Source organism: Panthera leo, chromosome B1, assembly GCF_018350215.1.
Source record: "Panthera leo isolate Ple1 chromosome B1, P.leo_Ple1_pat1.1, whole genome shotgun sequence".
In the NCBI taxonomy this organism is placed as follows: Eukaryota; Metazoa; Chordata; class Mammalia; order Carnivora; family Felidae; genus Panthera; species Panthera leo.
In genome coordinates this window covers 109,137,595-109,281,773 of record NC_056682.1, presented here as the reverse complement: position 1 = coordinate 109,281,773, position 144,179 = coordinate 109,137,595, and the positions used below count along the sequence as shown (strand labels likewise).

Sequence of the window (144,179 nt, the reverse complement as noted above, 5' to 3'; positions counted from 1 at the left end):
GACCATAGCAGCATCTACTGAGTGATAAAGAAAGATGGAAACCAGAAGCTCTGAGAATGCATAAGAAAAAGATGAAACTGAAATGTGCTCAGAAATACTTTTCATACTGACCTTGTAAACCACAATATGGCTTATATTTCTTCTCAGAACCGTAGCGTTTCCAAAAGGCAGTTCTATCGCCATTGGAATCACCTACTATGCAGGTGACCTCGTAAGGCAGCATCAGCTGATGGAATATCTGGCTTTGTTCACTTAGAGATGTTTTAAAATTTCATCAGTTTGGGTGAACTTTGCCATCTTTTAGCAACTACTTCTCTCCTGTTCACATTTTCCTAGATTAAATGAGGCTAAAGACTTTAAAAATAGGTGCTTTTTTTCTCATCTGGTTTGGATTCACTGTGTAAAGTGAAAAACAATTTAAACATGCATTATACATGCATTTGGCTACTAATGTGTGAAGCAAAGGCTTCATCTTTTATTTATAATTTGTTGTGATGAAAGGCCTGATTCAAAATACAAATATAGCCACTGAGCCACTGTTCAAAAATGATATCTGATTTTTTATGACATTTTGTTTCTATAAAAGAGGGCTGGTGTCATTTAAGAAATCTTCTTTTTCCTTTTTTTACATACTGAAGCCTAGGGAAAAATCTATTTCGTTTAATGGTCAACCTTAGTTATTATTTATATTCTTTTTGACTGTCTATGCTCCCTCTGGTGGATAATATTACATAAGAAAATTTTCCATTTATTTACCCTTTTATCTCCTCTAGGCCCTATATATCCAACACAGTAATATTATACCTGACTAATCTAAAACTCTGCACCTAAGTGATACATTCTATCATGTTCCTTTTATTACACAGCACTGTAACAGTGTAGAATTTCCCCACCATAATTTTTGAAAGCTAAATGAATGATAGCACAATTAACTATGTGTTAAATATCTATAATTAATGGCAATAACAAAAAGTTTTTTATGCTCATGAGACAATTTACGTGTCGTGGGCATGCCAGAATCTTTCATTATGAATACGTAGGATATATTTGTTCCATTGTAAATAATAAAATAGTACAATTAATTTTATTATATCACCTCATTATTTTTGAGTATGCTGAAAGCACTTTGAAAATTATACAACATTTAGCCACTAGTACTAGACAAAAAAAGGAAGGACCTGGCTTTTCTGTTTAATGCACTTCTTAATTTTAAATAAAGCATATTAAAAAAAAAAAAAAAAAAAAAAAAACTATTGGATTTGAGCCCTAAAGTTACCAGAGTATACTTGCTCAGAATTCCACAATTTCATAAGTAAATGTTACTATTTTTAGAAAACAATGTTTTATTCCTAGTCCCCCTCTACCAACCTTGCAAAAGATTCTTCAAAAAAAGACCTCCAATATAACCTTGTTTTCGCTTGAATAGAATGAGCAAGATAACAAGCACAAATCTAAGAATTATTAGTCATAGAATAAAAGTCATTAATTATAAAATTAATCTAGAGCAGTAATTTTCATGGGATTTTCAGAGCCCAGTTCTGAAAATCCCACTCTCCCCACCTGAACACATGGACACCTGATTCGAGCACCAGGAGTCTAGAGCAGGGAGTCCATTTTTTCCTCCCTCCAGATTATTATATATACAAATTGTCAACTGGAGTTGTTAAAGACTTTGCATACATATTGAAAACTAGACATGTAAACAACAGTAAATTGCTGTCTATATTCTTCAATCTCTAAATTACATTTTGGAATTAAGATTTTATGTTATTTTTTTAAGTTTTTATTTTTATTTATTTTGAGAAAGACAGAGACAGCACCAGTAGGGGAGGGACAGAGAGAGGGAGACAGAGACTTTCAAGCAGGCTCGTGCTGCCAGCACAGAGTTCAGTGCAGAGCTCAAACTCACTAAACCGTGATATCATGACCTGAGCCAAAACCAAGAGTTGGGTTTAACCGACTGAGCCACCCAGGTGCCCCTGGGATTAAGATTTCAAATGATGAATGCATTTACACAACTCTAGATGTTACTTGACAATGAAGGCAAAATATTTGATATATTCTGCCCATTATTCTCCATATTGATCAACCCAAACATTGATCAGCTTAAACTGCATCCAGCCCTGAAAGCCTTAGTTTCATTTAGGTCACTATTCCACTATTTTTCTTCCCATTCCCATAATTAACCCATTGCTGAACATAACAAAGAGAAGTTGTTCTGAATTTGTTTTTAAGAATTTCCTCAGTGATTAGAGAGGTGTGATGATCCTGCATGTAAGCAGTAGAAAAAAAAAGAGTTCTTGATAAAGCCTCCAGGCTTCCTGCTACTTTTTCACTGCCCAATTGTTCCCTATAATGAGTCCCTTCAGTTCAGCTGTACTCCTAATATTTTTGTTGTACAAAATCATAACACTTTGGTTGGAGGTTGATAAAGTTCAGTGGATGGAAATATCGTGCATCTAAATGAACATATTCTTCTTAGCTCATTCTCCATAGGTACGTCTCGGGCTACACATTTCAACATTCATTTCTCCATTCATCAGACATTTCATGATTATCTAATCTTTGAGACTCTGTGCTGGGATTACAAAGACCAAAAAAAAAAAAAAAAAAAAAAAAAAAAAAGGCAGGGGGAGTGGACAGGGAGATTTTCCTCATGAAAAGTCTGAATAGTGATATGGGAGGCATAATTACAATGGGATTAGAACTTCAAACAAGCATGGGCTTCTGAAGTTGGAAAATGACCTAACTGTAGCACAGATTAGCATCCAGAAAAGGGCAACTCACTAAATATTAGTTGAATGAATAAATATATCATGATACTTTTCTGGAACTCTAGCCAATGTATATAAGACATTAAGTTGAAAAAGTAATACTTTTTTTTTTTTTTTTTTTGCAGTGACTGATACAATAATGTTTACTTGTTGGTGATATAGTATATACCAAGAATACTCAAGAAAATAATTTGAAGATGCTCAGTATGCATAAAATAACTCATTAAGAAGATCAGGTATGTGAAAGATTTGAAAACCAATAGCTTTCCAGTATGATAATGATCACTTACAAGATATAATGAAAGAAAAATACATCATCCCAAATAGTAACAAAATACTATCAAGGGACATACCTTAAGAAGAAACATCATAATTCACATCAATTAAATTATAAAGCTTTACTGGAAAAATGTTCTGATGTGTAGAGACATAAAATTTTTCTTATAAGAATATTTTAAAGATGTCAATTCTTCCCAGATTAATTTATATACTTTTGTTCTAGGTGCAAATAACAGCAGGATAATTTTAGGACCTTGAAATAAAGATTTAAATATTTATTTGTAATGATAAAAAACTGAGAGAAGCTAATTTTTTTTCTTTTTTCTTTTTAAGAGAGGAAAAATTGAAAACTAAAAAAAAAAATTGTCTAGATTTTTAAAATGTATTACAAAACTAGAAATAATGTCATTCATTACTTTAAGAATCAATAGATAAAAAACTAAGAATTGATAAATAATTTAATCAGACCATAGTACATATGTGTGTTGTGAGTATATGTACATACAACAATATGTGATATTTTAGGATTTACATATACATATGGATATGGATGGATAAATTCTTCAGTATATGGTGTTGAGAAATGGCCTTTCTTTGGGGGGAAGTATTAACTTAAACTTTCTCATTGCATCATATACAAAGTAAAACCCAAGTGAATCAAAAGTTAAGCATAAAAAATTCTAAATAGTATAATTTTTTTTAAATTTTTTCTTTTAACGTTTATTTATTTTTGAGACAGAGAGAGACAGAGCATGAATGGGGGAGGGTCAGAGAGAGGGAGACACAGAATCTGAAACAGGCTCCAGGCTCTGAGCCATCAACCCAGAGCCCGACGCGGGGCTCGAACTCACGGACCTCGAGATCGTGACCTGAGCTGAAGTCGGACGCTCAACCGACTGAGCCACCCAGGCGCCCCTAAATAGTATAATTTAAAAGAAAATTTAAATATTTAACATATCCAGATGAGGAAGGAATATCTAAGGATATTATGCAAAAGAAAATACAAATAAAATAATTGATAAATTTCAAAGTAAAAAGTTGTAAAGCTGTTGTATGAGAAAAACATCCAAAAGGCAAATGAGAAACTAGGAAAATATAATAAATGATATCAAGAAATTAATATGCTTTGTTATACAAAGACTTTTAATGATAAATGAAAAACATTTTAGTTCCAATAGAAAAACTGGAAAGGATGTGGACAATTCCTACCTGAAACTATACAAATGGCCAATAAATATACTTTATAAAATATCAAACTCATTAATAAAAAATTCAAGTAAAAATAAGTTGTCATAAATTTTTAAATTTAAATTGTTTTTTGTGTTTTTGTTTTGAGAGAGAGTGAGTGCATGCAGGAAGGGCAGAGAGAGAGGGAGAGAGAGAGAGAATCCCAAACAGGTTCCACACAGTCATTACAGAGCACAATGTGGGGCTTGAACTCACGAACTATAAGATCATGACCTGAGCTGAGACGAACAGCCAGTTACTTATCTGACTGAGCCATCCAGGCGCCCCTGTCATAAGTTTTTAAAATGCTGAAATACATAATGGTGCTGAATATATGCTTAGACTGTTTTATATGCTGCTGGTCACAGTCTAAATGGAAATAACAGTTCTTGCAAACAGTTTCTATATTTATTCAAATACCTTTATTTTACATGATTTAATGGGGGAAAATATAAACAGCCTAGATATCCAATTATAAGGGAATGAATATATCATTTTTTTGCATCTATATAATGGAACATTATACCATTAGTAAGAAATTAGCTTTTAGAAAAGAGCATTTATTATTATTTTCTGAATCAGAAGTAACAATAATATTATGGAAAATCAGAAAATACTGAAAAAAATAACAACAAAAAAAGACTACCTGTAGCCAAACTACACACAGAAAACTTTGTGTGTAATTTTTTTCTAGCTTTACTTAAACTGTATATACCATATATTTAACTTTGAATCAATCTTTTTAAAAAATTATTTTACCTGAGGTGATTGTGTGTGTGAGTGTGGGTGTGTTTGTGTGTGTGTGTGTTGCAGAGAAAGCAAGAGTAACAGCTAGAGAGAATGAGAAAGCTAGAGGGGAGGGGAGAGAGAGAGAGAGAATGAGAATTCCTTGAAAAAAAAAAAGATTTTTAAAAGATTTTAGGAGACACATTGTTGACTTACTGCCCTTTGACCTACTACAGTTTTATTTTAAGTTTATTTATGTCTTTATTTATTTAATCTCTATACCCAACATGGGGCTTGAACTCATAACCCTGAGAACAAGAGTCACATGCTCTTTTGACTAAGCCAGCCAGGCAACCCTACTACAGCTTTTTTAAAAATAGTAACTGGGGGCGCCTGGGTGGCTCAGTCGGTTAAGCGTCCGACTTCAGCTCAGGTCACGATCTCGCAGTCCGTGAGTTCGAGCCCCGCGTTGGGCTCTGGGCTGATGGCTCAGAGCCTGGAGCCTGCTTCCGATTCTGTGTCTTCCTCTCTCTCTGACCTTCCCCCATTCATGCTCTGTCTCTCTCTGTCTCAAAAATGAATAAACGTTAAAAAAAAAAAATTAAGAATTCCAAATGTCTAACTAGAAAAAGTTTACGGGGAGAGACAGAAGGATCCTGGAGGAATTATAAAGAGAAGAGAGGCCAAGTCAATCCCCCGTCATTCTAGCCACCCCAGCTGAGTGAAATTTCTAGATGAGGCCATCTTGGATCTTCTAGCCCCAGTGGAGTTGTCCCAGATAAGATCAGGGACTAGCTCTCCCTATGGAAACTCATCATATGGCAGTTGTCTGCCATTGTGTTGGTGTTGTAGCCTTTATATATTGGGATGATTTGTTATGCAGTAGTAAGTTAATTGAAATGCTGTATGAAACATCTAGCTAATGGTGAGAGAGGCTTCTGAGACACAAAGCCTGTGGGCATGTCCCTCTTTCTTTTCCCTTTTCTTGTTCTTTCCTGAAACGTGGCAGCTTCAGATGTGGCAGCCACCATATGACGGCAAGGTGACAAACATGAGGATGAAGTTCTGTGTACCAGGAACAGCAAGAGCAACTACGCCTGTCTCACATCTGCCTATCCCTGGAATTCTTGTACGTGGATAAGCACTTACATGTTTTGAATGCTAAGCTTATCTGTTAGGTTTGCTGTCCCTTCCAGCTGAATGTAATTCATCCTGACTCTGCAGAGTTTTAAATTTTTGGTAAAATTTCAAGACATAAAAAAATTACTTATTATATAATTGTATGTGGCAGAATCAGGTTTCAAACATGATTGTCTTAACAATAAGAAAATTCTATCACCTATCTATCTATCTATCTATCCATCTATCTATCATCTACCTATTATCTATTTATCTACCTATCTATCCATCTATCCATGCCTCTATGTCTATCCATCCATCAGTTATTTATCACGAATGAATAAATGAATAAAAATTGAAATGTAATGCATCAAATGCCAGTTACAACTTTTGTAATTAGTGGTTCATTCACTTAATCACTTAATTCAACTCACTGAGCGTTGTTTTCTCCAGCCATAAAACAGAACCAAGCAGTGTATCTATTTTGCAGTGTTGTTGGGAGGTAGAGGGAATGCATGTAAGACGCTTAGATTTGTGCTCATACTAAATAAGTGCTGAAAAAATGTCAGCTAGAATTGTTTCTAATAAGTTTTTGTTTTTATTTATATATGTTTTGCTTCTTTAATTTTCTACAATGAGAATAGTTGGTTTTATAATCAGAGAACAAAACAAAGCAAAAAGAGTCATGTAGACAAATCTCTGGATGGTACTTATACAGTATTAAGCTCCAAAACAAATAGAAAGTTCTATGGAGCAGAGGTTGAGTTTCAAAGTTTTGTGGCTTAGAAATAGGGTCTGCTAGAATCATTTCATGACCTGAAATATTTATTGGTATTATTTAAATATTTTGTTTAATATTGAATGCAAAAATGAATCTTTATGGCTACATGGATCTTTAGGTTATGCTCTTCTACCTATCCTTGACTAAACTGGTGTACTTGAAAATTGCCACAAAACCCCACCCAGTAAAGCTTGTAATGTTTCTAGATGGGTGGTTCACAAAACATCAAGTTGAACTTGTCTGAGATTTTTCTGAACATATGGCAAAGAGGTGGGAGCTAACACTTTTAGTTACTTATACTCACTGGATTTGCCTAGACTGATATTTCTGGAACTTTAATATTACTCAAAATAAAGTAGAGAAAACAGCACAAGGAATCTGATTATTTCTGACTGGTGGTTGATCCCCAGTGTTGATGGAAATCTGGCAATTATACCAGGAGAGACTGATGGCTTTGGATGCTTGGATTTTAAGTGATTTCATCACTCGAAGGTGGATGTTCCAATTTCAGGTCTGCTACTGTCTGGCTTCCTATTATTATCACATTGTCCTGGTTTTTTTTAATGTGTAAAATGGGGTTATAATGCCAAACTTTTCCTTGTTTCTCTCTCTTTCAGGGTATTTCAGGTTTTGAAATTCTTTAAGGTGAAGTAACAGTGCATATATCCAGATAAAATAATAATATGTAACTAAGAAAATCACTGCAGAGGAAATACTGAAATGAGAAATAAAATGAAACTAGAAGGGAGTAGTAAAATGTTTGCCAAGAGATACTGTGCAATGGTTGGATATGAGCCATGATTTTGACTCTGTGTTCTCTAGCATCCAACAAAAAAGAAAAAACAATAGGGGTTACACAATTCAGAGGGTCAATAAGGTAGAGCTGACCATATCAATAGCCATATGAAACCAAAAACAAAAGAGTTGCTCTAGGGACACTATGCTCCTGGGAACTTCTTAACACTTTCATAAGGTAATTTCTTTTTTTTTCTTTTCTTTCTCTTTCTTTCTTTCCTTCCTTCCATTCTTTCTTTCCTTCCATTCTTTCTTTTTCTTCCTTCTTTCCTTCCTTCCTTCCTTCCTTCCTTCCTTTCTTTCTTTCTTTCTTTCATGTGTGAGAGAGAGAGAGTCAGAGAAAGAGAGGGAGAGAGAATCCTAAACAGACTCCACCCTCAGCCGGGAGCCAGACTCAGGGCTTGATCTCACGACCGTGAGATCATGACCTGAGCCAAAATCAAGAGGCGGATGCTTAACCAACTAAGCCACTCAGGGGTCCCCTTGGGGCAATTTCTTATAAAAATTCCTCAAAATAGACCAATGAGAGAACATCAAAGTATAGTTTTTGTATGATCAATCTAGATAGTACAAGAACACTACAAATTAAGCTACAGGTTTTCTGATGATCTGATTTCATCCAGGGATTCACACTGAAGCACTTCAAGAGACCTGGAAGGATTGCACAACTTTTAAGCAGTCTTCAGTCAGTCATGTTTCTTTCAAATGAGCCTTTGTTAGGAACTGAATTGCAGTTGCATGTGTTGCCAGTTACATTTCAAATTAATTGCCAGTTAAGTTTCAGTGGAGCTGGCAAGCAGAATGACATTCTCCTGTGACAGAGGAGCCTAACAAGGTAGATGTCAGAGCAGAATCCCCCTACCTCTTCATGCAGGTGGGCTGGGCCAGGATTCTCCTCTTGAACAGGAGCCATGAAATGAGGTTGTTCAACAAAACAGAAAAAAAAAAAAATTAAAATAAAATAATAAGTGGAAAAACAGACATTTAAAGTAGACAAAGTCTAAAAACGAAAGAAGCAGAAATAGAATATAATTTTAGGGTTAGAGAATTTATTCCAAGGACAAAATATTAACTTCAAAATCTAGAAAAATCAATTGAGAAAACTAAATAAACTTGAAAATAAACAGATTCAAGATAAGGAGCTAGGTCTAAAAAGTAAAAAGTTAAGAGAGATTATTAAGACTAAAAGAAGTTTTTAAGTATATAAAATAAAGTTAATTTTTTTTTAAAAATGTAAAGATAAAAGTTTAAGTTAAAGGAAAATAAGAGCCAGAAAATCTAAAATATAAAAACAAAATAGAAAAAAAATTGGCACTACACATCATATAAGTTATTAGCAAAATAAGTTTTAGGTCAGTGTTGAGGTGATGAACCACAAAAATCAATTTGTAGTAAAGGCAGAAAACTAAACCATGCAATAGGTGGAGTAGGAAGAGTGCCTCATAAGGAAAAGTTTTAATTGCAGGTGACTTAAGAGTCAACTCATGGGAAGGGCTCCTGGGTGGCTCAGCAGGTTGATTTCCTGGTTCCTAAGTGTGAGCCCCACCCACATTCAGCTAGGAGCCCTCTTCAGACCCTCTGTCTCCCTCTTTGCCCCTCCCCCACTTGCACTCTCTCTCAAAAAAAAAAAATAAATAATTTAAAAAAAAGAGCTCATGAGGAAGTATGTCTTTCCTCAAAGAGCAGAGCTATGCAAATTCCTTAGCCTGTTTTTAGTAAAGGACCTCACTTCTGTTAGAAACTTTCACAATTATAAACAAAATTGGGACAAACATTTGTGTATCTATATCTTTACACTTGTTTTCTTTTTTATCATTTTTTAAGGAAAAAATTCTGAAAGTTTAGGTGACTAAAGAATATACACATTAAATTTTTCTTTTTCATGATATATAATGTCAACTTGTCAACTTGCTACCTCCTGCGGCTGGTAGCAATTTATAGTTAAACAGTGCAAAAACTATCTTTTTTACTTCCACTTTGTCTAACCCTGGTATTATCACACTGTTTACTTTGCTAATCTGAAAGTTGAAAAGTATCTTGTTTTAAATTGTGCATCTTTGATTGTCATTGAGATTGAACCAAATTCTTCTGAAAGGAAAATTTGTTTATTGAGAACTCTTTCTTCTGTCAGCTCATCTTGATATAAATAGACTAGAATACTATAATTCTCACAAGGCAGATAACTTAATTGGCAAATGACTTTAGAATAGAGACTAACTACAAAACGTGTTTGTTCATATCCCTTTTGTTAAACAGGCCTTTCCCGAGCTTCCTGCTTACCAGTTAGCTCTCAAATCTGGCTTGATTCCTAAGAAAATGGAAATAATGATTAATTAATGACAATAGTTGTTTGAATTCCCAACATTATTTGGTAAAAAAAAAAAAAAAAAAAAGTGCTGAAATGACTCTTAGGAGCTTTCAGGTAGTTTAATTAAAATAAGAAATCAAACAATAAATTAAACCAAAACTGCCCTGTTGAACACTCAAGAATAGTTGTCTCATAACAGAGCTGTCTTATCAACTTTTTGTATTTTTTAGTATTATCTGAACTTGAAATTAAAATAAAGTAACATAAAATTAATATGATATTTAAATTGCAGAAATATCCTATGTAATTCAAATTTCATTTATTTCCTGAATACAGTTTATGGACTATACATTTATATCATTATTTAATGTGTATGGAATCTTCGTTGGTTGGCTTTTAAAAATGTTTTCTTACTGCCCATTTAGAAGATATTGAATATTCAGAAGATAGAGTCAATGGCTCCTATGCTCTAAGGTGAGTGAACAGGAAAATTCCAGCTGCTTATTAAGAAATATTGACATCTTTTACAAAAATAGTTTCAATATTGAAAAGGAAGACAGATGTTCTCATATTTTAAAATGAGATTTCAGATGGCAACGTATGAAACTACAGGAAAGGATTTAAATTTCTCAGGGAAAATAAAAATTACAAAACATTTAGTCAAAAACTTCAAGTAGATTACACTTTCATGGCAATTGCTCAAAATGTAAATCAAGGGTAAATCAAAGACTTTACTTTCAGCAAAATGTTTCACTGTTGGAGCAGAGAAACCCATCCCAGGATCAAATGCCCGAAATAATGAATTAATGTGAAAATGTTTTAAAAATCATTGCTGATGTGGGAGTAAATTAAGAAAAACCATCAGAGGGCAAAATCAACAACAGCAAAAAATACCCCACATATCCAGAACGGTGAGCAAGCACTGAACTCAGTGTTTGCCTGGAGAGCACCTGCTGGTTGCTAGTAACCTTGAGCCTGGATTTTTTTTTTTTTAATTTTATGTTTGTTTATTTATTTATTTTGAGAGAGAGAGAGAGCGAGTGCATGAGTACTCACAAGTAGGGAAGCAGCAGAGAGAAGAGACAGAATCCCAAGCGGGCCCTGTGCGATCAGCGCAGAGCCTGACGTGGGGCTCAAACTCGGGAACTGCGAGATCATGACCTGACCTGAGATCAAGAATCAGACGCTTAACTGACTGAGCCACCCAGGCGCCCCAAATCCGGTGTACCCACACAGGCTGGAGGCAAACCATGGGCCTGAATTTCATAGAAGGCTGAGTCAGCGATAACCTCAAAAACCTGAGAGCCTAGTTCCCAGAGGACAATACCCTCAGTGATTGAACTTGAGAGGAAATCCTCTTACAGAGGAAGATGTCAAGAATACTTGCCCATCTAGCCTTGGGTGTTATATTTGTTTGTTTGCTTGTTTTAATATTTTATAATACTTCATCATCTTGGAGTCTTGCTGATCCCACAGACTTCCCATCCCAGAGCTACCTAATTCCTAGAGCAAATGACTTGCCCATGAGCATGCCTTTCATATGCAAGTCAATCAATCCTGAGTCCATAACCTCAACCACCTCTTTTATGTAACTGTCACACACCAAACCGAGATTCCCCCTGCCTTAAACGACCCCAAGACCAGGTATTCAACAATGAGGGACCACCCTTGTAGTTCAGTGCCCACCAAAATGATTCAAACTATGTAATCTTAAGCTTGCTCAACCTGCCTACCCAGTCTTACTCCTTCCTTCTTGTAAAAATCAGGATAAAGCCTCTGCTCATGCTTTTCCCTTGCTCTTTCTGCTTCCTCACCAACCCTGGTGACTCCCCACACGGCTCTGTGTGGCACAGCATGCCCCATTCTCTCGGGAATTATCAGTAATAAAGTCCTTCTTCAAGGCAATGATCTCCATGTCTGTCATCTTACCATACCTGATTAAAATAAACCCTAAGTACACATTAAAACACATTAGCTTTGCATGGAACAGAATTAAAAACAAATATAAAAACGACAAAATCTTTTAAGAGTTTCTAACCAGAACATCTTAACATACATGGATCTGGAGCATGAATTCACACTACTGTGTGGCTTTAAAACCCAAGCCAATAATTAACTTAAAATGGTTCTGGATTTTTAGTGGCCCCGAGAGCCTGACAAAAGAAAACACAGATGTGCTATATGGAAAGGAACTTTAAAAACAGCTTTCAAACATTTCTCAGAGTTCCAATCAATATCATCTCCCAATGAAATGTCATTAAAAACATGAAGAAATAAGACATAAGCAAAGTTACCCCCCCCAAAAAAAACCCAAAAACCTTATGAACCTTAAACAACCTGATTGATGGATAACACATTACACAGTTGAAGAAAAAATTACTCAATGGAAGGTTGATGCAAAGAAATTATCCAGGATCAGCAAGGAGAGCAAAGGACATGAAAATATGAAAGAGAGGACAGAGGGAAGAATTCTCAGATACTCCTAATGATAGTTTCAGGAAAATAAAGTACAAAGGATGGTGAAAATGATATATTTAAAGAGGTAATTGCCATTTCAGACTTTATGAAAGCACCAATACACCAGTATCAAATTCAGAAAAAATGAATCCAGGGGCTGCTGTGTGGCTCAGTGTGTTAAGCTTCCAAATTCGCTTCAGGTCATGATCTTGCAGTTCAAATCATGAGTTTGAGCCCCACATAGGGCTCTGTGCTGACAGCTCAGAGCCTGGAGCCTGCTTTGGATTCTGTGTCCTCTCTCTCTGTCCCTTCCCTATTTGCATTCTTTCTCTCTCTCTCTCAAAAATAAACATTTAAAAAAATAAAAAGAAAATTCAATGAATCCCAAGGAGGTAAATAAAAACAAATACACCCCTACACACAGGGAAATGAAAACATTAATGAAAAAAGGAGTTATTGAAAGCATCAGAAAGTAGAACAGAGTAATCACAAAGGAAGAACAATTAGATTAAAATTAGATTTCTCAACAGCTGAAAATGAAACCAGAAAACAATGTAATAATATATTCTAAGTACTAAAAGAAAATAATTGTTGCCGTAGAATTATATATTAAACAGAACTTTCTTTCACAAAGGAGATGTACATAGGTATTTCACATAAGAAAAAGAATACAAGAAACTGGTTATTGATAGTCTTATCTATTTTAGAATGTAAATCTTGCAATCAGTTTAAGCTCTCCTTTCCCCAGAGTCCAGTCTAATGGCTTGGGACTTGTGCTTAATGGTGGGAATGGAGCAAACTCTCTCACGACCTTGTCCTCTTTCAAGCTCTTAGTCCTCTCGTGTGGAGGCAGAGAGGGAAAAGACTCAAAATGTCTTTCCATGTGCAACTACCTATGGATAATTGGCCAATGTTTATTAGTTGAAAATGCTCTTCCATGCTCTTTGCCATGGTGATTTGTTCTTCCCTTTCTGTCAGTTGTAGCTACTTCTCTGTGGTAGGCATCCAAATGTTTGTTTTCTAATGGGCAGGTGTTCATTGGCTCTATGAAGAGCCCTAATGGATTCTTACCCTTTATGGCGCCATGGCTTGGAAGAGTCAGCTGAGGCTGAACCACTAACTATGCCCATTTTGGCTGTGGGGATTTCACTTTATTACCTCTTGCAATTGGGGATTACTGTTCTAGTTGGTAGCTCTCTTGAAGAGTACTAGCAAAATCACTCAGTTTCTAACTTACACCCATTGTGCTTGTGGGAAACAGATATCCTTGCCAAACCATATTGTGGGAATACAGGCAGTGCACCCCCTGTAAGTTGTCTCTCCTCATCTCTCTTGCCTCTCTCTTCTCTTGTCAGTAGCTTTCAGTTTAGGGCAGCAAGTACCCTGCTGGGTCTGTAGCTTAGAAAATTTTACCAAGGATGATCAGTAGTCGCAATGTAGTGGAAGAGGTGGTGGTTCTGACATCCTCAACCATGGAGGATCAGAAAGAATATTTTGAATGTTCTTCCTCACCTACAGGAGGAGTATGGGAAGCTGCTCCACAAACTCTCATTCTCTTCACAGATGACTTCTAGCCTTCCTTCTTCGTGTATAGTTTAGGGGAAGTGGAGACATGATGGTTCCAGCTGTGTTGAAATAGTGCCTTTCAGAAATCCTCTCTTCAGAGTGGTTGGTCCCACAGCTGGTAGTTTTTGATTTTAGAATTTGAAATTACTTGATATCAGAATGTGCTTCTGGGCACCAATTCTGGGAAAACAAGAAAATACACTTGCGTTACTTGGTGTCAGACTATAGACCCTTAGGCATTAATTCTCGGACAGTAAGAAAGTTTTCCATTGGTACGCTACCGCATCAGGTTATAATAACATAATTTATCATCAAAGATAAAAATTGACCTCTGCATAAATGTTACCCAAACACCATTGAAGACCATTGAATTCTCTACACTATATGTAAAAAGTAATGTTTGTAATAAAACAATCAAGTTTTAAAATATGGACAACTGTGGTTGTTGGAGACAACATCAAACTGTAAATAGCATTAGAAATAATGAAGGTAAAGTATGTAAAATATAGGTATGAAAGCACTTTGGTTAGCCTAATTGTCCAAAATGAATAGTACATAGAGCCACTCAACATGAGAACTTTAGGGGGCTAATTTCCTATATAAATTCAATTTCATAATTTTGAAACTTATTCTGAGTCCTAAACTACATTGGACTTGGAAGGAAAATTCATTTTCTATTCTCATTTCCATTCCATTTCTCAATCAGCTTAGTAAAATGACAATATAATTTTTGAGTGACTATGCAAAATATTTTAATCTAGTCTTCTAAAAATTAGTACAAGAAAAAGGCAAGTTCTTTTCACACAGAATATTCAGTCAAAAGTATAAGTTAGTGAAAAACTACTTCAAGTCCTTGCCTTCTCATATGATGGCCAAATATTAGTGGGATTTGTTTTCTATTTGATGTTTATTTCTTTAAGAACTCTTACTGATTTCATACTAACAGTTAATTTCAGGTTTTGTCCTTCAAGAATGACATATCGTTGAACTATTCAAATCCCTGTCACATCCAACATCTTTAAAAACCATTACAGTTTTTTTTTTAGAAAAAAATCAAACAAAAAATGTAAAGAATCCTACCTTAGAAGTATACAATAATCTGGGGCATTTGTGTGGCTCAGTGGATTGAGTATCTACTTTGGCTCAGGTCAAGATCTTATGATTCCTGGGCCTACACCAGGCTCTGTGCTGACAGCTCAGAGCCTGGAGCCTGCTTCAGATTCTGTGTCTCCCTCTCTCTCTGCCCCTCCCCTGCTCGTGCCCTGTCTCTGTCTCTCAAAAATAAATAAACATTAAAAAAAAATCCTTTAAAAAAGTATGACAATAATCTTATCCATTGATAAACTAATCAATAAGCAAAAAAGTAGTTATAATAAAATGAAGATAGATTTTGATGTAATGCTCAGCATATACCTATGAATGAATTTAACAATACTGTAGTTGATGTAAATAAGAGAAATGTCAGCTCTTGGAAACACAGCTAAAGTTTATGAATCAACTCTTGTCTGATGCAATACCTTAAGCTCTTGAGGGAGATTTGATCACAAACATCTGTATCATACAAATGGCTGCCATCTGAATGAAATTTGGTAATAATTAGTCTGTCCCTAAAGTTTCCATATGACATTAAAACAAAGGGCAATACTTTTCATAAATCCACAAAGCCACATCCTGAAAAAAGATGTAATTTTTAGAGGTTTTACTTTATGGAGTATACATTCAGGATGTATTTCTGGAACTTCATTTTGGAAATATCCATTACATTATATATTATTCAAATGAAAACATACATGAAAATTCTTTCAAGTTAGTTTAAGCTTTCCCATTTCCACTGGATATTTGGCCAGATAATTGATGTGATGGAAGTCTAGATTTTAACCAGTAGGAGGTGGTTAAAACACAAGGGCTTAATTGTTCTTATTGTGAGATGTGAATTATAGTCACAAAAGTTTGGATTGTCTTCTGAGATCTTGGTTCCTTCATTTACCAGTTCTGTTTTTTGTTTTTGTTTTTGTTTTTAAGTAATGAATTGATTAGTATAAGAAAGTATAGGTCCCCTGACCTCTTTCCCAGGTCACCTATTTCAAAGTCCTATCATTCATAGAAAGGAACTAACTCCAGTTAAAGTTTCTGAAGTTGCATTGTTCAGTTTTTAATATACAAGAGGAAAAAGCAGAATTCTTTATTGGCAAACATTATTGTTACCGATTGTCCATTCTTTTCTAGCAAACTCCAGTAGTTGCATATGATTTGTTTCATTATGCTAAGAAAAATCAGTTTAAAATTTCACTTTTGTAAGCTATTTTACCCTTTCCAATTTCCCTACTTTTGAAAAAGCTAAAATAGCAAACCTTTATGTTATTTGTGAACATACTTCTCTAATCCAATATTCAATGTGCATTAATAATGTAAGCAGATGCTTCTTGGGTCTTCTGGTGTCACCCTTTCTGCTTCTAGTAATCACATGGGATAGTCTAATGTATGATCTAATGTCGACATATGGCTTCTAATATTCTTCCCTAAAAGTAATGAGGGCTCCTTGAAGTATAGCTGACTCCACTTCAAATCAGGAAAATAAGAATGGACTTAGAAAATATCTTGATGTTATCAAAAATAAAAATGCTTTCAGAAATATCTGAGGTAGTATGAAAAAAGATAAAGAGGCTAGTTTGTGAGAGGGCTTACAGGGGCCCAGTATATCAATTTTAACATTAAAAAGGAGAAAAATGATGACAGTCAATTTGAACATGTTAGTATCTTAAAGGAGACATGATTTCATGACGACACTAAAAGTACACAAGTTAAAAAGTGATTGTAATGCTCATGTAGGTTTCCAGTATAGGTTTTTAAAATATAGATTTTAAAGTTTCCGTCTCTTCATTTTTTCTAATGGAGATGAAATATTTGAGAGAAACATATGTAAAAGATGGAAAAAATCTTGTTTTTAATGTGGTGAAATGTATTTGAATTAATTAATAAAAATTAAATGTCAGTGAATCAAAGGAAAGATCAACACCTTGTGAAAAACAGGCAAAATTAGAAGGGGGAAACTGCAGAATGCTTACATTTTAATCACACAAAAGTGAGGCCAGACAAGGATGCAGAGGGAATTTGACAAGGTAGTGTAGGTTTTAAGGAAACAATTGTGCATTTAGGTTGCCCTTGGCAACAGGAGTGTCTTATTATGCTAAGACATATTGACTATGAAGTAAATCATAATTAGAGTGGCCCTATCTCCCTTGGAGATAGGTTTGGAAAAGAATTTGGGACAGGTTTATGCCATTGACAAAAGATGAAGGCATAAGAGAGAAAATTTGAGTGATGTTCTAAAGAGAGAAGTTGAGCCCAGTTAGTATACCCACTGGGAAGGAACATGGGACTGGAGAACAGCGGGAGCTCATTTTTCTGGGTGCCTAAGGAAGGTGGCTTTGGACCCAAAGTGTTGTAGCAGTTTGGGCTGTGGGCAAATCTCCTGGCTGTCATTAACCCACAGAGTCTGGATATGTCCCTCCCATTTAGTGATTCCCCTTCTGTTATATTTCTTTCAATAACAGGAAACACAGGTAGACTTCTGTGTCTGCCATATTCCACTGAAGGCAGCATTAATTGCTAGAAAGTTCTTGCTTATATTGACCTGACATTTACCTCTCTAATTTCATCTGTTGACCTAGGTTTGCTTTAAAGTCACCTAAGGCAGTTTAAAAAACATTTTAATCTATTCCCGAGCTTTAATTAAACTTAAGCTAATTCCTCTTACGTGTTTAACAATGATATATGTTTAAAGATATTTCTTAGTAATTATACCTCTATTATTAACCATAATAAATCATAGTATATGTCTATTATCAGTAGTAATAGTAATATTGCATTATTATTTGTAATTATGCACACATCACTTTATATTTTTATAAACAAATAGCAATAGCAGCATCCCCTGGCTGTGAATCTTTCCAGAAGAGGAGGTGTGAGGTATTGAGAGAAGATTGGTTGAATTCATCATTTGATTGATTTCAGGCTTTTTATCGTTTGTTGCTGTTAACCACCTACAGCCAAAGGATGATGTGAGACTCAGATGAGACTCAAAAGTAATGTGTCAAGCTCAAGGGAATCAGTGGCATCTAGTTTCAAACATTATGATTTGTGAAAAATCAATTTCGCCTTTTGCTGTCTTGCTTTGATTTAGTCCAACTTTCTTTTTGTAGAAAAATAAGTACAACGTGGCTGGTTGAAGAGAACAATTTTCCTACAAAGTTCTCATGTTTCTTATCTTGGAAGAAAGGAATAAATAAAAGATCTGGATTTAAGTGGTACATTTTTTTTTTTTTCTCTGTAGAGGATATACACCTAGGAATGTGAAGCCTCTAGCTACCTATTTTTCTTCCACTTATATATCAAGTTTGGTTGTCTGGCTCAGAGAAATATCAATATTGGTTGTCTTGCCCAGAGAAAGCGGGTAAAAGGAAATGAAATGAAGTTATTGATATTTTTATAAAACAGTCACTCTCTCTTTTTTCACACACAATTATAGGAAGTTCATTCAGGAATACTGTTCATTTTTTGACTCCTGGAGAATTTTAAAAATGACACATGCTGTGAATGTGAGGTGAGAATGGAGTGAATGGATATAGTTTGGCAAATTTGACCCTATTGCTCATTATTTATAAGGTACACTTGTATCTTAAAGTATACTTCAAGGTTCTCAAAAGAGAGAGTAAATAATAGCAATAATAGCACATTTCCTAAGATAAAGAGATGTTAGTACATTTGAACAATAGTTGAAATCCATGTGTTTAAATTCCTTCATTCCTTAAAGTTGAGATAATAAATAGACTTTGGAAGTCAGATTTCAGAAATGTATATTTTGCATGTAAATAGTGTACATGATGCTTTTTAGTATAAGAGAAAAGGCAAGCAATGACAGGAAAATGTCCAAGGATCTACTTGGCAGTATTTCATGAGCAATGTACAGCATCTAAATCAGCTAATGAAATGCTTCAGCTCAGTAACTGGCTGCTTACAAAGACATTTTAAGATAAATGTCAAGAGAAAGATGCTGTAAAGGGCAAATAAATTATGGAGTAAATTAGCATTAACAAGTTATGAGAAAATTAGAACATTTTCATTTTGACAAAAAAAAAAACAACCCAAGATATATGTAAGAACTGTAAAGGAAACAGAATAATTCATGGTAGAAAAAATTGGTCAAATGATGTTTAGAGGGAAAAGGAGGAATATAATGTGTTAATAACCTGAAGTTTATTGCAACTATAACTTTGTTTTTAATAGAAATGGGTCAAATTTAGAGATTGAATTAGGTAGCTCATAAAATAGCTATTATTTTGTTAATTTATCAGTGAACCTAAGACAATTTAGAATAATTCAAAGTATATTTTGCTAAAATTATCCTACAACCCAGCATAAGTTCAGTAATTGACAAGTTCATCAATGCTGAAGGTTAGTAGAATATAATTTAATAAACTTTCTTGCTTGAACAGATTAATGCAGTTTAATAGAAAATGGTGATTCATTTTATTGTTCAGAAGTATTTAAAATTAAATCATACATCAATTTTATTTACAAAATTATCATATACATAAAAATATTAATTCAGGCAAACAGAAAATGATACAAATACTATTAATTCACAATCGAATCCACTTAAAATTAATTAACATCCTGTCAGTACACATGCCTTTCTCCACCAGGAAATATAACAAGACAAATTTTTGAGTTGCAAATACATTTTCTTATTTAACAGCCAATAATAGTTGTAATTAGTTCTGGGAACCATAATCAAGCAAACATGTGATTATAATTAAACATACAAATAGATAAACAAAGATACTTAAGAATCCGGTAACAGTAAATAAAGTTCTCTATTGTTGAAATATGATCATTTTCTTTGACTGTAGGTAAAATACAAATTTGAGGCCAATAGTCTTTTTCACTTTTAGATTAGGATGGAACATAGGTGGCTATTTGGAACAATTGATCCTCATATGAAAACTTGCTCAAAGACTTTGAAAGATAGGTGCACAGAACTAACAGGAGTTGATGTTGAACCCCAACAAGTAAGTTTCTTTAGTTTTTTTGTTGTTATTGTTTATTCATTTTTTGAGAGAGAGAGAGAGAGAGAGAGAGAGAGAGAGAGTGTGTGTGTGTGTGTGTGTGTGTGCAAGTGCTAGAGGAACAGAGAGAGAAGGGGACAGAGGATCTGAAGGGAGCTCTGTGCTGACAGAGGACCCTGATGTGGGCTAGAAGTCACGACACTGGGATCAGGACCTGAGCTGAAGGAGGACGTTCAAACGATTGAGCCACCCAGGTGCCCCAAGTTTCTTCAGTTTTAAACAGGTTATATTTCCTGAAAGGTGGAGAAGGAAAGGTAAATGTGAGAAAGAGAAAAGAGCCAAAGAGGAGTGGGGGATAGACAAACAGGCAGAGGAAGTGGGGGTGGGGTGGAGTGGAGCAGGGCTGGGAAATGCAACAGTCACTGAAAACATGAGAACAATAGAAGGGGATTCAAGGGGAATTAATATCTTCTCAGTAGAGTATCATTTAATCAGAGAGCCATATGCATGGCTCTTTATTTCAAATTTCTATTTATTAGTAATTTTGATTAGAATTGAATTTGATCTGTGATTATTAAACATGAATCAGTTGAGAATGAAGTACATATATGGATATAATTGCACTTGTCACTCAATATGATTCTTCACATTGCCCTAGTTTTATGACTTAATTTTAAAGGATTTGGATTTGAATAATTAAAAATAATAAAATTAGTTACCGCTTCAATCAGTTGAAAGAAACCTGTTAGCACGACACCTGGTGGCAGTCATCTATAATGTAACAGGTGTGATCTTTATTTAGGTCCCACTTAATCTCTGCATGCTGGTTAACACGGTAAAAAAAAAAAGTGATCAAAATATTCAGTGAGTATATTAGGCCTTTTTTTGTTGTTGTTCTGCATTCAGTGTTACATGTATACCACAGTGTGCAAGACAAGTTTCATCCCTGGATTTGAGTAAACATCTGGGAGTAGAATTGCTGTGTCATAGGTAGGGTGAGTACAGTAGACAAGCCTATTATATATACCTATTAGAGAGAAAGAAAGAGAGAGAGCAGATATATGTAGTAGACTCTACATAATATAGTGGACTTTGGTAGTGGTGGGATTGGTGAGAAGTATAACAAATACATAAAAGTACACAAACCATAAAAGAGTAGCTTAATAAATCTGTAGAAAGTGAACATACTCCCATAAGCAGCATCAAGTTAAAAAATATTAATGGAACCCCAGAAACTCTACTTATGCCCCTTCCAGTAATCAACAAACACGCCCCCCTCGATGAAATAGCATTTCATAATATGGATGCAACATTGATTTAATCAGAAAAATATATCTTGGTCTTCCTTCAAGCTTATGAACGGAGCTCCTCAAACCCTTATTTTTTCCAAAGTGATAAAAGCCATAAGAACATCTTGTGTTGTAATATCTAGTTCTTGTCCCTGGCTTCTGAAATAGCTCCAGAGCCAAAAGGTGAAAGGAGCATTGCTTGTGGTTCATAATAGGTCCCTCTCAACCACACCTGAATTTATGTTAATGGGGTGATTTTTGGAAAGTGCCTAAGGATTAGGGCTGGTTGGGGGTTGGGGGACCCAACCATATTATTAGTGGAACTTTCAGCCCCACCTCCCTACCTCTAGGGAGAGGTGATGGGTTGGAAGTTTACTTAATCACTAATGGCCAATGATTTAATCCATCATGTTTATGTAATAAAGCCTACATTAAAAAATAAAAAAAATAAATAAAAAACACCTAACCTATGGGACTCAGAGAGCTTCTGGGATGCTGAACACGTGAAGGTGCTGGAGGTATGGTTTACCCAGAGAAAGCATGCAAGCTTCATGCCCTTCCCCACACTTTGCCCTACGAGTATCTTTTCTGTGTGGCTGTTTTTGAATTGCTTTCTTTTATAGTAAGCCAGTAATCTAGTAAGAAAATTGTTTTCCCGAGTTCTGTAAGCTATTCCAGTAAAGTATCAAAACTCTAAGAGGGAGTCATGGGGATCCCCCATTGTTTGCCACCAGTCAGTAGTACAGGAGGCCTGGATCTGATTAGAGTCAGAAGTGGGGGAAGGGCAGTCCTGTGGGAGAGAGCCCTCAGCCTGTGGAATCTGTGCTAACTCCAGGCAGTTTGTGTCAGACCTGAGTTAAATTGGAGGATACCCAGTAGGTGTTCGCCAATTGCTTGGTGTGGAAAATCCCACATATCTGGTGTCAGAAGCATTGGTAAGAGTAGAAGAAGGGAAGTGTTCTCTTTTTGTGGGTATACCATAATTTATTCATTCTATTGTTGATGGATATTTAGGGTGTTTAGTGTTGACCTACTATGAATAAACGTTATATCCCTTTGTATGACTTTTGATGACCATATATAAACATTTCTCTTGGGTATATACCCAGGAGTGAGATTTCTGGATCATAAGGATATATATGTGTTCAACTTTCATTGATATGATCAAAGCTTTTTCTAACACAGTTGCATAAATGTATACTCCCATGAACACTCTCACCTCATTGTTCTAGATATTCACCAACATTTGGTTTTGTCCTTTTCATTTTAGCCTTTTTTGTGGGTGTGTAATGGTATAGAATTATGATTTTGTATTTCCCTAATGCCTAACGATTTTGAGCACACTTTTAAATCTTTATTGGCTATTTGAGTGTGTCATCTTTTGTGAGGGACCTTTTCTCTTTTCTTATTGAGCTCATTATCCATTCTGGATACTGATCTTTTGTTAAGTTATATTTGTTATAAATAATCCTCCTGATATATGTCTTGCATTTAATAGCTTTATTGAGGAATAATTCACATACCCACAATTTGTCCACGGTAAGTGTGATGTAGGCAGGCCAGCTCCGAGGACCCAGAGGGGGTCCCACAGGACCAGCCAAGGGGGTCCTTGGCTTCTCACAGGATAGAAATCAAAAGTGGAGCTGAGAGGAAGTGAAAGCAGAGTTTATTGAAGATATAGGGAGAGCAGACAGAGCATCCGGGACACTTGGAAAGGACAGACTGTCTTTGCTTGTTGTCTGGGGTTTTTAACGAGGATGGCAGTCTGGTGTACGTGTCCTCCCAGGAACTGGTCAAAACAAGGTGTTCTCCATGTCACTTATGCCCTGGAGCCAGTGTTGCAGGATTTTTATCTCAATACCCGGGATTCCTGGTCTTGCCACTTTGAAGATTGAAGACATGGCCATAAAATAAAAAGAGCAGCAGGCAAAAGTTTATTAGAATATAAATTAGAAAGGAAGAATAGTAGGAAAGGTCTCTTTACAGAGAGAGGACATTCAAAAGTAAACGCCCACCAACAATAGCCAAGGTCCTTGTTTTATAAAGTTCTGGCAGCCACATACACCCCCTCTTCCTTCCCCCTTGTTCCTTCCCAGGTTCTATCTTTATTGACTGGATAACTCTAGGTGCTGGGTTGTCCATTCCTGATTGGCTCATTTCCATCATATGAGGGGTGGTCTATGGCCATACTTAGGTCTTTTGTCAAATTCCTGAGGGAAAACTGAGGGGGTGGGGAAAGGTGGGGTAGGTTACATTCTTAAGAGGAACCTTACCCTGAGGGGGTTTGCTGCGGTCAGACACTCCCAGCATTGTTCCAAAATATGTCTTTTTCCCCACCCAGGGACTTCCAGACCTATCCTCTCCCACTCTGCCTATTTTATCCTATCTTTTCCTATCACACCAGGGGTCTTCGTGTCAAGGTGTCTGTAGTGAGTGGTCTTGGAAAAATGGCCTGGTCCAGTCACTCCTGAGATGCTATCTATTGTGCTGGAAGACTCCAAAGAAATCATGAATTCCTTGGCCTTTATAAGGAGACACATTAAAGCATGTGTAAGGCGGGGATGCAGGTCCTAGGAGGAAGAGATGCGGCAAAAAAAGTCTTTCATGGGGTCCCTTTAGTTTCACCATCTCAAGTATACAGTTCAGTGATTTAAAAAAAATTTTTTTTTAATGTTTATTTATTTGAGAGAGAGAGAGGGAGGGAGAGTGAGCAGGAGAGGCCCAGAGAGAGAGAGAGAAAGGGAGACACAGAATCCGAAGCAGGCTCCAGGCTCTGTGCTGTCAGCACAGAGCCCTATGCGGGGTTTGAACCCACAAACTGTGAGATCATGACCTGAACTGAAGTCGGACACTTAACCGACTGAGGCACCCAGGGGCCCCACTGAGTTTTAGTACATAATGAGTTGTGAAATCATCCCCACAATTCAACATCTTTATTAAAATTTTTCAGTTTAATTTTTAAAAATTACAAGAGACATTTATTTAAAGTAGTACATTTGCAGCTCAAATATTTCTAAATTGTACATTTCAGGTCTACCCAACTTCTTAAAAATATTTGAGGAGAGCTGCAACCACAGATTTCAGCTCCATGATTATTCCTTTGCCCATTCTTCTCTCTCTTTTCTTTGCCAAGTGACTTCTTTCAGATAGGGTTCAAGATAGAATTTACCCTGTTCATATTTTGTCCACTGTTCTTTCCTTTATTATTATTACTTTAAAAAAATTTTAATGTTCTTTTATTTTTGAGAGAGAGAGAGAGTGCGAGTGGGGGACAGGCAGGGAGAGAGGGAGACACAGAATCCAAAGCAGGCTCCAGGCTCTGAGCTGTCAGCACAGAGCCTGAACCCATGAACCGCCAGATCATGACCTGAGCTGAAGTCAGACACTTAAATGACTGAGCCACCCAGGCTCCCCTTGTTATTATTACTTTTAACGTTTATTCATTTTAGAGAGACAGAGACAGAGCACGAGTGGGGGAGGGGCAGAGAGAGAAACAGAATCCGAAGCAGGTTCCAGGCTCTGAGCTGTCAGCACAGAGCCTGTCATGGGGCCTGAATCCAGGAACCATGAGATCAGGACCTGAGCCAAAGTCAGACGCTCAACTGACTGAGCCACCCAGGTGCCCCTGTCCACTGCTCTTTAGGTAAAATCTGCTTGCTGCCTTGCATTCGGGTCCACTGTTCTCTTAATGTGAAACACCCGTTGTTATACAGGTTCTCAGGAAGCCTTATGGCCTCTTTCACATCATCATGCTCACATATGGTAACACAACCCCAGTTTATTGAACCCTGCAGCACTGTAACACCATTTTCATATACCCTCCAGCCACCAGCTTGATGCTGCAACAGCAGCCCTGCTCCCCATTTTGACCCAAGACCCCACAATTCAGTTTAAAATCCTTCCCTCACCCCAGAAGATTCCCTTCTACCTAGTTGTGGTCAATCCTGCTCCAACATTCAGACACAGGAAACCACTGACCCTTGTCAAGAAGTGGATATTTTCATGGTTCTGCACGGTTAGAGCTTTCTGAGAAAACGTTACTGGCACCTGGGTTAAAGGACAAGCCTTGGAAGTTAAAGAGAATTAGATAGACCTTGAACCATCTGTTCTCATTCAAAGGGTATTAAACTTACCTCTTCCAGAGCCAAATGCTTCACCTTCTGTGGTGCTGACTACCCTCTCCCTTTTGGAGAGAATTCATTTACATTCCAAAGGACTGTAAAGACTGTGCAGCAAGGGTTTCTCTCTTTTCTCCAGAGGGGAGGAGTGAAGGGGAGATAATCCTATTTCTACATAAAACCCTGATTCTTAATCTCAGGTTTCCTGAGATACAACTCCTGGACATGGGGTCCCAACCATGTGGCTATTACTAGGTCACCTCTGAGAAATTGGTGGTGCCATTGTGGTAAATAATAACAATGACTCTGATCTCTGCTCCGGCAAATTCATGGTTTCTTTCAGGACAGTGATGAACAAATATAGACAGTAACAATGTATCAATTTTGCTGACAAGGATGAGATCCCGTTTGAAACATAGTTTTCTGGAAGAGACACAGGAGACCCTCATAGGCTGACTCATGGGATTTGAGAGATATCAAAAGAAACTGTAGCTGACAGGTTGAAAGGATTGGAAGACCTTGTTGGCTGAGGACTGGGAGGTAAGATTGGAACTAGCAGCCCAAATAGTGCCATGGGCTTTTTTTCTCTCTTACAGGCAAGGGAAGAAAGGGCCCAGGAATCCTTAAAATTGGGCTGTGGGTGGGTTGACAATGTTAGACGTTTCTGCTGCTTTCTCCTCCAGGTTAGATGAGAAAGAAGAGGAATATTCCCAAAGTTGGTCCCTGGGTAGGCCAAAAACAGTAGAAATTATTTGGTTTATTGCTCTCTCCCTCAGTGGGAGGAGAAAGCATTAATTAGTTACCAAAACTGAAGCAAGGTTTGAGGCACAGCGGCTGCTAAGGTGCTCAGATCTGAAGGGAGATGCATCTCACTTATTCCTATGCAAACACTTTGCTTCCTCCACATCCCTCACTCCCCTTCTGCTATGATCTCTGCTGCCTAAAGGTTTAAGGGTAGGCTCAGGACTTCCTGTCTCCAGGGGATGGGGGTAGCTACACACTCATCTCTTTAAGCTGGGGACTTTTAGGAGGGGAAGAATTAAGATGTTAATCATCTGTTGGACACAGGTGTCTATGTGCCTAGTTCTGTGGCAGGAAGTGGGAGTCAGGGATGGATAATAAAGGTGCTAAAAATGTAAAATGGGGAGCCATGGTTGTACGTAAGAGGACAGAAAGAAACAGCCCAACCACAGCCCAGATGCTCAGAAGTATGCAGGCATTGAGTCAAAGAAAGAAATAAGGGCAAAACCTCTCCACTTATCCACTTACCTAGTCTAACTGTCACTGCAGCCACTTCTTCCAGCTGGGAAATAATAGCTTATCTTGGCAGCTGTCACTGTAGTTTTTGAAATGCTAAGTTAACTCTTAGGGCTTTGAGCAAAACCTGAAGAAAAGAAAAACAAATTTAATAAAAGACTGTATATTTTATTTGTACATGTACTTGGACACCTTCACGGGAAAATGAAGACCCAAAGCAGTAGCTGGAGCTGAATGCTATGTGCTAGGTTGGACAAAGGGTAAGAAATCGTGAGAACGTGACAAAACACAGGGGTTTGGGCTAGGGCAGTTAATTGCGGAAAAGTGACTAGAAAGATGAGGATCAGTTTAACAAGTTTGTACAGAATTCTCCCAGCCTCCACTCCCCTTCTCTGGTGACGAAAATGTTTTCCTTCCTTCTGGTACAGGGAGGGCACTTTTCACATGTGAGTTTTATCTCCTGCTTTCTAGAAGAAAATGGAAGGCCGGAGGGCCCTTCTTGCATCTGCTGCTTTTAATGTGACTTTAACTCACTCAAAATAATCAGTATGCCAATGCAGCATATTTTGGGGTAACATACTCTGAAACCCGAAATTTTGTTGCTGAATTAAGTCTGACTGCAGAGTAGAAATTAACGTGGATGTTATATGCTTGTAATTTCCTACCTCCCAGGGGCTAGAGTGGATTGATACTCAAATCATGAAAAGCTACAAATAAAGAAATGTTAGTGGGACATGTATTAGAATGAGTCTCCATGACTGATGAATTATGTTACCATTCTTGCTGAAAAGGATCCTCTGGAAGGTCTGGTGGTGAAGACATGAGAAATTACAGTTTCACATGCTATATAAAATTAAGGTTTTGTTTTTGTTAACCCTAATTATATAAAAAAAAATTCTCATAGTTGTTTAGGATTCGGAAGTTCAGTCGAAAGTATCTGCCAGTCATTCACAACTCTCAAGGCTGAAGAACATTAATTCTTTAAAGTATTGTTTCTCGAGAGATTAATATGTCATATTGAAAACTGGTTGTGGATTTTTATTCTGAAAGACGCATTTTACTTTTATTTGATTAAGAAGATGCTCCCCACTTAAAATTATCAGCTAAAGAATTCCTGCAAAGAGTGAATATGTAGACATTTCTATTAAGCCTATGTTATTTTCTCGTTCTTTTTCAGTTGGGGGGATTAACTTTACACAACATTGCATAAGCCAATTGACCAAGAACATTATAGGATTGCAGCAAATTTGAGAGAAAGGAAATCTCAAGTCAGAGACATGAAATGGAAGGTTAGGTAATATTTGTCTGCCTAACTCCCAAGGACATTTTGGCATCCTGTGTTTAATAATGCCATATCTAGCCAATAAATCAATAGACTTCATAGGGATGCTACAATCTAGCTTAAGAAAAATATATCTTTAAAGAAGAATTCCTGGGAGCCTGGTGGTGCAGTCAGTTAAGCAGCTGAATTCAGCTTAGGTCACGATCACAGGGTTCATGAGTTCGAGTCCCACATCCGGTAAACTTGAGCCCCTCATCCAGTTAGCACTAGTCCTCCATGTGGTGAACATGAGCCCTGCTTTAGGTGAACATGAGCCCCGCTTCAGGTGAGTCCCATTTTTCTCTCTCTCTGCCCCTCGCTCACTTGCACCCTTTCTCAAAAAAAAAAAAAAAAAAAAAAAATCCTGCTCTGCCAAATTGGAGAGCTTTGTAATGGAATACCCAAGGATATGAGCTATAGTCCATGTGGCTTCATAATGCTATGAAGACACAGGCTTGTTTGCTATTTATGTTTTTTCTTTCATGATTTGCTACAAAAAATTATTCACGATTTAAGCTCCCACCTCTCCTTTCTGAAAACTCTCATTTCAACTAATGTATTCTATAATATTCAAAGTGTGTTAGAATAATAGTGTTCTGCCCTGTTAGGTAATAAAGATTATGTAGATAAAATTTGCTCTCAATTTTGTGTGACTTTTGCTTGTTTTTTGCTGTAATGCTCTGTTTTTATAACTGTATGTTATTAGAGTTACTTTTTTTATAGTGCTGGAACTGTCTGTATTTCACATCACTACTATTATTATGAGAAAAGGTATTAGGGAGGATTAGTTCTATTTTCAGCAGTGAAAGCTCTCTATAAAGAAATGCAAAACGGAAACCTAAGCAAATGTAGCTGAACATATGGATATATGTGATTATTTTATTTATTCATTCAAAAGATATATATTGAATGCTGACTATGAGGTGGACATTGTTTTATATACTGGTGGTACAGATGTAAATAGAGCAGACATAAACCACTTTTCTTAAGAAGCTTATACTCTAGTGGGAAGAAACAGAGAATAAAGAAAATATGTAAGTAAAATATGAAATATGTTAAAGAGTGATAAGTGCTACAGAAAGAGATTAGGAAGAAGGGTGGGGGAGATGAGGATGTTTGGTTAGTTGATTTATGGCTGTGTCTCCGAGGAGATGTACATGACCTGAAGGCAGGGACTCTGTCTGATGATGCTTGTCATCATACCCTCGCAGGTATCATTACATGTGGCACTTGGCAAATCTTGAAAGAATGGGTGGATAAACTCAGCATTGAATGAACCCTCCCCTTATCTTGATCTCCTTTTTTTTCTTCACATTACTTTATATAATAACAGCAATCCCAAGACCCCAGGTCGATGCCTGAAACCACAGATAATGTCTAACCCTATATTCTATGTTTTTTGCTATACATACATACCTATGATAAAACATAATTTATAAATGAAACACAGAGATTAACAGCAATCTGTAAAAACAAAATAGAACAATTATAACAGTATACTGTAATAAAAGTTGTGTGAATAAGGGTCTCTCTCTCAAATATCTTACTGTATTTTACTCAGCCTTCTTGTGATGACGTGAGATGAAAAAATCCCAAAGTGATGAAATGAAGTGAGGTGAATGACCTGAGCATTGGGATGGCAAACCATTGACCTGATGATACGGAAGAAGAAGTATCATCTGCTTCCGGGCTGCAGTGGACCGTGAGTAGATGAAACCATGGAAAGCAAAACTGAGGCTAAGGAGGGGTGGGGGGTGGAGGGAGAGGGGATTTTGTATATAATTTGTGTATAAGTTTTGTTCATTATTTATTGTCTGCCTAACTTGGCAAGAGTATAACCTGCACAAAGGTAAGAATTTTTACCTGACAGATAGTAGAATTTTACCTGACAGGTAGTAGGATATGATAAATATTTGTTGCATGAATGTATACATTTGGATAAGTGATTTTCCCTAAGAGGGAATAATGAAGTTATTAGCTTATGACATAAGAATTTTGTTTGCTTCTTTTGCAAAGCCAACTTACTTCTGCCAACAACACATATTCTGATAGCTACTGACAAATTCACAATTTGCTCAAGCACCTTATGAATTAAATGCTTAAGAAGCTAATCCTGATGCCAAACTCACGTACCTTGGAATATCAAATGCCAAAATACATTAACTGTATACTTATTCAGTGGTCAATGGCATGCCGTTTTCTCTATTTCTGAAGATCTTCAAAAAGATTTTCAAGAAACTGTAAGGGTCACTCAATTTTTTGAAAAGTGAGGTAAGAGTATGTAAATATACATGAAACATCTCCTTTAGTAGACTGGACAGATGTGGGGTGGAAGTTTTCACTGGAAAGGTACCACAAGGTTTTGTTGCTTTGTTATTTGTTGCTTTGTTGCTTTTTTATTCCAATAAAATGTTTATATCCTTTCTCATCCAAGGCACATAGCCATAGCCACAAAGTATTTTCTGACAAAGCTAGTGGGAAACAGGACTTTCTTTTGTTCTCCTAATGAAAGGATCAGAGGTTTTTTAATTTGTTTTTAATGTTTATTTATTTTGAGAGAGAGACAGAGCATGAATGGGGAAAGGGCAGAGAGATGGGGAGACACAGAATCTGAAGCGGGCTCCAGGCTCTGAGCTGTCAGCACAGAGCCTGAGGAGGGGCTCAAACTCACAAACCATGAGATCATGACCGGAGCCTAAGTTGGATGCTTAACAGACTGAGCCACCCAGGGGCCCCAGGATCAGAGGCTTTAAAGAGTTGCAGTTTACGCTTGGAAGAGCCACAGATGGCCCTAGAAATTCAACCTGAGAATCGCAGTTTAGGAGATTGAGACCTGAGACTAAATACCCAGTATTAACAGAGTTTGAATGATTAGGACATGAAAGTCAAGTGTACAGTATTCTCTTTGTTGGACATCTTGAAATACCTAGTGATTTGCTGACAACATTTTGGAAAGATTTTTGTTCATTATTTATAGATGACTATTAGACTTTAGCTCCTTAAGGACAAGACAGACTTCTCTTAAATCAGTCTACCTAAGCACCAGGTGCAGCGAACAATAGCAATATTTGTGAAGCCATTTCTAGATAGAAGACTATGGGCTAATTTATTTTCATTGAGAAAGTTATGGTCATTAATAGAGAACTTAAAATCACATCATATTATGTAATCCTTAGTGGCTTCATGTGAGTTAATTTTCATAATCTTAATTGCCTCCTTTTTCTAGAAGATTCTATGTTTACACTCTTAATTTTCAAAGTCTGTTCCACACTTTGCCTAGTGCTGTGCAATGTGCTATTGACAAGAGTTTTATGGTGAAATAAATTAGAAAATCATGTATAAAAACTTCCATCTGTTAGAGATTTATGAGGCAAATCAGGATTTTAAGAACTCTTAAGAAAGGCAGCATTAAAGAGACCTTTTTAACTTTGTTTAACTCAGCATTTCCTGAACTTACCCTCAAAACTATTTTCTAATGATAACTCTATTTTTTGAGTTATAAGACATCAACTGTTGTAAATCACATCATTATTTGATGTACCACTAAGAAAGGAAAACACTGACAATATGCCTTTGATTTCTAAGACTCATTTAAATATATAGTCTATAAAACACAAGCTCAGGAAATAGTTCTTTATCCTACATAAAACATATACTCTAGAAGTAAAATACTAAAATTATTTTTTATCATTTTGGTTAGTAATTTAAGTAACAGTCTAAATGTTCTTTTATTGATTTCCATAAATTGTGAAAGGCAGTCCCTTGAATTCTGATACAAATGTATTTAATGGTATGCTGCCATACCACCGCATACATTTTGTTATCACAGTTGTAACTTCTTTCTGTGATTTTTTTTTAAATTTTTTTTTTAACGTTTATTTATTTTTGAGACAGAGATAGAGCATGAACGGGGGAGGGGCAGAGAGAGGGAGACACAGAATCGGAAGCAGGCTCCAGCCTCTGAGCCATCAGCCCAGAGCCCGACGCGGGGCTCGAACTCATGGACCATGAGATCGTGACCTGAGCTGAAGTCGGACACTTAACCGACTGAGCCACCCAGGTGCCCCTTCTTTCTGTGATTTTTGAAGTGTTGGCTATGAGGCTTAGAGGCCCTTGTATTAGGGGAAGTCACTTTAAAGAAAACTCTAGGGCAGACAGAGGAGCCACATTAATCTATGCCCATTGATGACCCATGATAAATTTTACAAACCATGCTCTCCTTTTTTTTTTCTTTAAGTTTATTTACTTATTTTTGAGAGAGAGAGAGAGGGAGAGCAGGAGCAGGGGAGGGGCAGAGAGAGAGGGAGAGACAGTGAATCTCAGCAGGCTCCATGCTCAGCACAGAGCCCAGTATGGGGCTCAGTACAGGGCTCGGTACAGGCTAGAACTCACAAGCTGTGAGATCACGACCTGAGGCGAGTCGAAGGCTTAACCACCAACTGAGCCACCCAGGTGTCCCAAGATCATGCTCCTTTAATCCTCCTCATGGTATTCACACATGTGAGTTCCAAACCAGATTTTTAATTATTCCAGGTAGGATCCATATCTTCATTTCTCTCTGTCTCCCCAGTGTGTCCACTTTATATAAGAGTAGGATCATTATAAATGTTATTTATTAACAAAAGGACATTTTTGTCTATGAAATAGCCAAGTGGAAACATCTCCTATTTGAAAAAACCCATATTATTTACTATGGTAGTTAGCAAATCATACCTGCAATTGCCTATTTTAAAGATGTTTGTTGTTAAGATGAAGAATATAATTTCATCTAGAAATTAGATCAGAAAAGCCACAATAAAGTTTCTAGTGCCATAAAATAAGTCATTTTAATAATAAAGACACATAAATAAGGTGTTTATTATGATAGAGACAATAAAGTTGTCTTTCAACCCTGTACAACACTGAATTCCAAGTAATTTGTAAGGAATATATTCATCTTTTTACATTCAAATAATGGCTGAACAATGATGATTATCATTTTTGCTGAATAGTTTTCTTTTTATCTTTTACGAATTCACCCAGTATTACAGTAATTTATACTACTACAGTGCTTGGTAATATTGAAGATATGAAATAAAATTCTTCTAACAGTATTTAGAAAATAAAAATAAAATAATTAAAAGTTATTTGTATAACTTTTTTGTGAAAACAAAATAATTAATATTTTTTTCTGTAAAAATAAATTACATACTTTACGTTGAAACATCATTCTATTAAAGTGTTTAGAAAATAGTTACATTCACGTTTTGGCAGTGTGCTCAAACATTCTTATATGCCATTCCCTCATGCATGACAGAATGAGGTGCAAGCTGTTTACACGGGAGCAACAGCTTATTTTCACAGGAAAGGAAATGATACGTGAAATGGAATTAACTTCAAAAACCAAGTATCATAAGACAGAGATACAATAATTCACGAAGAAAACGTATCTTTCAAGGCCTTTCAGGTGATGCAACCTTTGACTGTACTTTATCAAAGGTAGGTTTTAATCATGCTACCCTGTAACTTCCATCAAATTAGCATGTCCGTTGATCGCAGTTTTAAAGCATAGTGTCTGGTCAGTTGACGAAAGCACAACAGTTGCACTGATTAAGGACCATTTTTGTAAAGGAGCAAAAGAAATCAGCATCTCCATTCTCCTCTAAGTGTGGCTTGCAAGGGTAGCACCTTTGGCACAAAACAGAACCGTCTTCCACATGACGACCAGGTGGCAGCAGTCTCTGGAGTGGCACAACATGAAAACAGGGCTGCTACTTCTGGCAGTAAAATTATTGAGCCAAATTTGCTGGTCTCTCTAGAAAACAGCTGAAAGACTAAGACCGACTTCAGTTTAACCAGACAGGAAAAAAATTTGTACTTATCTAAGATAATGGCAAACGCCTGAATGGCAATTTGGAAATGAACCTGCTTTCGGCTGTTTCTTCTTTTTCTTACTTTTCTTCTGCTTTTTCTCAGCCTTATTTTTGCTCGGCTTCTTTTTCTTGTTTTCCTCTTTATACCATGGTCCCCAGACTCCTCCGTTGAGCCGAGGATTACTCCTAGGGTCTTTGGGAGGGTACCTGACAGGCACTGCGGTTTTATTGAACTGTGAGAGCCTCCGTAGGAGCTGTTTCACGATTCCAGGATACCTAGTAGATAGGTCCACCCTCTCGTATGGGTCAGCCGTGATGTTGAAAAGCCATATGCTTTTGCCGGTTGACAATGTAATTCGTTCATTGTGCCACCGGTTTGGCCCCAGGTTGCTGAAAGACTGAGGGGGAACCCAGTCACTGTAGCCAGGGTTTCCTGTAAGCAGTTTCCAGTGCTGCACCCTGATGGCTGACTGGATTGCAGTGTTCCAGATCCCATAGCCTGCTGCCCAGGAGCCATTTTTTGCCTTGGTATAAATGGGGTCGATGTTGTGCAAAATATCCACCCGGGGTGAACGAAGGCCTTCGCTTATGGTTTCCCAGACATCATAGCCATCCAGTTGAGTGTCCTCATCAATCTGTCCTTCAGCCAGTGAAATAAGAGTGGGGTACCAGTCAGTGATGTGCACAAGCTCCTTACACACTGTTCCCTTGTTTTTCAGAAGTGGACTATGCACAAAGCCAACAGCTCGAATGCCCCCTTCCCAGTATGTTCCTTTGCTACCTCTGAGAGGCCAGTTACTTCCTCCTGCTGTGGGTTGGCCGCCATTATCTGAAGAGTAGATGATAATGCTGTTGTTATAGAAACCGTATGTCTTCAGAGCCAGGGTCACATTGTTGATTGCTTCATCTAAGCAGGAAAGCATGGCAGCGTACCTCCGCCTATTTATGTTGATAATGGATCTGTAATGTTCAAAATACCTGCCAGGAGCTTGCAGTGGTGAGTGAACAGCTTGGTAGGCAATATATAAAAATATAGGCTTTCTGGGATCATGGGAAGCTAAGATTTGCTGAACTCTTTGAGTGTACATCTGTGTGGAGTATAGGCCATTGTCATAGTCCCAGGCAGCATTGTCATTTTCATATAAGTCATAGCCACACATCCCAGGACTGTCACATTTGTAGTGTGTATAGTAATCACCGCTTCCCAAGAGGGAACCAAAAAAGGTATCAAATCCTCTCTTGGTGGGCATACATTCTTTTCTGTAAAAACCCAAGTGCCATTTTCCAACCATATGTGTCGAATATCCAACCTCCTTCAGCTTCTGAGGTAGGGTTGCATTGTCCAGAGGTAAGCAGTTGGGTTGGGTAGGTCTTATGATAGAATGTTGAAGTCCGGTGTGTATCTGATACCTTGATAAGAGTAAAAAATTTTGTCAGTGCAGGATAAAAGAGATATTATAAAGATTCTTAAACTAAACAATGCTCTTATGAAGAGAAACTTCACTCCAAATAAAATATGACCAATTCAGTATTTCTACTGCTGATTCAAAAGTCTTATCCTAGTTAGTTTCATATATAACATTTGAAATACATTTGACTCTAAATCAGTACTTTTGAAACTGAGATTTCACCACTTACCTCAAAGTGTTTTTAAAATTCTTCTAACAGGATTAATCTGAATAAACTTTAATCTCTTAACTAATGATGTAATGTTGAAAACTAATGTGATAAGGGAAAGGATATGAGTGTACATAGAGTATTATTATTATTATTATTAGTCTAGAGAACTCACATTAGCTCCCAAATCATTTCCTGAGATCTCTAATTCAAGCTAATTCTGAAGTACTAAAAATACATGCAAAAGTTATACAAAAGTCTCCTGTTTGATTGTCACAAAAATATTTTATAATTAGTCCCCAGCCTGCTAGATCTCTGTAAAGAGAAAGAATTTTTTCTGGCTCACAATACATTATTGCTGAAAAACCATCTTAGGGTAAGTATTTTAGCTAATGCTAAGGAAGGATTACATTTTCCCCCAAACAGCAGGAAATGAGTTCTTTCATGTATTTTCCACAGTGTCTCCCTTTTTAAAAAAGTTACATTCACTTACAATGTAGTCTAGGAAAACAAGGTAACCCTTTCTATACATTAAAATTAAATGAACATTAGTTTCTGGCATTGTTCTTTTTCCCAAAGATATTTTGCCAAGGATTTTTTTTTTTTTTTTTTTTCAGAGAATGGTTATTATCACATAGTGTATGAATTTTCACTCGGGTCAAGATGTGCCTATCAGTTAATGACATTTAAAAGTGATTGATTCCATAGTTATTATATAAGTTCAAAAGGACTTTTAAAATAGAAAATATAGAAATTCTGAGAAAATGAAGGTTGTAGAAGGTTTTAAAGTAAATGTGAAAATATTCTTGGAATCAAGTTACAAAGAGTAATATTGAGATCAAAAGTAAAAGTTTTTTACAATGGATTTAACCAGAAAGGCCAACATGTCATACATACCTTGGGTGAGTACTTCAATTTATTTAAATCTACAAATGAAAGGTTAATGTAACTGTGAGTTCTTTTGAAGTATCAATTGTAGTCACATGCTTTTGGTTTTGTAGGGTCTATAGGGATATTTGGTCACTAAGGCAAGGCAACATTCACATGGGCCCTGTCTGCTCTGCTGATCATTTAGCTGTCAAAGTTTCACAATTATCACAATTGTAAGAATTTAAAATGTAATCAATTCTCAAAGAAATAAGCATTTCAAAAGCATTATTTAGCACCAAAGTCAGACGGTATTGTTACTATCCTTGGTAACTTTTTAAAATACTATTTTATGTATATTTTTCTGGTGATTTTAAGTTTGTATATTTTGAGAGAGAGAGTGCGTGTGTGAGTGCGTGCAAGCAGGGGAGGGCCTTTTAGAGAGGGAGAGAATGAGAATCCCAAGCAAGCTCTGTACTGTCAGCTCAGAACCCAGTTCTGGGTTGGGCTTGAATTCATGAAACAAACCGTGAGATGGATCATGAGCCAAAACCAAGAGTCAGACGCTTAACAGACTAAGCAACCCAGGTGCCCCTCCTTGATAATTTTTGATGATCTAGTTCAAGATCCAAAACATTTGCTTGTGAAACTATTGATTTTGTGACAAGGACATGACAAATTGGTAACACCTATCATCATAAGCATTGAGTAAATTTAAAAACTGAAAAATCTGTATGGGCAAGCATTTTGATGAATTATTAACTAAATAATTCTATGCAGAAAATGTACTTGGCCAGAGCATCTATTCAATTCATTGAATGGCTAACCAATTCAATCTTTCTAATCAAACTGGGCATTTTCTCAGCTAGTACTAAAAGCAAAAGTAATTGAGCCTTTTGAAAAGCAGGAAGTACAGAAAATGTTTACACAAAAAATAGTAGGAAAGAAGAGGTGTGCTTCTTTCAGGAGAGGGTATAGTGTTAGCAGATAAGTGAGAGAGGTCAGAATTATTAACTGTGTGGTTTCTGTCTTCCCCACAGCCTAGAACAGTTTTCATATGGGAAAATCCAGAACCAACAACAAAAAGATTAGGCAGCGGCTCATAACAGAAGAGATATTTTCAGGACAGACTCTTATTAAATGAACTTGAGACTGAGGCCAAATTGGTGGAGTTTCAGGTAGAATCTGGGGCATGGGTTAGGGGTACAGTTTGGGGGTCAGACAGTGTTGGGTTTGAGTTTGCTCCACTGCTTATTTGCTGTGTAGCTTTGGGCAGTACTTAACCACTCTGATCCTCAGTTACCTCCTCTGTAAAATAGAGATAATAATACATATTGTGTTGCTGTGGCATTGAAGACAGCATAGAGTCTGGTAAGGAGAATATGTCAGCAAATTATTGGTTTTGCTATTATTACATCAGAGTTCTGAGTTACTATGTTACACATTTGTGTAAAGTTTTATAATGTATAGGCTTTCTTTCACATGTATTATTGCATTTAGTCCTCATTGCAACAGTAAGAAGTAGGATGCTTTTATGTTAACTTTAAACATTTTTTAAAAGTTTATTTATTTTGAGTGAGAGAGAGAGAGAGAATAGGAGGGGTAGAGAGACAGGGAGAAAGAGAGAGAGAAAGAGAGAGAGACAGAGAGAGAGAGAGAGAGAGAGAGAGAATCCCAAGTAGGCTTTGCACTGTGAGCACAGAGCTCAACATGGGGCTTGATCCCAGGAACTATGAGACCACAACCGGAGCTGAAATGAAGAGCCAGATGCTTGACAGACTGGGCCACCCAGGTGCCCCTTATGTTAATTTTAGAGACAAGAGAATAGAGATGTAGAGATGAGCCCAATTCCTCCAACCTGCTCCTCCAAGCTGTGAAATGAATTCCTGAATGACAGAGCTTAAGCTGATGATCTTTCTATTCTCTTACAGAGTTAATATCAGTACTTCTTGAAAAATCAAGGAGCAGAGGAAAGATGGCATCAGTCTTGAGAAGCAAATCGGTTCTAACTTTCTAATGAAAGATGGGGAGGATTTTTGTAAACCGAATAGTGAGGCTTATCATGATCCCAGAAAAAAATTGAGAATAATTTTTTAAGGGGATGCCTCGTGAGCATGTAAAAGAAAAACAAAAACAAAACAAAACAAAAACAAATTAGGTGGAGCCAAAAAGAAAAGTCTTGCTAAGTTAGCTTCATTGTCTTTTTTAAAAAAAGATCAGTATTAGATAAAGAGCTTAGGAAAATGATGGGCATTTCAAAAATCTGCTCATGATTCTTTTCTTATAAAATAATGAAAAAAAAAATAACTGTATGGTAACATTGTATATTCACCAGAATAATAATAATAATGTTACACATTCACACCAATCAAGGCATACAGAAAATTTTCATTTATATTATTTCTCTGGCTTCTACAACTCTGTGGACTAGGCAGGGGTAATCCATTTATTACTTTCATCTAATAACAACGAAGACAAAAACACTGAAACTCAGAGTAATTTAGTATAATTGAGTGGTTTGCCAGGCTTTACAGCTATAAATCTTGAGGTTCTACTCTGGAATCCAGATTTTTTGGCTTTAGAGACTTTTCCATGGTACACAAACAGATTATTGAACAGCTAGACCTATTTAAAGTTTGGGTTAATTCATTTGCATTAATCTTCAGTATTTATTAGTTCAGTTAAGCAATATGTTGAGTGTAAAATGTGTGCCAGGGACTAAGCTTTTGTTTTGTTTTGTCCACTACCTTCCCATCCCCAAAGCTTTGACATCCCTAAGTGAGCTCTAGGTAAAGATCGTACCAGTGACGGGGGTGAGTTCAAGGCATGAGCTCCTTGAACCTTGGGGTCAGGTGGGGCTTGAGACAATGCTTTCAGTCATGGAGAACACCACTGAATGGTAATAAATTATTTTCTTTCAGGAAGGAGATGGTTGGAATCTAGGGAAGAATCTTTGGCAAAATAGTGACTTTAAGTTGGCAGCAGCAACTAGCTTGATTATCAATCAGATAATTCTTCAAAATACACTACAAAATAGTATATTAATTAATGTAACTGATTAATTGGTTGAAGACTGCTGATCTGGAAAGTAGTCTCGAGCAGTACAACAAGGCTCTTTCCTTGGCTTCAATGCATTGGTCATTATTATCCATTGATTATTATAATCCATGATATATCCATATCCATTATCATCCATTATTGCTATGACTTGAATAAGAAACAGAAGAATTGCTTATTATCTAGGTGGAATAGTCAATATTATAAGTGGCATAATCAAGATTCAAAGTAATCTAAATGACCTGAAATGTTGAAACAAAGACGATGATATACAGATCAAAAGTTAAGGAAGGGCTCAAAGAGTGAGGGGAATATATCAAAAAGATGCAGAATCCTGAATGAAGGGGCTCTTGTTGGCCAAATCTGGGATAATGTGAGCATCAAAATAAATAGTGATAGTAAAGAATTATACCAATGAATCAAATAGGAAACCCTGAGTCCATACTAATAAAAATAAATAAGTAAATAATAAAAGGTTGCTATGGAATGGGATGACATAGTCTACATAATAATTACAAACCACGTAATCAAAGAGTAACTGTACAGTGAAAGCACCTGATAAACACCATATAAATCAAGCGATTAAAGTTAACATCTCAGTAACTGGGACAAATCAACATCTTGTGCCTGCAGACAGGATGCAATGAGAGGAGAACAGCATTGTTTCTGTGGTGTGCCAGCCTAAGATGCATAAGGTGAATCTAGTCCCGAGTAAACAACAGGCAAACCCAAACTGAGGGATATTCTACAAAAGAATGGCTGAAAATATTAGAAAAGTGCCAATATAATGTAAGTCAAAGAAATGGTTCAGGAGAAAATGTTATTTTTTGTTGTACATGTGCAGTACTTGACTTTTTCTATGAGAGTGTTTCAAAATTTAAAAAAAAAAACTGTAAGGAAATCTAATTGGGATAAGTGGAAAGCACTACATGTTAAAAAACAATCATTTACATGATCATTATAGATCTGGGAAGTTGTATATATCAGACTATGAATTTGATAAAAAAGCAAATATGTAAAGAGCTAAAATGCTAATAAGATCTTACATTATATAAGGGCAGTGTGCAAATTCTAAGAAGTAATATTCCTACTCTGTTAATCAGAACACATCTGGAATAGAGTATTCAATATTTAAGCATGTTGTCCCCAAATATATGTACATTTTTTAATTTATAAATCACAGACATCCACTGCTATACCAACTTATGAACATTATAAAGCACACACAATAGAAATTTTAAAAAAAGAAGTAGATAAAAATAAATAGACTTTCTGGTATTTGTTCTTGTATCCTAATGAATCACCCTGTGTTGCCCTAGAAGTACGTATTCCAATTTGGAGACCACTGGTACAGAAGGTAGATTGGTAAAAGATGAGAACTGAAACAGGGATTAATTAGGACGCTGTTACAATAGTCTAGGTCAAAGATGATGGTGACTTGGACTACCACCTAGTGGCAATAAAAATGGAAGTAAGTGGATAAATCCAATGTATAATTTGAATTTAGAACTGATAAGACTAAATCAGTGAAGGGAGGGAAAGGAAAAGGAAAAAAAAAAAACAAGGACTTTCAGATATGTGGCTGCTACTTTGGTAGATGGCGGATGGACCAGTTGATCTCTGTTTTGTTCCAAAGTATACAATTAGGACTAATGAATAACATTACAAAAAGGCAGATGGCAAAAATAACAACAACAAACAAACAAAAAACCCAACTAGGAAAAAAAAAGAAATGAAAAACAAAATAGACTAGATGATCGTCTGTCAGGGATTGTGTAAAAGATCTATCTGAATTGGAAAAGGAGTACTAGTTACCTTTAAGGTTCCTTCTAACTTTTTAAGAATTTATGGATCAAGGATGATAGGTCAATGTTTCCTCAAAGAACCCCATGCAATCTCAGAGCAGATTCACAAAAACAAGTTTATAATGTTACATACAAGTATTTGATAAAGAAGTTTCCACAATGCATCATATATATATAACATCTTTCTTTGATTAATATAAAGTTAGCTTAAAAAATAGGTTTTTCACATAGCATTTTCTGAATGCAATGATCATAACTAAGAAAAACTAATTTTGAAATTCAGTCTATTTTTTTATTACCATCTGGCTACCATGTGAAGAAAATTCCATATGAACAATAGTAAACCTAGAGTTGATGTCAAATCTGTTGAAATCAATAGCCATCATTCTCACTTTCCTGCCAGCTTAAAAGACAAAAGCTAAGTGGGCTTTTCAGCTTGGCATTAGAACGTGTAAAGACTTCTGTAATCTTTTTAAATATTCATTTATATCACTGGGTTCTGGTAGTGGCAGTGGTTTTGAATTCTCTTTTGTCTAGGGAAGTCTAATGTAATATTATTGTTTTAATCCAATTACGTAGTTAATGTACCCTTATAAATGTAAAACACTCATAAGGGTAAAATATGAATCATCACAGTTCCACACAGACTCTAAAGTGTAGGATTGTTACAGAATATGAAGTTAGCTGATAGTGTAGGAAAAATTGATGTTTTGAAGGGAAGGAACCAAGTATAAGAGACTATAGTTTATGAATCAAATGTCACTTAGATATTTATAAGTTAGAAAAATATAACTAATTTTCCATATTCTGCAAGGTATTCCTTTACCACTTCCTTCCAAAAGACTCTTTTACCTCCAAGACTGTTGTTCTATTTATAGGACTTAATTTCATCTTTTAGTTAATTATGTCTTCTGACAAAGGTTGTACGTGGGAGAGAGGTATCATAATAAGTTTTTCATCTCATGAATGAATGAATTTCATTGGATATTCATTCATGAGATGAGCAACTAGACATAGTTTAGAATGAATTACTTATTCAACATTCAATGATTGAGAGCAATGATTCCTGCCCTCAAAGAACTCAGTGAGCCTTCTTGCTCAACTATAGACCCCAACAGTTAAAAGCAGAAATAGACAAGACTGCTAACTCATGCTCTAACTAAAACCCATTGTGCTTATTTCTTATCACACTTTCTTGAGGCATTGATGTAGGTGTTTTGCAATGAATGGAAAATTCCAAATGCCAGGCCAGAAAAGCTCTGATAGCAATGGAATGCCTAGAAGACCACACATCCCCTTCCCCACCCAGGTTCATGGACGAAACACATATCCAGTTCCATCCATGATCACTCTCTGCCTGCTCTTTTGCACATGCCCCCACCCCCATCCTCTCCTCATAAAACTTCAGGTGTCCATATTGCCAGTAGAGAGGCTGGTTGTTCAGTGGAGAGGTTGGTTGTTTTTGTAAAAAAAATTTTTAATGGTTTTTTTATTCATTTTTGAGAGACAGAGCAGGGGAGGGGCAGAGAGAGAGAGAGGGAGACACAGAATCCGAAGCAGGCTCCAGGCTGTCAGCTGTCAGCACAGAGCCCAATGTGGGGCTCGAACCCATGAACCACAAGATCGTGACCTGAGCTGATGTCGGACACTTAACTGACTGAGCCACCCAGGTGCCCCATGTTGGTTGTTAAGGCTTGAACCTGCCACCTCCCCTAGCTGCCTTCACCCAAAATAAATTTACCTCCTTCTCTTTTCTAAAACTCCTTCCTTGAATTTACTGGCTTCTCTTGTAACGAGTTTATCTGAGTTTGTTGGGCAACAGTGTTGGCAAACATAGCCAGGAGCTCTGCTTTTGATTTGTTGGGATTCCTCAGGATGGAGCAGTTGGCTGTGGCAGCTTGCCAGGGCTTCCCCTTTGTTTCCTGAGTTAGAGGCTATGATAGATCTTTAGGTAACAAGTCTAGTGTCTGAGACAGACAACAATTAGAGGACTATTGTGACAGGGATAAATACTACAACAAAGACAACCAGAGCATTCTCTGAGTACTCATATTAGGCTCAGGAAATGCTCTCAGAGGTGGTCATGTTTGATCTGAGGGCATTGATGGTGTATCTAGGTGAATGTGAGGGAAAGGCAGATATTTGAAACACTTGGAACAATATGGACAAAACACAGAGTCACAAGGGAACATGAATCGAATCTGAGGTGATTCCTGAGGGAAGAACAGCCATCTAGGTGAAGAGCTGACATGGAGGCAAAGAGTTTTTCAGTAAGAGGAGCAGAATGTTCAAATGCACAAAGGGAGAAAATTTGGCCCTCTGTGGATCAACAGTTTAGAATATGAGAACAGAGATTCAGACACACCTTGGTGGAAGATGAGACTACAGAGGTAAGTAGGTGCAAGTTACAGAGAGCTGTATTACAGCACATAGCTGTACAAAGATTTTTGTACTTAATGTGAGGCTCACAGAAAACCAAAGAAATACTTTTGAAAAGAGTAATATATAATAAAAGTCTGCATTAGAAAACTCACTCTGGTTGTAGTGTGAAGGGTAGATTGGAGTGAAACATGACAAAGTTAGGTAGGTTTGCCCTAGTGTAAGAGATAAATGCTGACAACTGAAATGGAGATGGGTGACAGTAGGGATGCAAAGAAGATTCTAAGGAGGCACATCTGAGAAGGCTACAGGCTATGGAGAATGTGGGAAAGGGGATGGTAAGAGTGAGTCCCAAGTGTCTGGGCTGGGCAGTGGGGTGAAAGTTTTCCTGCATGAAGTTAAGAAATCTAAGAACAGGAATGAATGGGAAGATGGTGAGTTCTGTTCTGTGTTTAGTTGGAAGCACCTATAAGATATCCAGTCGGAGGTGTATAGGACGAAATTATTCCAAGATTTGAGACTCATTAACATATAGGTGGTGGTAATTCATGGGAGCACATGACACCATTTAAAGACAAGATGAGATTGGGGCACCTGGGTGGTTCAGTCGGTTAAGCATCTGACTTTGGATCAGGTCATGATCTCACGGTTCATGAGTTTGAGCCCTGCATCAGGCTCTGTGCTGACAGCTCAGAGTCTGCAGTCTGCTTCAGATTCTATGTCTCACTCTCTCTCTGCCCCTTCCATGCTCAGGTGCGTGCGCTCTCTCTCTCTCTCTCCTCTCTCAAAAATAAACAAATATTAATTTTTTTTTTGAATACAAGATGGGACAGGACACCAAGGTGACCCAGTCAGTTAAGCATTCTACTCTTGGTTTTGTATCAGGTCATGATTTCACGGTTTATGGATTCAAGACCAATGTCAGGTTCTGAGTTGACAGCATGCCATGGAGTCTGCTTGGGACTCTCTCTCTCTCTCTCTCTGTCCCTCCCCCACTCACAACCATGTGTGCTCTCTCTCTCAAAATAAATAAATAAACCTAAAAGAAATAAATAAAGACAAAATGGGGACTGAGGGCCAAAGATAGAGCCCAGGAAATGCCACTATTCCGAAGAAAAACAAGCAGCACAGGGAGAAAGAGTTTGAGATGAAACAGCTGCTGTGTGCACTAGAGTAGTCAAGGGCAGTTTTAGAGTTGACTGCATCACATACTGCAGAGAAGCCAAGAAAAGTGAGAATTGAAAAGCACCAACGAAACTTGGGAATAAGCCTGTATGATCTTGTAGGGGCCAAGGGCAGACTGCCACCTCCCCCACAACTCCCTGGATATACCAGGAAGAGAGCTATTAACACAGGTTCCTTTTTACCTAAGAAACTTAATGGCATAATAGGACAACCTTTGTTTTCCAAACATCTCCCTTCTCCTTCCTACTAATAAACATCCTTCCCTTTGTATCCCCAAAGGCTTACCCCTCTTCTTAGCTCAAATAAACCTCACATTGCCTGGCTCTCTTTGGAAGTTCTTGTCCGTGTGGATCCCGGTAAGCATGAAACTAAATTTGATTTTCTCCTGTTAATCTGTCTTCTGTCGATTTGATTCTTAAGTCTAGAATAGAAGGATCTTGAAGGGCAGAGGAAATTCTTTCCCTTTAACAACCTATTAAACTATATTTTAGTAGAAATCCAGATTTTAGTTGGTTGAGTCCTGAATGAAAAGTGAACGCTGTGAAAATATTAATTTTCCACTAAGGTAGAGCTGGAAGGCTAGAAGCGGGAGCTATACCATTCAACATCAATTACAGGAAGAATTGTCAATTATAGACCCCATCAAAAGAATCTTAACAGGTAAGAATGATCAGTTTACAGGTCCCAACAGGAAAAGATGTATACTGCATCTGCTTTAAGAAATTGAGGACCCCTGCAACTCAGCCAATGAAAAACCATCATCACTTTGAACGCTTGTTTTTTCTCCAATGGACCTTAGTTAAAAACAACCCCCTCCCAACTTCCTCCTTCTCCATAAAATAGTCTTCTTCTCCTTAGTCTGTTGGACTTGCCTATGGCTTTGCTGTAGCTTGCAGGTCCTGAATTATAATTCTCTACCATTCCTGAAGAAACCCATTTTGTTGATAAAATAACTGCTTTTTTTTTTTAGGTTGACAAAATGTGTAGATGCTGAGTATAAACTATTTCATGATACATGAATGGAAAAAGAAAAAAAAAAAAAGAATAGGGTGAGGCTCCAAGTGCTGATGTGGAGAAATGCTTATGATGTATTATTGAGTAAAAGAACATCTGGCACTGCCAGAGTACCTACTGTATTATTACATTTTTATAACAAAAAAATGTATAAATTCCCCAAAGGCAGGAACTGTTCACTGCTGTTATCTCCTAAAACAATACCTGGCTCATAATATGACATCAATAAATATTCGTTGAATGAATAAATGAATGAGAATGAGTGTGTATTTATAGAAAGAGAAAGAGAAAGAAAAAAATGTAAAGATGTACACCAAAGAGTTAGACATCATTATTTCCAGGGAGATAATAATAATTGCAAGAGAAGAGGAAGCTTGCATTTCCTGATATATAAATTTATATAGAATTTATATATATTATGTAAATACCATTTATAATTTCTATATATTATATAAAATACTGTAAATGAAACTTAGGTGAATGGGTGTCAAAAACTTAGCTTACTCTACTCAGACTAATTACATATGGCACTAATGTTTAATTTAAAATAAAAAAAGAAATCTAAATTCAAACAAAGAAAATGTTCATCTCATCAAAGAGGGTTCTTCTATTAGGGACATCTACTCAGGAGACCACATTTAGACCAGAAGAAAGCAGATGGAATGAACTAAATAAATTATGTAAGTATCCCTTAAAAGCTAGAGAAAATGCTCCCTTTAGGCAAAAGTAAATAAATCAATAAATAACTTGTCAGGTAACTTAAAATTCCTGGTTCTGAATGGTCTTTCCTTGTCATGAGAGCCTGTTGTTCATTCCTGCAATTGCCTTGCTCATCCACAATATGTTAACATTTACAACATCAAAGATTTTGCTACGCTGAATACAGTTGTCCTGGTCTCATTAGAAACATGGCTGCAAAACACATGTTTAGTGATTTCTTTCTGGAAATTTCCCTTTTAATCTTGAAATTGGTGTCCATCTCGTCAGTGCAGATGAAAGAATGAATGCTTGAGGTCATATCGCCCCAGGCGCCACTGGACTGACCAACGAACCTGTAGGAATGTGACTCTACTAGCTTATAGGTATGAATCAGCACTACCCTAGAGATAGAATCACCGACTGTACCTAATTAAAAGAATAAAGATATTTTTCAGGTTTCAAGTCTCTTGGGATGGAGAAGACCTCCAGGGAATCAGAAAAAGCGGCACCAGAGCACCTGCTAGAGCGGGCCTTCAATCAGTGGTGTCCACCTTTTAGGAAACCCCTTCCCCAAATTTTGTCCTTAAAACCCCTCACTTGCAAACAATCAAGGGAGTTTGGGACTTTAGAGTATTAGCTCCCTAATCTCCTGGGGGCACCACACCAAAGAATTGCCTGTCTTTCTTTACTGCAAAAGGTAGATACTAGTTTTTATTGGCTTGCTGCATATCAGGTGAATAAACTTTTGTTTCCTTCAGTTATAGACTCTTCTATAGTGTGTGTGAATTCTTGGTAGTTTCCACCAAAAGGTCAATTTAGTTCCCAACTAGAGGGTCTTCTCCCTGATTCTTTTTTTCCATGTTGTCTTTCTTTTTGGAATTATTCCTTTTGAAGACCATACTTTCTACTCCCTTAAAAAAATTGATACATAAGTAAAAGATTACCAAACATCTGTCTAAATGAATATTCACTTATATAATTAGTATGTTCCTTTTCGGTAAAATTATTTACAGAATAAAAGTTAAGAGGCAACTCCAGAGGTTTATTTACAGTTATTTAATTTTAAAAAAGTTAACATTTATTAATTTTTGAGAGTGAGAGAGACAGAGTGTGAGTGGGGAAGGGGCAGAGAGAGTGGGAGACACTGAATAAGAAGGCGCCAGGCTCCGAGCTGTCAGCACAGAGCCCGACAGGGGGCTCGAACTCACAGACGGTGAGATCATGACCTGAGCTGAAGTCAGATGCTTAACGGATTGAGCTACCCAGGTGCCCCTACAATTATTTAATTTGTAGAGACTATTTTAAGGTCACATATATTTCACAAAGCACAGTGTAACTATAGTGTGAAAATAAAATTTTCTATTTCTTTTTGCTATTCTCTTTACTACCACAGAGTATTATTAAGTCATTTTTTTTTAAGTGCAAGTTTTAATCTCTATTTCAAACAGAAAATGCATGCACAGGTGTGGACCAGGGATTTCTTAAATGTTGAACCACATTTCATGTTACCAACTTTACCCTAGAGACAGGGTGCGTTAAGGAAAATACCCTTAACTAATATCCTTTGATATTAGAATTCTCAAAGATATCGAATCCTTAGAAAAAAATTTAAATCCTTTCAATTATTTTGAAAATATGATCTCTCATTTTCCTCTGTATGCATTAGTCTATCATTATTATTCTTCTAGAAATAGGACTGCCATATTTAAGTCCAACATTTTCTTTGTAGTTCTAACTTTGAAGAGAGAAAAATTATGAAGAGCTTGACATTTATGTTCACCACGTGGCTTTTCTAGGAATTAGCTCAACAAAAAAGTGGTACCTTCTTGCATTCTTAAACAGAATTACTTCCTTTTAGCCATGGTTAGGAATTATCTTTCAAATAACTGATTATCTTTGAACCTGAAATTATCCCCACATAGGTGAAAGAATTTCATGTCAAACTCATGTGGAACTCATCAGTGTCTTAGCTGCAAGCCAGGTGAAAATAAACTGAAAGTAAAGATGGCTTAGCAGGGAATAGATCATTGTTATATAATATAATTGTTGGGGAATGTGATCAAAAAGACATTCGTCAATTGACTCATGAGCTGGACTGGGCACTGGGGGGCTCCTCACCCCCTCCTCTGTCCCGGGAATGTGGGTTCCATTTGCCTTTCCTGCTTCCAGACGCTGCTCCAAGGACATAGCCTTGAGATGGTCCTGTGATGTTGAAAACACCTGTGCAGTATATAGGGTATATATAGGTGACCGAACCCAGTTAGGACCTCTTTATAAGCTTTTAAGATTTGGAGAGCTGGTGTGGGGATCCATTCATCTTGTTGCCATCCAAGATAAGTCTTTAGGTAAGTTCCTTTTGCTACTGTTAAAAATGCCACCACACACACACAAAAAAGCCACCTACAAATTTGGAGTGGATGATTTTTTCTTAGGTCTTTCCCTGTTTTCCGTGGATGGGGCTGGTCTCAGATTACATCAGGAAATCTACAGCAAAGGCTCTGAACATAATTCTTCAAAGCCAGTAGGTTTACTAACACTTTCAGTTGATTACCATTGTTTTTAAAGGATGTTTATAATTCTATGCTACAAAGCAGTTTTACTAAAGAAAAACGCAATTATTGAATAAAAGCTCCATCAATTGATATGGCCAAATTCTCAAGGTTGGAGCCATGCATTTTCATGAAGGCACCATTAGACTTAGAACAGAGAACCAACTGTCATGTATTAGATAATTTTTTCTCTAAAAGCTGAATTCATGGACTTCTGTCTGTGACTTTGCCCTTTTATTGGTTTCTCTCTAAATTCTAACACTGATTACTATTGATTCTGTCCTGAATACAGATATTAAACTATATTGAGTAGCTTAGGATTTATTATTAAAATGGCAGTATTAATAAGCAATTAGTGCAGATAAGGACGTGGAATTGATATTTTATGTTGTAGAAGATTGAACTTTATACATAGCTTTAAATGAGAGTAAGAAAATTAGCAAATTAAAATGGATCCCTTGCGCTGATAATTATTATAGATACTCTTTCATCTACCACATGTATTACAGGATGGTTATAATAGCTGTCTTAATTTTAAAGTTTGTTTTATTTATTTTGAGAGAAGGAGAGTGTGCACAGACACGCTCGCAAAGGCGAGCAGGGGAGGGGTGGAAGGAGAAGGTGAGAAAGAATCCCAAACTGTCCCCTTGCTGTCAGCACAGAGCCCAATGCAGAGCTCAATTCCATGAACCGTGGGATCATGACCTGAGGCAACACCAAAGGTCCAAGAGTTGGATGCTTAACCAACTGAGACACCCAGTCACCCCTGTTACTGTCTTAATTTTATATAATATTGCAATTATTTTCATTCAACTTTCTCCTTTATGTAGAAAAATGCTCAGAATATTTGTCATATTATTCTTAAGAAGTTTTAGTGTGTTTGAAATGTTTCACAGTGATAATAAAAATAATTTTGAAACTAGAAAAAAAAGGAAAAATAAATATACTCTGAAGATCTCTAATAGCTAAAACCTATTGCCTTGAAATATATCCGAGGGAAGGAGATTCTCCCAACTCTGGCTTATAATCAGAACACCTTTATCAGAGTTAACTATCATCTCTCTTGCTACATAGGCTAGTCAGCCCTCTTTTTTTTTTTTTTTTCCAGGAAAGTTATCCAAAAATTACAAGTAAAAAGTAATCATTATACAGGCACATTATTTTCCTCAGGAGAGAGCTCACTGCTTACAGACTAAAAAAAGGCACTAACTGGAAAGTTCCCAATATTTAAGTCACATGTGATCTGGCAATAATCCTCTTTATTTTCTCCAAAAGTTTTGCCCTGCTAGTCAGGGTTGGGTCTACAGCCCAAGGTCTCATACCCATCTCCTGGGTAGTAAGTGGGAGAATGTGTACTTTATATTTGTTAGAAATCAGGTTGGTGGAGGGATCAGTAGATGGCATAGTTTATCTTTGGACATTCTGCCCAATGACTTGACATATTAGGATGTTTTCTGGGATGTACTGTGGAAACAATCCAGCCTATGTGGTGGTACTGAGAAAAGCCTACAGTTTTAGGAATCACAATGGCTGGATTTGAAATCCTCCTCTTTACTGGCTGTGTAACTTTGAGCCAACCACAGTCTTCATTTATAAAAAAGGTATTAATAATAGCAATGCATCAACTCCACAGGATTCCCCTCTCCCCTTTTTGGTTAGGATTAAATGAAATACTTAAAACATACTGTAAACTGTGAAATTTTATACAAATGCTACTTATACCAATTATTACGACATCTTGTCTCTTCTTGTGCCCTTCCTTTGTATCGTCTCTTCAATACCATGTCCTCTTCCTCCACTGCCCTACTGTATACAAGTGATGTAACCAAAACCAAACCAAAACAAACATGTGATTCCATTGCTTGGAACTAATGAACTAGTATCTTGCCCATTCTCTTTCTTCCTGGCAGTCAGATTGGAATATGCAATTATCAGACTGAAGTTTTGCCCATGGAGTTGCTTACCCCTGACTCCTTTTATTTACAAAATATGTCAATTCCTCTAAATGTCTATGAGGAATGCAAAAAATAATAATTCACATTGCTCTATAAGGAGACCCAAGTTATTGCCAATTACTTAGCCTTATTTTTATGCAATGAATATTCTGAATGGAGTCAGTTTGTGAAAAGAACAGGTGTTGAGTCTATAAGAATATTTATGGTATGCTGAGTTGTAATGTCTTATAAACAAAAACCAACTGATCTACTAGTTGTCTGAGTCATAACTTCCAGTATTATTTTAATATATGCAACTTGATATATTTCAGGAGTAGAGATAAACTTATTCCCCTAAATTCTCTTGAGTGCTTTAATATTAATGTTTATTTTATCTATCAGAGGGAAGATTTGATAGATAAATCTCAGCTGGATACACTATTCAATTTTTTTCTTATTTTTTATTCATACCATAACTCATATCATAACTCATTCTAAAATACTATGCAAATGGTGCATGTATGACCTTGAGAAAGCATACCCATTATTAAGCATAGTTTTCTCAGCTGACTCTATTCTGGAAAGCTTCCAGAAAGTACCCTTAAGATTGGCTGCACTAAAAATTGTTCTTTATGGTACTGCTTCTGCTCTTGCTCACCACTCCTTTCCTGTGCCATCAAGAGGAATTATGTCTTCCTGCTATGCTTTGCCTGACAACTCCTCTAGAAATTTGTGTTATAACATCCCGAACTGTTATCCCTATGTTCCTGAGATTTTGCAATCCTAGAGAGTTATGTAAATCCTGAAAAGCTATGTCTAGCTTTCTTTTACTAGGATCCCAAACACAGATTCCTAAAATTAATTTAAGGTATTTTTATTAGCAATATAAGGGAAAGTGCACACAAGAGTGCAATGATTAGTAAAAATTATATTCATAAGCTGTGTTAATGTAGTTCTTCGATATCATATTCAGAAAAATACTGTATTAGAAACAAGTTACCAAAAATAGATCGTTCTATTGCAATAGGCAATATAATTGGAGGCATACTAATACTAAGAGATTAATAAGTGATTTTGGCCTACTAAAGGGGGGCTCTTATCTCCCTTTGTAATTAACCAATGTATTATTAGTGTTCAATATGTCATATGCTTACCAGTAACTTTTAAATTCTATTATTTATCCTTGTCATTAGACTTATTTCATTTTGAATTTACTATCCTGTGAAACAATAGAGCTGAGCAGTAACATGGAATATTCATTTCAGAGGTTCTCTAAGCCTCAGTTTCATTATTTGCATAATATGAGGTTAATAATAGCACCTTCCTCAATGAGTTATCAAGACAATTAAATGAGTTAATAGATCTAAAGTGCTTAGAACAGTGGCTAACAAACAGAAGCACAATAGGAAAAATTAGAGTGCAATGACGTTATTAGAATTTTGGCAGATTTAATACATTTTTCCAACTAATTGGTTGTCTGACTTCACCTAATGGTAAGTAAGACTCCCTAAGAAACTACCATTTGTCAAATTTTGGTGTAGTATCAAAGAAGAATACCCACATTTACCTGAAAACACTATTCAAATACGTCTCCTTTTTCCAACTATATGCCTCCATGAAGCTAATTTTCTTCATGTACTTCAATAGTAATAATGTATACCAATGACAACCTAGTTATCTTCTATTAAGCTAGCCATTAAGCAGATTAGCGAACGTAAAAAATAGTGCTAATCTTCTCATTATTATTTTTTAGGAGAATATAGTTCTACAGTAGTCCTTCCTTATCTGCACTTTTGCTTTCTGTGGTTTCATGTATTTCGTTTAATCCTAATCAACCATGGTCCAAGCAGATGATCTTCTTGATGTATTGTCAGGTCAATAGCAGCCTGACACTACATTGGAATGCCTGCATCATTCGCCTCACTTCATGTTGTCATACAGGCATTTTAGCATCTGACATTATCACAAGAAGAGTAAATGTAGTACAATAAGATATTCTGAGGGAAAGAGACCATATTCACATAACATTTTTAAAGTATATTGTTATAATTGTTTTATTTTATGATTAGTTGCTGTTAATCTCTTAGAGTGCCTAACTTTTTATTGTTTATTTAGTTTTGAGAGAGAGAGAGAGAGAGAGAGAGAGAGAGAGAGAGAGAGAGAACTAGTGAGGGAAGGGCGGAGAGAGAGAGGGAGACATAGAATCTGAAGTAGGTTCCAGGCTCTGAGCTTCAGCTCAGAGCCTGATGTGGGGTTCGAACTCAAGAACTGCAAGACCACGTCCTGATCTGAAATCAGGTGTTTGATCAACCGAGCCACCCAGGCACCCCTTAGAGTGCCTAAGTTTTAAGCTTATCATAGGCATGTATATGTAGGAAAAACATAGCATATATAGGGTTTGGGACTTTCTGCAGTTTCAGGTATCCACCGGGAGGTCTTGGATCATATCCCCTGTGGATAGGGGGTACTACTGTACTCATAAAAAGATCTTATTTACGTTAACATGTAATTGGTTTGTTATTATTTTTAAATGAATTAATAAGAAAAAATTTTTTTAATTCTCAGCTTTAATTTCTATTATGGTAAAAAACAACACTTTTAACTCCTATAAATAAAAGTTCTTCGACATTCTTAATGATTTTTAAGAATGCAAGCAGGTCCTGAGGACAAAAATTTGACAAAACACTGATGTCATAAAATTCTTTATTCTATGGTTGAAATTTTCTGAAAGGACACATAAATCATTACCAAAGCTAAATAACAAATATTTTTATGAAGCAATATTTTATAATAAAAAATAACATGAGATTAAGTATAAAATTTCCAATACTGAATCCATTATTAACTCTGTAGCAAGATGAAATAAATATTTTTTAGTAAGCCAACTCTGGCAAAATGCACATTAGTGGTGAAAATTTTCCAGGTTGCTTCCTTCAGCTTCTAGAGTAGTTGGCTTTGGTTTTTAGAAAAAGTTAAAAATAAATACATAAAAAGGACTATTTTTTATATGTAGGTTGCACTGAAGCTGAGAAACCTATCATCTAGTCTAGAACATGAGATTCAGCTGAGACCAAAGGCTGTAGAAAGAGGTGACCATGAGACTTTGAGCTACTAGTAATTAACAGAAGTCCTTGGAACACTACTGGACTTCAGTAAGATGTATGTTAGGAGTTGAAATCAATTTTATATAAGTGAAATTGCAAAGGAAAGTGTAAAGTCGAGTGATAACAAATTGGCAGTGCCTTTGATAAATCAATTCTGTATGTATCTACATCTGCTCTGCAAAATGGAATAATACTTCCCACACAGGGTTATTAAACAGATTAAAATGTGTTAATGCAAATGAAATATCTATATAAATTATAATGTACCAAACAAATGGTTATTGTTGACATTGTTAAAATAACTAGTGGAGCCCTGGATCTGTCATTCTTCAGGTCATTCTCCATGATTTGGATCTATCACTTACCCCTCCTGAACCTAACTTTCCTAATCTGTATGAGGTGGGGGGCATGTTTGAGGTATGTGGACTTTGGGAAGGGATGGTCTGTGAGACGGAGAGCCAGAGAAATGGCAGAGACCGTTTGCTATGCAACATGTCCCTGAATTGTCAGAAAAGTTAGTCATGCCTCAGAAAAGCATTGAGGATCTTGTGGAGACAGGAGAAAGGCAGAGATTCATGGTTCAAAGTGACAAAAAGAGGAATCTGGAATATGGGCAGATGCTGAGAAATGCAAAGAAAGAATGGGAATGGCTTTCTTTAGTCCTGACTACAGAAGTGAGCTGTGGATTGTAGTTAACTAAATCTCTACCAATCTACAATGGTCAGACTCGTACACTTGCCTTTCTCTTCTGGTTGTTGTGAAAGTTAGATAATGTGTATAAATTCCTCTTTATTTTTTATTTTTTTAATGCTTATTTATTTGGGGGGGGGAGGGGCATAGAGAGAGAGGGAAGAATCTAAAGCAGGTTCCAGGGTCTGAGCTGTCAGCACAGAGCCCAATGTGGGGCTCAAACCCAAGAACTGCAAGATCATGACCTGAGCTGATATTGGATCCTTAACTGACTGATTCACCCAGGTGCCCCTAAACTTCCTCTTTAAAGAATGAAATATTATGAAAGGTTAGTTATCATTATTAAGTACCAGGAGCAAGACGGTCCTGTAGATCCCTCCCATAGAGATAATCTGGGTATTGAAATAGTTTCATACCTAACAGGAATCATGCTCTGTAAAGTGAGTATGGTCAAGATTTATTAGTGATTTCTACTAGGAACAAGAAACACACTATTTCTATAAAAAGGAAGCACTTCCTTTTGTGTATTGAACACAGTGCTCTACCCTGCTTTGAGTCTTAATAAAAGAGAAAGCAGCTTGATATTCCTTTGTATAGAGCCAACAGCTAGTTTCTAAGAGTTAGAAAATTTAATGCTACCATTGGGCCAAAGGTTGTAATTATTCTCTAGTTCTTGTAGCAGGCTAGTTTCAGTGTGGATCAAAAGGCTTCCTTGGAATATTTATGTTTGTGTGAGTGTTCAAATATCATAAAATATTCTCTAGAAAAGTGTTCAGTAGCTATTAGGTACAAATGAACAGGCCTAAAGCACACATTCATAGCACTGAGCAGCAAACATAAAAATTACCCAGGATCACTTCAAAACATATCTGTACACTGTGATCTATTCGTATATTTGCAGAAACAGGTCCAAATCACCACGGGTAATACACTCAAAGAAACACACAAACCAGTATCAGGAAAAACTGTAAACCTTCTTATGTAAAATAAAAAGTCTGGAATTTGGGAGCCTCCAGTCCTTTCAGTTCTGGCATTCCAGGAATCAGTAACTTTTATTGGCAATTAAAAGCTGAAAGATGAGGGCGCCTGGGTGGCTCAGTTGGTTAAGCATCTGACTTCAGCTCAGGTCATGACCTCACAGCTCATGAGTTCGAGCCCTGTGTTGGGCTCTGTGCTTACAGCTGAGCCTGAAGCCTGCTTTAGATTCTGTGTCTCCCTCTCTCTCTGTCCCTCACCCACTCACATTCTGTCTCTCAAAAATATATAAACATTAAAAAAAAAAAAGGAAAGCTGAAAGACTGACTGAATTCTCCTAAAATGAAACTTTTTTTAAAGAGAAAAATTGTAAAGAATCCAGAGGCAATATGTCTCTTCAGAGGCTGACTGAAGAGTGGCCCATACTTAAATAAAAGTCCACGAAGGGTCATGACTTAATGACAATTGACCTGTTTTGACTGTCTACTCTGGGAAAGTCAATCTGGTAAGTATTTAATGTGCATTACCACATTTTAGAATGAAAATGAAGTTTTAGAATTTTTAAATAACCTGGAGGTCCAAGATAATGACAAATGTCACATTTATATTCTTCAACAATTTAATCTGGGCTACTGACAAGGTCTTGAAGGTATTAGATTAAAAGCAATGGCACCAATCATGACACACTGGAGTGAATGGGAATGAAATGGGATGGCTGGACTGTGTCAGCACTGTATGGAGTTGAATGAGATTCATCAAACAAAGAAAGAGCAGAATGGTGCTAACAATTCTCTGAAATAGATATACAGATACACATTTTAAATGACCATAGCTGTGAAACCAGTGGGAAACTAGAGTGTAGAAAGAAAAATTATAAGCTTTAAACTTTGAGTCAGCTCTGGTTAAAATGAAAAGAAACTATAGGAAACCATGGTATTTGATGACAAGTCTTGAGAGAAAAGAATCTTGTTGACACACATGCTCAGCAACTTCCATAAACTGCAGAGTATTACTCATTCTACCAACATAAGGAAGAACAGAAAGAGCCAGGCTGTTAGGAGACTGGAGGGTGGGAGGTGTGTGCAACAGATTTAGGTAAGATTCTTTTAGTTTATACATACTCTTTTTCTTCTTATCTTGAATGACAATTCTGTCTGTGTATTGTTTGTTGAGGAGGGGCAAGAGGCTCTCAGAATTATTCACCTGAAACTGTAAAATACGTTTAATCTACCAGGAATGTAACTTTTAACCAAGAGCTGGGTTAACCATAAGGCTGGTTAAATAGGTTTGTTTATATCCAGGATATAAATGAAGCCACCATCTCAGTGATTATTAACCCCTAATTCTAGGAATGATCTCACCAGTCTTGTGTTAATTAAACTTTCCAAATGGCATCGCTTCTCTTCTTAGTCAGAAAACTATAGTCACTTTCTATTTTGCAAACTACTAAAATGAAGGGTGCACTTAGTAGTCTCTAACCCAGATGCAACATAAAATTTCATCTTTCAGACGGCCGCATGCAGGCAGAGTTGTGGACAACACCAGGAATGGGGTACCTTGGTGAAACTTCAGGTGGACAATGAGTCTGAACAAATAGGCAAATATCAATGAATTCTCACATAGTCCTAAGAATAAACCAAGTAACAACAATCATGTTCGTACAACATGAACAGGGCAGATTTTTTTTTTTCTCGTGATTCATCTTCTCCATTTAAGTGGGAAAGAGAACAATATCAACATCAAGTTTGTGAGGAAAGTAATGTCTACGACAGGAAAGATCACTTAAAAAATGCAGGAATATCCATCCCTACTTCTCTGCTTAAGTAAAACATCATGCCTTAGTCAAAGATGTTACGTTAGGAAAGTACTGAGCTGAAATCCATGGTGCGAAGTTAAAAACCAGACCAAATCAAATATTATTATTGAGTTTTAAATGGTTTCAATTACTAAGAGTTTGTAAGCAATGAAGAAATGTAATTTAACATTTAATTTTCATATTTGAAATGTAAACAGGATTATTAACAAGTATTCCAGCTCTTTTATGATTATTGTTCAATGTTTAATTAAGGTATGTGTAATATTATCCTATCAGCTCTAATGCTAAGCTTTTTTCCCCTAATATATAAATATACTAGATATGTTCTCTAATTATTTGATGGAAGTTATGGTGGCTTCAACTCCTATCAATCACTGTTGTATTTTCACTATGGAGAAAATGGTAACATTTAAAGCAATCTTCTTACTTTTATTCATACATTATAGAAACAAAAAGTAGCATTTAGAATAATTAGCATCAAAGAGTTTTAGAATACCATGAAATAATATAACATTAACTTAGAGTGCTCTATCTGGTGATTTATTGAACATGTCAATTTTGTTTGATTTTAGAAAAGCAATCTGCTTTAGTACTAGTCAAATTCCTTTCCAGTGTACTCCATGGAACAATGTGGTTTGTTGTACTTCATACAAAAGTGCTCAGTGAACTATGGGATAATTAATTTTATATGTCAACTCGGGTAGGCCATGGTACCCAGATATTTGTCCAAACACTATTCTAGATACTTCTGTGAAAATATTTTTTAGGTGAGATTATCATTTAAATCTGACCTTCTCTGAAGAAAAGAGAATTTTCCCAGTATTCTGCCTTTGGACTTGAACTGTAGCATCAACTATTCCCTAGGTTTCTAGCCTAATGACTTATCTTGCAGATTTTGGACTTGCCAGCCTCTGCAGTCCTTTAAAATAAATCTCTCTCATTCTCTCCATGCTCATAATACACCCCTCCACACACCCCTCTCTGTGCATTTTGGTTCCTTATATGTAAGAAGATAATAAAAGTAGAATTTACCTCTAGGGTTATTTTGATAATTAAGTATTATAATGTATGTAAAGTACTTGGCATCTTGTAAGCATTCAATAATTTTTAGATTTTATTGTTAGTATTATTACTATAATCCCAAATCCTAAAATGCACATTTTTCATAACTTAACAATTGCCAAATTGTGAAGCATTTTATAACTGACTTACATATTTTATGTGGTTTTATATAATATATTGGGTTCTCCACTATTAATGGGATATTATAATCAATAAAATATGAAATATATTCCCAGAGCAATACATATGTCTAAAATTTGCATATCAAAGTGGTACAAAATTCTAAAAAAGTACCATAAGAAATAAATTAGGCAGGAACATTGAGATGAATAGCTTGGAAAAAAGATAATTTGTTTTATTTTATGTCATAAGTATAAAACTTCAAATCTATGTCTCTTCCTTCACATTATGAAGGCTTTCCAGCAAATATTTACTTTTGTATGTCTAAAAGTAGAAGAAAAGACCCATAGCTCTTTAGTCTTCTTTAGCTCTATAACTTCTTCCTTCCCTCCTTATTTCTCCCTCCCTCCCTTCTCCAACAATGTGCTACTCAAACAAAAGTAAAGAAGACACAGTGCTTTATCTAAAGGAGTTTATAGCCAAAAAATAAAAGATAAATGTCCTGGTGATTTCAATTCAGTGTGTTAAGTGCTCACATAGGGGTGATGACAATGTGATATGGGGACTCGAATGTTGCAGTTCAAGAAAGTTCAAGGAAATGTTCCCTGGAAAATATTTAAGCAGAGACCAGAATGTAGAAAGGAAAGGTGAAGAAGGGTGGTAAAGAATCTTTCAGACAGAGGCTAAATGATGTGAACAAGCACAGTGGTGGACTCTTACATAGTTCAGTATGGTAGGCAAGAGCGAGGGTTGAAAGTGTGGGTAAGGGTCTTGTGTGGTAAAAGCTTAGGTAAAACTAGCTCACTGGGATGTCTGTTGCTATGACTTTTCCAGTAGAACTCTATAGTTTTCAAGATATTTTAGCTTTCAGGTTACAGCAAGGAGATAGTACATTTACTAAGAAATGTGGAACCACAAAGTTCTGAAAAATGGAATCTGGAAGAGATAGACATGAAGCCGTGGGGCTGACCTTAAAAATGCAGGACGAGGCAATGAGTTGCACCAGAAAGGGTGCTGCGAAATGAGGCAATGGAGCCCATATATGAGGGAGAGAAATACTGAAATAGAAAATGGGAGCTCTAGAAGCCACCGTCATATACATCTTTTTTTTTTTTTTTAACGATGTCGAGGCAATCAGAGGAAGTTTCACAGAATGAGGACTAGCTTCACTGCAAAGTGTGGGTTTCTGTGAAGGGGTGTGTGAGAGCAGCAACTTCACAAACTCAGAAGGGAAAAAAAAATAAGATGAGCCCTGTGAGAATTAAACAAAATTAACATGTTAGGCAAGAATTTTGGTATACGTAAGTCATTTGGTGGTGACATCCACTGTTAATTTTACCAATGGTCTTAGCACCTATATAAAAAGGAATGAATGTGTTTAACTCAGAATGAGGGCCAATGATTTGCAATTTATCCAAAAAAATTAAGTCAGAGGGGCAGTCTTTATTTTTGTGTCTCTGAGACTGCTGTCATTTGAGTGCCTTGTTTATTGGACTCTTCAATCTGTCCGTTCCTGAGACAAGTTTATCTTTACAGCAAAGATACAAGTACTTGGTTAGTGGTTTCCAAATTGGATGTATCCATCTCAGGGAAGATGCAAGGCAGAAAGAAAATCAGATTAAAAACACTATTTACAAGTATTTTATCATTCTTATAAAATTTCTGTTAGGGGGGTGTTATTTCTTATAAGGCATATTAAATATTTGTATATATAATACATGATTAAATAAATGTGCATACTGGGGCAACTGTTATAAAAACAATTTAGAAACCGTAAAACATTAGAATCCTAAGCATGTCCACCAGTTCTAGGTTCACAAACCAGTTTTTGCTTATAATTTGGCTTCCATTCAAGCAGAGAACGAATGCAGCAGTCATGCCAACACAAGACCATTCTACAACACATGACGATTTGTATTTTAAGAGAATAAATGCTCAACTCGGTATATGTATTTATCTTGTGATCCTGGCTATTAAGAATCTAATAATGATCTAATATTCTAAGAAAAAGGTTCATTTTCAGTGCAGTGGCTAAAAACTTAAATACCACTCTCTGAATCCTGGAAACTTAGAAGTTAAATATCATCCAATTAAGTATCAATAATTAAGCACTGCTTTTTAATTTGATTTTTCAATATGGTCCACACATGTTTCTAAGCCTGCTAACTGTAGCCAGTAGAAGTATAAATAAATATGCATAAAAATAAGACTAATGGCTCAGCCTCCTCTGCTTTGGCCCAAATTCAACATTTTGAGCAAGAAAAAAAGATAAGTATGAATTTTTCCTCTTCATTAACAACTTTACACTCCTTTTGGACCTACCATGATCCAAGATTAAGTAAAAAGAAGAGGAGAAAAGAATTAATGAGATAACCAAAGCAAAAAGGTAGAGGAGAAGGCCAATTGAGCTATGAAAGGAGTAGCCATTGTTCCCACCTGCTTAGAAGAAACGAAAACTACCCTCAAGAAAGATTAGATGTGTTCTCTCCTGCCCCATCCCTGATTTTATTATGCTACTGAATTTTGTTTAAAGTAAATGTCTCCAAGAAAGTATTTTTACTTAGTCATGATTAAAAATAATATTTAGATTATTTTGGAATGGGGAATGTTTTTCCTTTGAGGAAGTTTTGCATGCAAGCAAGAACTTATGTCAAGAGGCTCAAAGGATTTTCAAGTAAAAAAGTAGTAATTAGAAGAAAAAAATAAATAAAAATTAGAATCAAATTGAAAAGCAGGAAGTATCTTTATCTAGGAGAAATTAAAATGCAATTTAATATCTGAATCAAAACAGACTGAAATGTAAACATGGGGGCAATGAGATTATTAATCTTAATCAGGAAAGAGTCATGAGATTAATAAGAAACCAAGAAACAAAGACAGGAACTGAACGTCACAGCCTCAAAAATGGCAATGAAGAGAATTTGCTAGAAAGTCAGAAAAGGATCGCTTCTCAGCCTTTTGGCTAAGATCAAGTGAAAGTCAGAAAAAAAAGATGCAAGAAATGAAAGAAAAGGTAAATAGTTCAGAGATGGAAGCAATTTGCAATTACTTAGTTGGCAATTATCTGATTTTTATTCTTAAGCAGGGATTTAAGAGTGTAAAAGTATTTTTTTAAACTTTTGTTTTTTTTAAGCAATCTCCACACCTAATGTGGGACTTGAATCTACAACCGAGATCAAGGGCCTCATGTTCCACTGACTGAGCCAGCCAAGCTCCCCATAGTATAAACACATTTTTAAAATAATTAAATCTGCTGCGTGGACCAGAAAATTGGCTAGCCCAGAGAATTAAGTCCCTGTCATAACCACAATAAAGCTAAATATTATTGGTGAAGCTTAGACTCTGGGGAACGGAAGGAGAATACAGGGAAAATAAATCATGTTATGTGAAACTCCAGATTTTCCCAAGAAGTCAATGTCAAAACATATGTGAATTCTTGGAACCACAGTATCAGCCTAGATCTGACAAAACTCATAAAAGACATTCCCTAAAGAGCCTTTTCCTTTATAAGCTAAGAATCAGCTTAGGCTAAATTTCTACAGAATATCATCAATTTGTAAATGATCTAAAGCAGAATTTTCTAGCAAAAAGTTAGACTCTATTCTTATTCACACTCTACCTTTCTACTCATGAACCTCAAACATCATTTGTTAAACATGCTTATTTCCCAACAGTATATTCTCAGTTCTGCAGGCCAGAGGCAAGACTCTCCACTACAACACTGACAGGTCCCCATCACTCTCCTGCTCAGCCCTAATCGTATTTGGTCACAACCCCAGGTGAAACCTGCGTCTCTCATGTCTCAGTCTCTAATTTCCATCAGGCCCTATATATTCATCTTTCTGTTCCCATCCCTGACTCCTCCCCAGGACACTGACCCCTCTGGAGCTCTCAGCCAGTCATTAGCATAGTCCCCTTGATCTTCAATCTCCTCTTGAATGTGACCTTTATCTTTTGGTTTCTTTCCACTCAAACCAGGCTCTCTTCTGAACACACTCCATCTCCTATAACCCTCTCAAGTGGCGGCTCTTCTCTCTTTGACACCTTTCACACCCTGGGCCTGGAAGTGGGGCAAATAACCCACTTGCATTTCATTACCAATTCTAAACAATTCTCTTTCTCCTCCCTGTAACCCCAACTCTGAACCCCATGTTATCAGACTATAGAATCTACTGCATCTCATTTTTCTAGCATCCCCTCTCCATATATTCTTCCCTTTCAGTTCTTGAAGAATTTGGCTCTTAGTTTACCATAAAGCATTCTTCAGTTCTGCTTCAATATCCACACAAATGATTTTTCCAATGCCTTGGACTCTTGGTTACTTGACTTCCTCTCCTCCCATGATCTTTTTTTTTCCTAGCTACCAACTCCAGTGATCATACCCTAGAAGATCTTCTCACTACCATTTATGGAAACCCCAATTTTAAGCACCTCATTCTCTAATCACTGATGCCAACTTTTTTCCTGCTTATTCCTTCTAATATCCTAATTAATAAAATATTTGTCCTCTTTGAGACTAAGAATCCACTTATTATACTTCCCACTACCTCTATACCTAATTGCCTAGTTTAAATTCCACACACCATAATTATAATTACCTCCTTACACATGTGTACCACTCTCTTTCCTTCTTTCTAACTTTATCATACTCTTTCAGTGAAACTCTAATTCTGCTTAAATCCAACTCGCTGCCTAACCCATTTCCAGAGAAAAACCTGAAATGATGTGTACTGGTCTTACTTTGAAGTCATGATTACTAATCTCAAATGGGCCCTGATGCTGGCCCCTAGTCCTACTTTATTTTCCTCATTCATTGCCTCTCAGTTTTCTAGATATATATTTCATACCACACTCTTCTCCTCAGATCTCTAACAGCTCTTCCCTCATGCTCCCTCTTTCTGGTAAAGGAATTACCAATCTCACAAAGGAAACAGAATCACTCAGATTCTATTCTAATTTCCACAAGTTACCCAATCCAATCTACAACCTCCTTGCTTTTGTGTTCATAACACTCTGTCTTCCTTACTATGTTCATGGCTAATTCCAATCCCTCATCTTGCACACTGGATCTCATCCTCTCTTGCCCACTCAAGAGCATCTTTCTATATTCAACATCAGCAAATTTTGCCTTTCTGCTGAACCATTCTCATCAGCTTACATATGTTGTTGCTCTTATTTATTCCATTTTACAAACACCTTCTCTTGACCCTATGTCCCTTTTCAGGTACTGCCCTGTTTTTCTCTTCACTTTTACACCAAAACTCGTTGAAATACTTGTCAATACTTGTTGTCCACCACCAGTTTTCTCCCATCCTCTTTTGAACATATTCTAATAGGCTTTTCTATCTACCATTCTACTACAAGATCACCATTGACCTCCATGTTGTTAAATCCAATGATCAACGTTCAGTCTTCCTCTCACTGAATCCATTAGTAGCTTTTGACAAAGTTGATCATTTGCCTCTTCTTTACACACTTCCTTCACTTGGCTTCCAGAACACACTCTCTTACTTTTCCTCTTAACTCACTGGCTGCTTATTTTTAGTATCCTCTTGACTCTACCTCATTCACTGACCTCTTAACTCTAGAGTGCTTGGGTTTATCTTTGGATTCCATAAGTCTCATGGCTTTCATGTATATCTTCAGATATAATCTCTATTCCAAAACTCAGTTTCTTGTATCTAATTGTTTACCTGACAACTCCACTTTAATGTCTAAAATGTGCCTCATGCTTAATAAGGCCCAAGTTAAATTTATCTCCCTCCTTGAGAGAAGTATTAATATGGTTCAAAATAATAATATGAAATTGTGGATTATAAAATTGGGGTTTATATTTTGCTGTACTGGAAAATGATCTGGTGTAAGAAAGTAACAGCAAACAAAACCAGTTTTCTTGCAACCTGATTTAGGAATTCCCTATGTCCTTATTTTGACAGCTTGTTGAACTATTCCTCTGCTTTCCCATTTATCCTAAGTGTATACCATGATTCTCAATATTCCCCTAATATAGTAATTAATAGTGTTTGCCTTTTTGAAAGTCTCTCTTAAAACTTAAAATGCATTTTAAACATTCTTTCAAAACTTAAGTAATTAACTAAGGATACTAACTGAGGGGATTAAATGTCAAATAACACCAAATCCTTAGAGAAGGTGTTGTCCATTATATCCTCAACCATAAATTTTAATGCAAAATAAATGCAAAACATGATGTTCTAACCTGTAAAAAATATTGTGATCATATGAGCAAGCACTCTGACTTCATATGACATTTCCCTCATTTGTGTAATAAACATACTGAGCAACTTCTAAGTGTAGGGAACAACTTTTGATGTCCTGAAGAATGCCAAGATATATAAGAAATAGCTAAGTAAGGAGGATAAGACATCTATAGCAACATATACAAGACAGAAATTCTTTAGATGTTCTGAAGAGGAGGAAACTAATTCTGGAAGGGTGGGAAGAAAGATGAGGGAAGGGTTCATATGTCACAGCTTATGATTTATTGGAGCATAGAATCTGAGTCTTACCATCCTGGTTTTCCATTTTGTACAGCACATTGAAATAAAGGTGTCACTTTAAAGATTATTAAATGAGGGGTGCCCGGGTGGCTTAGTCGGTTAGGCATCCAACTTCAGCTCAGATCATGATCTCGTGGTTCCTGGGTTCAGGCCCTGACAGCTCAGAGCCTGGAGCCTGCTTCAGATTCTATGTCTTCCTCTCTCTCTGCCCATCCCCTTCTCTTTCTCTCTCTCTCTCTCTCTCTCTCTCTCTCTCTCTCTCTCTCTCAAAAATAAACATTAAAAAATTAAAAAGTATTGAATTAATGAAGGAATTAATACATGAATGAATTTTGTGTGCTTTTACGTTCATGAATCAGATTGACATTCAAAAGAAAGAGAACGAATGTATCTGCTACCTTTAAAAAGAGGGTATTTACATGGTAGAAGTAGACAGAAGTAGACCAGATGCATTCCAAAGGGGGTTCTGGTTTAGCCAGTAAAACAAATTTGAAGAACATTTGAAAACACACCTACAACTTCCATTAGGTTCCATTAGGTTGCTGCTTTACACACTTCACACACAGACACCTTAATTTGTAATTTCCTGTGCACATAATGCCAACATAATAAATAAATAAATTGTATGAATGTGTGTGAGTAAAGGTTGCATGTTAAATCTCTACTAAATCAACCTGTTTAGAATAATCTGACATTATCTTAATCACTGGTTTCTTACTTGTCCTCTACTCCCTGTTTACTAGAACTAGTATGTAAAGTTCCAAGCAGGGGAAGGCCTTTTCTGGCTTCTTTATTACAGTTGGTGCACTGCACAGTGCCTGATGCATACTATCACTGAAATAGTACATATTATGAGTATTTTAATGTAAAGTCATGGGGGAGTGGAGAAGGGAATAAAGTTAACCATTACAAATGAGGAAAGTTAACTGGTGCAGCTGCTCTGGAAAACAGTGTGGAGGTTTCTCAAAAATTAAAAATAGAACTCCTCAGGACCCAGCAATAGGACTACTAGGAATTTATCCAAAGGATACAGGAGTGCTGATTCATAGGGGCACATGTACCCCAATGTTTATAGCAGCACTTTCAACAATAGCTAAATTATGGAAAGAGCCTAAATGTCTATCAACTGATGAATGGATAAAGATGTGGTTTATATATACAATGGAATACTACTTGGCAATGAGAAAGAATGAAATCCTGCCATTTGCAACTATGTGGATGAAACTGGAAGGTATTATGCTAAGTGAAGTAAGTCAGTCAGAGAAAGACAGATATGATATGTTTTCACTCATATGTGGAAACTGAGAATCTTAAACAGAAGACCATGGGGGAAGGGAAGGAGAAAAAATAGTTTCAAACAGAGAGGGAGGCAAACCATAAGAGACTCTTAAATACAGAGTATAAACTGAGGGTTGATGGGGGTGGGGCGGGGGAGAGGGGAAAATGGGTGATGGGCATTGAGGAGGGCATTTGTTGGGACAAAAAAATGTGCGATGGCCTCATCGATAACAACTGATACTTGTTTAATATTGACAGTTTATTATTAGGCAGATGCTATATAGGATTTATATACTAAATATTAGGCAAAGAATATAAAAAAGTATACTGTTTTTAACCCCTGTTCACAAAATAAAGACAATAATATTATCATCCCCACTATAATCCATAAACACAGAATAACACTTTTTGCATTAAAAACAAAGAATTACTTAGAGAATGTTACTAGATAAAGACAAATTTTTAATAGGTAGAATTAGAAACAGTGGTATAATTTTTAAAAAATATTTTGGTTTTGGGATGCCTGGGTGGCTCAGTCAGTTGAAAGTCCAACTCTTGACTTCGGCTCAGGTCATGATCTCACGGTTTGTGAGTTTGAGCCCCACGTCAGGTTCTGTGCTGACAGCATGCAGCCTGCTTAGGATTCTATCTCTCCCTGTCTCTCTGCCCCTCCCCTGCTCTCGCTCACTCTCTCTCAAAATAAATAAACTTTAAAAATATGTTAGTTTCTTCTTTTTATACTACTTTGAAACTTTCTAACCACAAAAGTCATTCTTCAAATTTTATTTATTTATTTAATTTATTGAGTTTTAAGTTTTTATTTAAATTCCAGTTAGCAAATAGTGTAACATTAGTTTCAGGAGTAAGTGATTCACCACTTACATACAACACCCAGTGGTCATCACACTTGTATTAAAAAAAATTTTTTTAAGCTAGCATGGATTCTTTTAGAATCAGAATCAAACTCACTGTAAATTTTCATTAATCTAACAATAATTAGAGGGCATCTGGGTGGCTCGGTAGGTTAATTGTCTGACTTTGACTAGGGTCATGATCTCACAGTCTGTGAGTTTGAGCCCTGTGTCAGGCTCTATGATGACAGTTCAGAGCCTGGAACCTGCTTCAGATTCTGTCTCCCTCTCTGCCCCTCCCCCACTGGTGCGCGCGCTCTCTCTCTCTCTCTCTCTCTCTCTCTCAAAAATAAATAAACATTTAAATAAATAAATAAATAAAATTAGAAAGGCATGGTTATTAAGCATAGAGGTGAGGATATTTTATTAGCTCAAATACCAAACCATTTTTATTTTGTAGCTCATAATAGCAGAATAATAATGAAGCAAAATAGGGGCACCTGGGTAGCTCCATTGGTTGAGTATCTGCCTCTTGATTTTGTCTCAGGTCATGATCCTAGGGTCGTGGGACACTCAGCATTAGCCAGATTAAAATTCTCTTTCTCTTTCCCTCTGCCCTTTTCCCCTGCTCATGCCCTGTCTATAATGATGATAATAATAATAATAATAATAATAATAATAATAAAGCAAAATAAAAAACACTTCTAAGAATTTGATTATTTCAAATAAAATATTAATGTATCTTTAATATCTTCTGTTCATATGTTCATGCTACCACTTTTAGTTATATTGCATCGAAGTCTGTGAACACAAGAATATTACTGAATCTAAATATACTAAAACCTTAGAAGTAGGTCACACTGGATTAAAGTAACAGGAAAACGCTGAATGCCTAGAAAATGGTGATGAAGACAGAAGACCTAGAAAAGGAGGTGGAGGGGCATCTGGGTGGTACAGTTGGTTGAACCTCTGACTTCAGCTCAAGTCAGGATCTCACAGTTCACTGCTGTTAGCACAGAACCCCCTTTGGATTGCCGCCCCCCCCCCCCCACCACTCCTCCCCTACTCTCTCTCTCTCTCCCTCAAAAATGAAAAAACATTTTTTTAAAAAGGAGGTGGAGTTACCAAAGATAGATTTCACCTACTTTATTTTTTTTTTAAGTGTATTTATTTTGAGAGAGAGAGAGAGAAAGGGAGAGCACATGCACACAAGTAGGGAAGGGGCAGAGAGAGAAAGGGAGAGAAAGAATCCCAAAAAGGATCTGTGCTGTCAGTGCAGAGCCTGACATGGGGCTCAATTTCATGAACCATGAGATCATGACCTGAGCTGAAATCAAGAGTTAGACACCCAACCGACTGAGCCACCCAGGCACTGCTCACCCACTTTAAAACTTGGCCTAAAATTTACTCTAAGAGTTGCACTGAAGAATAAATTTAAAATGGATTATAAACTTGAATAAGATAATTTTTTAATGTTAAATGTAAATATTTTGACAGATGGCATGCATGTTTCTTAAATCTTGGGATACATGTGTAAAGCAGATTACTCTTGGGGCGCCTGGGTTGGCTCAGTCAGTTAACCGTCCATCTTTGGCTCAGGTCATGATCTTGCAGTTCATGAGTTCAAGCCCCACCTTGAGCTCTGTGCTGACAGCTCAGAGCCTGGAGCCTGCTTTGGATCCTGTGTCTCCCTCTCACACTGCCCCTCCCCTGCACGCTCTCTCTCAAAAATTAATAAACGTTTAAAAAAATTAAGAAAAAATAACTTAAAGCAGATTATTCTTAGAATAAGATTCTTAGGGATTCCTTACACAACTGACTTCCTTATTCTCTTCTAGCTTCTACAATGCCTTCCTGAAGTAAACCTACAGGTTACAGGGACAAAAATAGCCTTCCAGGTGAGTAGTCCTTGAGGGTTTATCAACAGAAAAAAACTATATAGCTCTTTCCACTCAGTTCCGTATCTGAATCCTGTGCTCGTCACAGAGCCACGAACACTTTAGCAGCTCATAAATATTTCTATAAAGAATGAATGACTTCTTTCTAGATGTAAATGTGATGTACACAGCAACATGTGAACACACCCCCTATTCTGAAAATAAGATACACTAGTTAAGAGTTTCTAGGGACTCTTAAAGTTGTAAAATAAAACAAACACTTCTCAGTTACATGAATAAGCAAGCCAAAGTGGCTTGCTTTTTGGCATCTCAGAAATTTGAAAGAATATTGGAGTCACTTCCTTTGTGTTCATGTTTTGATTCAGTGAATGTTTACTTGGTTCCTACCATATGGAAGAAACCATATGGTAGGAAGAAAATCTACTAGGAATGTAACAGGACAGTGCAAAGATGAGAAGGCATGGCCTATATGCCCTCAAATGACGTGCAACAAACTAAAGTATCTGATATTGGTATGTTTCCCAGAAGCCCTCACATAATCATAATTCAAGATAGATATGTTGCTAACCATTATAAAATGTAACTTAATTCAAATTAAAAACATAAATATTTAATGTGTAAAGCATCATAACTCTGTGGTGAAAATGAAAATAATATTCCATTTCCACTTTCAATTAAATTAGAGTCTAGATGCAGCAATAATTCATGTATATAAATGGCTGTATAGGAAGACAAAAGGCTAAATTAATATTGCCAAGTTGAAACTGCATCAATTCAAAAACAAGAATGCTCAAAATCTTTTCATTAATTACTTTAGCACAATTCGGAAGTGATGCTATTATTATTGTACATTAGAAGTTAGAGGTTTAGAGAGATAAGGAATGTGTGATGATAGATCATGGTTCCCAAAAGTGGAATTACAGGGATGGTGGTGGCAGCAGATTGGAGAAAGTGTCAAGGACATAACCTCCCTGAAATATGACTAAACAGAAGGAGGAAAAATGGATACCAGTTACAAGGAGCCTTAGTAGGTAAATGTGTTGAATTTGAAGAGCACAAGAACTGTCCCATTTTGTTGGAATGGAAGCGATGAGTAGTAAGCAAGAAATGCAAAGAAAGATCAGATCATGGGATTACTTGAAGACCTAGTCAAACCATGGTAATAGCCAATGAATTCACATGTCCACCTTTTCTTTTTGCTTCCTAGGCCTTTCTGCTCAAATTAATTTATCAGACAGCTTTCAATTCAATATTTTATAAACAAATCCCAGTGATATAAACTTGCTGCTAAAAAGTCAGTTACCTGAAAAGTACATAAAGTATAGATACCTCAGAATGAGGCCCTTGAAATTATGGCTGTAAGTTTTCACAGACCCAAGTAACTAGTATCCACTTCTTCACTGTTCCAAGTATACCCAAGCAATATTACTCCTGAGACTTTACATGATATAAATTTTTGTTTTGGAACCACTTCCATATTTAAAGGTCCATTTCAAATGCCGCCTCTGCCATAAGGCTTTCCTCTTGACTCTGAGCCACAAAGTAAGCACAATCAACAATGACTAGGGAATGTTCTTAGATTTTGGCAAGCAGTGGATATAAGTGATATTTGCAGATATTCATTTTAATTTGGCATATACACAATGCACAATCTGCTAGAATTTTGGAACTTTTTCTTAAAATGGAAAAGTCACAAGAATATGAAAAAAATGTACCACATGTTTACTTAAATAGCACCCAAGCCGTATGTTCAATCATAGCCTAGAATAATTAACTGGTGCAGCTAATAAATACATGTGAGGAAAATATCTTGCCTAATGAGTCAGAAGTTTACCTAGATACTAAAGAACAATAACTAGGAGTACAAGGCATCTTTCTACTAAGAATCACAAAATATTCATCCATAAATGTAGGCTTTGAATATCTTTGGTGGATCCTCACACATGTCTTGAAACCCCAACAGGGTTTATCGGGAGGCCACTGACTTCTTTTGACCAACATTTATCACTATGGGTCTAGAGTTGCTCAGATACTTTTTAAAACTTGACAGAGAGGAGTCAGCATCTGGCATAGACTCCAATTTCAACTTTCCCTGCTCTTATTGCTATCCTGGGGCTCCCATGATCCTGAATCCGTGCTTCATACCTTAGCTCACATCCAAGTACCTACCAAAGCCCTATGCAGGAGTCTCTTCTGCCCTTATGCTCTATTGTATCAGATCTATTATTGTCCTGAGCACCATTCCATCATGTTCTCTCACATTGCATGTTAACAGTTTAGATTCCTAAACAGAGCAGAAATTACTCCATAAATACCACAAACATATTTTACTGGGGTTTACCTATGCTTTAACAAATATTAATTGAACACCACTTTGGGACAGGCACTAGAGTATACATGAACCCTAGCTCTACTCTCTCCACAGGGGAGTTGAATAATAAACAAACCCGCTGCAAATAAGAAAATTCAAGTAGTAATCTGCTATGGAAAAAATTAAAAGAAGCAAATGGTGGAGTGACTAAAGAAAGGTACATTAGAGGGGTGCCCGGGTGGTTTAATCAGTTAAATGTCTGACTTTGGCTCAGGTCATGATCTCGCAGTTTGAGTTGGAGCCCTATGTTGGGCTCTGTGCTGATAGGTAGGAGCCTGGAGCCTGCTTTGGATTCTGTGTCTGCTCCTCTCCTGCTCTCTCTCTCTTTCTCTCTAAAAAATAAATAAACATTAAAAAAAAGGAAAAGTACATTAGGTGGGGGGCAAAGGAAGTATTCTTTGAGGCTGTAGGTTTTAGACACCTGAATGACAAGATGAAGCCCAGTGAAGATATGGGTAAAAGTCATTCAAGCAGAAGGAATGGTAAATGTAAGGGCCCTGAGCTGGGAATCGGAGAGATGTGTCCATGAACAGAGAGAAAGATAGTGTGGCTGGAGCACAGTGGAATAGCAAAGATGGTAGGTAAGGAGGCCATGGAGGTAGAGGTCAGACTGTGTTGGGTCTCGTAGGCCATGTCATGAAAAGTTTAGTTTACTCTAACTGAAATGGTAAAGCCATTGGAAAGCTTTAAGCAGAAAAGTAATATGATCCAATTTAAGTTTTTCAAAATCTTTCTGCTGACTTACAGAGAATGTAATTTTGGTGACCAAAGACAAAACAATATAAATGCTGCTGTCCTAGTCCAGGCAAGTGATGTTTGTGGCTTAGAACCAGGAGACTCAGAGAAGTGATATATAGGAAATGATTTGCTCATAGATCTGACGGGGCTAGACAAGAGATGTGTATATGTGTGTGTTTGTATATGTATATATCTGTGTGGCTCTATGTATTTGGGAAGGGACAGATGGATAAGCAGAAGCCAAGATGATTTCTAGGATTTGGAATTTCATAATTGTGTGAACAAGGGCAAACGTAGAAGAAGACAGAAAGAAATCAACAGCTCTGTCTGAGCTTGAGTTTGAGAGTCATAAAAGTTTGAGACTCATCAGCTAGATGAGGTCTCATAAAATGGCCTCATGGTTTAAAAGTTGTCTAGTTACAAAAAGGGATCTATTACCTAAAAAAAAAAAAGTCATCAAGATCAGTATGTCCAATAAAATTATATACATTGTGAACGAAATATTTCTCAAGACCTGGAAAAGGGTGAAGGAGATTTCTAAATGTCCTTTTCAGGCCCATGATGGGGGTAAAGTCTTCTACCAGATCCCCTGGGAATTGTCAATTCTATAGGAATGTGAGTCTTATTATTGACTTGGCTACTTTACAACTCTGTAGGGGTTAGAAGTTAAGTGTTAGAAAACTGAGGGTAATACAAATGATTCTCATTTGCAGCAATGCAAATGAATTTTGTCTGGTAGAGAAATAACTGATCTCTGCCCTATAGAAAAGATGACCCCTAACACTGTATTTCATTACACCATGAAAATTAACTAGTCTTGCATTTACTAACAAATTCACTTCAGCATTCATGACTGCATATATATCATTCTTCAAATTCTCATTTAAATTAATATTGACATCTTAATGGGTCTCTCCTTAATGAATTTAATAAATCTTTGACATGTTTATTTTATATTTGAATGACAGAAGTATTTTTATATTTTGAAATTACATGTGAACAAGAATAACAACAGTGCATTAAAAATCAAAGGGGCATTTTTATTTTTTTATTTTTATTTTTTATTTATTTATTTATTTATTTATTTATTTATTTTATTTATTTTTATTTTTTAATATATGAAATTTACTGTCAAATTGGTTTCCATACAACACCCAGTGCTCATCCCAAAAGGTGCCCTCCTCAATACCCATCACCCACCCTGCCCTCCCTCCCACCCTGCCCTCCCTCCCACCCCCCATCAACCCTCAGTTTGTTCTCAGTTTTTAACAGTCTCTAATGCTTTGGCTCTCTCCCACTCTAACCTCTTTTTTTTTTTTTTTTTCCTTCCCTCCCCCATGGGTTTCTGTTATGTTTCTCAGGATCCACATAAGAGTGAAACCATATGGTATCTGTCTTTCTCTGTATGGCTTATTTCACTTAGCATCACACTCTCCAGTTCCATCCATGTTGCTACAAAAGGCCATATTTCATTTTTTCTCATTGCCACGTAGTATTCCATTGTGTATATAAACCACAATTTCTTTATCCATTCATCAGTTGATGGACATTTAGGCTCTTTCCATAATTTGGCTATTGTTGAGAGTGCCGCTATAAACATTGGGGTACAGGTGCCCCTATGCATCAGTACTCCTGTATCCCTTGGATAAATTCCTAGCAGTGCTATTGCTGGGTCATAAGGTAGGTCTATTTTTAATTTTCTGAGGAACCTCCACACTGCTTTCCAGAGCGGCTGCACCAATTTGCATTCAAAGGGGCATTTTTAAAATCCGAATAGAAAGTGATTTGCTGTGATTAGTTCTTTGATGGTCTCTCTTCAAATGTCCATTTCTGACAATTAAAGAGCAGATAACAGAAATTGGTAAACTTTGAATAGTTAGAATTATAATTGACTCGTAGAGATATGGGTAATATCATAATTGTGTTTGAAATATATGTAATTATTCCTAAGATATTCATATTCTAGGAGAATTTTTTTGTCATTCATTCATTCAAAACAGGCATCATGAACAACTATGAGAAAACAAGTTTTGGCATCATAAATCCCATTTGTCCATTTCAATATTAAAATTCTTAATGCAGTTTACCTTTATGCATGACATTTATATAAATAGGTAAAACAACTATTGTTTAGAAGTAGCTGTATTTTGCCCATTCTTTGATTTCTTCTTACTCTCTTCCTAATGAAAATAAAAATAATTCTACCTAGAAATTTCCACACATATCCTTTTCTGATTTGAACCAATAATTAAAAAAAATTATGTTTATTTATTTTTTGAGAGAGAGAGAGACAGTGCGAGTGGGGAAGGGGCAGAGACCGAGGGAGACACAGAATCTCAAACAGGTTCCAGGCTTGAAGCTGTCAGCATAGAGCCCTACACAGGGCTTGAACTCACCAACCACAAGATCATGACCTGAACCGAAGTTGGACTTTTAACCTACTGAGCCACCCAGGTGTCCCTGAACCAATAATCTTGATTGTTGGGAGAGGATACTGGGGACTTAAAAATGTCAATCTGTTTCTGGGTTGCAGGCAAAGTGATCTGAGAAAACAATTTCACACAAAGTACTTTCCTTCCACTCTTTAAATTCCACGCCCCCCCCCCCCCCCAATTATCACTTTTCCCCCTTGGTCTAAATATAATGTGCCTTGTGGTTATTGTGATGAGTAACTTAAAGTAAAGGAAGTGTAGGTCACTTCTGTGTTCCCCAGGTTGGATAAAAGGAAATAAATAAAAAGTGAGCCAGAATTTACTCCTTCACCTTTCTAGATGTCCTTTTCACCAATTTCTTATCTGTCTTCTTTATAGTACTTTCTTAACTAGGAACAATAGGGACTGTACTCCAAAATTAAAGTGAAAACAAATCTTAAATGTATCCACCATCTTTTAATGACTTGCAAATCATTACGCATAAATACAATGAGGCAGACACACATGGAAGTTCCACACAGAGAAGACTCCTTTGCACATCAAGTGGCACTTTTAGGAGCATAAAAAAAGTACCTGAAAGAAAAGAATGTTGAGATATTAGAGATAATTTAAATATGTTATATTTCACAATGGATCCACACCCCAAATTTTGCACATGGTCTCCACCAAACATTTTAGAGTAAAAAGGAAATCCAGAAAGGCTGCATTATATGTACACATAATATAGACACTCACCCATGCACATACACATGCCAGTAAACATGATTTATATATTTAATATGCCAAATTCTTCAAGTGCATACATTTGTATTTTGCCTTGACCTTAATAATAGCAATAATAATGCATTTGTAATATTTTATATTTTATGTAAATTATATCATTTATTTTCATATACATTATTACAATTGAGCTCAGAGGGTAGCCCATGAGGAAAAAACGTAGCATGAAAATTATTTTAATGATTTAAATTATAGCTGTTTTGTTTTCCTGTACAATGGTTTCTAGGTTCTTATTTTCTTTTCCAAAACATAGTTATGATTTTTTTAATTATAGAAAATTTATTAATATTGTAATAACAGTTAAAAGTTACTTATGCAATTTAAAATTTAATATAATATAGGTGGCTCAGTTGGTTAAGCATCTGATTTCAGCTCAGGTCATGATCTCACGGTTTGTGAGTTCAAGCCCCACATTGGGCTCTGTGCTGACAGCTTGGAGCCTGGAGCCTGCTTCAGATTCTGTGTCTCCCTCTCTCTCTCTGCCCCTTCCCCACATGTGCTCTATCTCTCTCTCTCTCTCTCAAAAATAAATAAACATTAAAAATAATAAAAGTTAATATAATTAAATTTTCATATATGAGATGAAACATCAGCAAAATGAGTGGTATCTAACATTTGATGATTATACACTAAAAGAAACTGATGACTATCACTTCTCCATAAACTATGTGGAAAGCATTTGATTTTTATTTTTGTCAATAAGATATTTTGACATATATCCAAAATTTTCAAATTTTGATGTTTAGGTACTTTCACTATGATTTACAGGCGAAAAATAGGTTTTACTTTACCCAGTAAAGAATAAAGTGCCTTGCCAGTTAAATAAAGAAATTATACAAACTGTGTTTTACAAGTTACTTAATAAATTTTACTTTTTGCATTCGATCATTTAGCTTGAGATACTTTGTACTTTCTTTAGAGAAGTGTAATATGGTAAAACATATGACCAAATATATCTGGATATAGAGTATTTTCTTTAAGTAAAGTACTTGGAAAGTAAGTCTTTAAACTTTGTATCTGATGAAAATATATTAAAATATAATATATTGAATATCTTAAGCTGAAGGAGTTTGAGAAAACAGCAGAAGCATGAAGCACCCCTTCCTAAAAAGCAGGAGATAAACCTTCCATGTGAAAGTTTCTCTCCCTGTACCAGGAGGAAGAAAGGCATCCTAAACACCAGAGACAAGGAATTTAGGGCTAAGAAAGCTGTGTAAAGAAACCTTGTTACTTGTGCACCATTCTTCACAAATTTATAATTTCTTTGTGTAAAAAGTATTAAAAGCTTTTTGCTCTGGTTACTTCCTTGGGTCTTGTGAAGGAAAGCTTCCATGTACATGTAAAACTTCAATAGAATTTGAATGCTTTTCTCTTGTTAATCTGTCTTATGTCAGCTTACTTCTGAGGCAGAGTCATAGATCCAAAGAGGGTGGAGGAGAACTTTTCCTTTCCTACAGAAATAATAAGCTTGTGAGTCATTTATGGCTTCACTCTACTGTCTTATCTATATGAGCCCGGGTAAGGAATTACTTGTCGAAATTTATATTCTTTCATAACTACAGATCGGTAAACACAAATCGTTTACAATCACCAAGAAATTTAAACCAGGAAAGACTTTAAAAATTATTACTCTTTTCTTCAGAAACCCCCTTATAGTTAACAAAGATTTGGGCATTCCCTCGAACCCTAAAGCTATATGAAATGTCATATTTTATACCATGTAGGCAGTTTTATTTATTTTAAAACCAAACACTTATACTTTAGTATTCTCTGATAACAGTTGCAAGCATGCTGCATTCTAGCATTTTTTCCAAGCATGTTGTTAATGTTATCCTTAGAGCCTTGTTTTTCATTGTGCTTTACGGATGTTTTCTATCTATGTCTAGGCAATCATATATTAGAACCACATTCTAAGGCACACACAAAAATTAAAGCACATACCGGAAAACACAACAGTTCTATCACCACAGAAGCTACACTACAATTCTTTGTCACAGATGAGCTGGATTTAGCCATTCCACATCCTCTCCTAGGCTTCTTAGATGGTATTTGGCTTTGCTCTTAGAATTTCCTTTTCTTTCTTTCTTTCTTTCTTTCTTTCTTTCTTTCTTTCTTTCTTTTTCTTTTTCTTTTTTTCTTTCTCTCTTTCTTTTAAAACTTTTATTTTTAAATAATCTCTGTACCCAACACAGGGCTCAAACTCACAATCCAAGATCAAGAGTTTTACATGCTCTACTGGCTGAGCAAGCCAGGCACCCTTGCTCTTGGAATTTTCTCTATCTCTTCATTGCAACACATGCTCAAAGAGTTTCTTAAAGTCCATCTTTAAGAAATGTGCTACCTCACCAATAGCACGTTTTTTTCTGTCTAGAATTGAAGATGTAGTGATACCAGAGACCATCATTTCCCTTTCTGCTTGGCTTTCATCAAAGGAAGAAAAGGAAGTGCATGGATGGAAGTTAAGGAAGCACACACTAGAATCTGTCATTTCTTTCTTCTTTTTTTAAAAAAAAAATTTAATGTTTATTTATTTTTGAGAGAGAGAGAGAGAGAGAGAGGCAGAACATGAGTTGGGGAGGAGCAGAGAGAGAGAGAGAGAGGAGACACAGAATCTGAAGCAGGCTCAAGGCTCTGCACTGTCGGCAGAGAGCCCAACGCAGGGCTTGAACCCACAAACCGCAAGACCATGACCTGAGCCAAAGTCAGACGCTTAATCGACTGAGCCACCCAGGTGCCCCTAGAATCTGCCATTTCTGAACGAAACTCAAGATCTGCACACACTGAACAATACTGGTATTCAACAGCCCCCACCTTTACTGCACAGGCATTTACTGATGGTCCATTCACTGTCCAACTGAAAAATAGACAGGAATGGAAAAATCTGAGTGTTATTGAGGATCTACCCCATGCCAGTCCTTGTGCTAAGGAGTTTTACCTCCTTCTTCTTGTTCTCTCCTCATAATTACCCCATGGGATACATATATCAGTGTCATTTTAAATAGGGAGAAATGGAGGCATGAAGAGATGAAGCTGATGGTCTCATCACTAATAAGACACTTTTGCAATCTACACTCTGCTCCATATATATCGTATTAGCTCCTGACACCATCAGGCAACCCTGCACAGCAGAAGTAGATTCTTGTTATGAAGGTTCACAGCCTCTCTTCCACTTGATGTTAAAGACTCTTTGGAGGAAAGAAACAAGAGGTGTGGAGATTTTTTTTCCCTAGGTTTTCCCAACTTTTAATCTGGGAATGGAGTCAGACACTGTAAATGCCAAGACTCCAAGGACCCAGAGTAACACATGCTATACGATGCAAACTACATGGTTTCTCAGGCCATAAAAATAAGTTCTAGTAAAATGTACTGAAAAGTCATTACATATGAGTAGCAATATTGGGCCATCTGAATGGAGAAACCTGCTTCTGAAGGAGCAGCTTCTCCATTTCCCTCCCTTGGAAGAGATTTCAGCTGTCTAGAGCTGCCGTGAAGGAAATCCATCACAAAGGAGGAAGGACATTTCTGTTCTACACCCCCTCCCATTCTTTTTATGCTCCCCCAAAGCTGCTTCCCACTGTACCCTCATGGTTGCCTTACTGCCAGCTGGTGAAAGGGAAGCAATTCCTAGTACAGCAGAGGTGGGAGACAGACAGCAGCCAGTTGAACCCTGGACCCGGCAGTGTGGTTTGGCAATAAGGAAACAACTCAAGAGAAACATAGGAATGGGACACTTGATCGTTCTGCTGAGACACATCATGAGACAACTGTGAGATAAATCCTGAAAGAAAGAGAGAAAAAGAGGGAGGAACGGAGAGAAGGAAAGAGAGCGAGAACTGATTTTGCTTCAAAAGGGCTGCAAATTCTGAAGTTATATAAATTCTGCTTGGTTCTGTAATATGAATATCGAAACATTGCACATAAGCTCCTTAGGCTTATGATAAAGTGTGTGATTTTCATAGTCGCCAAATATAAAGCTTTACCTATTAAGAGACTATGCTTTTCTGATTACACCGTAACTGGGGATAGGAATGGGAGTTATTTTCTCTGGAGTCTGTTCTGAGACAGCATCATACTCTTTTTAATTTTTTTCAATGTCTATTTTTATTTTTGAGACAGAGAGAGACAGAGCATGAATGGGGGAGGGTCAGAGAGAGAGGGAGACACAGAATCTGAAGCAGGCTCCAGGCTCTGAGCTGTCAGCACAGAGCCTGACGCGGGGCTCAAACTCACGGACCGTGAGATCATGACCTGAGCCAAAGTCGGACGCTTAACCGACTGAGCCACCCAGGCGCCCCAGCATCTTACTCTTAAAGAAATCTGCATACAGTTGAAACACTGGCATACTGCTTTGGCCATGATATCCTGTAATTCTGTTTATGACGCTGCCTTGTCCAACTTTGTACAAGTTTGGGAGGAGGGATGGGAGAGCAGAAGAAAACAAATGAAGGTTTCTGTATTTGAAGACAGAAATGTAAAAAGAGAGAAAGGAAACAGAATCATAAAAGTTAAAGATTTACAAGAAAGGCATTAGACACCCCAAACAGTAAAGCTATAAAGAGGCATACTTGTTTCTTAGTCCTACGGCTTTTTTCTAGAACACTTCCAGTGCAGGGAGTTCAATTTCTCACCAGACAGCTCATTTTGTTTCTGAAGAGTTTGCTAATAGAAGGTTCTTATTTGGATTGATCCAGCCTCTACTTGTCTGGAATCTTAATAAACGCAGCATCTCCTCTACATTACAGTTCTCCTAATACGTGAAGACAGCTACCATGTTTCTGAGTCATCTCAGCTATTTCAGCCAATCCTCACGCCCCGCAGTTGCCAGATCTCCTTGGCACATGCTTCAGTTTGTCAGTGTCCCTCTTAAAATCTGGCACTTTAAACTGAACATCCTACGCCAGATGCGGTATGAAGAGTGCAAAATTCAATGGGACTATTCCTTTCCTTGATCTGAACTCTACACTTTATTAGGACTCACGTTAGCTTATTTGGCAGTCATCACACTGTTGGCACAGGGTGGGCCTGCCGGCAGCTAAAGCCCTATGTTACCGGTTTTTTGTTGTTCTTTTCTTTTTTCTTTCACTTATACTTTTCTTAAGCCAGGTTTCCTGCATCTTGTAGCAGAACGGTTTAATTTGTGAATCGGCACAGAGAATTTTCCATTTCTTGATGTTTTCTCTCATTCTTCCTGCCATTTAGAGACCCAGAAGATACTTGATTTTGTCATCCAACACGTTAGCTATTCCTCCTCTGTCAATTTTGGCAATAGATGTCTTCATGTGACTCACATGTTAAAGATTTTGAGGGGACAGCGCTAACTCAGATCAAAGCCTTATAAAATGTTACTGGAGACCTGCCCTCAGGCTAACTTTTGATTTAGTACTCAGTTCACTTTGAATGGCTCATTCAACTTTTTACTTACCACTCAATCTAATTATTTGTTTATTAAAAAGGATTGCATTTTCTATGAGCTTTGCTGAAACTGAGATAGAGTATATCCATAACTTCCCCTGATATTGGCATGCTAAAAGAAAAGTAAATGATATTTTGGGGGCATGATTTCTTCTCAATGAATCTAAGGTAGATTCTAATGATCACTGATTCCTTTACTAACTTACTGAATAACAATCATTTCCTAGTCAAGTAGAATTTTTTTTATCAGGGCACTTATATAATCAACTAACTGGTCTTTTGTTGTTGTTGTTGTTGACACTGAGATCCTACACATCTTCAATATTGTGACACCTTCTCTTTTCAGGAGTCTTCTATGGCTGCTTTTCAGTTTTTTCACACACATGTTAATGTTTAAAATATGGAATGTAATTTAACCCACTGTGCTTCTCAATTCAGCTGTCTGTTCTTACAGTCTTTTAACCCAGGGAAACAAATGCTTCAGCACAAGGATAAACCACCAAATGAGATAGTGTGGAAAGCAATCACTAGAGGGCAATAAAGGGCTAAGAAATAGTTACTAAAGTGAGTGACAGCTGGTTAGAAGGACCAAGAGACCTATAGGCTAGAGAAGGCCAGCCCTCTGCAGGAGAGGCAAATCTCTTAGGCTTATCCAAAAATTCCAGTTTAGATAACGGTTCACATAAGAACTGGGATAGAACTGGGACACAATCAAGAGGGATCGGCCAGTCAGCAATCAGCTGGAGGTCACAGCAATGACATTTTTAGGAGGTTTGATATCAGTGTCAGAAAATAGCTTTGACACTGGGAGTCTTGGTATCATTGTAGACGTCTATCTTGAAAGCTAAGATCAAAATAGCATGGATTCAGGGGTGCCTGGGTGGCTCAGTTGGTTGAACATCCAACTCTTGATTTCGGCTCAGGTCATGATCTCATAGTTCAGAGATCAAGTCCGCTGTGTTGGGCTCTGTGCTGACAGTGCAGAGCCTGCTTGGGATTCTCTCCCTCTCTCTTTGTCCCTCCCTGAGTCCTGCACACGCATGTGCATTCTCTCTCAAAAAAAAAAAAAAAAAAAAAGAAAAAAGAAAAAAGAGAGAAAGACAATAAAAAAGAAAAGAAAGAAAAGAAAAGAAAAAGAAGTAGCACAGATTTAGCAATAATAGCTACAATTTATTGAGTACTATATATCTATCAATAAGCCAACAATATATCTCTCATTCTTGGAACAACCTTTGGAAAATAACAGCGTCCCTGCTTTATAAAAAGGAAACTAAGGATTAAGAAACTGAAGTGACAGACCTGGTATCTAGAGTGAGGTCTGTTCAGGGTTGTTCTTCCTATGCTCAAAGATTATAGGGTATCCTGATTCAGTAAATTAGAACTCTGGGAAGATGGTGTGGAAAAAGCTTGTGACAACTGGCTTTAAAGTCTTGGCCATCTCTCTTAGAATTTGTGGAGAGCAGACACATCTCATTTACTTCTTAAGCTACTATTTCCTAATAATCATATTTCATCAGTCCTTCAGTTTGAAGTTCATTCTGCTTTTTAAAAAAGATGCAAACGGGGGCGCCTGGGTGGCGCAGTCGGTTAAGCGTCCGACTTCAGCCAGGTCACGATCTCACGGTCCGTGAGTTCGAGCCCCGCGTCAGGCTCTGGGCTGATGGCTCAGAGCCTGGAGCCTGTTTCCGATTCTGTGTCTCCCTCTCTCTCTGTCCCTCCCCCGTTCATGCTCTGTCTCTCTCTGTCCCAAAAATAAATAAACATTGAAAAAAAAAAATTTAAAAAAAAAAAAAAAAAAAAAAGGATGCAAACGAAATACATTCCATTTCCTTTAATTTTTTTATTTTATTTGTTTTATTTTTTTGAAAGAGAAAGAACACACACAATCGAGCGTGAATGGTAGTGGGGGCAGAGAGACAGGGAGAGAATCTTAAGCAGGCTCCATGCTCAGCACGGAACCAACGCGGGACTCAATCTTGTGACTCTGAGATCATGACTTGAGCCAAAACCAAGAGTTGGATGCTTACGGAGCCACCTAAGAACCCCTCTATTTTCGTTAAAGTCTTGAGACAACTCTCTCCCTCCCCTGACCGTGCTCTCTCTCTCTCTCTCAAAATTAAACATTAAAAAAATTTTTCTTTAAGTCTTGAGACAAATATATACTTTGTAAACATAACATATGGCTTTTTTTTGTTCAGTTATGATGGATTTAAGACCAATGTCATGCAGTGAAAATCCTTAGCAATAATTTGAATTTCAAACAAGAACTGCACCTTTTTGCCCCCAATACTGGCCATACATATGTGGCACCAGATCAGCCTAGTGAAAATGCTAACTAATTAATTAAGGGAGAAAATATTCTAAAGGGTAAGGAAAAAAAAAAAAGATTTTCAATTTTGGTATCTGTAAAATAAAAAAAAAAATGATCAGTGCTAGCACAAGAAAAGAATTTTAAAAGTGCTGAATGTTAAATCAGTCAGATAAAGTGCTCTGGGGAAAAAAAGGATCAGAAAGTTAGCAGAAGCAAATAAGGTCACTGATATCAAAGATGTATGACATAAGTCTGAATAAAATTGTTTCAAGAAATGTGAGATTCAAAAAGGCAACATTTCTAAATATATTAGAAGCATTCTAGAATGTGGTATAGGCCTAAGTGAGTATGGTTCTTTATAGCTTTATTCTTCTGGGTTTCTGATAGCTTTCTCAGACAAGAAGTAATTAAAATAATATATTACCACCAAAATCTATTTTAGGCCTCTGAAGGGATGCCTTCTGGTTTCCTGGAGTCACTGACATCCCATTAGATATGCAAATATATCCAATATATAGTGACTCTAGGGAAATCTACTAGCTACGGTGCCCCTCCTCTTTGCCTCCCTCCTTCCCAGTGTATATATAAAATATTCTTGGCAATTAACACAGAATTTTCATTAAAATTAACATATAACGTTTCCATAGTAGCTTTCTCTGATCTTTAAAAAAATATAATCTGCAAGGAGTATGACATAGAACAAAATTTTAGGCATATGTTGTTTATGTTTTCATTCTTTACGAAGATACATGTTTTAAATACTTGTAAAAGAAAATAAATGAAACGTTTATTTCAAATTCTGCCTCAAACAAAATACCTAGGAAGCACTGCTTCCAAAACTAAAATATCTCCCTTCATTTCATTTAGAGTTAAACATAGATTGTACTTTAGAAGTCCACATCTATCTCCTTTAACGCTCTTTGCACAAACTGTTCCTGGGACAAAGATTTCTGCAGTTATTATAGGCATTTTTTGATGTATGGGTATTGCCAATAGGTGGGAATTTATCTCATAGCAGCAAGACAGATGAAGCCAGATCACACTGGGCAGTGAGCCACCAAAGGCCCACTTGCTGAAAATAGAGCCATGCCTTTTAAATTTGCACTGTTTCCAAGAGGTCTATGGGTATTCAACCCCCAAAACCCAGGAGCCAGATGTCTGGAACCTCTTAGGAATGATTTCCAATTTGTTGTAATGCAGTAATGCTTCCCCTTTGCTATTGTCTGTGCATTTATCTGTCTTGTGTTATTTTGGTCCCATTCTTTACCCCGACAAACAGAGCTGTGTTCTTTTTTATTCCTCTTCTCAATTTCATGACTGTTTTCTTTAGCATATGTGAGCACACAGCATCTGTTTCTGAGTCTATGCCAGATGGATGAACTTAATTATTGGAGAAATCTGAGGAAAGGGAGATCAAGGTACTTTTAACACAGGAAGGAGATAATGGAAGGGTAGAACCAAAATCCAGAGACACTCGTCGGAAACACAGTAAACCGCTTCTCAAAGTTTTGCCAGATCCAGTGACGCTGGATACATCTTGCTTGAGAAAGTCTTTGAGCAGTGTGGCAGATGCAGGATACTTATCTCTCCCTCCCCCACATTCTCATTAGAGCCTATCAAAATAAGTACTCAGACTGCTTACTATCAACATATTAACTCAACCAATTCATCAACTTCTTTTAGGTTCTAAATCTACATGGACTCGTGGTAATCTAAATGATTACATAATTAAACAGAAAATTCCAGAAAAGACTATCAACAGAATTACTAAATTAAATTACTTGGAAGCCCAGGTTCCATGCCATCCTGCAGGGGTTGTGTCCTAGTTTTTATTATAACAGAAAGCACAAGGATGCAGTCTGTTTGGTATTTTCAAGCACCAAATTCATATGGGTACAGCTTGATTAAATACTATGAAAATAATAATGACTAACATCTGTATAGTGCTTTCTTGTCTATACATTGCTTTGTTTAACCTTGATAAACATTGTCATCCTCATTTATAGATAAGGAAACTGAAGCTTAAGGAGGAAGGCTTAAGGAAGTCATTACGATTCCATAGCAAAAGACAATATTTTTAGCTATAATTTTTGATTCTAAAATGAGTTTTTTAATTCCAAATCTAGTGTGAGCTCTACTATGGTATGCTGCCTCTCTTTGAAACATTTTAACAAATTCTCCATTGCGGAAACAATAATGTGATTATACTTTCTAATGGTACTTTTAGAAATTGCTGTCTTTTAGTATGTTCCAACTATAGGTGCTATGGTCTAATAATTCATGAAGATAATATTTCTGAGCCATTCATACTATGGAAACAGTGTTTTTAAGATTTTTTTAATGTTTATTTATTTTTGAGAGAGAGAGAGAGAGATTGAGCAAGCAGGAGTTGGGGGAGGGGCAGAGAGAGAGGGAGACTCAGAATCCGAAGCAGGTTCCAGGCTCTGGGCTGTCAGCACAGAGCCCCACTTGGGGCTGGAACTCACTCACCGCAAGATCATGACCTGAGCTGAAGTCAGATGCTTAACCAGCTGAGTCACCCAGGAGGCCCTGGAATCAGTGTTTTTAAACTGAAATTTTTTAAGTATTATTGAAATTTATTAAACAGTTCTACTTGGTTCCACTGGTGACAAAATATTTTTTCTATGTATTGAATTTTGCAGTTTGGGTAGACAGTAGCCATAGAAAAAGGCTACAACCTCACTGAGGGATCCTCAAGGGTACGGACACATGCTCTACACAAGTGGGCCAACAAATCATGAAAAATGTAATGCCTCAGGACACAGAGCACTGACTTAAAACAAAATGTGTTAACGTAAAGTTTCAAGGCACACTAACTTTGATCACCATTAATTAAGGTGCTGTTCCAATTATCAGTGTTTCTAGACTAAAGATAAAGGTTATATATTCATTTAGATGAGGGAAAAATAGATGCCATGTGTTTAATTATATGATATAATTGCCATAGCAGTTAACATGTTTTCATGTTAAGCATGTTTGAACTCACACTTAAAAAAAAAAAAATTTAAAAAGCCTGAAATGTTCCTGTAGTAAAATATTCAAGAAAAGTTGAAGACAGTTGTCTCAAACTTTAAAGCAAGTATATTCACTCTAGTTTGGGGCTAAATGTGAAAATATTTGGTTGAAATAGGGACTAGGTTTATAAAGTACTGAGTAGCTAAAATAAGAATGCTATTTTTTAATCATTTGCAAATGACAATTCAATAATTTTTAAAAATATTTTCTTAAGTTTATTTATTTGAGAGTGAGAGGGAGAGAGAACAGGGGAGGGGCAGAGAGAGAGAGAGAGTCTCAAGGAGGCTCCATGCTGTCGGTGCAGAGACCCACACGGGGCTCGAACTCACAAACCATGAGATCGTGACCTGAGCTGAAATCAAGAGTCTCACACTTAATGTACTGAGCCACCCAGGTACGCCAATAATTCAATAATTTTAACAGAAACAAAGAGTGCAATTAACAAGTCTCTTTATAGATTTCGATCTTGTCCAGAGGCCAAAATAAATGTACTCTTCAGTCCTTATCAACCCCCTGATGGTAGTGCACAGCTGCCTTCATGAAAGGTCTGTAAATGACCTAAGAGCTGCCTTTTTATGATGTTGCCCTAACTTTACCAAATTCTTCCACTAATGCACCGGGATCAGGGGCAGGGCCCCATACTCACCAGCTGGCCAGTGTTAGATGCATAATCTATGGAGGCTCCTGGAGCCTGCAATGACCCATGGTGGTGTTCCCTGCCCTTAAATACTTGGGTTAGGCTCCAGGCAGCAGTGGGGAAGCCTGCCTTGGAAACATGGGGAGTCAGACTGCATTTGTGCAGGTGTATGAGTCTACATTTTACAGTAGGGTTTGAGGGGCAAAATTCACTTCTGTGGACCAGCTCCCCTTGACCTAGCCCAAAATGCAAGTAGAGAAAGCAAATTCTACTCTATCCTGGGAGACACACTATCCTTTACTCTGGGAGGCTGTGGCCCTCTGCCTCAGACAGCCTGACTGAAGTACTGAGAGCTACAAAAAATCATTTTGGAACCTAAATTAGATCATGTCACACTTCTGCTCAAAACCTTTCAGCGGCATCTCCTCACTCATAGGTTAAGTTTCAGAGTCTCTACCATGAGCTGCAAGACAGACTCCATCTCTGTTCTCATTTCCCACCATGCTCTGCTCATTGACTCCACACCAGCTTACTGCCCACTTCTCAAACATGCCAAGCCGGCTCCAATCCCAGGACCTTTGCTACTGTTGTTTCCTCCACCTACACCAATTGCTTCCTTTCATTCAGGTTGCAAATGTGTCCTCTTCACAGACACCTTTCCAGAGTGCCCTATAGAAATAGGGCAATTCCTCTCATTCTCTTTTTCCTGAAGTTGCTTTATTTTTCTTCATAGTATCTACCACTTCTTGGCATTGTATCATCACTTTATCAATGTAAGCATTAGGTACAAGAGTACCATTTTATAGGTTAAAAAAGCCCAAATATCAAGAACTTAATGTAGTAGATATACATGCAAGCTTTTTATCTTCACTGATAAATTTTTCCTCTATGTGAAAATATTTCATGTAAGTTATATGCAATGCTGGTTGGATTATTCTGTTTTATCTATTTTAATCTACAATGTTTAAGTCAGGAGATGAGCTAGTGCCACAAATCTTTTGTGTGTGTGTGTGTCATAAAAATGCAGTTATTATACATAAACTATAATACAAATTTATCGTTATACATTATATAATTTATGAAAACTAGTTTGCTAAAATTTACTTCACATCAAGCTCTTATTCCATGTGTAACCCAATCACGATGAAACAGAAAAACACTCCACAAAAACAAAAGCTCAAGGAAATCAAGGCCAAGGAATGAATTAAGGCATTTATAAGTTATGAAAATGACAGCTTGTAAGTATTCCAATTCCACTGAATATAGGGAAGGACAGAAGAAGCCTAGCTGGAATTTAAAATCGGTTATAAAGGAAAACTTTCCTACCCATGTGGTTGAAAGTAACCATGACTTTTTTAAATCAAAGGAGGTTTTGGAATTTTTTTCCCTAGATTTTTTTTTTTTTGAATGAAAAATTTTCCCTTTTGGGGATTGTTCAGCTATGATGTAACTCCAAACTAACATAAGCAAATGGACTGTATCCAAATGTACCACAGAAGGAAATAAAACTTATTTTCTAATTATTCTAGGATAATAATACATATTACTTATGAGAAGACAAAGGAGATGATTCAACCTCTGCTTATTATATCCTAATTTTAATTGGAAAATTAATATATTAAGGAAATATAGCAAATAATTTATGATATTTAATTTCTATTTACATAGTTTATAATATATAAAATTAATAGGTTCAATCAGGAAGGACAAAACAATTTTATAAATGTAAAAGATTTGATTTGAAAATTATGGTAGAGGTATAAGGCAACTGTTTTCAACAGGATATATTAATAGTCAAACCTGACTGAATATAAAATATCTAAAAAATATACAGCATGTATTTACGCTTCTTTGATGATTGTACTCAAATGGTAGTTGTTTGGTTTACATTCTGATAATAATTTCTTTTTCCCTTTCTATTCTTTGTCTTTATATTTCTAACTGACTTGACATAAGCTGTACTTTAAGCAGCTAGAACCAAGATATAAACTATTACCAAGTATTCATTAAATTCCATATGTTTACCAAGACTAGATGAATAGTAGATGGGGCAAGTTAATAAAATAGACATGTATTGAAATATAATTTTTCAAACCAGCACTGGGGAAGTTGAATATTCATCCAGCTATATGCCCAAGCTAAAAAAAATAATACAGTATTTAATTTCTTTGTCTAAAAATATGAGAATAATACTGGGGATAGAGCTTGTACGGATTTTGAAAGAAAGTAAGGCAAAGCCTTCTTTATGAAAACATAGATTTAGAATAAAAAATTAATATTCAAATAATTCATAATAATAAAGGAGGCTCTGGGGTGGCTGGGTGGCTCAGTCAATTAAGTGTCTGACTCTGGATTTCGGCTTAGGTCATGACCTCATGGTTCATGAGATTGAGTCCCACATTCAGCTCTGTGCTAACAGTGCACGGAGCCTGCTTGGGATTCCCTCTCTCCTTCTCTCTCAATGCCCCTCCCCTGCTTGTGCTCACTCACTCTCTCTCTCTCAAAATAAATAAACATTTAAAAAAAATTAAAAAAAATAATAAAGGAGCCTCCCCTTCTTACAGGATGTGATTAATATATTGTTCCCTTAGAATACAAAGAGTTAATTATCAGTCATTTAAAAGAAAAAATAAAGAGAAGGGGCTGTAAGATATTAAAAGTGAAAATACTAAGAAATATTACAAATATGTTAGAAATCAGTAGGAACACACATTCACTTAATATTTATTGACTGTTTACTATAGGCCATGTAACGCTAGGTACAGGCTGAATTTCAACTTATAAGACAAAGCCTATGCCTCTGACGAGCTCAGAGTGCAATGGAGAATACGGCAATGAGTGCTATAGTACCGGTGAGTATAAATAAAATCTACGAATAAAAAAAAGAGAAACCCGTCTACAGGAATAAGCAAAGGAAGTAAAATTGGACTTGAGTTCTGAAGGATAAATCACATATAAACAGAATGAGAAAGGAGTGAAGTTGGCCTGTGGAAAGGCAAAGAGATATGTAGAAGAGGTAAGTTCATGGAATGGTGACATATCAGTGTTCACAGATTACAGGGTACTTGGAAGGGCAGTGAGAAATTAGACCAGAAAGAGTGAGGGGCTGGTTTGTAAAGGCTCTTTTATGCCAAAGTGCGGGCTCCACATTGTCAAGAGCACTATCTTATAGGTTATTCACAAAGATAATTCCAGTGGCTTATGGAAGGGAAAATGATGGAAAGAAGAGACAGGTGGTAGTGGACCATTTCACAGGCAATTGCATTGTACAGGCAAGATGTATGTTGTAAATTAGAGAATCATTTTACTTTAGAATAATTACTGTTTTAGTAGTTGTGGGCAGATCATAAATATGAAATGTTTTGATGCAAAGCTAGATTTGGGGAGGAGGGTCTTGAGGAAGATTTCATTACATAGTAAGTTAATAGCAATAAAGGCTTCAATGTGATGTCTGATGCCTTGGGATAGTGACGGTTCTTTTATATTCAGCTCTCCAAAAGGTATTACCACAATTTCATTTACATATCTTTATTAACATCCTTAAACACTAGGGGTTTCTTCTTTATAAAAAAGTTAAGGGGCCTCCCGGGTGAGCATCCAACTTTGGCTCAGGTCATGATCTTGTAGATCATGGGTTCCAGCCCCAGGTCGGGCTCTGCACTGACAGCTCAGAGCCTGGAGCCTGCTTCAGATTCTGTCTCCTTCTCTCTCTGCCCCTCCCCCACTCTTACTCCATCTCTCTCTGTTTCAAAAATAAAATAAAACATTAAAAAAAGTTTTAAAAAGTTAATTTCAGAGACCTCTCTGAAGAAAAGTGAATACAAAAACGAATCCTTCATAAGTGCATAAACTAATAAGCAATACATTTTATTGGAAAAATAAAATCTAAAATTAAGTGGACTAGCCATTTATTTGAGAATAGCAATGGGTCTTTAAAGTTCTTCTGCAACAAATGTGACTATTAGTTTCATTGAGAAGGAAAATTTTAAATTAATCTTTCCAGGATAGAACACTGAAAAAACAAAACCCAACAACTCCAAACCTTCTCTCTACTGTTGAGCACACAACTATAAACACAAATGCACAACATATGTTTCCATAGTTCACGGCCACTGATTTATTTGTATATTAAACACAGTGGTTTCCATCTCTTGTGTTTCTTAAATAAATAAATAAATAAATAAATAAATAACAGTAACTTACAAGAAGGACTCCCAATCACATGTGAGAAAAAAACTTAGAAGTCAGAATTTCATCTATAAGGCTTGTATCTTTTAATTTTAGGATGCAATGGAAGTCTTAAAACTTTCATGAATAAATAACAAAATCAGTCAACACACAGACTTCCTAAGACATCCTTTCTGGATAGTATCTTCTAAGTTAGCATTCAGTGATTACCATTCTATGTTCCATGCTAAGATGATCAAGGAAAACACTTCATATTGAGTGACATACACAAGTGCAGCAAATCTTTTTAAATAAGCATGTTGTTTTGGGAACCTTTTTAAAAGGAACGGTAAGCCAGCATATGGAAAGTTATAAATGGGGCCCAAGTCCACCTGGAATCTAATTAGAGATGCCTTCCAGCTGTTGCCACTGCCTGGAGCCTCTATTTCCTCTTACTCTTTCCTTCCAAAATACCATGGAAAAGAAACTGAACAACAGTTCTCCTGAGGCAACGTGAAGAGTGAGGTGGTTTGGTGAAAAAAGAGATGAAAAATCAGCTACCTTATTGAATGTCCCTGTACATAAAGCATTACTCTATGAAAATCCAGGGAGAGAGTTATAGAGGCAAAATTAGCGTTAAAAAATTATGCACATAACCAGTAGCACAGTGTTATCAATGCTATGACTAAAGATAGTATGCAGTCTAAGGTTTCCCTGTGTGTAGAGAAATTAAGAAATCCATTCATTATTTTTCTTTTCATACTATATTCCCCAAACCAGAAACCTGTGATAATTATAGAACCTCTATAAACTGTTCACTTTGACAGATATCAGACCCTACCTCATAGATTGCATATATTTTTTCTCTATGGATGTTAACCTGAATATTTTATTGTTGGCTATAATATATATATGTGTATATATATATATATATTATATATATGTATATACACACACACACATATATATATATATGTATGTATACATAACAGAGCTTAAGGCTCTCTCTATATATATAATGTATGCATAACAGAGCTTAAGGCAAGGAGGATTTGGAGAAAGACAGACATTGGTCTGGATCTTCTAGGACAAATAAGATTGCAAAGAGGCTAAGAGAAGAGGGTAATTGTGATAAAAATTTACCGCTTGCATTTGTTTAAAGATTTACTTTCCCTTTATTTTCCGCTATTTTCTGCTAATTCCCCTTTATTTTCTGCTATACCTTCACCAACATCTTCAAGCACATGTCTTGAAAATACCCTCTCTTTGACCCTGCTGCTTTTTAAATCACCAGAACACTTCCCTCTTGCCTTTGTTTCAAAGTCAAATTCTTCTCACAGTTTCCACCAGTCTCTCCATTTCTACTTCTACTCCACTGGCCCTTTTGGTAACCCTGTCAGAATCAAAGCCATTTGTGGTTTTAGTTGTTGTTGGTTTGTTTGTTTTTTGGTGGGGGGGGAGGGGAGGGTGATAAAATGTCTTCCTTCTTAAAATAGCAACTTAAAAGCACTATAAAATTTTTTAATAATAACTAAAACTGTCTAAAAAGAACATTTCTTTTCAGGCAAATGTTAAACTAAGTAATCAGCTTCACATTGCTGTAGACAGCTTTGTGAGTGGCTCACACAGAACATAAACTTCTTAAGTCAACAGCACACTGAGAGGGGAAATAATTTCTGTTCACCCTCAGTCCAGTGTTCTGTTAACAGCTCTACTTCTAAATATGCATGACATTTCCTTTTTAAAAAAAGTCTTCTGTTTCATGTTTCAAATGCACAGACTAATTCTGATCTAGTGAATTGATTCTCTAATATTGAATCATTCTGGCAAAACATGAGTCAGAGTAATAAAGCTTTCTGAGACAGCTAGCTATTAAAATATTAGGCACATATGTGAACCTGTGAACAACTTCACAGTCTCAAAAGGGACAGAATTTTAGCTTTTATGGGAGACCAGGGTAATAGAGAAACAGCATTTTATTATTTTCACATCTTATCTTTTCTGAATTTCAACATTTACTAGAAGAACCTCAGTTTGCTATCATTTTTTATTTTTACAGGGTTTATAATGATCATGTGTGGAATTTTAAAAAAAATTTACAAACACTTCCTATGTTCCGGTTTATATTTATTTACCATGTGTTTATTTTAATCATCATTTTTTAGACCATTTGGCAACTACAGTGGGATGACAATGATGTGGGATTAACTGTGTCACCAGAATGTCTTTATATGGTTGCATATAATCAAAAGTCATTTGGTTTCTGAAAAACAGAATGCAAATACAAAGACAAGTAGCGCAGTTTAAAGTCAGAATATTCACAACCTTGTATTTTGATTAATGTCTACTTTGGTTAATGTTAGGTAATCTACCTGCCACCCAAAGAGAACTTTCCTGAAAGTCTTCCAGTTTTTCCTCATTTCATTTCAAGCTATGTTCATTTGGGAATTCAGTAATGTCCATTCTATTGCTGATTATCTCTTGAAATTTTGTTCTTTTTTTCCAATCTTATTGTTATTATTATGTCTTTCCAGCTTCTCATTTCTTACCTAGAAAGTTTCCTACTGATTTCCCTGCTACAGAAAGAGAGATGATAACAAGGTAGTGGAGTCAGAGTCGGCATTTTATAGACTATGCATAGAAGGAGGACACATTTTAAGTGTTAGTTCTCAATAACTGTTGTGCAACAGGCTTACCTATGACTTAGTTATAGAATAATAGTCTCCTTGTACTCTCTTTTGCTCTCTTGGGCTATTGAAATGGTATTTGATGACAAGAAAAAAAAAACCTGAAAGTCTGATATTACCTAGGATGTCTTCTCCACTGTACAGATATTGTTTTTTCATTATTTTCCACGTGCATCCATGTACCTGTATTTGAATATTAACATCTTTCATGCCTCTGCATTGTAGCATTACAATACCTTAAGATTATTAGTAACTGCCTCATCTTTAAAAACTATGATCAATTCTTTAAAAGAATCATGACAAACATCATGATTTGTAAAGGAAAATATGTTGTAATCAAAGCATTTACTTATAAAAGATGTATTTAAGAGATTGGCAGCTTTTTGTTGCTGCTGCTATGTCATTATTTTTACATTTTGTAACTTGATGCCTATATTCTCTATCCTTTTTTTTAAGTTTATTTATTTTGAGAGAGAGATAGAGAGAAAGCAAGTGGTGGAGGGGCAGAGAGAGAACCCCAAGCAGGCTCCCCATTGCAAGCACAGAGCCTGATGTGGGGCTCGAACTAGTAAACCGTGAGACCATGACCTGAGCCAAAGCTGAATGCTTAACCAACTAAGCCACCCAGGTGCTCCCTATATTCTCTATTCTTGAGATTGACTGCATTGTCAACAAACTATTTATTTGTAGCATTAAGTCAGTAATGTATCTGTAATGTATCTTCCCTTACCTGTTAGAAAATCACTCACAGAGTAAATAAAATATGCCTAAGTGTTTCAAACCATGACCCGGGAACCCTGAAGATTGGGCAAAGAGGCCCTGAACCTGCCTTACAAGGAAGAGTTTGAGGCTAGGAACCTCCACCAGACTCTCTACTTTCTCATCTGTTTCATATATATTTTCCATCAAGACTTGAGTAAAAAGTTCCACAACAGAAAAAGGGTTTGTAAGTCACAGAATAAGTTTCAGGCCCAACACGGAAATAAATCAATTTACATGTGGCAGAGAAACCTGTGGACTGGCCAGCTCCTCGAGGTCAAACAGAAGCCCTGGGACAAAGCAAGGACTGTATGGCTCCTGCATAGACAGCCAGAGGCATGATACCCTAGCCCCACTCCAGGGGCCCAGAAAGACCTCAGCACTTGGGAAGTGAGGTAACCCTTAGAGGACAGGACAACATGGCTTCACTAAAGTTTCCCACAAAGATTTAAAATTAAGGGATTTTGAGAAGAAATTTGAGATGGTAAAAGATTCTTGAGATTCAGTGTTCTTCAAAAAATAATTTTGAAAATTTCTTTTGCATCGGCATACAATTTTTTTACAGTTCTTGTGCTTAAAAATCCAAGAAAGGGAAAGTTTGGGCTCACTGTTATATGAGATGGAAGGTGGACCTTGTGATCACAATATGAGGTGGGTAGGTGAGGTGAATAAATGCCCTGAAACAAATATTCATCTCATTAAAGCTTGTTTCGGGATCGGCACAGTGTACACATCCCAGAAAACAACACAGAAACCAGCATCAGTGACACAACTTACCCAAGGTGGTTCATAAATTGTCTAGAGAACAATTTTACTAATTCGGAGAACAAAAAGAAGAGATTGCCAATGTGGAAAAGTTTGTTTATATAAGCGTTTTCTAAAAATAAAAGCAGATGTTCTATTTTTAGCCATTTTTAAACTAAGGAACAAAATGGGCACAGCTCAAATTTTAAAAAAAAAAGTTCTTAACAGAAGTAGGTCCTTAAACATTATAACTCTATAAATACAGGTGCAGAACCAACCACCAACTACCACTCAGACTCTTTAGCCTTGACATGAATCCAAGAGAAAGGGAGGTGTGCGTGTGTGCATGTGTGTGTGTGTGTGTGTGTGTGTGTGTGTGTGTACACTTGGTATTTAATCTGTCTCAAGTAGCAGCATTTTCAGTGTAATAGCAATAGAGAGGAATGTTGAGTTTATACATTGGTTGTTTTTGTCTGTTTCCTTTTTTCAGCAACCATCTGAGCAATTCTAATAATGTGTAGTGTTTGTGTCCACATGTCTGAGGAGGTGAAGTGATGGGATTGGTGAATTCGCCTAGTTAATGCTATTCTGGGTGACTTGGGGACCAAACAAGCCCCTGTTCTTGCTCTGACACAGCTGCCTTCTCCACATTCACATTCACATTCTTTGTCTTTCCTTTGAAATATTAGTGAGTGGCTGAGCCAGAACTCAAATACAGACTTTTTTATTTTTTATTTTTTTATGAAATTTATTGTCAAATTGGTTTCCATACAACACTTAGTGCTCATCCCAACAGGTCCCCTCCTCAATGCCCATCACCCACTTTCCCCTCCCCCACCCACCCCCATCTCAGTTTTTAAGAGTCTCTTATGGTTCGCTTCCTTCCCTCTCTGTAACTTTTTTCCCCCCTTCCCCTCCCCCCCCGGTCTTCTGTTGAGTTTCTCAGAATCCACATATGAGTGAAAACATATGGTATCTGTCTTTCTCTGCCTGACTTATTTCACTTAGCGTAACACTTTCCAGTTCCATCCACGTTACTACAAATGGCCAGATTTCATTCTTTCTCATTGCCAAGTAGTATTCCATTGTATATATAAATCACATCTTCTTTATCCATTCATCAGTTGATAGACATTTAGGCTCTTTCCATAATTTGGCTATTGTTGAGAGTGCTGCTATAAACATTGGGGTACAAATGCCCCTATGCATCAGCACTCCTGTATCCCTTAGGTAAATTCCCAGCAGTGCTATTGCTGGGTCATAGGGTAGGTCTATTTTTAATTTTTTGAGGAACCTCCACACTTTTCCAGAGCAGCTGCACCAATTTTCATTCCCACTAACAGTGCAAGAGGGTTCCCATTTCTCCACATCCCCTCCAGCATCTACAGTCTCCTGATTTGTTCATTTTAGCCACCCTGACTGGTATGAGGTGATATCTCAGTGTGGTTTTGATTTGTATTTCCCTGATGATGAGTGATGTTGAGCATCTTTTCATGTGCCTGTTGGCCATCTGGATGTCTTCTTTAGAGAAGTGTCTATTCATGTTTTCTGCCCATTTCTTCACTGGATTATTTGTTTTTCGGGTGTGGAGTTTGCTGAGCTCTTTATAGATTTTGGATACTAGCCCTTTATCTGATATGTCATTTGCAAATATCTTTTCCCATTCCGTTGGTTGCCTTTTAGTTTTGTTGATTGTTCCCTTTGCAGTGCAGAAGCTTTTCATCTTCATGAGGTCCCAATAGTTCATTTTTGCTTCTAATTCCTTTGTCTTTGGACATGCATCAAGTAAGAAATTGCTGCGGCTGAGGTCAGAGAGATTTTTTTCCTGCTTTCTCCTCTAGGGTTTTGATGGTTTCCTGTCTCACATTCAGGTCCTTCATCCATTTTGACTTTATCTTTGTGAATGGTGTAAGAAAGTGGTCTAATTTCATTCTTCTGCATGTCGCTGTCCAGTTTTCCCAGCACCACTTGCTGAAGAGACTGTCTTTATTCCATTGGATATTCTTTTCTGCTTTGTCAAAGATTAGTTGGCCATACTTTTGTGGGTCCAATTCTGGAGTCTCTATTCTATTCCATTGGTCTATGTGTCTGTTTTTGTGCCAATATCATGTCGTCTTGATGATTACAGCTTTGTAGTAGAGGCTAAAGCCAGGGATTGTGATGCCTCCCACTTTGGTCTTCTTCTTCAATATTACTTTGGCTATTTGGGGTCTTTTGTGGTTCCATACAAACTTTAGGATTGCTTGTTCTAGCTTGGAGAAGAATGCTGGTGCAATTTTGATTGGGGTTGCATTGAATGTGTAGATAGCTTTGGGTAGTATTGACATTTTGACAATATTTATTCTTCCAACCCATGAGCACGGAATGTTTTTCCATTTCTTTATATCTTCTTCAATTTCCTTCATAAGCTTTCTATAGTTTTCAGCATACAGATCTTTTACATCTTTGGTCAGGTTTATTCCTAGGTATTTTATGCTTCTTGGTGCAATTGTGAATGGGATCAGTTTCTTTATTTGTCTTTCTGTTGCTTCATTGTTAGTGTATAAGAATGCCACTGATTTCTGTACATTGATTTTGTATCCTGCGACTTTGCTGAATTCATGTATCAGTTCTAGCAGACTTTTGGTGGAGTCTATCGGGTTTTCCATGTATAATATCATGTCATCTGCAAAAGGTGAAAGTGTGACTTGATCTTTGCCAATTTTGATGCCTTTAAGTTCCTTTGGTTGTCTGACTACTGATGCTAGCACTTCCAACACTATGTTAAATAACAGCGGTGAGAGTGGACATCCCTGTCGTATTCCTGATCTCAGGGAGAAAGCTCTCAGTTTTTCCCCATTGAGGATGGTATTAGCTGTGGGCTTTTCGTAAATGGCTTTTATGATGTTTAAGTATGTTCCTTCTATCCCGACTTTCTCGAGGGTTTTTATTAAGAAAGGATGCTGAATTTTGTCAAATGCTTTTTCTGCATCGATTGACAGGATCATATGGTTCTTAACTTTTCTTTTATTAATGTGATGTATCACATTGATTGATTTGCGAATATTGAACCAGCCCTGCATCCCAGGAATGAATCCCACTTGATCATGGTGAATAATTATTTTTATACGCTGTTGAATTTGATTTGCTAGTATCTTGTTGAGAATTTCTGCATCCATATTCATCAGGGATATTGGCCTGTAGTTCCCTTTTTTTGCTGGGTCTCTGTCTGGTTTGGTCAAATACAGGTCTTTTAACCCCACCTACTATGTTCTTTTCCCTCCACTGTACTACTCAATGAAAAAATATATATGTTATAGCACTCCCTCAAACTATAAAAACTCAGAGAGGCAGAAAAGAAGGGAGAAACAAAGGCTCTAATTTATTGGTGGGCTTTGAAGTGTAAAATGTAATTGCCAAAGGCATTCCTGTAATTTGTAATGGGTAGTAACTCTACCTTCTTGAGGGAACACACTTTTTTTCCCTGCTGATAGCAGAATGAATGACCTTGAATTTGTCCTTGACTCCTCTTTTTCTTCCTAACCCATCTGTAGTCCATAAAAGAATTTTATGTGGAACATACTCAGAATCCACTACTTTCCATCACCCATCTCCACAGCCCACAATCTCTACAGGCTAACAGATGATCTCTTTATCAGGTATTCCTGCTGCAAACCTTACATCTACAATCTATCCTCAACAAAAGCACCAAAGCAATTCAGTTAAAACTAAGCTAGGTTAGGTCACCCCTCTTCTCTAAGCCTTTCAGTAGCTCCCATTTTGCTCAGAGTGGAAGTCTTTTTCCTGTCCTGATCTTCACTGCACTACAGACTCTGGCTCCTTTAATGACCTTGACCCCACTTCTTCCTACTTTTCCCTGTTCTCCCTCTGATTGATCTAGGTAGATGAGTTCTTAATGGAACCTGAACAAAGGTGTTCCTACCACAGGGCTTACGCATTTACTGTTCTGTCTGCCCAGAGCATCAATATACAAGACTCTCTCCTTCACTTCATTTCTTAATGAAGCCTTCTGTGACCTCCATAATATTGTCCTCTTAACTCCCATCCCCTTTCTTGCTACATTTTCCTTCACAGAGCATATCATCCTCTGGTATACTATATATTTTACTTACTTGTTTCTCCTTGCACTAAAATATATATGTCACAAGAACAGGGATTTTTGTAGGGTGTGTTGAATGATAGGTTTCCCAGTGCCTAGAACAGTAGCTGGCAAAGAGTAGGTGCCCGATGTTGAATGAATGAATGAATGATGAATGAATCTCAGGGAAATAAAAACAAGAAGCTCAATTAAGTTAAGGGTGATTACCTCAGGAACCATTAACTGGTAATGGAAACTTCATGAAAGCTTACACGTGAGTGTGATGAAGTAGTCAAAGTATAGTTTTCTCCTCTACAGAACTTCTAAGGGTTTACATTTAATCTTGGGAGACTCCTTTGTAAGACTAAGAAATATTAACATTCCCTTTCCTCATAGATTTGTGGTGAGGCTTAACATTTGTCTTAAAAGAAAAAACCTTAAGTTTAAATCATTTATTTATTTTGTTTTGTTATTTTGGCATCTGTGATCATTCAGAGCCACATCAGAAAAGAGATCTGAGAAGTTCTATTGTTAAAACCAAATCACTGAATTATTTTAGCAAATGTGAGACTATTGAACCAAATGGTCCGATTTCATTTAAAGGTAAATGATGACAGTGAATTCTTCAGCTAATTCAGACTAGCTACAACACTTTTAAGAATTAGGATATACCTGAACTCATCCTGAAACTGAGGCAAATTAGATAAAATTCTTAATTTACTGATTTAAATAAGACCTAAAAATAAATGTCCATTTTCTCTAAGTCGGCATTGTGGTAGAAAGGTTCTAAAAGAGAACAATGTGCTAAAATATCTTTATTTCCTAGCACTTTTAATTTCATGATTCAGTTCTCAGAAATTCAATTGCTTTTGCTCTTGTGCCAGTTGCTTTGCCCAAAATTGGAATCTTTTTATCATTCACTTTGTGGGAGAGCAGAAGCGCATTAATAGAGAAGCTGTCTCTTCCAAGAGCCAGATCTATGTGACCTGAAACAAGCCTTCAACTGTAGAGGATGTAAAGAAAGCCTCAAGAATTAACTGTGCTTGCTAGTCAGATGGTATTTAAACAGGCTTGTGCATATAGTGGGTGCTAAATAGTGGCAAAAAGAAAGAAGTAAAGATGGCAATAAACAGGGGCGCCTGAGTGGCCCAGTTGGTTACGTGTCCAACTTCGGCTCAGGTCATGATCTCATGGTTCGTGGGTTCCAGGCCCACTTCAGCCTCTGTGCTAACAGCTCGAAGCCTGGAGCCTGTGTCTACCTCTCTCTTTGCCCCTCCCCTGCTTGTGCTCTGTCTCTCAAAAATAAATAAACGTTTAAAAAAAAAAAGATGGCAATAAAATATCATGGAGCCTTAGGAGACCAAAACTGTATCGCAGTGTCACTCAGCACTCATTGTGGTCTCCAGACTAGCAACTTCACCATCACCAGGCAGTTTATTGGAAATGAGGAATCTCAGGCCCCACCCAGGACCTTCTGAAACAAAATTTCTGGGTGACGCCCAGAGGAATGAATGTTTTAACAAGTTCTCCAGGTGATTCTTATGCACCACACTATTACATACATCTTACAGTTCTAAGTATCTAATTGTTAATATTTAAGAGGTTAGAGTCAACAATACATATGAAAAAAATCCTTAAAACTTTCCAAAGTCAAATTAAACAAAACATTTTATAGGGACTAAACAACTATTACTTCAAAACACAGTAACAAAAATAGAGCTGGAATCAGATGGTTAAGCATCAGACTCTTGATTTCGGCTCAGGTCATTATCTCACGGTTTGTGGGTTCGAGCCCCGTGTCGGGCTCTGTGCTGACAATGTGGAGCTTGCTTGGGATTCTCTCTGTCTTCTCTCTGCCCCTCACATCCACCCCTCAAAATAAATAAGTACGCTTAAAAAAATAGATCTGGGATTATATTTTAAATACCTCATGGGCCATTTAACTTCTTCGTTTCACCTCAATATGAGAAAATGTAGTTTGACTAATAATTTAAGTAGTACAAATTTTGAAAGGTAAACTAATAGTGTCATCCTTAATTTAGATATGACACAAATGGATAACAAGAACTTCCTTCAATTTTCCTGAAATTGTGTGAGTAAGCCAATTTGAAAATGAATTTCTGCCTTTTAGAATTGCTATGTCTATTTTAGTCTGTTACGGCTTTACTTCAATAAGATATTTACTGATTTCTACTCTAAAGATAAGCTGTGCAGCTATACTAAACCTACCCTGTCAACCATCTGAGCAATGTGGTGGAGCACTCATAGTGTTAAGGTTGGAATTCTAGTCTCATCACCTACTATGTATGGGGTCTTGGCCAAGATATTTCATTTCTGTGAGCTTGATTTCTTCATATATAAAATGTGATTAATAATATTTACCCCTGAGTGATGAGGCCTATATACATATTGGGACAAAGAGAGATACATACATAGACAGATTAGAGAATATATATTAGAGAATAATATATATTTCCTGGGGCTCCTGGGTGGCTCCATTGGTTAAGTGTTAGACTCTGGATCTTGGCTCAGGTCATGATTTCAAATTCATGGGACTGAGTCCTATTTCAGGCTTTGTGCTGAGTAGAATCTGCTTGAGATTCTCTCTCTCCTTTTCCCTCTGCCCCTCCTCTGCTCTCTCTCTCTCTCTCTCTCTCACTCTCTCAAAGTAAATAAACACACACACACACACACACACACACACACACATATACACTTAACACTTGTTAAATGCCAAGTAAATGTTACTTCTCTACTCCCAAGATTTTATCTTCAACTAATCTCTTAGAAAAATTTATGATTAAATTAGACTTCAGAGCATTGCAAATGCAACCAAACTAGAACGAAAGCCAAAAAAACAAACAAATAAAAAGAAAGTAAAAACCAAAACTGATTTCAAGTATCTGAGCTTATATTTAAAATGTGTTAAAAATTATCTAAACCAAAAAAAAAAAAAACTTTAATTTGATGAGCCTGATATACTCAGCTCATATACTTTTATGATACATACTTATTCTGTGCAAGAACCTGGTATGTTCAAAAAATATAACACAGTCTTTAATCTTATAACATTCAACCCCAAAGATAATTTTTTAAAGTATGATAAAACAATTTAAAAATTCTTGAGGTCTTCTGATCCAAGATTATGGCAAGTCTTTTTATAAATTTGTAATAAATTAAAATTATAGATAATTTATAGTATACATTAATATTATGGTTTAGAGTATTCATTATTGCTTCTGTTGTCTCAATGGAATTTTGAAGTAAGGTAATGAGCTGATGAGAGGATATTGGTAATTTGAGGAGATGGGAAATTTTGAAATGGTAGTCCTAAAGACTGGAACACATACTAGAGGGAGTTAAGAAGATCGCTGTGCATTTTTGAGTGCCTATTTTCAATTTGTGGTGATAAATTTAATCAAGTGTTGGTCGCCACTCATGTTCCTGCTGCTATGCCTACCTGTTCGCTGGACCTTACTGGACACTGACTGCTGCCAAATCATGCTCACAAAGCCTTTTTGAACACTGTGCATGGAACAATCCAGTACTCCCATAGCGTCCAGTCAGTTTCCTCAGCCTCCTTCTTACCCAGGTCTGATTACCTTACCCTCTCCAATCAAGCCTGACACCAACCAAGTATTGAGAAAGCGCATCAGTATATCTCCTCAGCAAGGGGGCAATGACCTAGTGATTATTTTCTGGCTTGTCTCCCTACTAGGCCCAGGTGGTTGGTAGATCGGTGTTGGTGTTATGATAGAGATGCACTATTATTGATTCCATTTGGTCAGTGGAGAAAAGAGTCTCATTCATTGTCATAAAATGAAGGAGCTGAAAAAACATTATGTGTGATATCCATCTGCATTCTAAGAATTCTATCACTGTGTTGCTGCCATATCACATACCCAAGAAAAGGTTTATAAAACCTACATAAGGTAAACCCAAAGGGTTCCTGAGTATTGTCATATAATTTGTGGTAAGGCTCTACACATCCCCACTTTGGAAAAAATTTAAAAGAGTGGTTGAGAATTTGGAAAGATTTTTCCTTTTCTGTTCAAAATAAATGCCCTATAGAATTCAGCTAAACCTAAAACTAGAATGCATGAAGCATCTATTATATGTCAGGCAATACTTTATGCTCTTTCACCAACAAGGTCTCATTTAATATGATAACCAAACCAGAAATTAATGGTCTGTTAGCTCTTATTATGCTCATTTGATGAGGAAACTCGGAGGCATGCAGTAACCTATCTAAAGTTTTACTGTAAGTGGGAACTAGTATTTAGACCCAGGTCTTCAACCCTATGCCTACTGTTCTTTCCATATAGCAAACTGCTTCTCAAATAACTTCCACTTAACATGGCTGCTCTCTCTGAATATAATAAAGTTTAAAGTTATACTTGAACAATTGTTAAAGGTTGTTAACAATCTGAATATTTATGTCTACCTAATTCTATTAAATGTAGTATCAAATCTCAGTTGATCAGCAATGGTGATATGGATGTTGACAATTTTTTTAAATGTTTATTTCTTTATTTTGAGAGAGAGAGAGAAGGAGAGAGAGAGAGGGAGGGAGGGAGGAGCAGAGACAGAGGGAAAGATTCCCGAGCAGACTCTGGGCTGCACAGAACTCAACATGGGGCTTGATCCCATGAACCGTGAGATCATGACCTAGGCCGAAATCGAGAGTCAGATGCTTAACTGACTGAGCCACCCAGGCGCCTCCAGATGTTGACAATTTTTAAATCAAAATATTCCTTTAGGGCACCTGGGTGGTTTAGTAGGTTAAGCGACCAACTTTGTCTCAGGTCATGATCTCATGGTTTGTGGGTTCAAGCCCTGCATGGGGCTCTGCACTGACAGAATGGAGCCTGCTTGGGATTTTCTCTCTCTCCCTCTCTCTCTGCCCCTCCCCTGCTCATACGTGTGTGTGCACTCTCTTGCTCTCTCACTCTCTCTCTCTCAAAATAAATAAATAAACTTTAAAAACAAAACAAATTCCTTTAAAATTTTAAGTCATTGTACTAATCAATGAAAAATATGGAAGCTCCTAAAATTCAGAATAAACTCAAGTATGTGACTCATATACACTTACCATATTTTTTGATATTTCTCATTAAGAGCTTTTCACTTGATTCAGTACAATTATTGAATAAATATTTATTGAAAGTCTGATTATCAACATTAATTATCTGTTGGATAGCTTAAAGTTGTCCAGCATGAAGGTGATAACCGAGATAATCAAGGTTTATATATATAAATATATAGAACACATATACATGGGTTTCTATGTGTCAGACTCTATTCTATGTGTTCTACCTACACAATCCCACTTAAGCCTCACAATAAACCCTTTGAGTAGGTATTATAATTATGATGGCCATTTTCCCATGAGAAAACTGAGGCACATATAGCTTAAGTTACATGGCTGATGTCTTACAGGATCCTTGCTTTTAATCACTAGGGTATGTATTTTTAAAAAATAGACTATGTGGTAAGAAGTGTACAGTTTAGTGTGCTGTTGTACATTTTGGAATTTGAAGGAAACAGGTAAATAAAATAATTGGAATTTATTATAAAAATAGAGAGGAAAGGTTGCAGAAACAGAAGAATGCACTTGATTCTGCCTGGTGTGGGGTAAAGAAATGATCGGAGAAGGATTGGAGAGGAGATGAAGGTAGCAGAGGGTCTGGAAAGATGCAGTAGCATTTTCCCAGAGGAGAGTGAAGAATATTCCATGCTTAGATGGAAAAAGGAGGATTTGGGGCATAGCCCTTGTGGGTAAGTGTAAGTACCTTGGCAGTGATAACCCAAAGAAGGTATAAATGGGAATGTGTTGGCAGATTGCACCAGAACCATATCAGATGCCATATTTTAAAAGTCCTTATATAGAATGCTTAGGAATTGGGCTTTAGTCTACAGATAATGGCAGCTTCTAAAGGACTGTAAGCAGGGGAGTGGTATGATTTCAACTGTGTTGAAATTTCACTCACGTCCTAGTGTTAGAGTCAGATGCTGCAGGCAATATAATCATTTCGGAGGTGACTGAAATAGTGGCCATAGAGCATATAAAATTCCAATTCCCGCAAAGCCAAGAGCAATGTCTTAATTCAAAACCATTGCATACCTACTGAGTGGTAGTCCCAAGGGTGAACTGGCATTCAAAACTGAATGAGATATGTTGATGATATTCAATAAAAAAGTTATTGTTGACTGAAGGAATTTGAAGTAATCTTTCCATTTCTCTATGTCCATTACTTCTCATTTAATGTTGTAGTCTTAACTTATTGTTTAAATATGCATCTGCTTTCAGTTGTCATGAGCTTAGCAGTATTCCATCAGATTCTGCCAAGCATGATGATAACAACACACAAAATCTCCAAGTGCAGAAGCTTTAAAAAAAATATACCCCTAGTCACCTTCCCGAACATCTCATAACTAATAATATTATGTGAAAAATGTTGGTGGATAAAACGTATAAAGTTTAAAGCATATGGTATTTAATTTTAACTCTGCACTGCTAGATAGAAATTGGAAAAGAGATATGACTCTTCTGCAGAAAACTTTTAAAAAGGCCAAATTGTTCTTTTAAAGTTTGTACATAATTAAAAATTATGGAGAGGTAGCTCCAAATTTAAAAGACTTTTTACTTAAAAACTATATAAACTTAAAAGTTTTCAAAATGTTTTCACATGTTACCTCATTTGATCAATGGAATAACCTTTGAGATTAGTAATATAAATAATATCATTATTCCTATATTACAGATGTAACCATGGAGTCTCAGAAAGATTAAACTACTTATTAAAGGTCACAGTCAGGAACTTGTTCATTGAATCAGCACTGTAATTCATATTTCCTCACTATAAATTCTATGTTATTTCTTCTCTATCACATTGCCTGTCAGAAGGAAATAATCATTTATTCATTAATTCATGTATTAATTCATTCATTTTTCACACATATGCTTATTGTCTATTAGTACAAAGCACTGTGAGATTTACAGAGATTATAAATCAGGATCTGTTCTGGGGACTGACTGGCAAGGGAGGTACGAGGTTCAGTGACAGCTCTGAACAAGGGGGAAATCATGCATAATGAGACAGTAATAGAAAGAATTATGAAAGGTAATCACTGGAATAAATTATTTCTGGCTAAGGAATCATGGAAAACTGCACAGGAAAGGTGGTATTTTAGGTGACTCTGAGTGGCTGACATTTGGGCAAAGAGAGATAGGGTATGAATTCCAAGAAGTGAAAACAGTATGTGCAAAAGAAAGAAGAAAGTGAACTATGTAACGTGCTCAAGAAACTGAATCATTCTCTTTGCTGGGGTTGAGTGTGAAGGTTGAGAGAGGAAAATAAGGCTAAACACTTTTTTAAAGACTTGACTAAGGTGCTTACAATTTTCATATAGTGCAAAATGATGTGATGAAAACAGCAAGGGTCTTGTTGAAACCACACAAGTATAGGTTCACATACAGGGCCTACCACTTAGTGGCTGTGTGATCATGATCAATTTAGGTAATTTCTCTAAAATTTTCATATATCATCCATGAAAGGAAGACATTTGTTAAATATTTCATAAATATTTTTCAATAAAAATATTTTACCTTCAGGGTAGCCATGAAGATCAAATGACAGGATGTTTGAAAAATGACTAGCATGATAAGGTTGTCAGTAAGACTTAATTTCTCTTCTTATTCTTTGGTAGTCAGTGGTGAGGCAGGAAGCGTGTTTGCTGAGGCTGGTGATGTAATGAGAGTCATGTTTGAGTAAAGCAAATATGCTGGGTGAATTAGAAGAGAGAGGAAGTAAATGAGGTAAAAAGTCTTTTTTTGCAATGGAGCACACGGGAATGCATGTCTCAATAAAGTAACACTACTGGGAATATTTACTATCTACAATGATAGGACGACACTGCAACACACAATAATTATATCAAGGTGAAATATGGAAAAAGATCAGAGTGAAATTAATTCTGGAATATTGCTATAGGAAAAATATGAATGAAATCAAGCTTTGAAATAAAAGAGGCTTTCATACTGAGCTCACGTTAGAAGCAGGGGCTCTATGTGTTTTGCTTCTCCCACTTTTGATCTCCCTCAAAGAGGTCATTTGGATGAAACAAAATGTTCTCAATTCTCTACACCTGGATAAATTTCCACCTTTCAGAGCAGCCATTCAGGAAACTCACCAGGATCACCTGAATAGAGATTCATTTCAAAGGGACTCTTTTTAAAAAGCCTCATTTAAAATTAGGGACTTGGATTACAAGAGTGTGCCAATAGCTTACTAGACCATGATTCTATTGTCAGAAAAACCCATATGATCAAATAGGAAGAGGGAGCTATTTGTTGAATTGTCTCCTCTATTGAGCTGTTCTTTTTGAAATGGATATGTGAGGTTTTAAAGCCACCCTCTCCATTTGTTGTTACATTCATTTGCCAAAGCCCAAGTGAGCCTTGGAAAAAAATTGTTTCTTCTGAACTTTTAACCATAAACATTTCTCTAAATGTTTATGCATTAACTAAATATTTATGCATGTAATAAGTGAACTCTTAGTAACTGATATTTATTGTGTACTCTGTGTAGAACCCTACTTAAAACTAGGCTTTGGATAAAAGAAGTAGATGGGAGAGAAAGCATGCATGACTCTTGATGTTATGTTTACAATACAAGTAGAGGGAAAATGTGTACCCGCATGCCTATGAAATGGAATAATTGAACCCTACTCCCCTTAGCTTCCTTGAATATTTCTCCTATGAGAGTGGCTGGAAGAGTTCAATTACTTTTTCAAGGTTTTCAACACCAGAACAATTGTTAATTGATAATTGATTTTTTTTAATTTATTTATTTTGGGGCGCCTGGGTGGCTCAGTCGGTTAAGCGGCCAATTTCAGCTCAGGTCATGATCTCGTGGTCCGTGAGTTCCAGCCCCGTATCAGGCTCTGTGCTGACAGCTCAGAGCCTGGAGCCTGTTTCAGATTCTGTGTCTCCCTCTCTCTGACCCTCCCCCGTTCATGCTCTGTCTCTCTCTGTCTCAAAAATAAATAAACGTTAAAAAAATTTTTTTTTAATTTATTTATTTTGAGAGAGAGCATGCATGCGAGCAGGGGAGGGGCAGAGAGAGAGGAAGAGAGAGAATCCTAAGCCTGCTCTGTACTGTAAGCCTGACATAGGGCTTGAACCCACGCACCATGAGAGATTATGACCTGAGCCAAAATCAAGTCGGACACTCAACCGACTGAGCCACCCAGGAGCCCCATTAATTGATAATTTCATATCTACAAACAATACGCTATAAACTCCCAACAGACATGCTCCCCTGCTTCCACTGCCCATTGCAGTCTACAGAGGAGGTCTACATGGATCCTATCTTCCTGGACCAAATGAGGCCCCCAGGGCTCCTGACTATGTGCCTGATTATGGCTGCAGTAGTTGGCAATGAAGGGCCAGGAGTCCCCTGCTCAGTCACTCTCCAGGATGAGGCTATAATTAAAACTGAACACTAATTTCCTAGGAGATCTTCTGGGGAAAAAAACCCAACGTGCTTTTCAGCACCATCTGTGTTTTCACTATAACTCCAGTCTTCTCAATGTATCATTCTTCACTTGGGTTTGAATCTCCATGTATCTCTGTACATCCTCTACTCTGATTCAATCAATCCCTCTCCTCTCCTCTCTAACCCTAGCCAAGAAGCCTTCTGTTACTGAAAGTATGCCATTAGCAAAATTCAATATGACCTCCCCTCTTTCCTGGACATTCTCTCCACCTTCTTGCTTTAGTTGATTGCTGGGTATCCCTGACATCCTCTCAACTTGGAGCTGTTCTTTTACCCATACCCCAATTATCACAGAGCCTGAAACAGGGGCTGGTGTCCTCTTAGCTCCTCACTGACACTTCCAGGCAATTTTGGCTCTTGTCTCCTTTTAAAAGCTCAACTCCTTTGAAAACCAAGGCAACAGATTATAGACTCACTATCTTCCCTGTCTGACTTCTTTACCCAGTTCCAGGCCCTGCCCCTTACCTCTCAGTCATAAATGATTCCAGCACTTGGTTCACTGTCCTGTTGAATATTACTTCTCTCATTGTTGTTAATGGTTTCAATATCCACTGAAGTGATCCATCCAATACCTTGCCCTTCTAACACCTTGCCTTCCTCATTTCCAAACATTTTTTCTTCAATCTCACCTTAGTATCCATCCCCCTGTCATTTCCCCAAACTGTGCTACTCACACAACTTTGATCCCAAGCATACACTTCTCCAACTACCATTATCTATCTTGCTTTTCAACTTTATAAGAGTGTCTCACTTGACCCCAGCCAGATAGCCAATTCATCGACCCTGGCACTTTTCTAGAGAACATAATTCCCTCCTAGTCTTCGCCTTTTCCTTGCCAAGTTTAGAGTCCATGATCCCACTCTATTCATTTAGCAAAGCTCCAAATCTAGTTAAATCTACCTCTTCAATGGCGATTCTTCTGCACACCAGCACCTGGCCATGGCACGAGAAAAACAGACGATAACTAGTTTCTGTTTAAAGTTATGACCTCAAATCTCAAGTGGGCTCAGCTGAGTGCCCCATATTTGTACAGCATTTCTCTACTTAATTCACTTTCTCATTCTCCTGGAAGAATATTTTCTATTTCTGTCTTTAAACCTCCAGATCTTTATTCTTAGCTAACGACCTCATTTGTTATTTCATTTAGAAAGTAGAACAATTCAGAAAAGAACTACTTCATATTCCAAAACCAAATCTTCCATGCTACTTGCATCTATACACCCATATTTTCCCTTCTTTCATATTACAATGAATGAACTGGTAAAGAAGGACTAAGGCAATTTTGAAGGAGAACAAGTAGGAGAACTTAATTCCAGATATCAATATTATAAAGTTACAGTAGTTAAGAATGTAGTATTGGCAAAGGATAGACAAAGAGACTAATGGAACAGAATAGAGTCCAGAAATAAGACCCAATGTCTACATTTATCTGATTTATATAAAAGTGATTTTCAACAAATAGTGTGGGCCAAATGGAGGTACACATGGAAAAAAATAATCTTGAATCTTGACGTATACCATAACAGAAATTTAATTTCAAATAATTATAGATCTAAATATAAAAATAGGACAATAAAACTTTTAGGAAAAAAAGAGCATTGTCATGATCTTGATTTAGTCAAAGATACCTTAAATAGGACATAAAAAGAAAAAGATTACTAATTAGACTACAATAAAATTAAAACCTTCTGCTTGTCAAAAGACACTATTAAGAGTGAAAAAGCAAGCCACAGAGTGGAAGAAGACATCTGCAGTACAAATATCTGACAAAGTCATCCAAGTCCCTGCTCTGCTGTGTCGGGTATACTTGGGCCCAAGCTCGAACTTGCAAATAAACCCTTATGTGTTTGCATCGGAAAACAAAACAAAACAAAACAAAACAAAACAAAACAAAAACCAAATATCTGACAAAGAAACAAATATATTAATAACTACTACAAAGAAAAGCAATCACCTAGTGAGAAAATAGGAAAAGACTAAATAGACACTTCTTAAAAGGGAATATTCAAGTAGTCCATAAAAATACAAAAAGATGCTCAACTTCATTAGCCAACAGAGAAATGCAAATTTAATCCATACTGTTATACCAGTGCATAACAATCAGAATAACTAAAACAAAAAAAGACAGTATCAAATGTTGACAAAGATGTGAAGCAAATAGAACTCTCCATATATTGTTGAGAGTATGTATTGCTAAGAGTATAAACTGGTGGAATCACTTTGGGAAACTGTTGGGCAGTATTGATAGAAAACGAATACACACATTCCCATAACCCAGCAATCCTACAACTGCATAGATATTCAAGAGAAATGTATACATATGTTCACCAGCAAACACCTACAGATATGTTTATGAAAACACTATTCATAACGGCTCAACACGAAACCACCCTAATGTCTGTCAACAGTAAACTGGATGAATAAATTGTAGAATATTTATACAAAAGAACACTGTTCAGTAATGAAGATGAATGAATTATGTCTACAGGCAACAACACAGAAAGGTTTTACAGTCATAATGTAAAGAGAAAGAAGCCAGACATGAAAGAGTACATTGTCTATAATTCCATTAAGATACAGTTAAACATAGGCAACAATTAACCTGAGGTGTTAGAAGTCAGGAGAGTGATTACCCTCTGCAAGAGGGAGGGCTTGTTTTAAAATGAAATAAATTTATCAATATCCTATTACAAATACACATTTGAGTTACCTTTGCATTTATAAAAATGCTCATCTTGGTATTTCAAGTAGAAAAATGAATAACAAAATAATAAAAAAAACAAAATTATTGCTAAAGACATAAATTCGGTTCAGATGGCCAATTTTTCCTAGTTTAAAGTCTACATAAAATGCATGTCTAAATTTTGCAAAACTTTTCCTTTTCTGAAGACGTCACTATATTCTAAGAAGAAATGATGTCATTTATCCATGTCTATGTGTAAAACTGTGAAAAACAAAACAAAAGGTGGGAAAACTACTTTGAAATAAATCAAATGTAGGCAGCTACTTTCTCAACCAACCTTTGTATCATGAGACCAACTTTGAACATATACAAGGCTGTTTCTCAAAGCCCCATGTACAGAACCCCTGCGTTACTATCTCTCTTGAAATCTTTTGCCATAACTATATAAAAAGAAGATAATAACAGCAACTATCTCATAGTGTTATAAAGGTTAAACAAGATAAAAATCCATTCTCCTGGAACACTTAATTTGTATTAATAGTGTTAACATCACAATAACCTGAGGTGTTTGTTAAATCACTGTTGATTTCTGGGCTCAACCCCCTACATACTGAAGTAGAATTGCTGGTTGTGCCTGGAAAGCTCCATTTTATCTAGCATTTTGAGTGATTATTTTTGTTGATTTAAATTTGAAGACCACTATCCAAAGATTGAGGTCCACTTCCTACTTGTTCCACAGATCTTCAATACAGGGATCCGCACACAGCTAGTGCTCACTGACAGTCTGAATGATATTCAACATTGCCAGAAGAGTATAATATAAATGATTAAAGGAATCTGGAATTTGTTACAGATTTGTGTAGTATAAGGGAATAGATTTTCATATTTTGATGCGAGTAGGTCTGTTAATAATATTAAAAGTAGTCTCAGTTTCAATCATTTTAACTTTCTTTACAAATGCAAAGATATTTGAATCCTCTTATATTTTACATAACCCATTTTTTCTTAAAATAATTCAGTCCATTTAGATTTTTATTGCTTTTTGTTTTTGTTTTGTTTTGTTTTGTTGTACTTTAGAAGATCCAGAGAGTATAGCCATGTGCTCCTGAAGAGGACAAATGACCATATTCCCTGGGCACTGCACTATTCACATTAGGCCCATAGCTGGGCTTCTAGAACTACTTTCTTTCTTACATCTCATTCATTTACAGGAAAGTTCCAGTCTAAAAAGAGAACTGTAAATGAAAATGTCTTCAACTGTTTAATTCAAATAAAAATTTAAATAGAATTACAGTAGCTATTTAAACTTTTTGTCTATAAAGCACTTACACAATTTGTTGCACTGAATAGAAAATCTTAATAGGAGACAAAATCTTTTCATAAGATGTTTGATTGCATTGAAAGAACAAGAGAGTCACCCTTTGACAAAAGAGATAAATTAGCCACACAATTAGCCACACAGCAGTGAGCGCAGCATAATATAGAGTCATGGAATCACTATGTTGTACGCCTGAATCAAATGCAACATTGTGTAACATGTTCAATTTAAAAAAGAGGAAAAAAAGCTAGGAATTATTTCCAGTTTCATTTCTGTTTCATGTTATTGGGTAAACATAAAGATTAAAAGATAAAACCTAGATATTTTATCAGTACAAGATAATGTTTAGGAACTAAATGTTGTTATTTGGTGAAAAGCCTTAAAGCATATGCTCTATTGTCAAAGATAAATTCATATAATTCATTTACATATTTTCAACTACCATTGGCTATCTGAGTAAATCTAAATTCTATAAATTAATTGAAGAAGTTCAGTGAGATTTTAAGAAACATTTAATTCATAAACCAAATATAAGAGTGGTTGGGATTAGACATGAAGAACTTGACCTGCAGGCCGCCAGATGGACTTATTTTCCAGCCAAAATCTGCTACTTTATAAATATCAAATGCCCTTGACTTTCTGACGCTACAATTAACCTTTAAAATTACTCTGAAGTACAGTGAGACTCTTTTTTTTTTTTTTTAATCTCTCTCTCTCAAGAAAGGAAAGGATAGGATTTTTTCTTTTCTTTTTTTGGCAATGATGCTAAGTTCTGACAGTTTGCTAAGCAGTGGAAATCATGCTGTAAGCAAAAGTCTCTGCAAGACAGAGATTCTTACAAAACAGTCTTTATGTTTCCAACGGATACTGGCTACTTTTATAGGATTCAATTCCAACAACAACTTCACTGAAGCAGGGTTCCCTGAGACTAAAATCACAAGACACACATACTGAACCACTAAGGATTCCCCACTATTTTTGTCCAGTGGTAGCTTGACCTCCAGACCTCCTAGTCTATCTCTGTTCCACACGCTGACTTTGGCCATCCAAATCAATAGCAATAACCTATATTCTAGTAGGATAGAATGAAAATATGGAAATGAGTGAACACCTTAAGTAGAAGGTTTACCTGTTTAGCAAAGTGACAATATTAAAAACGCTTTACTTAAGCATCCAAATAACTTGATTTTTCTTAGAGTTAACCAGAAAATTCCCAGACCTGTGAGAGCAGCAGAAAACTTCAGATGAAATTTGACTCCTGTTGAACGTTTATCATTGAATTTCCCTGCATTTTGAGAATGGCCTTGGTAATTGCACATGACCGTCTTTAGTGATCCAGTAAGACAAAATTACCAAAGACCCAAAAAGAGTCATTTGTACACTGATTTTATATCGCCTTCCATCTATTTCCTTGACCTCTTTTCTGGCCATGAGGACCTGTGGCTTTGATTATTCAATTCTAGATTTAAGAACAAATCAAGAGTTGCAGAAACGTTTTAGTCTGTCTTTCTTATCAGTGATGGTGACTGGGAATTCTGTTGTGATACGTGAAACAAATCTGAGCATGCTCAAAAGTCAAAATGGATTTGGAAAAGGAGACCCCTTCTGGAGACATCTGGTTGGTAGGTGAGACTTCAAAATGTCCTGATCTTGTTTAAAAACCTGGAGGGCACTTCACAGCAGGCTCTGAGAGTAAGCAGAGTAATGAGCCTAGACTAGTGACAAGCTGTTCAAGATCACTAACAGGGAATCCATTTTAATACTAACATAAATCAATACCACATTTCATTCATTCATTCTCTCGTTCCCCATATTTTCTGTTACTCTTTAAATTAGGAGCGGGGTCTTAGTTAAATGCTTAAGATTTCTGCAAGGCATAAATACATGAAGCAGTAACACTTACTTTCCAGTAATAAACTGACTCCTGGACGGTGTGCAAATAGGCTGGACATAGTAGTTCTCCAGTTTAACTCCTTCGGCAGCAAGCTTGTCAAGAGTGGGAGTCTTTATCTCCGAGCCGTGGTAACCCACATCTCTAAATCCCTGATCATCCGCTAGGATGAAAATGAGATGGGGTTGGGAGGTGGCAGATGTGCTGGGCTCTGGCCTCTCTCCAGACTGAGCTCTCAAGGCCCCTTCCTCCTCCTCCTCCAAGCCCTGGCCCCAGGACAGGTAACCATAGGTGAGGAGGCTGAGGACCCAGAAGGCTGCCAGCGCCCCCATGGCTAGCATCTTTCCGGGCCAAACCCAGGCCGGCGGAGTCGGCGGAGGCGGGGGCCCCGCACACCCCCTGGGGGCCATTCACTTGGGTCCCGGCTGAGACTCCACTCGCAGAACCACGCACCCGGTGCGGCCGCCGACGCACACATGCACGCGGGAGAGGGGTAGATCGCACAGGCGGTGGACGGTCCCCACCTGGAAACAAGTCCTGCGCTCCTCTCGGCTGTCACCACATCCAACAACTTCAACCTTCCACAAGTGATGGGACGTCGGACAAACAAGGAGTTGCTCTTTTCCGTCGGATTTGACTCTCTCCTCCTCCTCGCTCCCCTGAGTAGCTTCCACACACAAAAAAGTGAAGGCTTCCACCCGAAAGTTCTCGGGACAAAAAGTCTAGCAAGGAATCACCTTGGGTAGGGACCTTTTGTGGCCAGAGCGCCCTTGACGTTGAGGAGCGAGGTTCTGGCAGCCGCGCGCGCACGCAGGTCGGGGGATCCGCGGTCCGGCGGTCCCCTCACCTGGAAGGCACTGGGGGGAGGGGGGGGGAAGGGGGAGGGTTGAGCTGCCGCGCCGCGCTCTTACCCTGACAGATAAACGGCTGCCTGAAGTGGACCGACTTCCTGACCACTTTCTCCACTTTTCCGGGGCTCTCTTTTTCTCCCGGTCCTCTCCAAGGCGTTTGCCAGTCTCCCCGACACTAGGCGGCGAAGTAAGGGGGAATAAAAGCCCAGTTTCCTGATCTCTTTCCACGGCTCACCACCCTTTTTCTGCAGGAACTTCGGGCACCAAGTCCTCCGGGCCTCTGGAGCGCGGAGGGAGCGAAGCGGGGTTCCTGCCCCGGTGGCCACTCCACTTCGAGCCCACTTGGTCTCCGCGGAGTGGGTGCACCCGGCCGAGGCGCTGCAAGATGCGTGCGTTGTGTCAGCTAACTTACTTAGTTTTGGCACTGGGATTTCGTGGCTGCCTCCTCCCTCTTTTTTGTCCAGTGAATCACAGAACGGTACTTTCTGCTTTAGCTCCTCCAGGAAGAGGGGGTGGGGTAAGGTTGGTTTAGAGGTTCGGGCTCTCCTTTTTCCCTTCCGGGAGGAGGAGGGAGGGGAGGCTTTGCGGGAGAGAGAGAAAGCTGCGCGCTCCTCCTCGATCCCTGCGGGATCCAGGATCCGGGATCCGCCAGGGCTAACGCTTCTCTGGGTTTCGCCGGCTGCCCTCCATCATCCGGAGAGGGGAAAATCCGCGGCGGCGCGGATCCGGAGGGGGGAAGCGGGCGCTTCTTGTTGTTGGTCTGTAAATGAAGAGCTCTCTCCCCCATCCCGAAGGCTGCGCTTGCAAACTTTTTCTAGCTTCAGGAGGGAGTGAGAGAGGGAGAGCAGGAGAAACAACAAACTGCGTAGCATACCCTTTCTTCTACTCTTCTAGTTTTCCTTTACTACTCCCTTCTGCCCCCCCCTCCTCCCCATTTTTCCTACTCCTTTTATCCCCGCCTCTTTTTTTTTTTTTTTTTCCAGCAGCCTCTACTACAAGTTTTTAAATTGAATTTCCTTTCCCTGTTGCTGGCCTTTCCAGCCTGACTTCCTCATTAGCTTCTCTCCACGTGAAGATATTGAAATTGCCCCCTTATTCTTACCTCTTCCCAAACTTACCCACAGGGCGTCTCCAGCCAAGAATGTGGGGCGGAAGAGGAGTTACACATTTCACCCTCAAGAACGGAGAGCCCAGTCTGTACTCCTGCAGTAAAGAAACCACAGTTTCCCATCTAATAATTCAGGGAACTTCATCACTTTTTAAAAACTATGTGGAGTGAAAGTATTGTAAAAGCTTGTGCTGACGGGGAAGATATGCATGCTTGTACTAGAATTATGGGGTTTTAAAGCTCTGCTCAGTCAGGAAAAGGATTTAGGGTATGTATTCAGAGAGAAGGCAACAGATGCCAAGAGCCACTGAGACATGTTTTTCTTTCTCCAAATTTATTCAACGGTTCTTTCTTGAATACCTACTATGGGCTGACACATGAAAAGTCAGATTCTCCCAAATGCCTGAGCATAAATCTAGGTTTCACTTAGCCAATTTATTTTTAATTCTTTCCTATTGCTAAAGTTCCTATTTAGTTTCTAGGCAAAACATTTGTAAATGGAAACTTAGCACCTTTGAAACTTTCAGTGTGCTCCGCACAGTTAATTTTACTAACGTGTAGCCTTCTGCTAGTCTATTTTCTTTCCTGAGACCATTCTGATTAGTCTGTGGAGAGATGAGCAGTGTTAGAAACCTGTGAGAAATATGATCTCAGCAATTCGGTAAGTTAAATCTCCAAATCTGTAATGAGTGAACGGAATATTGGGACATTGGAAAGCACTAAGGTAAGGCTTCCAGCTTCGTGGATCTAACGAGATGCTTGAACGCCAGCAGACATTTCAGATGGGTTAGCCACTTTTAGTTGGAGGGGTCAGTGACATAAAACAAGAAGTATCCATGTTACTATGCAAGAAACAGGGTCCTTTTTTTTTTTAATGTCTACTTATTTTTGAGAGAGAGAGTGTGAGCAGGGGAGCGGCAGAGAGAGAGGGAGACATAGAATCTGAAGCAGGCTCCAGGCTCTGAGTTGTCAGCACAGAACCTGATGTGGGGATTAAACTCATGAGCTGTGAGATCATGACCTGAGCCGAAGTTGGAAACTTAACAAACTGAGCCATCCAGATGCCCCAAAAGAGGGTCCTTTTCAGTTCAGGTTTCAAGCAAAAGAAAGAGTAAATAATAATATGATGATGATGTTAACAGTCATGGAATACCTACCACGTGCTGTATATAATGATTATATATATGTGTATACATAAATATACACACATATGCTGTATAGTATTTATATAATGCTTTATATGCTTTATCTCTTCTCCTTATCCACCAATTTTATGAGGTATTCTTCCACGGAACAAATATCTGAAGAGCTGGGCCAATGCTAGAAGCTGGGAAAGTAATGGTCAGCTAAATCAGGCACAGTGTCTGTTCTTGTGGAGTTTACATTGATGGAAAGAGATCAACAGATCATCCCCAAACTCCAAAGGTTTGGAGTTTATTCTGAAATATTCTGAAGAAAAGGAACAAAATTAGAAGAAATTTTAAAACAAAGAAATCTGACTTAGACTGGGTGTGTTAGTGGGTGGGGTGGTACAGGGATGCGACCTGTAAACTGAGGGAGCTGTTATTTTGTTATCCACACCCGCTTTGGTTTTAAGAGTTCAGCTTTTTATTGAACAGATTACAGAAGAAGTTTAGTCAAAAAGCCCATGTCATCATCAGATTCCTCGGATTCTTCTTTCTTTGCTTCCACTTTCTTCTCCTCAGCCTGAGCCTCCTGCTGGTGCAGCGCCAGCTGCTGGGCCAGGTCCACCAGCCCATACACTGCAGGTGAGACTCCTGATGTTGACATTGGCCAAAGCCTTTGCAAACAAGCCCAGCCAGAAAGGTTCAACATTTACAACTGCTGCTTTAATGAGGGCATTGATCTTATCCTCCGTGACCCGTCACCTCATCATTGTGCAGGATGAGGGCTGAGTAGAAGCAGGCAAGCTCCCAGACTGAGGCCATGGTGCAGGTGGGTGCTGAGTGGGTGCTGCCAGGCGCTGTGCTAGTCACAGGGTGAAGTGAGGGCCTCACCCTGTTCTGGCCGTAGCTTCCTTAGAAGAATGGAGCACGTTAGCAGCAGCTGAGGAAAAGCTGTCTATCCCCCTTTTACAGGAAATTTAGACTTGCAAATCTGTCTGACTTCAAAATCCATGTTTTTCAAAAGATAATCTTCCCACAAGTAGGCATTAAGGTCTTTTCCAGCCACACAGCACAGAGAGAACACAGCTGCCAGAGTTGGAGAATTCTAATCTTTACACAAGGCATGCATGCTCTCCACATTCAAGATAGAAGGGCAGAATTCTGGCCCTAAAAATGCCATTTTGGAATAAACAGTACTATATTAGGGGAGACTAAGAACTATTTGCAATTAGTAGTAAGAGCCAAGAAACAAGAATAGTCATGCTACAGCAGACCAAATGAGATGTGACTCAGAGGGAAAATCCATTGGTTGGGTGCCCTAGCCAAAGTGGGAAATGGGTAATGGTTATTCCCACATCCATAAGGAATACCTTCAGAATGAAATCAGAGGCTATTGAATGCACTATACATTATTGTACATATACTGGTATTATAAGCACAGAAACTTCACATTTCTCATTATAGGATTGGGTTTCATACACTCCAAGCAGTAGTTTTAGCGTCCTCATGAAATCCCAGGTTAAAGACCCTCTATAACTGAACTGTTTTTTTCTGACTTTAGAGCCAGGATTTTTGGTGTTCAGGCATCAGCTTCACTAATGGAACCATATCATAAATTTATTTCGGCCCAGATATAGTCACGTTACACAGTCCTATAGTTATGGAATGGCATTATAAAAATTAAAGGTACCATTTGATTTAGTAAAGGGAGAGAAAAAGAGAGAGAGAGAGAAATAGAAGTGCTTAGAGATGAAATTAGCATGGACTGATAATTCAGGTGAGGCTTACTCAGGAGGTAGGAATAAAGCTATGCCTGAAAGGACCAACAAAATTAAAATTTGGGAGAGAAGAGAAGAAGTTAAGGGAAAGGCATTTCAGGTAAAAGGAAAGAGAAAACCAACTGGCTGAGATATGTTTGGATTGGGAGAGTATGGGAAGTAATATTAGGAAGTTCAGATCACCCCATATATTGGAAAGCTTTGAAAAAGTATGAAGGGTTGGAACTTGATTTGGGGGCATTAAAAGTGATGAGGTCCTTTGAGCAGGACATAACATGAAAAAATACTTTAGTAGATCATATTAAAGTCCTTTCTGGGATGGATTAACAGACATAAAGGCTACAAAGAAATTGGTTCAGTCAATAAAAATTTGAAGAGTTAAATTTTACCCTGAGAGCACTGAGTATATTAAAGTTTTGTTGGTTAGAACAAGACATGATGAAAATATAGGAAAAGATATCCCAGAATATTTTCAGAGAGAGATCTGAGGGAGCAAAGACTAGAATCACACAACTGCCACAGTGTGAAATTTCCACAGCAATATATTCCTTAGGTTAAACAACTATGCTATGACTACATCATTTGATGGGAGAATGACATTCATTAAAAATTTAGAAAGAAGTATTTAATCAACTAAGAGAAAAACAAGGGAAAAAGGAATCAGGGACCCAATACAGGACCTTCTTTGATTGAATAATGGAAAAAGAAAAGAAATAATAGAACACATTGGCAGGAAGGTCACCAACAGAGCGAGAGATCAGAGTAAGGCACCACAGTGTAGCCTGGGGCTCCTTAGGAGACAGACCAAGAGTAGTGGATGCCAATGGGTGGAGGGTAGAATGAAGGAGTGGATATGAGGAGCCTATCAGTAAATAGAGAAGCTAAGAAAATCACAGACAGGCACTAAAATGGGTATTGCACAATATTTCTTTGAAACCATAAAGACATTTCTCACAGCCCCCAATATGCATGGAGAGAAATGCCCTTTCTACTGCATACACCTAGTCAAGTTATTGCTGTTGTTATTGTTTTTGCTTAGCAAAAGAACATGCCTGCTACCCTACTCCCCTTTCTTGGATAGGTAAACATGTATATAGATGCTTAAAAGATACAGCTAATTTTATTTATTTATTTATTTACTTACTTACTTTTGCGAGAGTGAGAGAGAGAACATGAGTGGAGGAGAGGGGCAGAGGGAGACAGAGAAAGAATCTTAAGCAGGCTCCATGCTCAGCACAGAGCTGATGCAGGGCTTGATCCCACAACCCTGGAATCATGACATGAGCCAAACCCAAGGGTGAAGCTCAACTGACTGAGCCACCCACGTGCTCCACAGCTAAATTTTTAATTGTTGGTTTAAAAAGTTGCGAATATAGTCACCCCAAGGATTTATAGACTATTAAAAAGATTTAAAACTCAGTTCCTGCTTGACTGGGTTTATACATACGTTAAGTACTTAAAAATGAAGGAATAATCATCAAGTTTAAACTTTTGCACCCTCTAAAGGAAACATTTGTTCTAATATAGTCATTTTGATATGCATTCTATATAATAAACTCCTTATTCATCTGCATTAGACTATGGAACTGGGGCTTCTGGGTGGCTCCATTGGTTAAGTGTCCCACCTCTCTTAATCTTGACTCAGAGGGTTAGTGACATGGAGCCACATTGAGCTCTGTGCTAATGTCGGGAAGCCTGATTGGGATACATCCTCTCTCTCTGCCCCTCCTTTGCATTCTCTCTGTCTCTCTGTCTCTCTCTGTCAAAAGAAATAAACTTAAGAAATAAAAAGACTACGGAACTAAAGCTACTTTGAGTCATTGTCACAAGAAACAAGAGCTCTCTGATTAGAGAGAGAGCACAATTACTGATTAAGTAATTGTTAAGTAAGGATCACTTACTGTCCTTTCTTGGAAAGTCTCTGTTGAAATAAGCTGTAATAATTTGAGTCATGTGAGTGACACTGAAGTTTCAACCATGTATAAACATTGCTACCCAAGAGTGACAAGGTTTTTGACTTTAGAAACTCAGAAGATCTGAACTGCCAAAGAAGAGATCTTTTTTTTTTCAAACGTGTGAAAGTAGACATTTAAACAAAATTTTTACAGTGAGAAACCTGGTAATTTCAACAATTTTAAAATCTGTTCTTACTGCTTAAATTGTAAGTCAAATTCTGTATTATTTACGTAGCAATTTTCTATTTAGAATATCAATTTCTAAACCTGGCTGGTTATTAGACTCCTTTAGGGATTTTTTAAATAAGGAAATTCCCAGCTCCACCCAAGATACAAATCAAAATATCCAGAGTTTGGGAATATTTATGTTAAGAAAAGCTCTCCAGCTGATTCTGGTGTGGATAGAGTTTTGAAAAACACTGACTTAGAAGCTACAGCATCAAAAAATTTTAATAGGGTTGCTTAATGGGTGAGTTTGGTGCCATCTATCAAATGTAATAAGGGGAACACAGCTGAAAAATGGGTGGATAAATGTAGAGTCTGAACATCTGAGGGAACAGTCAGTTTCTGTAAGAGGGCAGGAAGAATTAAAGTTGGGGTATAGCCAAGCCACCAGGACCAAGAAAAAAGGGAAAGGCATTAAAGCTTAAGTGGGTGAATGACAGGGGCAATAGCGTGGGCAGGCACTGCTGAGTTCACATGTACTGAAGGGAAAGACTGGAAGGAAAAACTAAGTTCTAAAGCCAGCTCTTCCATAGTGATATCTTTCATCAGGATTTGTAGTATTCTCCCAGTTGCATGGGCCAAAGGTCTAAGGTGCTGACCTCCTGAGATCGAAATGTGCTGGTGTCTGGTCTCAAGGAGTCTAGATAGCTGTGAAATCTAGAGTCAAGGTTACTAAGTAAAAGTAAGTGCCTGATCTGGCATCCAGAAAATAGCACATTCCCAATTGTGGATTGTATGAATTTATAAAAGTCATATGAATTAAAGACTATAAGAACCACATAAATCAGAAGAACAAAAATTATATCACTTTATATGATATTCAGTGGTGAAACCAAGAGAAGTTAGTGATTGGAGAATAAAAAGGGGAATAAATGATTATGCCCAATTTCTGGTTTGAGGAAATTGCCTGAATGGTAGTACTTATTTACTTATTTATTTATAAGTAATACAAATATGTAAATGGCATATAAACTTAATTTATGAATGGTATATAAATTTATATGGTATATAAACTTATTATAAATAATTAAATGATAGTACTATTTATGTATTTATTTAATTTATTTAATTTAATTTTTTATTTTTTTAAATTTACATCCAAATTAGTTAGCATATAGTGCAACAATGATTTCAGGAGTAGATTCCTTAGTGCCCCTTACCCATTTAGCCCATCCCCCCTCCCACAACCCCTCCAGTAACCCTCAGTTTGTTCTCCATATTTATGAGTCTCTTCTGTTTCGTCCCCCTCCCTGTTTTTATATTATTTTTGTTTCCCTTCCCTTATGTTTATTTGTTTTGTGTCTTAAAGTCCTCATATAGGTGAAGTCATATGATTTTTGTCTTTCTCTGACTGACTAATTTCACTTAGAATAATATCCTCCAGTTCCATCCACCTAGTTGCAAATGGCAAGATTTCATTCTTTTTGATTGCTGAGTAATACTCCATTGTGTGTGTGTGTGTGTGTGTGTGTGTGTGTGTGTGTGTGTATATATATATATATATATATATATATATATATATATATATATATATATCACATCTTCTTTATCCATTCATCCATCGATGGACATTTGGGCTCTTTCCATACTTTGGCTATTGTTGATAGTGCTGCTATAAACATGGGGATACATGTGTCCCTTCGAAACAGCACACCTATATCCTGTGGATAAATGCCTCGTTGTGCAATTGCTGGGCCATAGGGTAGTTCTATTTTTAGTTTTTTGAGGAACCTCCATAATGTTTTCCAGACTGGCTGCACCAGCTTGCATTCCCACCAACAATGTAAAAGAGAGCCTCTTTCTCCACATCCTTGCCAACATCTGTTGTTGCCTGAGTTAATGTTAGCCATTCTGACAGGTGTAAGGTGGTATCTCATTGTGGTTTTGATTTGTATTTCCCTGACGATGAGTGATGTTGAGCATTTTTTCATGTGTCGGTTGGCCATGTGGATGTCTTCTTTGGATCAGGGTCTATTCATGTCTTTTGCCTATTTCTTCACTGGATTATTTGTTTTTTTTGGTGTTGAGTTTGATAAGTTCTGTATAGATTTTGGATACTAACCCTTTATCTGATATGTCTTTTGCAAAAATCTTCTCCCATTCTGTCGGTTGCGTTTTAGTTTTGCTGATTGTTTCCTTCACTCTGCAAAAGTTTTTATTTTGATGAGGTCCCAGGAGTTCATTTTTGCTTTTGTTTTCCTTGTCTCTGGAGATGTGTTGAGTAAGAAGTTGCTGCAGGCAGGATCAAAGAGGTTTTTGCCTGCTTTCTCCTCAAGAATTTTGATGGCTTCCTGTCTTACATTGAGATCTTTCATCCATTTTGAGTTTATTTTTATGTATGGTGTAAGAAAGTGGTCCAGGTTCATTCTTCTGCATGTCGCTGTCCAGTTTTCCCAGCATCACTTGCTGAAGAGACTGTCTTTATTCCATTGGATATTCTTTCCTGCTTTGTCAAAGATTAGTTGTCCATACGTTTGTGGGTCCATTTCTGGGTCGTCTATTCTGTTCCATTGATCTGAGTGTCTGTTCTTGTGCCAGTACCATACTGTCTTGATGATTACAGCTTTGTAGTGTAGCTTGAAGTCTGGGATTGTGATGCCTCTTGCTTTGGTTTTCTTTTTCAGGATTGCTTTGGCTATTCAGGGTCTTTTCTGATTCCATACAAATTTTAGGATTATTTGTTCTAGCTCTGTGAAGAATGCTGGTGTTATTTTGATAGGGATTACATTGAATATGTATATTTCTTTGGGTAGTATCAACATTTTAACAATCTTTGTTCTTCCTATCCAGGAGTGTGGAATCTTTTTCCACTTTTTTGTGTGTCTTCTTCAATTTCTTTCATAAGCTTTCTATAGTTTTCAGTGTATAGATATTTCACCTCTTTGGTTAGATTTATTCCTAGGTATTTTATGGTTTTTTTGTGCAACTGTAAATGGGATCGATTCCTTGATTTCTTTCTGTCGCTTCATTGTTGGTGTATAGGAATGCAACTGATCCCTGTGCGTTGATTTTATATCCTGCAACTTTGCTGACTTCATGAATCGATTCTAGCAGTTTTTTTGGTGGAATCTTTTGGGTTTTCCATATAGAGTATCATGTCATCTGCGAAGAGTGAAAGTTTGACCTCCTCCTGGCCGATTTGGATGCCTTTTATTTCTTTGTGTTGTCTTATTGCAGAGGCTAAGACTTCCAATACTGTTGAATAACAATGGCAAGAGTGGACATCCCTGTCTTGTTCTTGACCTTAGGGGGAAAGCTCTCAGTTTTTCCCCATTGAGGATGACATTAGAGTTGGGTTGTTCATATATGGCTTTTATGATCTCTATGCTCCTTCTATCCCTACTTTATTGAGGGTTTTTATCAAGAAAGGATGCTATATTTTGTCAAATGCTTTCTCTGCATCTATTGAGAGGATCATATATCCTTTTTTTTATTGATGTGCTGAATCACGTTAATTGTTTTGCAGATATTGAACCAGCCCTACATTCCAGGTATAAATCCCACTCGGTCGTGGTGAATGATTTTTAATGTATTCTTGGATCCGGTTGGCTAATATCTTGTTGAGGATTTTTGCATCCATGTTCATCAGGGAAATTGATCTATAGTTCTCCTTTTTAGTGAGGTCTCTGTCTGGTTTTGGAATCAAGGTAATGCTGGTTTCATAGAAAGAATTTGGAAGTTTTCCTTCCATGTCTATTTTTTGGAACAGCTTCAAGAGAATAGGTGTTAACTCTTCCTTAAATGTTTGGTAGAATTCCCCTGGAAAGCCATCTGGACCTGGACTCTTGTTTTTTGGCAGATTTTTGATTACTAATTCGATTTTGCTTACTGGTTATGGGTCTGTTCAAATTTTATATTTCTTCCTATTTCAGTTTTGGTAGTACATATATTTTTAGGAATTTTTTCATTTCTTCCAGATTGTCCATTTTATTGGCATATAATTACTCAAAATATTCTCTTCTTATTGCTTTGATTTCTGCCATATTGGTTGTGATCTCTCCTCTTTCATTCTTGATTTTATTTATCTGGGTCCTTTCCATTTTCTTTTTGATCAAACTGGCTAGTGGTTGATCAATTTTGTTAATTGTTTTAAAAAACTAGCTTCTAGTTTCATTGATCTGTTCTACTGTTTTTTTGGTTTTGATAGCATTAATTTCTGCTCTAATCTTTATTATTTCCTGTCTTCTGCTGGTTTTGGGTTTTTTTGCTGTTCTTTTTCCAGCTCCCTAAGGCGTAAGTTTAGGTTGTGTATCTGAGATCTTTCTTCCTTCTTTAGGAAGGCCTGGTTTGCTATATATTTTCCTCTTATGACCACATTTGCTGTGTCCCAGAGGTTTGGGGTTGTGGTGTTAACATTTTCATTGATTTCCATGAACTTTTTAATTTCCTTGTTAACCTCTTGGGTAGCCCATTCATTCTTTAGTAGGATGTTCTTCAGTCTCCAAGTATTTGTTACCTTTCCAAATTTTTTCTTGTGGTTGATTTCGAGTTTCATAGAGTTGTGGTCTGAAAATATGCAGGGTGTGATCTCGATCTTTTTGTACTTACTTAGGGCTGATTTGTGTCCCAGTATATGGTCTATCCTAGAAAACGTTCCATGTGTACTGGAGAAGAATGTGTATTCTGCTGCGTTAGTATGAAATATTTTGAATATATCTGTTAAGTCCATCTGGTCCACTGTGCATTCAAAGCCATTGTTTCCTTGTTGATTTTTTGATTAGATGATCTGTCCATTTCTGTGAGTGGGGTGTTGAAGTCTCCTACTATTATTGTATTACTATCGATGATTTTCTTTACGTTTGTGATTAATTGATTTATACATTTGGGTGCTCTCGCATTTGGTGCATAAATGTTTACAATTGTTAGGTCTTCCTGGTGGCTAGACCCCTTGATTATGATATAATGCCCTAATCCATCTCTTGATACAGTCTTTATTTTAAAGTCTAGATTGTCTGATCTATGTATGGCTACTCCAGCTTTCTTTTGTTGACCATTAGCATGATAGATGGTTCTCCATCCCCTTATTTTCAATCTGAAGGTGTATCTAGGTCTAAAGTGGGTCTCTTGTAAACAACATATAAATGGATCTTGTTTCTTATCCATTCTGTTACCCTATGTCTTTCGACTGGAGCATTGAGTCCATTGATGTTTAGAGTGAGTACTGAAAGATATGAATTTATTGCCATTATGATGCTTATGGAGTTAGAGTTTCTGGTAGCGTTCTCTGGTCCTTTCTAATCTTTGTTGATTTTGATATTTATTTATTCATAAATATATTTTTTTCATCTTTTCTCCCCTCAAAGAGTCCCCCTTAAAATTTCTTGCAGGGCTGGTTTAGTGGTCACAAACTCCTTTAATTTTTGTTTGTCTGGGAAACTTTTTATCTCTCCTTCTATTTTGAATGACAGCCTTGCTGGATAAAGAATTCTTGGCTGCATATTTTTCTGATTCAGCATACTGAATATATCCTGCCACTCCTTTCTGGCCTGCCAAGTTTCTGTGGATAGGTCTGCTGCAAATCTGATCTGTCTTCCCTTGTAGGTTAGGGACTTTTTTTCCCTTGCTGCAGTCATGACTCTCTCCTTGCCTGAGTATTTTGTGAATTTGACTATGATATGCCTTGTTGATGGTTGGTTTTTGTTGACTCTAATGGGGGGGGCGGTCCTCTGTGCTTCCTGGATTTTGATGTCTGTGTCTTTCCCCAGGTTAGGAAAGTTTTCTGCTATGATTTGCTCACATAACCCTTCTACCCCTATTTCTCTCTCTTCCTCTTCTGGGATCCCTATGATTCTGATGTTGTTCCTTTTTAAAGAGTCGCTGATTTCTCTAATTCTTAAATCACGCTCCTTTGCCTTAATCTCACTCTTTTTTTTCTGCTTTGTTATTCTCTATAAGTTTGTCCTCTATATCGCTGATTCTCTGTTCTGCCTCATCCATCCTTGCCACCGCTGCATCCATCCGTGATTGCAGCTCAGTTATAGCATTTTTAATTTCATTCTGGCTATTTTTTACTTCTTTTATCTCTGCAGAAAGGTGTTCTAATCTATTTTCAACTCCAGCTAGTATTCTTATTATCGTGATTCTAAATTCTGGTTCAGACATCTTGCTTGTATCTCTGTTGGTTAAATACCTGGCTATCGTTTCTTCGTGCTCTTTCTTTTGGGATGAATTCCGTCGTTTTGTCATTTTAAAGGGAGAAAAGGAACTAATGAGGTAGAAAAATTAAAATTAAAAAAGTATTAAAATTAAAAAATTAAAAACACACCCACAAAAATCAAATAAATGATGCTAGATCCTAGGTGTGTTTTGGTCTTGGTGTTGAAAGTGGTTTGACAGATTAGAGAAAAAAAAGGGGGGGGAAGGCAATCGTTTGAGAATTTGAAAAAATGAATACACTGAAGTAGACTAAAATGAGATGATGGGAGTAAAATAGAATTTGAAAAAATATACACAAAAGTAAAGAATACAGTAGAAAAAATTAAGGAAAATATGTGTAATAAAAATTAAAAATAAAAATGAATTTTTCTTTTTCTGTATTCAAGAAAAAGGAAAGAAACAAAAAAGAAAAAATTTAAAAAAGGAAATTGTTTCAAAATTTGAAAAAGTAAATACACTGTAGTAGACTAAAATAAAATGATGGAAGTAAAATAGAATTTGAAAAAAATTTACACAAAAGTAAAAAATATAGTAATAAAAATTAAAGAAAAATGTTTTTAATAAAAATTGAAAATAAAAATGAATTTTTCTCTTTCTGTATTCAAGAAAAAGAAAAGTGTAAAAGAGAAAAAAGAAAAGAAAGAAAATTGAATAGATGGACCTGCTGACAGATTGAAGTAGTACTGAAATTATTTTGTTTTCCCCTAGAAGTCAGACTATGTAGTGCTTTATAGTGCATAAACTAAGCGGGGCAGTGAGACTTGTGTTCTTGAAGATCAAGGTTGGCCCAGTTGGGCCAGGCTTGGTGTAATGGCTCCGCTCTACACTAGATGGCGCTGCTAGCCTACTGGGGTGGAGTGTTATGGCACCCATAGGTGCCATGTGTATGTGCATGTGCGGGAATGGTGAAAATGGCGCCACCCAGTTACCCAGTCTCTAGTATCGGAACTCTGTTTTCCCGGATCAACAATCGCACACCTGTCCTCTGTCTTCAGCTTTCATCCACTCCCCACTTTTTCACTGTCTGTGACCAGGCCCCAGGCAGTACCTCTCTCCTGAGTTTTGTCTCAGATGTGGCTGTTTTCCCCAGCCCCTTACTTCTGAAAGACTGTGGCCTTGACCCATTCTGCCCCTCTGTGGGAGGGTCTCACCAAGCAATGGCCAAATGAGCAATGGCTGAATGTCGGCTGCACCCAGAAACACTTGCTGGACCCTGCTGCTGCTGGTGCCCCAAGACTGCGGCCAGGTGCCAGCCCGCCCCAGAACAAGTTCGTGAGATAGTATACCAGCAGCTTTTCAGGGATTATGGAAAATCACAACACACATCTGGCACCAGGCTTCACCCTTAACGACCTTGTTCCAGCACCAGCAAATGTGGCCGTTTTCTGGGGTCTGCTGGGACCAGGTGGCTTCAACAGTCTCTATCAAATATCCTGCCAGCAGTGGAACAGCTTTTCCCCATGTAGCCCGAAAACCTGGACCCCACTCTGGTCCTGGAGATTCGCCCTTCCCACCACAGCACTGCCAGGTATCAAGCTGCAGAGCAGACTTTGCCTCCCTTTTTTTTTGTTTGGTTTTGTTTTTTTTGTTTTGTTTGTTTTTTTCAATATATGAAATTTATTGTCAAACTGGTTTCCATAAGCCTCCCCTTGTTTACAGTCTTAATGGGATTTAAACTCTCTCCTTTCTCCTTTCTCCTTTCTCCTTTCTCCTTTCTCCTTTCTACCTTTTTAGTTTAGTCCCTCTGGCTGTTTCCAATTTTCCACTTTCTCTCCAGCTGCTTTTGGGGAGGGGTGCTTTTCCCGTAGTCTCCCCACCGCCTCCCCCCCCCCCAGTCTCTGTCCTATCAGCTCGCAAAAGCAAGAAGCTCTCCAAGTTCACCTCTCCGTGCCACATACCTGCTGAATTCTGTGGTTCAGGTTGTGCAGGTTGTTGTGTTAATCCTCCAATCAGTTTTCTAGGTGTAGGATGGTTTAGTGTTGGTCTGGCCGTATTTCATGGACGCGAGACACACAAAAGACTTCCATGCTGTTCCGCCATCTTGGCTTCTCCCCCCTCCTCTTTATTTATTTTAAAATTTTAAAAACATTTATTTATTTTTGAGAGAGAGAGACAGAGAGAGTGCGAGCATGCTCATGCGAGTAGGGGAGGAGCAGAAAGAGGGAGACAGAGGATTGGAAGAAAGCTCTGTGCTTTGAGCCCAGAATGGTTGGAACTCAGGAACCATGAGATCATGACCTGAGCCAAAGTCAGATGTTTAACCGACTGAGCCACCCAGATGCCCTGGTAGTACCATTTATAATGGTAGGAGTCATGGAAGGACTAGCAAGTTTGAGGAATAGATGGAAAAAAAATTACTCTGGTGTTATTGAACTTGAGATCTGTGAAAGATCCCAATAGAGGAGTGCAGTAGATAGGCAGATATATGGGTCTGGACCTCAGGGTATAAAACACAGAAGAGAAAATTGTATTCACAGGTAGATAGGGTGGATAAAATTTCCCAAGGGAAGATAGGAGATAAGAGGTGAGAAAGGGGACTAGGACAGAACTGTTTTAAGGATAGGGAAGATGAAATGGAGCCCACAATGTAACCAAGATGTAGCAAGAGGAATAAAACTGCAACAATGGCAACTTTTATTGAACATTACTCCATAATGGGATGGTTCCGGCACTAAACTATGTGGTTTTTCACATACTATCCCAGCGCTCTTCACAACCTATTCAGATAGATGCTATTATTACCATTTTACATTTGAATAAAACAAGCTTAAGTTACATCAGATGGTTGTACAAAGAGATGGAAAACAAGAGAAAGATATCATAAGAGAACAGAATATCAAATAGCCAAGGACCAGAAAACTAACACACCAAGAAGTAAGAAAGGCCAATAAACTCAAGAGTGAAAAGGACAGTGAACTGAGGAACACAGTAGGTGCTAATGCATTGGAATAAGGTCTCTGCAAATAACTTACTAAAGCTTTTTTCTTTCTCTGAATTTACCAACAGTGACAATGATAGAACTCTATTGTATTGAAGTATTGATGAACAGAGTAGGTTTGTAAGGAAAAAAGGATTTTAGCTCAAAATCTGTTCAAAGAAACTGACAATCATCAAAACATATAAATGTTAGAATAAACTAGATGAGATGTGTAAAGTCCTTATAAAGAAAAGTATATATTTATATATTGGGAGTTGAAAATATTTAAATAGATGATTTCGAATAGGCTTTTTTCTGAACTAAGGACTCAGTGTTATAAAGACAATCAAAAACATGCACTATGGTGCATGTACTATGGTGCATAATTAGTGCTAGTCCACTTGCTAGCCAGTAACTTACTGAGCCTCTCCTTGCCTCATTTTTCTCATCTGTAAAATATGGATAATAATAACACCTACTTCATAGTGTGGCATGTTACTTATCTATCACCAAACAACACTACTTAACAAACTACCCAACGCTCAATGGCTTAAAGCAACAGTAATGTACTTTTACAGATTTGAGCATTCACTGGGCCAGCTCTGCTCCAGCTGTTTCTCATCTCTTCCTAGGATCAGTGGGATGGACATATGTTCTTCTCAGGGCATAGCTGAAGCTCAAGAGAGAAAGCCCAACCAAGCAAGCACATATCAACACTCCATTTATCTGCTTATAATTCACTGGCCAATGCAAATTTTATGACTACACCCAGAGTCAAAGGGTGGGAAATGCATTCTTCCTAGGATGAGGCTACCAAAAAGTTGTTGATGCAGGATTAGGTGATGAAATGGGGCCAATAATTAAATTGACCACAGTAGTTGTTAGAATTAAATGAGTTAATACTGGAAAGCACATATGCTTTATAATTTATAATAGAACAGCATTTGGTCCATTGCAAGCAGTATTTTTTAAAAATTTGTTAATGTTTATTTATTTTTGAGAGAGATAGAAAGCATGAGCAGGGGAGAGGCAGAGAGAGAGGGAGACACAGAATCCAAAGCAGGTTCCAGGCTCTGAGCTGTCAGCACAGAGCCCGACATGGGGCTCAAACACACGTGACATCATGACCTGAGCCACCCATCTGCCCCATTGTAAGCAGTATTAATGCTTTTTTAAATTTGTTATTCCTATTATAATTATTCCTAAATTAATTTATATTTTAATGTCATTCCCATCAAAACCTCAGTCCAATGATAATTCAAAACTCAGCGTAAAGTAATATTTTAAAGAAGAGTAACATAGATGAAACAAGTTGCGCCCCAAAATTGACATGAGGTAACCACTTTTAAGCTATCCCCTATCACTGGGAAAAGTCTAATGCTATAGCAATCATTATAAAGAATAAAAAGCCTCTGCACTGTTACTTAATACACTGTCTTATAACAATATAACTCTGAGGCTCATTCCACTGTTGGTTTGGAAGCTCCTAGTTTGCGAACTATTCTTATATGCATGATAAACTCTTATCAAATGACATAAAGGTCCCACCCAACCATAGATAGAACATATTACTATATAGCAATAACTTAATGCTGATTAGTGAAAGAAAGGAGGAACCAAAAACTGATTCGATCCTATAGGAAAACAATATGTGAAAATAAACTTTTTGAAATAAAAGAAAGTAAGTAAGCATTTAGAATGATGGACAGAGTAATAGGATAACTATATAACCACACTAGGAAGATCAATCTGTATTTTATAGCACATAACAAGAGAAAAGCATAACTGGTTGAACTTGGAGAGCTAAATAAAAAAAGAAAAAGAAAAAGAAAAAGAAAAAGAAAAAGAAAAAGAAAGCCTGACAGAAAATTTAAATGACTATATTAAATACATGTGGGGAACCTATTCTATTTTTGGTTTTTAAATGATAAAGCGATTTCAATGATAGATGATTATAAAATACTTATTACAGACTATTAAATCAGAAGTTTTAACTGAGGCACCAAGATTCAAAGCTGTGATTTTCCAAAAAGGTGTGCCAGAACAAGATGCCAATTTTCAAAGGAGATTATTGAAAACCAGTTTGACAACTCTTAACATTCTTACACATACAAAGGTATTAAAAGGGTCAGAGTATGTGGAGACTGAAGAGTATGTGTGAAGAGCCATTTTAATAAAATTATTGGTATGCTCTGAGAACTCTAACCCTGCCTACGTGAGGCTGAGGAGGGAGGTGCTGACAGGAGCTCCTAAGAGTCAAGTGCATGAATGAAAGCAGGCCTTGAGTCGTCTTTGGTCCTGTTCTGGAAGTCTCCTGCAAGCTTAATCAGATAAAATATTTATCTTATTTGTAAGGAAAGGAATATAAACTAAAGCAAATTATCATAATTTTTATACCTATTGAACTAGTGAAAATAATGGTATGTAATATGTAGTACTAGTAAGATTGGAATGATACCATGCTCTGTTGAGAGCATTGTTTTATTTTTGTTTTATTTTTTTTTCAGTATATGAAATTTATTGTCAAATGGGTTTCCATACAACATCCAGTGGAGAGCATTGTTTTAATATATCTTTTTCCAAAAAACAATATAGCAATATATGTCACAGTATCACATACAAACTATACAAATATCTCTACACATTAGCTCAGTAATACCATTTTTTGACACTTATCCTAAGAAAATAATTCAGTAGAATAAAAAAGGTGTATTAATAAAAATGGTCATAGGAGCACTAACAAAAATAGAAAATACTGAAATAGTCTCAATGTTAAAAATAGGAAAGTGGGTTAAATAAATTATGAGTCATCAACTTGCTGCAATGCTATGACCACTAGAAATGATAAGTATGAATATAATAGGACATAAAATATGCATATAATGTAATGCATAGTGAACATAAGAACATAAAATATTTTGTACACCAGAACTATATATACAAAATGTATATGTTAAAATATAAGATATATGTTTGCATTTCTTTTTTGAAAAAGTTTTTAATGTTTTCATTTGTTTTTGAGAGAGAGAAAGAACGAGAGAGAGAGAGAGAGAGAGAGAGTGAGTCTGCAAGCTGGGGAGGGGCAGAGAGAGAGGTACACACAGAATTCAAAGCAGGCTCCAGACTCTGAGATGTCAGCACAGAGCCTGACATGGGGCTGGAACTCACGAACCGTGAGATCATGGCCTGAGCCCAAATGAGCCACCCAGGTGCCCCTGTTTGCATTTCTTATATATTGCTTCAAACTAGTAAGTTTGAATAACTGAGCAGAGACATATTAAAAAGAATAGAAGGTGACAAGAAATTAAGGAAGAAAGAATAAAATTAATTGAATGGAGTAAAGTCTATTACATAGGACACAGAGTGAGGGGAAGCCTCAGAGATATGAATCAGATGTGGCTTCATGGTCCAGCTCTTCCTTTTATCTCTTTGAGATTTAAGGCAACTCACTTAACTTTTCTGAGCCTCAATGACCTCAAGTAAAAATAAAGGGTTAGATGAAAACTATCCCTAAAATTATATCCTTTGTTTCCCTTTTTTTTCCTTTTCTCTCCCCTTAATGAAAGAAAGTACAGGATTTCTAGGGCACAAGCCAGCTGGATACCAGGCAAATTGATGAAGTCAGAGATTTTAAACAGAAGCCAACTAGAGGAATTTATTTCTTTTCAAAAAAATGTTACACCATCTTCTCATCGTGAGTATTCACTGTAGGCTTATATATCTTGTTTTGCTAAGAAAAAAAAAAAACCTCAAATTTTGTAAATACCTTACCTCCTTCCTTACTTGAAACATAAAATGATATTTGAAGACTGGGTTCAGATTTGAGTTCCGTTATTCATCATGATGCAAGCTCTTGGAGTTCCAACTGTTCTCAACTGTCAAGAAAGAAAGTAATATCTTCCCTATCTATTTTGACAGGGTCGTTCTAAGAACCAAATTAAAACAATATACATGAAAGGGTTTTGAAATCATCAACTACCATATACCTGTAGGTTCTTCATCTCTGCCTAATTTTCTTCATTTCTCTGACTTCAGAAAACCCCTAGAGCAAATGCATGACTCAGCATCCATTGAAAAGAATATGTGGAATTTTAAACCTAAATCAATGGTTGTGGAAAAGTCTGGTTAACTTTCCACATAAAAATAAGAGCTATGAGGGGTGCCTGGGTGGCTCAGTCGGTTGGGCGTCTGACTTCGGCTTAGGTCTTGATCTCCAGTCTGTGAGTTTGAGCCCCGTGTTGGGCTCTGTGCTGACAGCTCAGAGCCTGGAGCCTGTTTCAGATTCTGTGTCTCCCTCTCTCTCTGACCTTCCCCCATTCATGCTCTGTCTCTCTCTGTCTCAAAAATGAATAAACGTTAAAAAAAATTTTTTTAAATAAAAAAAAATAAGAGCTATGAATATTAAGAAGTCCATAACCAGCTTAAAGTGAAAGATCATTTCAGAATCATAGCTTTCTAATAGAAGGTAAACATCCTGGCTAGGCCTACTCCTAACATTGCAGAGCTGGTGTCAAGATTAAAAATGGAGGTCTATATGCCATATATTTAAATATATGATATTTAAATATCATATAGAATAGAATGGTATGTAATATAATATAACATATTTAAGTATATTTTAAATTTTTAAATATAATATATTTAAAAATAAATATATATTTAAATATATTTAAATATATAAAAAGTGAGTAGCTACTCCAGACCACATGAGCAAACTGCCATTAAAGCAGTCCTGTCTTGCTCTCCCCTTGATACAGAGAGTATACTATAGCTGTGTGATCCACCCTCAGGAGGACAGACATATAGAGTAATCTTTACATGGAATTTCTGGGTCCCAGATATTCAAAATAGGATCTAAAAGGAGGTATATGGACTCTGGGTGGGCTCCCTGCCTTTTCGGAAGGAGCAGGACTGGATGAGGGCCAGAGAGTAGTCTTTCACAGGGTGGGAACCCAGGGCAAGTGCCCCTCTTGCCCAGGCCTACTGTACTATTTCTGGATTTTTGATTTATCAAACTCTTTGCCCAATGTTCCATTTATCCCCACTGTCATCACCCTTAGTCTCAGTTTCACTTTGGGCCTTGTAATCCCTCAAAATGGGAAATCTTTGCTCATACCCTTCTTATACTGTCATTCCTACCGAATATATCTTTACTTGTTATCATTCTCTCAGTGGATAATCATTTCCTTTGTTAACTTGTGCAGGCAGGCCTCTCTACTATTTATTCCCTTACTCAGCTCACATCCTCTCCATCAATTTCAAACATATGTTTGTGTACTTACCTCTTTGTTCTTTCCTCTCTCCTGCTTTGCCATTCATTCAACTATCCCCTATCAAGGGTCCATTATTGGTCAGTCATTGGAGATGCATACAACAGGACACAAGACAGGTGTGGCCTATGTCTTCATGGAGATTACAGTTTCCTGGGAGAATTGATAATGGTGATTAGTTACAATTATGATGAATACTATGAAAATGATGTGTATCTATGAGAGTCTAAAATGCAGGTGTGGGAACAATCAGACCCCAACCATCCAGTCTATGGTATTTTGTTTTAGCAGCACAAATGCACTAAGACACTAAGTAATGAAAAGAAATTGGTGTCCATATTTGCTCCATATGTAATTTAAAACATCAAGATCTTGTATCATTATAAGTGTAAAGAAATATACCCTAGTACTGATTTTTCTATTATAATCACTTCAATGCTTTTTTGAATTTTCAAATATCAAAAATTTTATTTTTCCCCAATATTTGTGATGTCTTGCCTTATTTATTTATTTATTTATTTATTTATTTATTTATTTATTTATTTTAGCTTCCTGTGAAAACGAGTCATAAATTCTTCCTATCTTTGCATGCTGTATACTGCCTTTTTGCAAAACTCCTCTAATCAAGGGGAGGAATCTATTTTTTTTCTCTCCTTGAATCTGTGCTTGACTGTGTGACTTGCTTTGGCCAATGGGACACAAGCAAATGTGATTTAGCAGAGGCTTAAAAAGTGCTTGTACCTGGGGACTTGCTTTTTCTCTTTTCATTTTTCAGAATTTGTGGGTAGAAACCAGGAATAGCCTACTGAAGGAGGAGAAATTACATGAAGCAGAGATAGGTTGTCTCTTCTTCCAGAGACGAGGCCTGCTAGACCCAGTTAGTTATGAATAAGGCCATCCTAAACCATTAGCCTCAGCTGAGTTACCATCTGACTATAGGGATCCATCAAGCTGGCCCAGACCAGAATTTCCTAGCTTATTCAGAGAATAATGAACAAATGAAGTGGCTATTGTATCAGGCTACTCATTTTGGTTATGGTTTGTTATACAACAGCAATCTCCCTGCCATGGTTAATTTGGCTCTATCTGTGCTCAGGCCATGATACAAAGCCTGACAACAAAGGGTCAGAACTGATGGAGGCTTTTCCTAAAGGAGAAGCATCCTGAGATGAGAATGGAAACAATAACAAGGACTGATTGCAGAGACCAAAGTGAGGAGAAAGCAGGAAGTTGAAAGTCTTTTTAGGAAGGAGATACAAAGCTGGAGGAAAAAAATCTCCTGGGAATAAAATTAATGAATATAATGTACTTGGTAGAAAGTTTATTCTTACCTTAACCTTTGTCAGATAATGAGAAGAGCTTTTTGAAAGAAATCTCTTCAAAATCTGCATATAGTGAGTAAACAGTAAACATTTATGGAATAAAAACACCAATCGATATTTTTCATTAAGGCATTTCAAGATTAATAACAGCATACTGTGCAGTGCTATCTTCCTTAAAATTATTTTCTATTAGATTCCTTTGAATCATAAACATAATACCATCCTTGTTATATCTTTCTCTGAGAGAATGCAAATTACCATATAGCCTTTTTTTGCCCCAGAGAACATTAATTGGCCAGGCACTATTCTTTGTGCTATGCAAGTATTAACATATTTGTCCTTGCATCAGTCCTGAGTGGTAGTATCTTTACCTTCATTTTATAATTAAGGAAACTGAGACAAAGGGAAAATCATTAATTAGTTACACAAATAGTATATTTGAATAGGAATCTGAACCTAGTCAGTTTGGATCTGAAGCCACCTCAATAAAAGTAACAATTTTTTTTTTTAGCACTTTGGTACTTCAGGAATTTTGCTATGGTTTTTCCGCTAAGAGTCAAATTCTTTAATTTTCATAATTTTACCCTGAACTACTATGGCTGTCTGCATTTTATAGTAGGTGCTCAAAAATGTGCTTGTTTTGTGTCCCTCTTTTGTCTTATTTTCTCCCCCTTGCACTTTTGCCCTCTCTTCCTAATTGCAGTGACTAGAAGAAGGGCCTATCTCCCAATGCACCCAGCCTCATTCTCTGCATGCTCACCTGCTGGTAAAATCCTTTCCTCTCCTTCATTCAGTCTGCTGTGGAACCACTCTAGTGTCATTTTCAGTTCAGTTATTGTATTCTTCAGCTTTGTGACTTGTATTTGGTACTTTATGTTTTCTCTCTCTTTGTTGAAGTTCTTACTGTGTTCATTTTTCTCCCAGTTTTGGTGAGCATCTTTATGATTATCACTCTGAACTTTTATCAAGTAAATTCCTTATCTCTGTTTCATTTTTTTCTTGAGGTTTTGTTTTGTTCTTTCATGTGGAACATTGTCCTCTGTTTTCTCATTTTGCTTGACTCTCCGTGTTTCTATGTATTAAATGTAACATCCACCTCTTCCAATTTTGAAAGAATGGCCTCATGTAGGAGAGATGAACCTTATCATTCAGACTTGCTCTAGCTTTCGTAGTCTTTTGAATCCTTGTGATTGTCTAAGCAGCCTATTTTATTTTTCATGGTTCCCAGTTGTGAGGGTGTGATAAGACCTATCAGTGTCCCAAAGGGGGAGATCTCAGCACCTTATCAGGCTGATTAAAAACCAGACCCTCAGGCAACAACTTTTAAAGTATGCAAATATACAAAGTCCTGTGAGACCCATGAGCAGAAGCCCTTCTGGCTACCAGAACCAGGTGATATAAAGGTATCCCCCAGCAGGAACTGCAAAAATCAGGGCATCACAGATACCATATGGTTTCACTCTTATGTGGATCCTGAGAAACTTAACAGAAACCCATGGGGGAGGGGAAGGAAAAAAAAAAAAAAAGAGGTTAGAGTGGGAGAGAGCCAAAGCATAAGAGACTGTTAAAAACTGAGAACAAACTGAGGGTTGATGGGAGGTGGGAGGGAGGGGAGGGTGGGGGATGGGTATTGAGGAGGGCACCTTTTGGGATGAGAACTGGGTGTTGTATGGAAACCAATTTGACAATAAATTTCATATATTGGAAAAAAAAAATCAGGGCATCAGACAAGGGTATAAGCTTCTTCCTGGAAGATACTAGTAAAAAGGAGAAAGGCAGAGAGAAAGTAAAAAGAATGAATCCACTGGCCTCCTTCCCTGCGTACCTCTGTAGTCTCCCATAAGCATGCTCAGCCAGAAGCCTGTCCCTCAGGCCAAAGCTCCCAGACAACCAAATAGGCCCTTTATCAGAAAAACTGGGGGTGTGTTTTAGTTTGCTATCTGTGCAGTGCCCTAAGTGTGGTAGTCTGCCAAGAACTGTCTTTCTGATTGTTAGAGTCCCATGGGACCCAGGAGTACAAGTCCCCTGGCCACCAGAGCCAGGAGATCAAAGGGTGCTCCCTGGGCTATACCTGCAAAAACTGGGACACCACATGTAAAAACCAGCACATCAGCTGTGTGTATAAAAGCCCCCTCCCTGCCCCAGAGATACTGGCACTGTGGAGCATCACAGAGGGGGAGCGTGAAGATAGAACCCACTGAGAATAAAAAAAAAAAAGTTGCCTGGTGCTGACTTTAACAAGGTAGAGAAAGTGCTTGAAAATTAGACCTGACTGTGGCTTTCCCCAGAGAGTGTCCTAACAAGCCCCTGCCCGTCTGGAGGACACTAAAATTAACAAATGAATCCTTCACATTTAGACTGGGTGTTTTTCAAACTGCTACTTCTGTTCAGGGCTCTAGGGTAAGTGAGTTTGTGCATGAGCCCTTTAAGGGCAGCTTCTCAGTTTGCTACAGCCCTTTGGGTCCTGTGGATGACAGCCCTATTGGTTTTTGAAGCCAGATATTTTGGGGTCTCATCTCAGGTGCAGATCATAAAAGTTGGGGTGCCTGATGTGGGGTGCCAACCTTTCTCCCCTCAGAGAGAAGCTCTGGATTTGTAAGTTCCTTTCAGATTGTGTGTTGCTGTACTGGTGCTGGGATTTATGACAAGATTACATCTCAGCCTCTCCCCGTCTTTTCTTTTTTGTAGCTGAGAAGGAAATGTTTAGCAAGTTTTCAGGTCTTTTTCTGAGGGACTTGTTCCATGTGTAGTTACAGATTTGGTATGCTGCAGGAGGAGGTGAGTTCAGGATCTTTCTAGTCGCCATCTTGGACTCCCTCCAGCTGGGCAGCCTGTGTGGTATCTGCCACCGGCCTGATGTTTCCTGATATACCCTATTCTTTTTGATAACAGGCTCAGGCAGGCCTAGCTGGGGTGTATTACTGTAACATGGGAGGATCACACCCAAACTTATCAATTCTGGAAACAGCTGGTAACCATTTAAATGTATTTACTTCACAGATAAGTAAAGAGACACTTCAAGTTGTTCCTTGACTTTTCAAGGTCACATAGCAAATCAGTGACTAAAGAGTCAAGGAGAGTACATGGTTCTTGCCTTTGCTTTCAGCCTTTCCTTTTTCATTACATCATGCTCTTGATTATTACTTTTATTATTTTCTTTAAAAATTTTTTTTAAACATTTATTTATTTTTGAGAGACAGAGAGAGACAGAGCATGAGCAGGGGAGGGGAAGAGAGAGGGAGACACAGAATGCAAATCAGGCTCCAGGCTCCGAGCTGTCAGCACAGAGCCCCACACACGCACTCAAACCCACGAACTGTGAGATCATGATCTGAGCCAAAGTCCAGCGCTTAAGCAACTGAGGCACCCAGAAGCCCCTCTTGATTATTATTATTATTATTAAACAATTTTTTAATGTTTATTTTTGAGAGAGAGACAGACAGACAGAGCATGAGTAGGGGAGGGGCAGAGAGAGAGGGAGACATAGATCTGAAGTAGGCTCCAGGCTCTGAGCTATCAGCAGAGCCCGACATGGTGCCTGAATCCACGAACTGTGAGATCATGACCTGAGCTGAAGTCGGACGTTTAACTGACTGAACCACCCAGGCGCCACTATTATTTTTAAAAGTAGGTGCCTTCCTTCTTATTTATACTTAAAGGTCGGAAGATTTTAATTAAATAAATTTAAAACATAGCATCCCATAAGCCCCATAAGTATATTGTTGGTAAGGTCAGTTCTTATACTGAGTTATTTGGAAGGAATTTAATTTTTGGAAAATAAGTAGATTTGACAAAGAATATACTCTTATATTATGATAGATGTCTTGAGGAGAACCTCTCCTTCTCTTTCCTGCTTAACCTCCCACCCCCACCTCTTAGGAAGCATTTGATTTTAAGTCAAATAACAAGTGAAGACATAACACCATCTTTTGGCAACATTAAAACAAATGCAGATGTCTTGCAATATTTCATGTCCAAAATGGGGAGCACTAATTTTGCTGATAAGATTTTTTTAAATGCCTTTTAAAACAGCATTTTCTATTAAAAAGTGTTGCCAGCTTTCCATATTAAAATAATTCCATGAGAAAGGCACTTCAGTGCTTTAAGTGTTACTGTAATTGATATAATTTCCTTTTAATATCAAAGATCTGGCTCATAAAAATAAGATTTTATAAGATACATTTCCCTTTGTGGCTATCTTATGTTTATTTACCACGATAAGTAAAACAAAACCAGATTTTCTGCAGATGTTTCTATTAGCATATTGAGGATTCTGACCCACCAACTGTTTTATAAACTATATGCTTCTTAAAAACTTTCAGAAAAAAATTGAATGTATTTATTCTGTTTCTTTCAGTTTAATACCACATCGAAACAAGTTTTGTAACATTCATAAATTTGGTATGATTTTAAGAAATCTGTACTTTATGATGATATGTTAATTTTTATAAAAATTTACATGCAAATGTACATTTAATCAGACAGCATCTCTTTGTGGAACTATCCAACTAACTTACATGTATTGAATTCAACATAAATTAACCAATAATTATATGTGTATGGCTAATGTGATCAGTGGTTTTCAAATTCATAAATTGATAGGCAGAAAATAATTTTTATTTTGGTTAAGCATAATTTCCCTCTGTGGTAGACTTTGATGACATTTGTAATGGGGGTATTTCTAGTTCCTACCTTGTGAAATAGAAGAGTTTGAAATGCAAGGGAAGGAAGGAAGTATGATTTTAGAGATTTTCTGAAGTCTAGACTGTATAGGAAGTGGTAAACAGATGGCATTTCAAATAATTTGAGGTTAAATAGGAAAAGATTATAGAGGAATAATGGAAGAATAATAGAATTTTCAGAGACAATACATATAAAAATATATATTGTATAAAGGTGGAAAGATAAAGGTGAGAGAATTGTCTCATTAAACATTTTGAAATCTATTTATTTAAGTCACTTTCAATAGAAAGTTACCGTTTTCTTATACTATTCTAATCTAACATTTCTATATCATGTTTGTTAGCTGAATTTCCTAAGTCAATGTTCTTTTCTGGAAATACGTAGAGGAATCTATTATGACAATATATTTTGCATTGTGATTTCTTTTAAGGATCTATGTTGACCTAATACTTGGATTCAGAAATAACAAATAGTTGAATCTGGTCCCACTGGTAGCCATATTCTGAAGCTTTATAGAGAAAATGAGTAGAGCAAGTCTTAACAAAGGGTACTTGCTTGCCACCCACTCAGACCCTACTCCAGTTAAAACATGCATGAAAGGAATACACAATAAAACATTAAAAGTACCATGAACATAGAGTAGCTTAGCCTGAATGTTGCCCAGCTTACATGTTTCCCACATAGATGTAAAATTTCTTTTTCAAAGTTCTAGACAAGTGCACATAAAATGAGATTTCTTCTAAGTGTATTTTTATTAACTAATATGAAAAGTCAGTTCCCTTGCAGAACAGCATCAGAGCATCTTACTAATGAGTAATTACTTGGCTTTCTTCCAATTGATTTTCTACATTCAGCAATTATGTTTTTAAAAAATCACAGATCGGATCATGCACCAGTCCTACACTCGATCTACTCCATATTCCTTTTGTCCAGAATATTTATTTCAGTTTATAAAGACACTGTGAGTATCTGGTTAATGCCAACCCCCATACTGCAACAGGGACTGGGTCAGGTTTTGTTCACTATTCTAAGCCCAGGGCTTAGCGCAGTGTCTGTTCCATACCAAGTACTTAATAAATACTAGCTGAAGAGCAGAGGGGGGCATGGAAATTGATGTTGCATGGAACAAAGTTCCTTCCTCTGTTATGTCTAATTATTTTCAGTGAATATGAAAGATCTGGGACATTCAATATTTCTTCTTAGCTTCTAAAATTGCCTCAATTAAACCCCCATGCCCACATTTGGAAATGACAGATTGGTTGGGAAGCTCCTGGTGCTGCTAAATTCCATCAAATATCTGGCTAAAAAATTTTAAAAAAAAAGTTGCTGTTATCTGTCACAGGTACACTAAGATAATTTAACTCATATTTGTTAATTTACTCTTACAACTCCACTCGATAAATATTTCAGAAGCATATTATGGCAAACACTAGAATAGAGGGTAATGGAGTTTTAGCTATTTAGCTAAGTCTTCTTTCTCAATTGGCAATATTGCAGCAGAATGGAGTTGTGCACTGACTCATAGGCCACTTTCCTTACTCGTAGGCTTGCTCACCTGAGAGGATTGTTTCCCTTCCAGAAAGGGTGGGTTGAAGAATTAATGTGCAGCTTAGCTGGCCCAGCAGAGAGTCTTTCCTCCTTAGGAGGCTTGAGCCAAAATTGAAAACTAACCCTGCCATCCCTACCCATTCATTCCCATATGGAAACTTAAAACCTGCTCAAATCAGCTTACATAGAAGACAGTGTATGTGTCTGTTTCCGATTGCCAAGCCAAGCAAGTTGTTAAGAGCTGTGCCCTAAGAGGCAAGATTTATGTTACCATTGCTAA

The 144,179-nt window shown here is 37.2% G+C and overlaps 1 protein-coding gene, 1 long non-coding RNA gene and 1 pseudogene across 2 annotated transcripts; all 3 read right to left on the bottom strand.

Moving 5' to 3' along the window:
- Positions 1 to 33,241: 33,241 nt before the first annotated feature.
- ARSJ (arylsulfatase family member J) lies at positions 33,242 to 115,811 on the bottom strand. Its single transcript, XM_042935651.1, has 2 exons — positions 114,972 to 115,811; positions 33,242 to 35,347 (listed from the first exon to the last, which is right to left on the bottom strand). The coding sequence occupies exons 1-2, from the start codon at positions 115,367 to 115,369 to the stop codon at positions 33,943 to 33,945; spliced, it is 1,803 nt and encodes a 600-aa protein (XP_042791585.1). The 5' UTR covers positions 115,370 to 115,811; the 3' UTR covers positions 33,242 to 33,942.
- A 2,513-nt stretch (positions 115,812 to 118,324) lies between these two features.
- Positions 118,325 to 118,867, bottom strand: LOC122217031 (annotated as a pseudogene).
- A 14,440-nt stretch (positions 118,868 to 133,307) lies between these two features.
- LOC122217030 lies at positions 133,308 to 136,486 on the bottom strand. The gene is made up of 3 exons (XR_006201260.1): positions 136,359 to 136,486; positions 134,848 to 134,951; positions 133,308 to 133,397 (listed from the first exon to the last, which is right to left on the bottom strand). It is a non-coding gene; the product is annotated as an uncharacterized LOC122217030 (long non-coding RNA).
- Positions 136,487 to 144,179: the final 7,693 nt, after the last annotated feature.

What these genes read in the sequence shown, in the direction of transcription:
- ARSJ (XM_042935651.1), bottom strand. Translation starts at nt 115,369, where the DNA reads ATGGCCCCCAGGGGGTGTGCGGGGCCCCCGCCTCCGCCGACTCCGCCG. An exon ending in AGTCAGTTTATTACTGGAAA is followed by an intron (nt 35,348 to 114,971) that starts GTAAGTGTTACT and finishes ACTCTTATCAAG; the next exon opens with GTATCAGATACACACCGGAC.